The sequence below is a fragment of the Heteronotia binoei genome, chromosome 21, assembly GCF_032191835.1.
Source record: "Heteronotia binoei isolate CCM8104 ecotype False Entrance Well chromosome 21, APGP_CSIRO_Hbin_v1, whole genome shotgun sequence".
In the NCBI taxonomy this organism is placed as follows: domain Eukaryota; kingdom Metazoa; phylum Chordata; class Lepidosauria; order Squamata; family Gekkonidae; genus Heteronotia; species Heteronotia binoei.
Genome location: NC_083243.1, coordinates 170,307,271 through 170,451,449, shown reverse-complemented (window position 1 = coordinate 170,451,449; position 144,179 = coordinate 170,307,271). Strand labels below are relative to the sequence as shown.

At 43.1% G+C, this 144,179-nt stretch overlaps 3 protein-coding genes across 9 annotated transcripts; 2 read left to right on the top strand and 1 right to left on the bottom strand.

Annotated features, from left to right (window-relative positions):
• Positions 1-11,596: 11,596 nt before the first annotated feature.
• YPEL4 (yippee like 4) lies at positions 11,597-17,340 on the bottom strand. Its single transcript, XM_060262725.1, has 4 exons — positions 16,990-17,340; positions 16,662-16,705; positions 13,460-13,568; positions 11,597-12,737 (listed from the first exon to the last, which is right to left on the bottom strand). Exons 1-4 carry the CDS (start codon positions 17,128-17,130, stop codon positions 12,648-12,650), a joined length of 384 nt encoding a protein of 127 aa, XP_060118708.1. The 5' UTR covers positions 17,131-17,340; the 3' UTR covers positions 11,597-12,647.
• Positions 17,341-27,395: 10,055 nt separating this feature from the next.
• CLP1 (cleavage factor polyribonucleotide kinase subunit 1) lies at positions 27,396-34,416 on the top strand. 5 transcript variants are annotated; one of them, XR_009556590.1, is made up of 4 exons: positions 27,396-27,501; positions 28,532-29,179; positions 33,185-33,984; positions 34,113-34,416. XR_009556590.1 is itself a non-coding variant. In XM_060262087.1 (3 exons), the coding sequence occupies exons 2-3, from the start codon at positions 28,574-28,576 to the stop codon at positions 33,854-33,856; spliced, it is 1,278 nt and encodes a 425-aa protein (XP_060118070.1). In that variant the 5' UTR covers positions 27,396-27,501; positions 28,532-28,573; the 3' UTR covers positions 33,857-34,416. The 5 variants fall into 5 exon arrangements, 2 of the variants coding, with proteins under 2 accessions (XP_060118070.1, XP_060118069.1); XR_009556589.1 differs by having other exon boundaries at positions 27,421-27,501; positions 33,185-33,995; XM_060262087.1 differs by having other exon boundaries at positions 33,185-34,416.
• A 9,399-nt stretch (positions 34,417-43,815) lies between these two features.
• On the top strand, positions 43,816-125,945 carry ZDHHC5 (zinc finger DHHC-type palmitoyltransferase 5). 3 transcript variants are annotated; one of them, XM_060263003.1, is made up of 13 exons: positions 43,816-44,076; positions 68,568-68,717; positions 69,772-69,960; positions 111,925-112,046; positions 112,650-112,807; positions 114,810-114,982; positions 115,144-115,246; positions 115,326-115,417; positions 119,410-119,542; positions 119,946-120,069; positions 121,024-121,136; positions 122,350-123,239; positions 124,131-125,945. In XM_060263003.1, the coding sequence occupies exons 3-13, from the start codon at positions 69,857-69,859 to the stop codon at positions 124,294-124,296; spliced, it is 2,178 nt and encodes a 725-aa protein (XP_060118986.1). In that variant the 5' UTR covers positions 43,816-44,076; positions 68,568-68,717; positions 69,772-69,856; the 3' UTR covers positions 124,297-125,945. The 3 variants fall into 3 exon arrangements, with proteins under 3 accessions (XP_060118986.1, XP_060118988.1, XP_060118987.1); XM_060263005.1 differs by lacking the exon at positions 43,816-44,076 and adding an exon at positions 65,218-65,236; XM_060263004.1 differs by lacking the exon at positions 43,816-44,076 and adding an exon at positions 65,218-65,236 and having other exon boundaries at positions 68,568-69,960.
• The last annotated feature ends 18,234 nt before the right edge of the window (positions 125,946-144,179 follow it).

Below are 144,179 nucleotides of genomic sequence, written 5' to 3'. Positions count from 1 at the left end.
GTTCTTCCTAATGTTGAGCCAGAAACTCTTTTGATTTAATTTCAACCCATTGGTTCTGGTCCTACCTTCCGGGGCCACAGAAAACAATTCCATACCATCCTCTATATAATAGCCCTTCAAGTACTTGAAGATGGTGATCATATCACCTCTCAGCTGCCTCCTCTCCAGGCTAAACATCCCCAGCTCCTTCAACCTTTCCTCATAGGACTTGGTCTCCAGACCCCTCTCCATCTTCGTCGCCCTCCTCTGGACCCGTTCCAGCTTGTCTATATCCTTCTTAAAATGTGGTCCCAAAACTGAACACAATACTCCAGGTGAGGTCTTACCAGAGCAGAGTAAAGTGATACCATCATGTCACATGATCTGGCCTCATACTTCTGTTGATACAGCCCAAAATTGCATTTGCCTTTTTAGCTACCGCATCACACTGTTGACTCATGTTCAGCGTATGATCCACTAAGACCCCTAGATCCTTTTCGCACATACTACTGCTAAGACAAGTCTCTGCCATCCTAGAACTATGCATTGGATTTTTCCTACCTAAATGCAGAACTTTACAATTATCCCTGTTAAAATTCATTTTATTGATTTTAGCCCAGTTTTCCAGCCTGTCAAGGTCATCCTGTATCCTGTTTCTGTCGTCTTCTGTGTTTGCAACCCTTCCCAATTTAGTATCATCTGCAAATTTAATAAGCATTCCCTCTATTCCTTCATCCAAATCATTTATAAAGATGTTGAACAATACAGGTCCCAGGACAGATCCTTGAAGCACTCCACTTGTCACTGCTCTCCAAGAGGATGAGGAACCATTCACAAGCACTCTTTGAGTATGATCTGTCAACCAGTTAAAGATCCACCTAACGGTAACAGGATTCAAACCACATTTTACCAAATTGTCAACAAGGACAGTATGTGGAACTTTATCAAAAGCCTTACTGAAATCAAGATAAACAATGTCTACAGCATTCCCCTGATTCAGCAGGGTAGTCACTTTCTCAAAAAAAGATCAGGTTAGTCTGACATGACTTGTTCTTGAGAAAACCATCCTGGCTCTTAATAATCACATCCATTCTTTCTAAATGTTCCAGGACCGACTGTTTGATTATTTGTTCTAAAACTTTTCCAGGTATAGACGTCAAGCTGACGGGTCGGTAGTTACCCGGATCATCTTTTTCCTCCTTCTTGAAGATGGGGACAACATTCGCCTACCTCCAATCTTCCGGCACCTCTCCTGTTCTCTAAGAATTCTCAAAAATAATAGCCAGAGGCTCAGAAATTACATCCACAAGCGGTTTTAGAACTCTTGGATTCAATTCATCTGGCCCTGAGGACTTAGTTTCATTCAAAGAAACTAGGTGTTTATGTACTACCCCTATGCTTATTCTAGGTTCATACCCTCCTTATATGTTCTGTTTTTGCCATGTTGAGCACCGTTTCCCTCAGAAGAGAAGACTGAGGAAAAGTAGGAATTGAGCAGTTCCGCCCTCTCTTCATTACCTGTTACAATGTCACAAAGAAACAGTGACATTTCTAGAAAAAGAAACTAAGGCTTTTTTCCAAGTGAATGATAAAGAAGATATAGATTTTCAGATGGTCTGGGATGCTTATAAAGCAGTAATGAGAGGGGTGTTGATCACTTTGAACAATAAAGACAAAAAAAGAAAAACAATTATTGGACATTCAAAATGAAATAAAGAAAAAAGAAAGGGAGCTGAGAAAAAGACAGGGAAAAAGAAAATTCTAAGGGAAATTTCAATATTACAAACTCAATTGAGACATTTGTTAAATAAAGAAGTGGAATGGAATCTGAAAAGACTTCAGCAGAAATCGTTTGAAGGGGCAAACAAGACGGGAAAGTATTTGGCTTGGCAATTGAAGAAAAAGAGAGAAAATAAAATAATTTGTAGAATTGTGATAGATGGAAGAGAAGTGGTTACTCAGGAGGGAATAAAAAGAATTTTTTAAGTACTATGCCAAACTGTTTAAAGGTGTTGAAGTAAAGAAAGAGAAGGTAGATGAATATTTACAAAAATTAAAAATTGAGCCCCTAACGGAAAATATGCGAAAAGTTTTGAATGACCCAATTGAAAAAATAGAAATTGAAGCAGCAATCAACGCAATGAAAAATGGGAAAGCTCCCGGGCCAGATGGATATACAGCTAAATATTTCAAAACTTTTAAGGACGAATTAATACCAAAATTGCAGAAGTTGATGAATATAATAAGAATAAAAAGAAATGTACCAAATACATGGAAAGAAGCTGTTATTTCTTTGATACCTAAAGAGGATAGAGATGCCACAAATGTGAAAAATTACAGACCAATTTTGTTATTAAAGAATGACTATAAAATATTTACAAGAATCCTGGCAGAACGACTTAAACAACATCTGATAAATTTTATAAAGGAAGATCAAGCTGGTTTTCTTCTCAAAAGACAAATAAGAGACAATATTAGGACTGTTGTAAATATTGTAGAATATTATGAAAGACATCCAGAAAAAGAAGTAGCATTATTCTTTGCGGATGCAGAGAAAGCATTTGACAACTTAAACTGGGACTTTATGTTTGCAGTAATGGACAAGATGGAGCTGGGAGAAAGCTTTATAAGAATGATAAAAGCAATATATTCTGAACAAAGGGCAAGGTTGTGTGTTAATGCAGATCTTACAGATGAAATGAAAATTAACAAAGGTACTAGACAAGGTTACCCGCTTTCACCATTGTTGTTTATAATGACTCTTGAAATTTTATTGGTGCAGATTCAAGAAGAAAAAGATGTAGAAGGATTATAAATAAAAGGATGTACTTACAAGTATAGAGCATTTGCTGATGATATAATGTTCATAAATAAAAACCCCATACAAGTTACGCCTTTGTTGTTAACAAAAATACAAGAGTTTGCGGAGTTGGCTGGACTTCATATAAATAAAGAAAAATCTAAAATTCTGTGCAAGAATATGCAGATGAATAGACAACAAGAATTACAAAGACTAACGGGCTGTGAAGTCACTTCCAAGGTAAAGTACCTAGGGGTGGAAATAACAATGAAAAATATTGATTTGTTTAAGAATAATTATGAGAAGTTATGGCGTAAAATGGAGGAAGATATGCTAAAATGGAACAAGCTCAATTTGTCATTGCTGGGTAGAATAGCTTCAATAAAAATGAATATTCTACCAAGGATAATGTATCTGTTTCAAACTATTCCTATTGTGAAAGATGCTAAACAGTTTGATAAATGGCGAAGGAAAATCTCAGAATTTGTGTGGGCTGGGAAGAAACCAAGGATTAAAATGAAAATTTTGACAGATGCAAAAGAGAGAGGTGGATTCCAATTACCAGATTTAAAATTGTATCATGATGCAGTTTGTTTAGTATGGATGAAAGAATGGATAACGCTGTTAAACAAAAAACTTTTAGTGTTGGAAGGCCACGGAAATAAATTTGGCTGGCATGCATACTTGTATTATAGAAAAAAGAGGATGGATGGTCTTTTCTCTCACCATTATATAAGAAGTAATCTATTAAATACATGGATAAAGTATAAGAAATATGGTGATGAGAGGAGACCTTTATGGATAGTGCCAGTCGAAGTGATAAAGATAATGGCTAAAACAGCCGAAGAAAAATGGCTATCATATAATCAGCTATTGAAAATACAAAGTGGAAAAATAGAACTGAAAACTGCTAAAGAATTGAGTTACAAATATGATTGGTTTCAAATGCAACAAATAAAAAGTTTGGTGGAGAATGATATTAAAACCGAAGGAATAAGGAAAGAACAAACAGAAATGGAAAGAGTTCTGCTCGGAGATAATGAGAAATTAATTTCAAAAGTATACAAATTACTTTTACAATGGTCTACAGAAGATGAAGTAGTGAAATCTCAAATGATAAAATGGGCAATTAATGTAAATAAAGAAATAAAGATGGAATCTTAGGAATATTTGTGGAAGAACTCTATAAAACTCGCAACATGTCAAAATATTAAAAGAAAATTGTTTTAAGATGATGTATAGATGGTACATGACTCCAAAAATATTAGCAAAGATGAACAACAAGATGCCAGACAGGTGTTGGAAATGTAAAAATCATGAAGGTTCTTTCCACCATATGTGGCGGACTTGTGAAAGAGCTAAAATGTTTTGGCAAATGATTCAGCAAGAGATTTCTAAGATTTTGGGATATGAATTTAACAAAGTTGCAGAGACTTTTCTGCTGGGATTACAAATGGAAAAATTTCCAAAAGAAGATAGAACTTTAATATGGTACTTGCTCTCAGCTGCTAGGACGTTGTATGCGCAGCTGTGGAAGCAAGAAAAAATACCAGAGAAATGGGACTGGATTATAAAAGTTATGTCATGGAGTGAAATGGACAAATTAACAAGAAAATTAAGAGACTATGATTTGGAGCTCTTTAAGTTGGAGTGGAAGAAGTTCAGAAGATACATAGAAAAAGAGTGGAAAATAAAAGGACATTGGACAATTTTTGATAATGATTAAGCTTTTCATTTTTTCTTTAAAACAAAAGTATAATTTTTGATTTTTTAATAGTTAAAGGTACCTTTAATTTTTTTTTTTAAGTAAATAACACTGACGGGGGTCAAGTAACGGGGAGAGGGGTGGGGGAAAAGTAAGATATGGGGTCGAAGAATTTCTCTTTTTTAAGTCTTTATAAGATGTAGATTTAGTTTTGCTACCATATGTTACTAATTAAAAAAATTGTTTATTACTAGAAATTACATTCGCAAGCTGTTTTAGAACTCTTGGATTCAATTCATCTGGCCCTGAGGACTTAGTTTCATTCAAAGAAACTAGGTGTTTATGTACTACCCCTATGCTTATCCTAGGTTCATACCCTCCTTATATGTTCTGTTTTTGCCATGTTGAGCACCGTTTCCCTTAGAAGAGAAGACTGAGGAAAAGTAGGAATTGAGCAGTTCTAAACTCTCTTCATTACCTGTTACAATGTCACTTTCTTGCCCTCGCAATGGGCCTACCATATCCTTGCTCATTTTCTTACTATGAGCATAAGAAAAGAACCCTTTATTATTGTTTTAAGTATCTTTGGCCAGCCTATTCTCATACTGAGCTTTAACTTCCCTAACTTTTTCTCTACAAGCACTGGCGATTTGTTTATATTCATCCTTGGTTATAAGGCCTCCTTCCAATTCCTAAAGGAGTCTTTAGAGAGCTGTCCATAGAGCCACTTCGGCTTCTTTAGGCTTTTTCCATTTTTTCTTCTCATAGGAATCATCTGTGATTACACTTTCAGTATTTCGCTTTTAAAAAACTCCCACCCCTCCTGAACCCCCTTCCTCCTAAGTATCTCTTACCATGGGATTTTACCCAGCATAGTTCTAAGTTTATCAAAGTTTGCCTTTATGAAGTCCAACCTATAAGTCTGACTACGTATAGCTTTTCCCTTCCCTAAGACTGTAAATTCCAAAATCACATGGTCATACTGCCCAGGGTGCCCACTATTTCCACTTCTTCAAGCAATTCTTCCTTGTTGGTGAGATTCAAAGCCAAGATAGCAGATCTCCTTGTTTCCTTCTTCACTTTCTGGAAAAGGAAGTTGTCAGCAAGACAAGTCAGGAATCTATTTGACTTTTCATTTTTAGCAGAGTTGGACTTCCAACAGATGTCCGGGTAATTGAAATTCCCATGATCTCTGTATCCCTTCTCTTGGAGAACTTTGCAGTCTGCTGTAGAAGTATCTCATCCAAGCCCTCTGCCTGACTTTGTGGTATATAGCAGACCCCACAATAATATCACTGTTATTTCTTACTCCTTTTATTTTTACCCAGAGACTCTCAACTGAGCTGCCATGCTGAGATTCACGTATTTCTTCACAAGTATATATCTCCTTCACATATACTGCTATGCCCCCGCCCTTTCTCATTTGCCTGTCCCTTTTAAATAAGTTGTACCCCTGAATCCTAACATTCCAGTTGTGAGTGTCATCCCACCAAGTTTCAGTAAGGCCTATTATGTCATAGTCTCCTTCCTTTATTAGGACTTCCAGTTCCTCCTGTTTGTTTCCCATACTCTGTGCATTAGTGTAGAGACATCGGAATCCACGTTTTATGCATCCCGAGAGTTTAGTTTCTGTACAAGCCTGCAAGTTAGCATTACCTAGCATATGCACCACTCTTTGCAAATCTTTAATGTTCTTATCCCGTTTTTGGCATCATACGAGGCTTTGAATTATTGTCTTGCTCCCTCATACAATTTAGTTTAAAGCCCTCCTTATTAGGTTAGCAAGGCTGTTACCAAACACACTTTTCCCTACTGCCATAAGGTGCAAACCATCTCCCGATAGAACAAGGGTGGCCAATGGTAGCTCTCCAGATGTTTTTTGCCTACAACTCCCATCAGCCACAGCCATTGGCCATGCTGGCTGGGGCTGATGGGAGTTGTAGGCAAAAAACATCTGGAGAGCTACTGTTGGCCACTCCTGCAATAGAAGACCACCACCTTGAAAGCATAAGCCATGGTCCAGAAATCTGAATCTTTCCTGATGACACCATCGACGTAGCCAGTCGTTTATCGAAGTATTCTTCTTTCTCGTCCTAAGCCATGGCCTTCAACAGGAAGCACTGACGAGAACACAACCTGTGTGCCCAGCTCCTTCACCTTCTGACCAAGAGTCACATAGTCTTTTCTAATACATTCAGGGCTATGACGGGCAGTATTGTTCGTTCCCACGTGGATCAGCACTACTGGGGTTGCTATACAAGGGAAGGCAATGACAAACCATCTTTGCTCTTCTTATGCATGAAATGCCTGCTTGAAATAGTCATCATAAGCCAATTGCAACTCTATGGTATCTCCTTCTTCTTTATTGACAACTGAGCTCTGGTATCTAAGTAACACTACAAATGAGCTATTTTAGTGGTATGTGTCCCATCAATAATGCTGTGAAGTTAATGTTTTGCATTTGTATAGCACTTTCATGTTCAAAGTGCTTAGCATGGTACCTTGTTATAATTCCTATAGCATCCTTATATGACATGCCAGTATCACTGTACTCATGTTGCAGACAATGGGTTGCAGTTAAGAATGAATGACTTGCCTACAACTACTTTAGTTTATGGCAGAGGTAACATTTGAACCAGAGACTTCACAGACTATAGTTCAGGCTCTTAGTCAGTATGCTTCATTAGTTTCTTATTATTATTGCATTTCTCTTGGAGCAATTGATCTCCAGTTGCCCTCAAACTATTGCATGTACAGAAGAACTATATACATAAAACCAGAATTGCCTAAATAAGTGTCAGTAATCAAAGCATACTAAAAAGATTGGAGAGATGATCCACTTCTCTGCTTTTGAATACAGATGCGTAGATAAGTACTTTTATCTGGATTCCACCAATGTTTGGATATTCTCTTCCACAGTTGTCAATGACTATTCACTTTTGAAAAGGGATATAAATTGCTACTTCTGATCTATATGTTTCCCTTCTATGGCATTTCTGAGCACGGGAACATTACTGGATTGGGGCCCTTGTGTCCAATGACAATGTTAAGAGCCTGCCTATAGTGTGAATATTTTGGATTTTATTTTTATTTTTCTGTTTCCTTTAATCCGTGCTGTTGTTGGATCAGTATTGTTTTAATTTTAAAGTAAGACAAACAGCAATGATAAGCCATCACCTTTATATAATTTTACAAGAATCCCATGAAATACTTGAAAATATATTATTCAAAAGTTGTATGGTGATAATGTATTATACAGTCTTCTAGGACAACTCTTGGACCTTTTGTATGATTTTTTTCCTATTCAGTTCAGTCTGGTCTGTGTTAATCTTGAACCAAAGGTGACAGTGAATATTCATTTGGTCTTTGGCTATTTGCTGCCTGCATTAAATACTGTAAATGCCTGTAACATTCATTTCAATGGAATGGGGATATCTGCATTCTTTGTGAAAGGGCACAGTGGAAAATGTTTTTATCCTTGCTGCATATATTGTTGCATTCACCATGATCAGTCATATTTGCAGCACATTTGCCACTGAGTCCCAATAACTATATGTTTAAAATCTTTGAGGTTTTAAAGCTGCTTATCAGATTATTGTAAAACATGCTTATGAACTCGCTTGATTTTATTTAAGAAATGGTGATTATCAAAGGCATGCATATTTCTATTTCCGTTCCTTGGTGGGAATTGTAAACATGCATCCAGATGCACATTCTTGGTTTTGCAAATTTTCATATTCTTTTTTTTGAAGCTTGGGTAGCTCTTTCCACAATGAATATTATATTTATGGCTTCCGATTGTTTCTGTTTCCTTTTATCCTTTGTCTGTTTATGGAGTTTTAAAACAATGAAACTGGTTAAAAATAGAATTGGACTGCTCAGGGAAAAAATAAATTTGCCCCTCTCTATGCAATGTGCATTTTTCCTTAAAGAGGTGCAATGGCTAGACACTTTTTAATAGCCTTGATCAGTCAAGTAAAAAGAGAGCAGTCTAATAAACTGCATTGTAAATAAGATGTTGCTACATATTGTCAATTCTGTTCCTCTCTATTAGTAATCATTGAATTTGTGCAACCAACAAAGCCACACAGATTTATGGCAACAGAAAACCTGGATCCAGCAGTGAAAAAGACCTAGGAAACATGTTCAGAGGCTATTATCAGTAGGGGTTGTTCCCCTTCTTATACTGAAAGGGAATGCTGTGTGTGAGAAGAGGGATTTGATTACACTGTTCTTGCAGCTCACTTCTACTCTCGTTCTTTCACTTTAAACTCCCCTAGAAAAGCTGTTTATTTCTTTTGCTGTAGAAGTTTTTTGTCCTTTCCCAAATACCATTTGGTCACAAGGTTCAGCACCCTTGGTAGGTGAATGACCTGCTGGTGAGAGATGAGGGCATCCTGTTGCGCCACTGGCCAGAATCCTTGCTGCTTAAATAGATCCTTTTCTCTCTCTCTCTGCTGGGGCACTAGTCCCAGTCCAACCACTCAACTGATTTAGGGTAGCTCTTTCTTTCGTCAAATGATGTATCATCATTAATGTTTGCTGGGGGGCCTCAGCTATCTACTGAGGCAAAGGTATTGTACAGCGAAATTTTGGTTCTGTGGAAGACTTTGGCCTTAGGTTATTTATTTTCATTTATAGCTTGCCTTTCTCACAGGGACTCAAGGCAGGGTTCAAGTACAATAGAACTATTTATAAGTCAGTTACAAAATGCGAGAACATTTTGACTCTCAACAGCAAGACTCCTGTTTAGCATATGTCACATTCCAAGATCTTGTTTTGTGATTGAGCAAAGGATTCCTGGTTGGCCGTGGAGTGCAAGATCTCTGCTTCATCTCATTTTAATTGCCACAGAAAATCAGCTTCCTGTGCCTGTACCATGGTTTGCCATCATGTCCCTTATTATCTATTTACTGTGAGCTTTTGCAGGCGGTGCGGGAGGATGTCTTTGCTCTAAATATCGGCAGGGCTTACAATAATGTAGTTTTTAATCTGCTCTGACAAAACAGCTCCTTCCAAGTTCCCTGATGGAGTTCCATGACGATATTTATGGAGTCTAAAGTGAAACCTATGAGATCAAGAGACCAGGTCAAGTGATGCTTCAGCCCATAAAGTTTGCGAAACCATAGTCAAACAGGCAGTACAGCAATTGGAAAATATCAGAATCCTGCACCATGCTGTAACCTGAATCGGGCAACTTGTATGCATTATTCAGATTATTCAAATATGCATATATTTACAGCCTCTGTGGTGAGTCATGTGTGCATCAGAACCCTAGCATACGTGCCACTATACTAGAATGTACTTGGTTGGCAAAGAGCATTAACAAATGGAGAAATGCAGCCCCCTGGCCACAAGGAGGCACAAATTATTAACCTAGGAATGCTTTGTAAAAGGAAATGGACTACCTCATATTGGACGTATTGAGGCTTAGTTGAGAGCTTGCATAACAGACATAAAGTCAGGATACCTTGTTTCTGCTGGCCTGATGACTTGAGAGTAAAGTGTAAGTCACTTCCACAGCACCATTTGATTCAGTCTACCCAACTTCACAATTTAGAGAACCATCTGAAATTCCTCTGTGTTTCTACAGGTAGGTCAGACAGCCAAAATTGTTTGAGAGATGAGTGGTACACCCTTGAACTTTGAAAACATGAACACAGGAGTCTTATTAGTGACTGATGTTACATCTCATCTTGATATAGACAGGTATAGTGCATGCGGACCAATGGGTTTGCTGAAGAGTGTGATGAAAGGCGAGTTGAGCCCAGCTTTCTGGTATCTGGCTGTTTAGTAGCCCAAGGAAGAAGAGGCCCTGCTTGCATTAAAATGAAGGCTGGTCTTCCCTGTGAACTGGCTAAAGCTGATTGATGTGAGTGTGGGAAGGTTTTAGCAAGTAGAACAGGGATGTTCTAGATCAGCTTTGCCCTAGAGGGAGACTTGGTGAACATGGTAATAAACAGCAGTTCAGTGGAGAAGTTATCCTGCCTCTCTTTATTTCTTTTTTTTTTCCCCTCTCTTTCTCTCTAGGTGGAATTTGAAGCAGTGTTTCCAGAAACCTCAAATGCTCCTGCTGGATGAAGACTAAAGCAAATGAGCTGAATTAGGTTGGACAGTTTTCCAGAAAGTTCTCTAAAGAAAAGACACTTATACAGTTAAATAAACCCCAGTCAGCTAGGTGATCCTAAAAACAGAGAGGAATTGATTATCTGGATTCAGCATAGGAAGGTGGAGAGAGCAAAGGGTCTTCTGATACACTGTGCATGGCTCCTGTCCGAGGCTCTTTTCACATTGTGCTACTGTCAGAGCCCAACCCAAGCAGTGCAATGTAAAAAGGGCATTGGGTGGGTGGCCACAGCAGCATGAAATCTCCATATCTTCATTTATTAGCAAAGGGCCTGGGGAGAGGAAGAAGTCATTGGGCCCTGTTATGTAAAGGAAAAGGGATGCACATATTAGTCTACAGTTATAATGCCTTCCTCTCAGTAGTCTCTGTAACAAGGGAAGAAGTGTCTATTCATCCCATATTACACGGGAATGTATTCATCATCAGTTTCTAGAGTTAGATAGTTCATAAGTCAAATTTACTTAGCTGGTCTTTTTGACTAGGCATGTTTTTAGTGACTTGGTTGTTTGCTGATAAATAGCACAGTTTGTGGGGGAAGAAGTTTTTGACTCATTCTAGAAGCAAAAAAAAATATCTGATAAATTGCTGGCATACAGTCAGATGTGTGAGCAATTTACAGTTCCATCTTAAGCAGAGTTATACCCTTCTAAGTCCAGCAAAGTCAGTAAGCTTAGAAGGACTCATCTGGTTTAAATTGCACTTTTACTGGACTATAGTGAGTTGTGCAGAGTTCTGTTCTTGCAGCTGCAAATAGGGATTAACTCGTTGGTTGGCATTTTATGATATATTTGGTTTCCAGATGTTCATTCAGATGGTGCTGTTGTTCATGTAAGAATTCTTTAGCTGTTACTAAGTCAAGGAAATAATCTGCTACCTTGTTATTCTGTACTTATTTGAAACAAGTCTCTACTGTTGAAATACACCAAAATATTCCTATTTCTGGTGAATAGGCATGGATTATAGAGGCTGCTAGAAGTATGGTCCCTTTTATCTTTTTAAATATAAAACATCTTTATTATACAAAAAAATTCCTGCGCTGGTGATAGTGCTGAGGCTTTGCCCCCACCCAACCCCACCCTTTTCCATGTAGGGCAGGGGGAGGTGTGGGGGATGATAGTGCCCGGGGATCACAAGCACACAGCAACCCAAAATAAACCAAAAACCCGCAGACTCCATTGCGTAGAAATGGGGAAATATACCACGGCAGTGTCTGGGAAAGGGAATGGTGAAGGGGAATGTGAACTACCATGGCCCCATGCTGGGAGGAACAGCTCATGAGTCCTCTGCCTGGAGGACAGTTTGTCCCCATTGGAAGGAATTTACTCCCCTTCCACCCTTTTCTGCCCAGCACTGCTAGACTGACATACATTTCCCCCCTACAATACCGTCATTCCCCCATGATTAGGAGAGGAGTGCATGAACATATGAAGATGCCTTATGCTGAGTCAAACCACTGGTCAGTCTAGCCCAGTGCTGTCATCTCTATCTGGCATAACTTTGGACAGAGGTCTGTCCTGCTCCTGTTTCAGATACCAAGGGCTGAGCCAGGGACCTTCTGCATGCAAAGCATATGCTCTTCCATTGAGCTATGGCCCCTCCCCAAGAATTTGCCCTGTGCTCACAGCTCTTTCTGCCCTATTTCAGAAAGCACTGCATTTTCCGTATGCAATGGACTGTAAAGTTCAAATGTGCTTCCTTCCGCCATCTGTCCCACCCAACAGGTGCTAGTAATGAAAGCAGCATACTCCATATATGTCACATAGAATCCAATTAAAAATCCTCAAATTGGGCCTCTTAGCTCTACGACACTCCCCGTTTACTGTGGGGTGATCCTCCAGACTGTGAATCCAGCATCAGAAGGTACAAGAGGTTTGGGAGAAGGGTCCTGGTATCTCCACTCCCATGGGTGATGCTGTGCAGGAGCCTAGGGGCATGGAAAGGGGGGCAGGAGTAGTTGTGCCAGGGTGCCAGCTGTGGCAGTGGGATTAGGAAAGGGCAAGGCATGCTGTAGGAGAAGGGGTCACCCAGAGGCCCTGTCAGTCCCAGCCGTTGTCCTTCACCATGTGTGACATCTCAATAATGTATTTCCCTTCTTTGTACTTCTGGCTGGTCTCGAAGGCTTGTTCCTGGCAAATGAGGAAATTAGAAGATATGAGCCTTCTTGTTTTGGCCATCTATTGACCTCTCCCTCCCCCTACTCACCCGTATTCAAATGTAGACCCCCCCCCCCAATGATTGCAGGTGAAGCAATGCATAGGGTTGCCAGCTCTGGGTTTGGAAATACCTGGATATTTTGGGGGTGGAGCCTGAGGAGGGGAAGGACTTAAATAGGGTATAAGATCACCTTTCAAAGTGGCCATTTTCTCCAAGTGAACTGATCTCTGTCACCCAGAGATTAGCTGCAATAGTGGGAGACCTCCTGCTACCACCTGGAGGTTGGCAACCCAATGCAATCAACAATTACATGGAAGAATCAGAGATTCCATTGAGGTAGTATGATAGCTGGAGACTGCTCCATGGTTCTGACATGGGCCTAATCTGTTTATCTGTCTGTCACATTTTTATCCCACTCTTCTTTCAAGTTGTCCAGGTTGGCATACACAGTCTCCCCCTCCATTTTATCCTCACAATAACCCTGTGAGGTACATTAGGCTTCATTGCAGTGTGAAGATTTTAACTTTGGTCTTGTCTATCCTCATCTGAGACTTTAAACCACACAGAATCAGGATTAGTGTGGGTGGGCTGTTCTTCCAACGGAGGTAGTGTTATCTTCACACCTGCCAAAGGTTTACAAGAATCCTGTTCTGTTATTATTTACAAATGTAATCTACCTGAATTCAGTACTCACATATTTCCAGCCCAGTGTAGTCTTGCAGCTTTCACAGAAAATATCAGCGACTGAATGGAGACCAGTGAGCAAGAGGCGTTGTTCAGCTGGACCGCAGCCCACATTAACCCTGTAGTTAAAGAAATTATAGGGCACAGTCTCTCATTTTGTCCTTATCACTGTTGCACCCTTTTCTCCACTTTCTAGAGAGGTCACAGAAAACTTGGTGGAAAGTCTTCTGTCCTAAGACATTTGCGCAAAACAAAAAAACAACTACAAAAGTAATGCAAACTCTGTTAAACTTTACTGATGCAGGGTGTGTGTGACTGCAATATATGGGAAGTTCTTAGCGCCTGTAATACATAGTAATTTGCACTTTGGTTTATTAACATTGAACACTATCGTAATAATTTCATTTTTTAGGTCAAGACCTGTTGAACGGATATTTTTGTGTTGCAATCAAAAACTATGTCATGCCTTGACAATTTGCATGTTTAAAAAATATCCGCCTGGTCAGATAGAAATGTGATGAAAGAGCATTGAGAGCAGAAGAGGTATGCTGAATTCAGTTGCACAGCGGCCTCCAATGGCCAGGAGAAGTACCTACAGAACAGTGAACTTTCCCAAGAATGTGAAGGCTAGAATACATTCATGCTGCATGTAAGAATTATCACTGATTTCCACACTGATGTCTGGGGAAGAGGAGGAAGCTCAGGCTACCATACCCAATCCTTAGTTCTCTTCCTCACGGCAGAGTTGGCGTTGCATGTTCAGTTATAACAGATACCACAGGAAGGATCAGTGCAGCAGAAATAGACGTTTTCTTGAAATTTCCTGCTTGGTCAGTTGAAATGTGAGATGTTCAGTCGGCATCAACTTGAAAGAAAACGCCTTTAGTGAAGTTTTCTATAAACTAAATATAGTTTCCAAGCCAGTCACAGATGGATACAATAAATGCTTCTCCTGTTAGCTGGGTCTAGTTTAAACCAAGATCAGTCACTTTTTTATCATAAGGGACACCTGCACCTCTTTAAAGTATGGTGATTCTGATCATCATATGGACATATGAAGCTGCCTTCTACTGAATCAGACCCTTGGTCCATCAAAGTCAGTATTGTCTACTCAGACTGGCAGCGGCTCTCCAGGGTCTCAAGCTGAGGATTTTCACACCTATTTGCCTGGACCCTTTTTTGGAAATGCCAGGGATTGAACCTGGGACCTTCTGCTTCCCAAGCAGATGCTCTACCACTGAGCCACTGTCCCTCCCCGGACAGTCTCTTATCAAAGATATCTGATACCCTATTAGCATGGGAGTGCAGGAGAACAAGGTAAAAGCAGAAGACTGCAGAACTGTATTCCTAGAACATTAAGGTCAAGGGTCACCAAAAGACTGGCTATCTCCTGTCATGATTTCCAGCTGATAACCACTGGAAAAAAGCTAGTTTCTCCTGCAACCTGAAAGGAGTGAGGGAGTGAAGAAAAGGTCAGACCTGATATGATTTGGTCTCTTTTCATTCCAACTAGTAAATAGACCTTGCACTGAGATGAAAGATACCAGAACTGCATTCCTTTCTGAGCTATGTACAGGTGGTTAAATTGGAAGTTTCACACCCCTCCAACTCAAGAGAAGCAGGAATAAGAGCGCTGCTGCATCATTTCTTAGATGATTCCTCTATTGTTCATGTTCTTCAGCATGATCTTCACCTGTTTTTGTCCTTATCTGGACAAACATGAAATGAACAGTTCATCTAATTAGATGTTATTTATGGAATGTTTTTACCTTATTTATGGAAAGTGAAGGATTAGTCAATAACTAACATGAAATATTCACAGGAATTTCCCACAAACTAATACATAGGTTGTTTAGTCTTGCTCCCACAGAACTTAGTCAATTGGATCCTTTCTGTTGCCAGTCCCATTCCTACCACTGAGAACAGTGCAGCTATATCTGAGGCAAAAATCATTCCAAAACAATGGATTTCTGGATTATATTCAATAACAATGGTATAGTAATTCTAAATCCCTGTAACAGTTTGACTGACTTGGAGCTAGGCTTTCTCATTGCAAGAGCCACTGAAAAGTGAAGAAGAGAAGAAAAGGAGTATGTTTTTCTCTGCCAAAGCCATGGCATATAGCGAGGCACTTGGGAAGTCTCATAAACTAGGTACATGTATTGTACAAATCACAGCACTGTAAGTCAGAGGAGCAATCAGGAATCCTCTGTGCATTGAGGCGGGATTAATCATGCCCTCATTTTGCAGAGCTAATAAATGATGCTTCAAAAGAGCAGGAGAAGGAATGGTAGAAAGCTGAAGGGAAATAATTAAGGCACATGGTGTTGATAGTATGGTTTATCACTGGGTAGGGGAAGAACTATTCCTAGAACTACGAATTTCAGATCAACAGGAGATCATGCCAGAAATCATCCTCAGTAGCTGAACCCAAGAGAGAAGACTTAAGATGACACAATGCAAGATGTCGGGAATGCCTTTGTAATGGCCTGACACTGTTATGAGTTCAGCAGGATGATATTAAGGCACAGGAGGAAATAGGGCTATATTAGGAAATGGCAGTGAGGCTCAGTGGCGAACTGGCTAAGGTGTCAGCTTGCCTGATGGTACGTGGGCCCCTGATGAAGTGGGCCCCCTTAAACATTAGACAATAGGTTTAATATGTTAATGACCTTTTAGTAGCTTGAAATTATAATAGAACTTCCAGTATAATAGAAGTTCTTCATCTCCTGGCAACCAATATTTTTAGACCCAGTCCACCACTGGTGAGGCTTCAGGAATGTTTTATTTCTGAAAATTGGCCCAAAGACTGCTTAAAAGCCCTGCTTATGATTCTGAAGCCTGTATTCCTAAGCCCAGATTGTGTCTACTCAGTTATGGGGAAAGTCCTTTGCAGGCATCCAGACTTATTTTATATTATTCCTTCATATGTTCCAAAGCTCAGTATGCTGAAGCAGAACTGTTTGGTGGCCTACAGGCCATCATATATATCCTTCCCTAAGGAATACTTAAATCCCATTTGAGTGGCTTCACTTTTGGAACAGGGTACCATCATTTAGAGATCCTTCCTTCACCTTGCAGAAAATATTACCTATACTATTACTTTTTGCAGATATGAAACAAAAACATCTCCCTATTTGTGTCCCTGCTTTCTTCCCATATTGCACCCCCGTCTCCCCCCCACCCAAAAAAAATTGCTGGAGGACACTCACACAGAATTGAAAAGATAGGCGCGGCCATGACTCCCCTGGAAGGACTGTGGAGATAAAGTACAGGAGTTATAACCATCTTCCTTGAAAGGCTGTTTAATTCCCTTCCCAAACCCAACCAATTTGCTTAAACGTGGAGATTTCTGATACAAGAAAGGTCAGACTGTGTCTCAATAGCACTAGTAAAATAGCCCCCAAAGGTAATGCTGTAAGAAAGGCCCTGATAAGGCCTTGAGATGGCATTACAGTGGGTAATCACAAAATGTCAGCAATCTAGCAAAGTACTAAGCTGCCGTGAAAATTTGTCACCATGAAGCAGAAGCTTACAGACCTTGGAGATGAGCTCGTCATGCTTGGCCAAGTGTGCCCTGCAGTGGACGCAGCTGTATGTTCGGTGGCACCGAGGCAGATAGCTGCGGAAGGTTTTGGTAGGGAGATAGGCAGCAGGTGGTACTGGCTCACAGCTGGGCATGACAGGTTGAAGAACAATGCCCTGTCGAGGTGGAGGGGCAGGTGCCGTGCAGCCCCCGCACAGGCGGTCGCAAGTGAAGCAACGAAGCAGGTTGGCTAGAGCCGTGTTTCAGAAAAGTGAAGTTTGGGGGGGCTGCACTGCCAGGGCCCCCCCAGATGAGAACCAGACTGAAAGGGAAGTCACCTGTGGAAAGGAAACAATGCACAATTATCCAGCAATTTATTTAAGGCCATTTCTTGGTTTCTTCTCTGTATGCTACGCTTGAAGTAGTTTACAGAAAATAGAATACAATGAGTAAAACTCACAAATGGCACTGAATACCATTGCACAATGAAACTGTTCAGGAGAACCTTTCCAAATGAGTTACCTGAGTGGTTAAGAAAGGTATATAGTATGACTTTTAATGGTCAGTTTCAAATGTATTTATCAATTTTGTGTTTTAAATAACATTGTATGCTGCCTTGAGTCCTTAACATTTATTTATATACTACATTTTAAATATTTTCTCCTTAAACTAATAAAAAATGAAATGAAATAAACCAGCAGATTCAAAATATCGTGGGCTAAATTATTCCTTCGTGTTCCCTGTATGTCAGACCATTGGGAAGGTGACCTGAACCCCTTTTGGAGGTGGGAAGTCCTTATATCCACTGTAGAGAATGGAGAGCTGCATGACTTGATCAGTCTAAGATCATTACCATTGGCCCCATGTTCCATGCTCAGAATCAATCCTATGAATTATAAATGAAGCAATCCTAAACAGGGCTACTCAGAAGTAAATCCCATTGTACTTGATGTGGCTTACTCCTAGGAATTTTTTTTTTTTAGGATTGCAGGATTCTCAAATCCAACTCTAAACATGCATTGAAAAAAATAGCAGTTGGGAGGGGGGGTCTGCCTTTTTAACATTAAAAATTAGCTTAAATGGCATCAAGGGAATATCTGTCTTAAACAATTTTGAATATGCAGGATTCTCAGTCAACCTGTTCTTCCAGTTCTTTTACATGATTCTTGTGAGGATGAATGAATGATGAACATTGACTTACATTTCATTCTTCGCCAGCCCCATCAACTTATCTTTTCAAAACCTGGCAAACTCATTTCGTTTATAAGGTAGTGCTTTTGTGCGCCAGACGCAGCCCAAACTGCAAATGGGATTTGCTTGCCATCTAGTAGGCACAGACTCGCGTTTTGAGGCTTCCCCATAATACTAGCACCCTCTTGCCTAGGATGCCTGTTCGGTTTTAAAAAATGGCTCTTTCGCTTATCGGTGCCACTCTCACATGATCCGCGTTCCTATGCCGTTATCCAACGCGTCACACAACCCGAGTGGCTCCGTCATGTGTGAAGCGAGCGTGAAAGAGGTCGAGTTAGCCAAGGCGACGGGCCGAGCGTTACTGCGGAACAGCGCTTCGAATCTCTACCTCCCGCACCCCGAAACCATTGCACCACGCCGCCTTCCCAGCCAAAGGCTTTTGAGCAATCCGTTCCCCGGGAAAGCATTCGTTTTTCCTACCCCCCACCCAGCGCCCGAAACCTCAAGCCGTCTGCGAGAGAGCCCTCTACCGGGGCTTCGGTGTTCTGCCGAAGCCTCGCTCCGTTCAAAGTCTCCTGCTCTCCTGCTTTGCTGTGACACCCAAACTGTGCGAGCTCGCTCTCTGCCGGCCCCAGAGAGGCACTGCACTCCCTCAACTGACTTTCGGAAGCCCTGACGGATTTGTCACCGCGGGCATGCATGAACGTCCCCGTCCGTCCTGCAACAAAGTCGACGTGCGGCGGGTGCGTCAACGCCGCCTGCAACTTCAGGCTCGAAAAGTCCGGGTCCCGAGCAATGCAACTACCGTCATCGCCCGCGCCCCCTGCCTCCGATGGACGCCCCCTCCCCCGGCCCGCTTCGGAGCAAGGACAGAGGAGGGGGGGGGGCATCAATAAAAGTGGGAGGAGCCCGGCTGGCCGCGGACCCCGTGCCTTAATCGCCCGAGAGCCTGACTCACGTGGCTGCGCGAGCGGAAGAAAAAGAAAGGCGGATTGGATGCCGCCGAAGTCTCCCCTTAGGGATGGTGTCGCCGCAAGAGGAAGGCGGCTGGGGAGGGACGTGGCTTCTCTTGGCGCGCCGAAAAGGTGGCTTGAAGGCCAAAGGAGAGGCTGGCCGAGCCCAGCGCCGAAGGAGGCAGGCAGGGAAAGTTGCAGCGGCGGCGTCTGCTTTGCGCCCCCTACGCGCTGCTCACCTTGAAACCTGTTCCTGGGAGGAGGCGATCTCGCCGCCTTCGCGTCCTGCAGCCGCTCGGCGAGGGGTCGCGTCAAGGGGAGCGCAGCTTCAGGGCAGCCAAAGGGCTGCTTTTGTGCTCCGTCTGCAGCCGAATGTGGCTGTGTGTTGTGGAACCGCATCATAACATTGTGAGTCATCCATCCCTCCCTCCCTCCTCTTCAGCCTCCCGCGACGTCAGAGCGAGGCCGGAGACACGGATCAAAGAGGGAGGGGACAAGCCGGAGCCGCCACGGCAGCGGTGCCGGCTGAGAGAGGAGCCTCGGCGGGGCAAGAGCTGCTGTGGGGCAGCGAGGGGGGGGGCGGGGAAGATGGAAGAGCCGGGGGGTCGCTCAGGGGCCCTGACGCCACTGGAGCTCCGAAGAGAGACGCGCGGGTGATAAATCCCACGTTGCGCGCCTGTGGCAAACTCTGACGCAGAGAGAGGAAGCTGAGGGTCACGGGCTGGAAATCTGCAATATCACTCTCGGATGCGCTCCTTTCACTCTTCGAGGCACCCAGTCAGGCTGCAGAACACTCCGCCTGCCCTGTGGCACCCCAAACATCACGGCCTGATAGTCCTCAATCGTGAGCGACCAGAAGCACCGTCATAGTTCGGTCTCCCCCCCGCCTCCGTATCTGCTCTAGAATGCAAGGGACAGCCTCACCACCTCTCTAATCCTTTCCTCAACCAAATTTAGGGATTTTTTTAAAAAATGGGCAATTTTCAGAAGGGTGGCTGTGAACTGCTTTGCACCATTTACATCAGTAAGAGTTTGCTCAATGATATCTGTGGACGTAAGTGGCAGATTTTTTAAAAAGATTTTTACCCTGCCTTTTTACCTTTATAGACCTCTCCCCCCCCCCCACAGGTGGCTAACGAATTGAAACATACATGTTAAGAATTAGTGTCTTGTTTAGCTTTTTAAAAATCGTGTTTTTGTTACAGGGGAAAACTGACTGGAGCTTTTCTAGATGAAAGCATGATGCTGATGAATATAAAAGGCTGGAGGTGAATATCCAGAGGTGAAAAGAGGTTGTTTTCACTCCTGATATGGTATAACAGGCTGGCTTCTGTCAAGTCTTGTCTCCAGGCACAGTTCTGCATCAATATTTGTTCTAACAGTTTCCAGAAACACTAGCTTCCATGGGCACTGTTCTCTAAAGCTTTACCATCCCCTTTGTATGTATGCCATCAGTGGTGGCTGTTGTAGGGGTACCAGCAGCCAATAGGTGCAGACTTTATTGCATAGTATCGGCATACACCATATTGGTTGAACCCATGGCTGCATGTCTAGAAACATGATCCTCCCCAATTACCGCAGCTGTCATAGGCTGAAAATCATTTAAGTAAATCTTCATCCTAAAGAACTGTTATTCCAGATAACAGTCACATGATGTTCCAGAACTATATGATAGCTTCATAAATCATAGGCACTTAAGTCTTTATTTTTTTAACATACACACAACACACATTTTGAGTTCATTCAATGATGATGTCCCATCTCCCCATTAGGAATCTATCACTTCCATCTATCCATGTTGGCTCCTTTGGTTAGCGATCCGCCTTTAGAAACCATAAAATAATGGAATTAACATTGATGTTGATGTTGTAGTTACATTAGTGGGCCGATGTTCAGAACAGGGGAAGGGCTGAGGTTCAGTGGTAGAGCATCTGCTTGACATGCAGAAGGTCCCAAATTCAGTCCCCAGCATCTCCAGTTAAAGAAGAACAGGCAGTAGCTAATGTGAAGGACCTCTGCCTGAGACTCTGGAGAACTGCTGCCAGTTGGCGTAGGCAATACTGATTTTGATGGACTGATAGTCTGATAACAGTATAAGGCAGCTTCGTGCATTCATTTGTTCAGCATTCCAATCCAGGTTCGTTCTTGCATTTACACTGGCTCATTGGACAGCCGTAGTCAATTGTATGCATTATTGCGTCTCTCCTATAAAAGGGAGCTAATATCTCTCTCGCTACAGAGTGTTTTGAAGATAAATCCATTTTGGCTCTAACGTTATTGTGCTCTAGGAAGCTGTAATTGAGAAAAATATAACTGGGCTGCCTTATATGTTTTCTTCCTGCCTGTCTCTCACCAGTCCTTTAATCTTCTCCATCTTGGGCTTCATTTTTGTTCTTCTTGAACTTGAACTATAGACAAAACCAACACCCCCCTTCCACACTTAGGTGCTGGTTTGTGCTTCAATCAGTAGTGTAACTAGGTGAAAAAACAGACATCTTCCCTAGTTGCAGTCTGGATATGAGAGAAGATGAGTCCCAACAGTCATGTTTTCAGTGATATACATGAAAAAAATTCAAAGAATCTTCAAAGCTTGGAAACTCAGTAAGGGCAGCAGACTATATTAAATGACACCTTGTGATCGACTGTGTCTATTCTGCAGCTTAAAACTATAAAACACATCCAGTCACTGAATACTATCAGCAAGCTAAAGTTGGAGAAAGACCAGCTGCTGCAGCAGCTAGTAGGATTGTGTCCTCTCTTTTTTTCCTTTTGCACCACAGTTTCTGAGCAGATTCATAATAGAGGTACAGATGCAGAAGGTGCAGTATATCTGAGCTGTGAGGATGTGGAAGTTCAGAAACAATATTCTTAAAAGTACACAGGTATTGGTGTACTACCCCTCCCCTCATTTTACATAGATGTCGTTCCAGGAATACTGTGGAACTGTAGAACTGAGGTACTGGAAACCTTCCCTTAAGTAGAAATGACACATTAGGATACTTCATTGTTTGGTAACAGCCTTCCTAACCTGGAAAATTAGGATTCAGGGGTACAACTTATTTAAAAGGGACAGGCAAATGAGAAAGGGTGGGGGCATAGCAGTATATGAGAAGGAAATATATACTTGTGAGGAAATATGTGAATCTGAGCATGGCAGCTCAGTTGAGAGTCTCTGAGTAAAAATAAAAATAAGAAATAAAAGTTATATTATTGTGGGGGTCTGCTATACACCACCAAGTCAGGCAGAGGACTTGGATGAGATATTTTTACAGCAGATTGCAAAGCTCTCCAAGAGAAGGGATACAGTGATCGTGGGAGATTTCAATTACCCGGACATCTGTTGGAAGTCCAACTGCTAAAAATGAAAAGTCAAATAGATTCCTGACTTGTCTTGCTGACAACTTCCTTTTTGAGAAAGTGAAGAAGGAAACAAGGGGATCTGCTATCTTGGATTTGATTCTCACCAACAAGGAAGAATTGATTGATGAAGTGGAAATAGTGGGCACCCTGGGCAGTAGTGACCATGTGATTTTGGAATTTACAGTATTGGGGAAGGGAAAAGCTATATGTAATCAGACTTATAGGCTGGACTTCAGAAAGGCAAACTTCAATAAACTTAGAACTATGCTGGGTAAAATCCCATGATCAGAAATACTTCGGAGGAAAGGGGTTTAGGAGGGGTGGGAGTTTCTTAAAAGCAAAATACAGAAAGCACAATTACAGACAATTCCTATGAGAAGAAAAAATGGAAAAAGCCTAAAGAAGCAGAAGTGGCTCCATGGACAGCTCTCTAAAGACTTGAGAAATAAAAAAGACTTCTTTAGGAATTGGAAGGAGGCCTTATAACCAAGGAGGAATATAAACAAATCACCAGTGCTTGTTGAGAAAAAGTTAGGAAAGCTGAAGCTCAGTATGAGCTTAGGCTGGCCAAAGATGCTAAAAACAATTTTAAAAGGTTCTTTTCTTATGTTCAGAGTAAGAAAAAGAGCAAGGACAAGAAAGTGAAATTGTAACAGGTAATGAAGAGAGGGCGGAACTGCTCAATTCCTATTTTTCCTCCTCTTCTGAGGGAAATGGTGCTCAACATGGCAAAAACAGAAAGTGAAATTGTAACAGGTAATGAAGAGAGGGCAGAACTGCTCAATTCCTATTTTTCCTCCTCTTCTGAGGGAAATGGTGCTCAACATGGCAAAAACAGAACATATAAGGAGGGTATGAAGTTCCAACCTAGGATCAGCATAGGGGTAGTACATAAACACCTAGTTTCTTTAAATTAAATTAAGTCCTCATGGCCAGATGAATTGCATCCAAGGGTTCTAAAAGAGCTTGCGGATGTAATTTCTGAGCCTCTGGCTATTATTTTTGAGAATTCTTGGAGAACAGGAGAGGTGCCGGAAGATTAGAGGCGGGCGAATGTTGTCCCCATCTTCAAGAAGGGGGAAAAGGAGGATCCAGGTAACTACCGACCTGTCAGCTTGACGTCTATACCTGGAAAAGTTTTAGAACAAATAAACAGTTGGTCCTGGAACATTTAGAAAGAATGGATGTGATTACTAAGCCAGCATGGTTTTCTCAAGAACAAGTCATGTCAGACAAAACCTGATCTCTTTTTTTGAGAAAGTGACTACCTTGCTGGATCAGGGAAATGCTATAGACATCGTTTATCTTGATTTCAATTGATGTAGAAACATCTCTCTGCTGGGGTCCATAGGCCCCTGACGGTTTTGTTCTCAAGGTGGGCTCCCCAACGCCACATCGAGGCATCTGTCGTCACCACCGCTGAGGGAGACGGTAGTATGAAGGGTGTCCCCTGCAGCAGATTGGTCATGTTCGTCCACCACCGGAGGGACAGGAGAACTCCTTGGGGTGCGGTCAGCATGGTGGATTGTGGTTGTAAGTGAGGATGAAAGGCATGTACGAACCAGCATTGAAGTGGTCGCATTCGAAGCCTCACAAAGTGGAGCATGGAGGTGATTGCGGCCGTGAGGCCGAGAAGGTGTTGAAATATGAATGCAGGTTGTGTTGGATTGTGTAAGAGTGAGATCGTCAGGGATTGAATTGTCAGAGAGCGGTCCTGAGGGAGGTAGACCAAGTGGGGGCTCATGCACAGGTGAACGCCTATAAATTGAATGTCCTGTGTAGGAGTAAGGTGGGACTTGGCGAGGTTCACACATAGACCTAGAGAGTCCAGCAAGGCATGGGTAGTGCGGAGGACTTTCTCCAGTTGATTGGGGAATGCGGCGATTATGAGTTAATCATCTATGTAGGGAAAAACGGAGATGTTGCGGAGAAGAATTGCCACTGCCATGCATTTCGAGAATACTCGTGGAGCTGTCGATAGGCCAAAAGGGAGGGCCTGATATTGGAAATGTAGGTGACCTATGGTGAAGCACAGGAAGCGTAGATGCTGAGGCCTGATAGGTGGAAGTAGGCATCCTGAAGGTCCAGGGATGCCATCCAAGTGCCCTTGAGGATTAGGAAGACGACCGACTGAATGGAGATCATTCTGAATTTTTTGTAGATTATCCGTTTGTTGAATCTTCTCAAATCTAGTAGAGGGTGCTTGCCTCTGTCCCGTTTCGGGACTAGGAAATACCGTGAGTAGAAACCTGTCCCTTGATGGTGAGGTGGGACAGGCTCTATTGCGCCCTTGAGAAGAAGATCTTGAATCTCATGGTGTAGCGGTGGGGATGGAGGGGTGGTGATGAAGTGGTGGTGGCAGGGGGGCAAAGTGAACTCTATGGCGTAGCCGATTCGAATTATGGTGAGCACCCAGGAGTCCGTGGTGATGTTTTGCCACGTTCTTAGGAAGGGGTGCAATCTCGTTGATTGGGAAGTGCGTTCGATGTGACGGGGGGGGAGTCAAAGATACTGCTTGGAGGGAGGTGTCAGCTTTTTTGATGGTTGGGTCCGAGACTTTGGATGAAAAGGCTGCTTGGACTGGAGGGCCCTTCTCTTCCAGTACTCTTGTTGTTTCGGAGAGCACTGCCTTTTTGGGTAGGTGGGTCTCCAGGTTTTGGGTCGGCTGGTTTGGATGAGTGGTTGAGTGACACCCAAGCGCTTAGCCTGCTTCCGCCCATCATCCACGGAAGTGAGCACCTCATCAGTGGACGCGTGGAACAAGCCCTGACCATCAAAGAGAAGGTCCTCGATTTTTTGCTTGATGTCGGGTTGCAAGTTTGTTGACCTGAGCCATGCATGGCGTCTGAGGGCGACAGAAGAGGCCATTATTCTGGACGAGCACAATACAGCTTGCCGGATGGAGTTGATCTGCTGCTTGCTGACTCTTGAGAGCTCAGCCACAAGGTTTAAAAACCTCTTGCTGGGAGGAAACAGGTAGGGCCTGGATCAATGGTGTGAACTGGTTGGCTAAGTTGTAAGCGTATGCAGAAAAGTAGGCAAGATAGTTGTTTATCTTGGAATTTGTGGCGGCCAGGGAGTAGATCTTGTGGTTAGGAAGAAACTGAGTGGGAGGTGCGGCTTCCGGTCGCTCCAGGCATGTGCAGTCAATGCCTGCTCCCCAGAGCAAAACAGAAGTCGCACCAAGAAAGATGCTCCTAGTGAGCTATTGGAGTCTCCAAGGTATGGAACCGTTGCTGAAGGCAAGACCCATGTGCGTGACTGCACAGAGACCACGATGAAGATCTGGGCTAAAATCAATAAAATGAATTTTAACGGGAATAAATGTAAAGTTCTGCATTTAGGTAGGAAAAATCCAATGCATGGTTATAGGATGGGGGAGACTTGTCTTAGCAGTAGTATGTGCGAAAAGGATCTAGGGGTCTTAGTGGATCATATGCTGAACATGAATCAGCAATGTGATGCGGTGGCTAAAAAGGCAAATGCAATTTTGGGCTGTATCAACAGAAGTATAGTGATGTGATGGTTTGGTATCGCTTTACTCTGCTCTGGTAAGACCTCACCTGGAGTATTGTGTTCAGTTTTGGGCACCACATTTTAAGAAGGATATAGACAAGCTGGAACGGGTCCAGAGGAGGGTGATGAAGAAGGTGAGGGGTCTAGAGACCAAGTCCTATGAGGAAAGGTTGAAGGAGCTGGGGATGTTTAGCCTGGAGAGGAGGCGGCTGAGAGGTGATATGATCACCATCTTCAAGTACTTGAAAGGCCATATTGAGGATGGTGTGGAATTGTTTTCTGTGGCCCTGGAAGGTAGGACCAGAACCAATGGGTTGAAATTCAATCAAAAGAGTTTCCGGCTCAACATTAGAAAGAACTTCCTGACCGTTAGAGCGATTCCTCAGTGGAACAGGCTTCCTCGGGAGGTGGTGGGCTCTCCTTCCTTGGAGGTTTTTAAACAGAGGCTGGATGGCCATCTGACAGCAATGAAGATCCTGTGAATTTAGGGGGAGGTGTTTGTGAGTTTCCTGTATTGTGCAGGCTGTTGGACTAGATGACCCTAGAGGTCCCTTCCAACTCTATGATTCCATGATTCATTGTCTCACATACTTGGAAAATCAACATTCCCCCCCCCCCCAATGATTTTTTTGTTTAAAATGCCGAAAGGAAATTATTTATGGTCCTTAGGGCAAAAGACAAGAATGTCCACAGTGCTATAATAGACTGAATTCTTCATGCAGCAGTCATGAACTGACACTGACAATGATCACAAGAGGTTCATGCTCCACCGCTGGGATCTTAGCACTTCCCGGAAGCAGTGACATTCTCCCCATTCCTTTGCATGGTTGTTTGCTAAGCGTGCTATGCCAAAAGCCAGTTTCTGCAGTCTTCATTGCATGGTGTCAGCACACACCATGCGATCTGAACCCAGAGTCGCACAGTCTGGCTGCAGTCACACATGCTAAATAATGCTGCTTCAATCCAATTTCAGTGCACTTCCATCCTGGATTTTGCCAGTTCACACAGCAAAATCCAGTTTGAAAGTGCATTATTTAGCATGTGTGACCGCAGCCTCTGAATCCTTGCACGATCTATGAAAGGTCGAAGGGGAAAGTGCCTTTTAATCGTGCAATCGGTTTAGCGATAATCAGTCTGAAATGTCGTTGTTGGCGCTGACGTGGTGAAATACTTGGTAACCACTGTTCACTAAGAGGCACGGCCCGGGAGAAAAAACATACTTGTTCCATGCATTCTTGCTTTACTATTTGGACAGCAGAACTCACAATGAAGAAATAAAAGGCAAAATCGAAGGTAATAAACTACATTTCCCAGAAGGCTATGCTCCAAGTACTCAAGTCCGTCCCGTCTCCCATGATCTGCATGCGCATTTCCCATTCAGTTAGAAAGGGCATCCCGTTAGAAAGCTCTAGGAGCATGCGCGACGTCTCGACGTTTCTCCTTACTTCCGGAGCAGCTTACACTTCGCGCGGTTCTTGCTTGGGGTTCTTGCTGTGGATTCTCTAGGTGGGTGGTCGACCTCTGTTTCCCCAAGGCTCAGGCACCGTTCCCTTGGTAACGCTCCGCCGTGTGGCAACGTCCTCTGCTTGGTGTGACGCGGAAAACAGTGAGAGCAGAGCGGTCCCTTAACCTCTTGATCGGGCCTTCTAAGGGTCGATGTTGACGAATGGCCCTGCTTAAACCGTGTAGGCTCTTTCTTAGCTGTTGAAGCAGTGAAACGAACAATAGTGATGGGGTGTGATTATTGGGGGTTGGAGCGCCACTGGGGAAAGAGTGTATTAACTAGTGTCAACGAAATACAACGTATACCTTTGCCCGATCCTAATTTTGGGTTTAATCTGGAATGATTTCAACTCCTTTGAAACAAATTGTATGAGGATAATCTCGCTGTTCAGATTGGCAAGTGGCAGCTGCTGGGGCCAGTTCTGACCCTATAAAACGTGTCATCTACCCTATTCCCCCTTCAGAAACAATAGTTTAGTGTGTGTGAATAAAATAGTGTTATAGGTTTGCTCATGTTTTAACACTTATTCTAAAACTAGTTGCTAAGCATGTACCTGAAGTCTAACAATCTTTCCTCCAAGGCATGCCCCTGCAAGCTCAAGTTTACAATCACTTCACTGACCAGTCGCTTTTCAGCTTATTGCATGTTGCCCAGGTCACAGTGTACTACAGTCCGAGAACAAGGGCAAATAAAATGTTTAGTGGTGCTTGTACAATTCAAAGATTAGTTTAAATAAAACAGTGTTCAGTTCAGTAACAATTCAAGCATAAGATGTTAACCAGTCTGAGGAAAATTCCTTTCCTGCCCAAATTATGATAATGACTTAGGTCCTAAGTGTGAACCACCCCATAAAAAGTCTGCCGTGAAAATGTTGTGAAAGCAACGTCATCCCAGAATTGAAAACTGATGCTTGCACAGGGGACTACCTTTACCTTTAAGCGTGAAAGTAACACACCTGTTTCTTTTGTCAGATATAACTTTTATATAAATGGGATTTCAGGAAAGAAAATACTTCTGCATTCCTCTTAACAGGAGTCCACGTTTTATGCCCATAGTAGTTGCAAGGAGAACAGGATGGCAGAGGAAGCTGGGGATGAAAAGAAACTGGTGGCCAAGTTTGAACTGGAGAGGGAAACAGAGCTCCGCTTTGAGGTTGAAGCCTCACAAATTGTCCAGCTGGAGCTCCTGACAGGCATGGCTGAGATCTTTGGAACTGAACTGACACGCAACAAGAAATTCACCTTTGATGCTGGTGCTAAAGTGGCTGTCTTCACTTGGCATGGCTGCTCAGTGCAGCTGACTGGCCGGACTGAAGTGGCCTATGTGTCCAAAGACACCCCCATGCTGCTGTACCTCAACACTCATACAGCCCTGGAGCAGATGCGGTGGCAGGCTGAACGTGAAGATGAACGGGGACCTCGGGTCATGGTGGTGGGCCCCACAGATGTAGGCAAGTCAACTGTTTGCCGCCTGCTACTGAATTATGCTGTGCGCTTAGGGCGCCGACCCACTTTTGTAGAGCTAGATGTAGGCCAGGGCTCAATCTCGATCCCAGGCACTATGGGGGCTCTCTACATTGAGCGTCCTGCAGATGTTGAAGAAGGCTTCTCAGTTCAAGCCCCCCTGGTGTATCACTTTGGGTCCACCACACCTGGTACTAACATCAAGCTCTATAATAAGGTGAGTAAGGGGTCTGGAGTCATGTGAATTTATTGACGTTCTCTTGTCCACAAACTATCAGCCTCGTGTCAACAAGGGTGAGATCCTTCATAATAGCGGCCCCAGTCCTGCAGATCTAGCTATCTCACAAAGTGTGTGCCTTTTGGGAACTCCTTAGGTTATATAGGGTATGCCCCTTTTTGGCGGCAGCCTTTGATTTCAGCTGTGTCTTCACCATCCATGCATCCTGTCTTGCTTGATAGTGGATAGATTTTAACCAGGATAGATTTTTAATCATTTTTATATTTTAAAGTTTATTTATTGTATTTCTAGTACTGTTGTTATCAGGTGTATTTTATATGCTGTTAACGGCCCCAAGTCCAGTTCAGGGACAAGGGATATAAATTTCATAAATAAAATAAATAGGCTGAAACTGGCCCACCTTGTGCAAGGAGGGAGGAGGTGGTAGGAAAGGAGGAGATGCTATAGAGCACAGGTGTCAAACTCGTCAGGAAAGCTGGATCTGACATAAATGTCACTTTGTTGGGCCAGGCCATGTGTGCCATAAAATGTATTGCTAGGTACTGTAGATATGAACTTTAAAAGAATAAAGGCAAAGCCAATTAATGATATTATTTTTTACTCAAAATACAAATAAAAGCAATTGATTCCTAGCAATGAAATCAAATGATTTACTGGGGAACCCACAGAAGCCCCAATAAATGTTTTGAATCATATGCAAGACAAGGTTTTTTCCTGAGGAATATCATAAAGGGTGGGGAGATACCATAAAAGGGGGAGAAGAAATCTTACATTTCCATATTTTTTTTGTGTATATAGCACTTTTAGGAGACAAGCCATCTTCCTTGCAAACAAAGTTTATTTATTGTAGTTTTTCCAGTAACTCCCCCCGCCAAATACACCCAGCCTCAGCATCTCAGCATGGCCATAATCCATCTTTTACTCATTGTTTCCTCTTTTCCCCATCCTATTTCTGAGGATCTCAATGAGACACACTGGACTCCCTCCTCTTCCACCCCATCCTTACCACTACCACCAACCCTGTGAGGTGGGCCAGGCTGAGCGGTCAGCCCAAGATGACAAGGTCCTGGCTTTGGGGGGTGGGATCCTGAACTTGGCTCTCTCAGATCCCCCCATGCCCCAGGTCTCAGCCATCCTGCATTTCCCATCCTGCATTTACTCTGACCTGTGCGCCATACTCATTGACCCGTCTGAGTGAGCAAACAGCAAAGCCTGACAAATATAAAATTGTCTTCTTGTTGTCAACTCGGAACCAATTGGTAATTGAAAGTGTTGCAGAATTTTTATATTTAGCATCTAGGAGGCGCTTAATGTATTTGCAATATGATGGATGGATTGGTTCCTCGTTATGTTCGATATCATGCCAATAAAGGTTATTTAATTGAGGTGGAGGGGAGCAGGGAGGTTGCTATCCTCTACTTGTCCTGACACTCTGCTTCCCAGCTCTACAGCTCTTCAGACTTGTGGAGGTGACAGCAGCACCCATTTTCCCCTTCACTCCTCCACTTGTTTCTGAGGCTGGGACATCTTTCCCCTCAGAGTGGCATGCACTAGACAGGTATGTGTGGGCATAAAACCTAAACAGTTAAGTAGTTTAAAGTGAATAAGTTTCATGCTAAAAGCACACTGTAAAAATGGTGTTGAGAGATTATCCCCTTAATTATAAACCTGAGTAAACAGTAACATTTTGGCCAGATGTCTAAAAAAAGAGCAATTCAGGTGGGTAGCTATGTTGGTCTGAAACAGTAGAACAAAGGTTGAGTCCAGTGGCAGCTTTAAGGCCAACCAAATTTTATTCAATGTATGAGCTTTTGTGTGCATGCACATTTCCTCAGATAGTGAGCAGCATTGGCTTCAGGTGAGTCTCAAGGGGAAGGGCATTCCATATATCAGGTGCCACTACTGAAAAAGTGCTGTCTCTGGTTGCCACCTGCTTCACCACTGAAGGCAGGAGCATGGAGAGTAGAACTTGTGAGAAAGACTTTAACTGGGGTGTTGGACAGTATGAGAGGAAGCTGTAGTTCAGATACCTGGATCATAAGCCATTTAGGGATTTAAAGGTAAGAGCCAGCACTTTGATTTGTGCTGTGAAACATATGGTTAGCCAGTGCAGATTTTTCAGCAGAGGTGATATGATCCCTAAGAGAAGCCATGTTGGATCAGGCCAATGGCCCATCCAGTCCAACACTCTGTGTCACACAGTGACCAAAAAAACCCCAAGTGCCATCAAGAGGTCCACCAGAGGGGCTAGAAGCCCTTCCACTGTGCCCCCCCCCCACAAACACAAGAATGCAGAGCATCACTGCCCCAGACAGAGAGTTCCAACAATAAGCTGTGGCTAATAGCCACTGATGGACCTCTGCTCCACTTGCTATCCATTCCCCTCTTGAAGCTGTCTATGCTTGTAGCCACCAAGCTTGTAGCCGCCACGCTTGTAGCTTGTATCCCTATATCCAGTCAACATCAATAACTTGGCTGCTGCATTTTGGATCAACCGAAGTTTCTATTTTTAAATGTATTACGGTAATCTAACCTTGATGTAATCACAGCATGGATCTCTGTGGCCAGATCATACTTATTGAAAAACAGCTGGAGCTAGTCTATCAGCTAAAGCCGGTAAAAAACATTCAGTACCACAGAGGAGACCTGGGCCTCCAATCATGATCTAGGATCCAGCAGTACTCCCAAGCTGTGAACCAATTCCTCCAGTAATCTTAAACATTCTTAATTCTATATGCAGAGTTAGGTTCTTAGTGACCTTGGATCTTATAGAATCGCCTACCTGATGAGGTCTGGCAGGCTCCCACTCTCCTGCCATTTTGTAAACTGTAAAACTGAATTATTCAGGAGGGCATTTTTACACAGGTAATAGGGCTGTACTATGATGGAATGGTTCAGAAACGTTTGAATAAAGGGACTATGTACTGTATTTGTATCATACACATCTGTTGCTATATGTATTATCTTACAATGTAATTTCTGCATTATTTAACATCACGTTGATATTTGCACTTTGTTTTAGATTTCTGCAATTCTGATCCTATTACATTTTGTTTGATGTCCCATCATGTTGATTGTATTGACTTACTCTGTGTAATCTACCATGACTCTCAGTGAGGAAGGAGGACTATAAATAATGTAAATAAAATTTTGAAAAATGGGAAGAGGGTCATAGCTCAATGCTACAATGTGTGTTACTTGGATAGTTTCTCAGATGCAACCCCAGCATCTCCATTTAGAAGGTTCTAGAGAGGGAAACCTGCCTGAGTCTCTGAAGAGTCTTTGCTAATCAAAATATACAATATTATCTATGTGCAGAACTGGCATCAGCATACCCTGAAGTGAGACAGGACAAAGGTTACAAGACATATGGTGATGAACTATCATTTTAGTGGCAGGATTATCAGGGAATCAGAGTGTAAAAGTGCCTGAATTGAAAACTGAACTGAACATTTATGTTATCCAAAATGTGTGAACCAATTCTGGCAGGGCCACTACTGTGGACCCTTCCCCCATATACACACTTACTTATTTGCTAGCACTCCACCATGCTCCCATCTGCATTCATGGCCCAGAGCCACTGGGAAGAGGGTTGAAGATGATTAGCATGGGCAATAAGAGAGCTCACAAGTGGGCAGGGGAAGGACACACAGGCAGGAAGTATGCAGATGGGGAAAGGGAAGGAGGGCATGTATGGATGCCTGGTGGTGAGTAGAAGAAAGCAAGCGGGTCCTTTAAAACCTGGAGCCAGCCCAGTCTTGGTGGGACAATGGTCTGACACAGTATAAGGCAGCCTCATATGTTCATAAAAGGACAACAGATTTATGCTTTTTCAAAAAGAAAAACAAAGTCTATGGTAAGATACACCTAAAACACCTTGAACTCTTTGCCGTTGAAACAGGCAGGACACAGAAAGTATGGGGTAGCCATTCTGAGTTTTAAGTATCCTAAATTTGTGTCGCTTTTGCTTCTTCCTTTCTTCAGATCACATCCCGCTTGGCAGATGTCTTCAATCAGCGCTGTGAGGTTAACCGTCGGGCTTCAGTCAGTGGCTGTGTCATCAATACCTGTGGATGGGTGAAGGGATCTGGGTACCAGGCACTTGTACATGCTGCTTCAGCCTTTGAAGTTGATGTTGTAGTAGTGCTGGACCAGGAGCGCCTTTACAATGAACTGAAGCGGGATCTGCCTCACTTTGTTCGAACAGTACTGCTCCCCAAGTCAGGTGGAGTGGTGGAGCGTTCCAAGGACTTCCGACGGGAGTTCCGTGATGAACGTATACGTGAATACTTCTATGGTTTCCGAGGATGCTTCTATCCACATGCCTTTGATGTCAAGTTCTCAGATGTCAAGATATACAAGGTGGGAGCTCCCACCATCCCTGACTCATGTTTGCCTCTGGGCATGTCACAAGAAGATAACCAGCTCAAGCTGGTACCAGTCACACCTGGACGTGACATGGTACACCATTTGTTAAGTGTTAGTACTGCTGATGGCACTGATGAGAACATCTCTGAGACTAGTGTGGCTGGTTTCATTGTAGTCACTGGAGTGGATCTGGAGCGGCAGGTCTTCACAGTGCTTTCACCAGCACCTCGTCCTTTGCCCAAGAATTTCCTGCTCATCATGGACATTCGTTTCATGGATCTTAAGTAAATTGACATCCTTATAGATAAAACCATTAAGATCATGACTGGAATAGCATTACCACATAGACAGGAAGTGATAATGAAAGGAATCCTCATAAGCGAAGAGCACAATTTGAACAATTTTGAAATAGTCCTGTAGAACAGGGGTGGCCAACGGTAGCTCTCCAGATGGTTTTTGCCTACAGCTCCCATCAGCCCCAGCCACTGGCCATGCTGGCTGGGGCTGATGGGAGTTGTAGGCAAAAAAAAAAACATCTGGAGAGCTACCATTGGCCACCCCTGCTGTAGAAAGAACCACTGAGTAGAATGGTAAGAGGTTGAAACTGGGAATATTTGTGGCTTTGTATTTATGAACTACCATAAAAGAGAAAAGAGGTGTGTACAAACATTAGCTAGCTTACGTTCTTCCTTTGGTCAACTTTCTTCCTCTTGAGTTTTCAGGCTCTGAAAGTGGAATCCTTTCTTATACTGTCATTGTCTCATCTCAGTGTGGTTATCTTGTTGAGAGGGCAAGATCTTTTATATATTTTTAAATGCCAATAAATTCCTAAAATGTTGCTTTTCTGATGGATGAGCATAGTTGTGCTTCTTTTTGAATCTAAAGTCTTTTCTTAACATTAACACACACACACACACACACTAGGGCTAGGCAAAGGGATTTGTTTTTATAAGAAACTTAACAATTATAAAAAAGAATGATTGCATTTATCAGGTAGAAACACCTAACATTTATCAAAATACTATGGTGGCCATTGTAAATAGCCACAAACACCACTGTCCATTTCCATACTGTAAACCAGGGGTCCTCAACCTACGGCCCGCGGGCCAGATGCGGCCCACTGAGGACGTTTATGCGGCCCGCCAGGTTATGGCAAAATCAGACCGGAAGTGACGTTCGACCTAAACTTGCGTTAGCAACGCACACTTCCGGCACTGGGCTGAGGCGGCAGAGACAGAGTGTGAGGTGATACCGAGGTGAGGTGAGTTCCCAGGCCAGGGTGTGTGGTGTGGGGAAGGGAGAGAGATGCAGAAGACGGAGAACTGACGGCCCGCGGCCTTGTACAGTAACGGCAGTCCGGCCCTCCAACAGTCTGAGGGACAGTGAACTGGCCCCCTATTTAAAAAGGTTGAGGACCCCTGCTGTAAACTAACAGACACATAGAAGGAAAAAGGTTACAAGAACCCATATGGTGATGCACTGTTATTTTAGTGACAGGATTATCAGGGAATTAAAGTGTAAAAGTGCCGGAATTGAAAACTGAACTGAACATTTATGTTGTCCAAAATGTGAACCAATGTTTAAAGTTCCTGTTGAACCTGAACCCTGTCCACCCCTAAATAAGACCACTGGTTCAGGTTTGAATTTAAAAAGCCATGTTGAGGTCCATGACTGGCTTAAACCAGGATTAAACAAGGCTATGTATTTGAGAGGATTTCTGTATACTCTCAAAGTTGGTCTAGGCATCAGTGCTCCCTACCAAAGCTGGGAAGGAGTAGGCGGGATGAAGGTCTGCTGGTTAAACCCTGCAGTTCAGTCTAGAGCAGGCAGTGAAGTTAAACATCCTGGTGAAGGAAGTGAGAGGAGGAACACTTTTGTTCACTTCAGGGTGCTTTCCTTCATGCTGTAGTTCACAGCCAGTCTCTGTAACCTTTAAAATGGCAGTTGAAACACATTTTCCCCCTTTTGATCTAATTGTTCAATTGTGAGTTCCCTGCCTATTTGCTTTTATGGTGGTTAGGAGAGCCCAGGCAATGCAGAGTTCGGCAGCCTCCCAGTGTCTAGGCTTTGAGTTAGGTAGGTCCGAGAGAGGGAATTTAGCAGCATAGCTATACATATTGCAAGTGCTATTATATTACTATTTTCATTATTAATTAATAACCCATGATTTATATGTTATTTTTCCTTCCCCCACTTCAGGTTTTAAGTTGTTATGTATGTTGTAGGCTTTTATTTTTTAATTTTTTTTAAATTAAGCATAGGATGCAGTATTCCAGTTATACGAATGACCTTCATAAGATGAATACATTTAAAATGTTTCACTAACTACATCTGAAGTGGTTAGTTCAGGTTTGCCAAACCAATAACCAAACCTTTATTGGCTTGAGTTCAGCTACTTCCATCACAACTAAAATTGAGCCTTGATCGACTAACAATGTAATACATGTATTGATGAAGGCTGCTTAATAGAAAAGTAGAATGTAAAAATGTTAGACATCAGGAAATACATATTAAGGATTTTTAAAATTTCCATCTGTTTTCTTGGAGCACAATATTGATCTATGACTGTGTTAATTACCATTCAAGATAGTTTCACATTAATTCTGTAAACACTGGAATAGAGACTACTGTCAGTCAAGCAATCAGCATTATTCTGTATAACTACTCTTACCCTTCTCACTGTCCACTGTGTGGATTGCAGTTGCTAGATTTTCCCTCATAATATGCTGATGAAATACAATCAAGTGCCTCAGCAGCTGTATTTGGGAAGTGATACTGAGGAAATTTGGGAAGTGATACTGCGTGTATTTTAGAAGTTTTGATGGTTAGCTTCAACTTTTAGGTCAGCCTTCCCTGAAAAACAGGGCTCAGAGTGGCATACAACAGTGATAAAATTACAAGTCTTTCAAGAGGTTTCAACAATTTTTAAAAATACATAAAAATACAATTACAGAAGCCTAAGCCAATCTGACAGTGATAATTCTGGAGTCTCATTGCCTTGTAGAGGAGGAAGGCAGGGAAAGAAAGAGGAGGAGTGGCAGACTAGATGGAAGACTGTTGTCCTCAACCAAAGCCTGGCAGAACATCTCTGCTTTGCAACAAGTCCGGCAGGGCATGGACAATGCTGGCTGTCCATTAGACAGCCCTAAGCGGCTGCCTAGGATGCAGCCTGAGGGGGGGGGGTGCCAATTTAGGCCCTCCCATCCACCCTCGCCTCCTCCATGAGGGAAATAGGTGAGTGCAGCAGCAGGGTTCCTATGCCTTGGAGTGTGCACACTGCCCAGCTGCTGTTACTTCTGGAAGTTAAAACATATATATTAAAACAGTTAAAATAGGAATTAAAATAGACAGCCATTAGCCACAGAGTCAGAGATCGGAGCTGCTGAGTACAGAGCTTCTGGAAAGCGGGCCCATACAGACAGGGCTGCAGTAGGGAGGCCAACTTAATTAGACACCCGTCACTTCAACCAGAGGCTTGGGGGAATAGCTCCATTTTGCAGGCCCTGCGTAATGGTAAAAGGTTTGGCAGGGCCCTAATCTCAAGGGGGAGCATGTTCCATCAGGTTGGAACCAGGGCAGAAAATGCCCTGGCCCTGGTTGAGGCTTATTGGACCAAGGACAACCAATAAACGCTGGTTGGCTGAGTGTAAAGCTCTTCAGGATACATATGGGGACCAGGCCATGCAAGGCTTTGAAGGCTATTACCAACACCTTGAAACGGATCTGGTACTCAATTGGTAACCAGTGCAGTTGACGAAGCACCGACTGAATGCAAGCCCGCAAAGGCAATGCAATCAGGTCTCAATTAATTACATGTCAATCATAATGTAGTAGAGTCATTAACAGGACAGGAATTTTTGAATGGCACCATCTCTCTGTATCTACAGAAAGGCTTGTGTCCCATTGTCGCTATGTGGTGGCAAAGGAGAAGACCACGGATTCATAGGGCCAGAGTATATTGAGCGATCCTCCTCTTAGTCATATCTAGATTTATTGTATACATTTCTAATGTTCTAGAAATGTTGACTGGGAGTGTGAAGGCTCAAAACACTGATTGCAGAACTTCATGTGGTAAATTCTTCATATTCCATTTGGAATGGCTATCACTAACCATAGGGAGACAGTTTACAAAGGCACCTCTTTCGGCTATATAACCTGTGCTTCAACCTTTCGATTTTGCTCTGAAGTTTTAATTAGTCTGGGAGTAGGACACAATGGAAGAGCCACGTGGCGCAGAGTGGTAAAGCTGCAGTACTGCAGTCTGAGCTCCCTGCTAACGACCTGAGTTCGATACCAGCAGAAGCTGGTTTCAGGTAGCTGGCTCAGGTTAACTCAGCCTTCCATCCTTCCGAGGTCAGTAAAATGAGTACCCAGCTTGCTGGGGGGAAAGTGTAGATGACTGGGGAAGGCAATGGCGAACCACCCCATAAAAAGTCTGCCGTGAAAACGTGAAAGCAACGTCACCCCAGAATCGGAAATGAAACGACTGGTGCTTGCACAGGGAACTACCTTTACCTTTTAGGACACAATGGAGAACGGCCTACTTCTGTTATACATACCATTTTCTACAGAGCATAGGCTGGCTGCTAGGATAACATGAAACACTCTAAAAAGGTAGCCCAGGCCAGCCCAATCTTGTCAGATCTCAGAAGCTAAACATGTTTGGCCCTGGCTAATATTTGGATGGGTGACCTCCAAAGAATATGAGGGGCATGACACAGAGGGCAGGGAATGGCAACCCACCTCTGAAATGTCTCTCGCTTTAAAAACATCGAGCTTGCCATCTAGTCATGCATAATGCTGCAAGAGCAAGAACTTCCGACTGCCAGACAAGCTTAGGATCTCCTGATTATACTTCACACACCGCCATTTTATTAATTAATTATTACTCTAAAAAGGTTGAACCAAAGACTTTATTTTGGTGAGACCACGCAAACACAGTGCAGTAAATGGGCTGTGTAGAAAAACATAACTAAATAGTATTGATTGTAGCTGACTATATATAATCAGACCCCATCTGTATTTTAAACTTTGTCGTTATAGTGGAAATATACTAGAAATAAATTAACTCTGTACCAAAATAACAGCAATATGTTGAGGAACTTGTTTAAGACTCATCAAGGGCTATTTCACCAACTACAAGGGCAGATGCAGACTGGTCACTGAATGTATGCTCAACAGGCAACTGCAGCCCACCACAGCTCTCCCAGCTAATGTTCCTTTACAAAATAGGTACTTGCTGCATTCACACTTTATATTTTTGGTCAGTATATAACTGTACACACCTTTTAGATAATTATAAAATACTCTTAAATGAGGCGGTTTGGAAACCTCAGAACACAGCTGCTGGATTGCTAACTGATATCTCCTATAGGTAGCTTGGTGTTGAAACACTCTTGTATTAATTCACTGTCTCTTGTCTTAAGGTCTCAACTCTCAAAAGTGCTGCTTAACACTTTTTAATTCCTAAATGGCTTATCTGAAGGGCACTTGTTCGGAATAAAAAGCATTACATGGATTTTCCCCCCATGTTTTTGGATTTTGCATGGACCAAAATGCTTATAAAACCTCTACAGTCGGCTCCCCCCAGATCCTCCTATGATTTTCAAAGTCGGATAGTTCAGCATTATGAGCAGGGCCTTCTAAGTTGCAGTGCCTTGAAGAAGAAGAAGATATTGGATTTATATCCCGCCCTCCACTCCGAAGAGTCTCAGAGCGGCTCACAATCGCCTTTACCTTCCTCCCCCACAACAGACACCCTGTGAGGTGGGTGGGGCTGGAGAGGGCTCTCACAGCAGCTCCCCTTTCAAGGACAACCTCTGCCAGAGCTATGGCTGACCCAAGGCCATGCTAGCAGGTGCAAGTGGAGGAGTGGGGAATCAAACCCGGTTCTCCCAGATAAGATTCCGCACACTTAACCACTACACCAAACTGGCTCTCCCTAGGATGTAGAGTATCCAAGTGGCTTGAGCAAAAGTATCCTATCTCTTTAATAGAGGAATAATGTGTGGAATTGGTCAACTTAAAATTGTCATGGCATGGAGATAAATAATATCCCACTGAGCCTGCTTGCCAGGAGGGCAGGATACAAATCAAAATAAATAAAAAGGACAGGACATTTTCCTCCAAGCATGCTTGCAACCCTACTTTGATGTAGAAAGCTGCTACTTTCAGATATGTATCTAACACAAAGCCTTCCGAATTTCTTGCACCAGTTGCAAATATATTTGTGTCATCCTAAGCAGAGTTATGCCCTATGCAGTCTATTGACTTTAGCAGACTTAAACAGGTGTAACTCTTCCTAGGATGACACTGTTATTTGCCCAGATATTTATGCAACTTATCTTTAAAACAAATTCGTTCTCTTCATGCCATATAGTCTAAGGAACGTTGACCTAACAATTCTGTTTTTGACACTGCTCTGTATAGGATTTTTCCCCTCCTTACCTGTGTTTTATTAGAGTTACCATTGAACATAGCATCGTTGAACATAATGAAACCTATTTAAGAGTACACACACTGGCCTGTACTGGAGGTTCTTAATTTGTAATTTACCAATTTTTGTAGTTTTTCTTGTCAGTACTTCTCCATGCTGTTGATTTTTTTATTGTGATTTTATTTTAATTGCTATTTTATTTTAATTTCAAGCACCCCGAGAACAATTTGTTTGTGCAGCAGAATACAATGTTTTAAAATCATAAAACCATGTAGTAATGTACAAGTGACCCTTCAAAATGCAAAGACACCACCCCTACCCCAGAAGACTGTTAGTCTTACGCTATGGTTATTCAATCAAATCACATGTTTTCAGCCTAATTCTACTACATTGCAGCCTGCTTCAGAATAATAAAATCTAAGCTGTCAACAGGCCTGGAGAAAACTACCCCATCCTTTTAAAAGAGGTTGAATGAATTGTCCTGGAATTTCTTTGACAAACTGGGTCACCCTAAAGGTTGAATCTGGAAACAACCATATCCCAAACCTCAGACTCCTTAACAGAAAAACAGAATTTTACATGCATGGGTCCAAAAGAAGCAGGCTCAAGGGCCTTGATTTGAGTTTACACAATACATTTATAGAAATTAGAAAAAAAATGGTTACAACTTCCAACTTACACCTTTTGGAGGGAAAAAGGTGCCGCCCTGAGCCACTTGGTGGGAAGGGCGGGATATAAATCATAAAATAAATAAATAAAATGTTATTGGTTAAGAGCTTAATGGTCTAACAAATCTATGCTACTGTCTAAGCATGTGACACTTCTTTTACCCAGTTTCTGATGACATCACTTGGAACTGCAAAGCATGCGGGGTGTGTTGACATCACTTGGAAGTAACATCATTGCATCATCAAAGCTGCACACAGCGGTCTAGGTTTGGGGCAAAAACTAAATGTTTTTTTTTTGGAGGAGGGCTGCAAAACCATAAAGTTTGCTCAAAAACAAGAGCATCATTGCACAATGTTGGCAATGCAATGTCACTTAAGTGACAGCATCACATCAGGGATGTTGTGCAACAGCATCCTGTTTGGGGGTGGGATTTCCCTGGGTGGCCAGTGGCGGATTGGAGCCCCAAAGACCAGGGATCTCCTGGTTGGCTGGGGTCTGGCAACCCTATTCTGAACTAGTCCACACCGGTTTAAGTGCACCTGTTGCTGTCAATCACAGACATGTCAGTCTCTGGCCAAATGCTCAATCCAAGTTTTGATTCTAGAAATTTTGACAGAATATTTATCACGTGATGTTATTTACCTCTATGTCCTGAAAAGCTTCAGCTCCCCCTCTTCACATATTAAGTTGCTATTAAGGGGGTAGCAGGGCATTTTTTCCCTAACCTGTTTGAAACTCTGCCCAGATATTTTTTTTTTTCATACATGCTGGCCATGGTAAAAGTGGTTTAAATAAAATCCTCTTTTGAAATGTGGCATCCAAACATTAATTATGTGTGAAATACCCTGTAAAGAGCAGCATGTTTGGAACTGCAAATTTAAAGCAGGACTCAGACTCTCTGTGTGATACTGGATGCCTCACTATCAAGTGGTTGCCAAATCAGCCTTCTTTCATCTTCAGCATGTTCAGCAACTAGTCCCTTACCTCTCCTCCTGCAACATGGCTACAGTGATCTATGCAGCAGTCATTCCTAGATTAGACTATTGCAACTCACTGTACACAGGCCTACCCTTGTAACGATCCAGAAATTGTAGCTAGTGCAAAATGCAGCAGTACACATGTTGTTGGTGACATCAAGTCGCACATTCAGCCAGCGTTGTGCAGGCTGCACTGACTGCTGACAGAGTAGGATTATCAATCCCCAAGTGGGGGCAGGGTATCCCCTGGTTTGGAGGTCCTCCCCCCCCACTTCAGGGGCATTGAAAGTGGGGGGCGGGAATGTCTCCTGGGCATTCCATTATTCCCTATGGAGACCGATTCCCATAGGGTATAATGAAACTTGATCAGGGGGTATCTGGAGCTTGTGGGGGGGCTGTTTTTTGAGGCAGTGGCACCAAATTTTCAGCACAGCATCCAGTGTCTCTTCTCAACCCCCCCCTTTCAAAAAGATTGGACCAGGGGTCGAATTCTATAAGCTCCAAAAGAAAGTGCCCCTATCCATTATTCTAAAGGGAGGGAGGGCATTTAAAAGGAGCATGGTCCCTTTAAATGCGATGGCCAGAATTCCCTTCAGAGTTCAATTGTGCTTGTCACACCCTTGCTCCTGGCTCCACCACAAAAGTCTCCTGGCTCCACCCCCAAAGCCCCCAGATATTTCTTGAGTTGGACCTGGCAACCCTCCGACAGAGTTCCAGATCCATTTCAAGGTGTTGATTCTAACCTTTAAAGCCAAATGCCAAGAGACCAACATGCGGGACCACCTCTCCTCTTATGTACTCCAAAGGGCCTTACAATTGGCTGACCAACATCTGCTGGTAATCCCTGGCCCAAAAGACGTCCATCTAGCCAACCATGGCCAGGGCCTTTTCAGCTCTAACTCTGACCTGGTGGGATGAGATCCCCACAGAGATCAGGACTCTGTAGGACTTGTTACAGTTCTGCAGGGACTGTTAATGGAGCTGTTCCCCCTGGCTTTGTTGAGCCAGCAGATATCCAATATGCTTGGCCCCTCCTGCTCAAACTATTGGCTGAAATCATCATGAAATTGCTTGGTTGCTTGGCTCTAACAACTTGGGAACCCATTGATCAGATCTGACTTGAACTAAAACTTGAAACACACTGTGGTTTTAATTGATGTGATTTTTGATATGGTTTACTGTATTAACCCTTAGTGGTAACCAGTGTTCCCTCTAAACTCACAGATTTTGTCTTAGCTCAGGAAGGATGACCCCAGAGCACACTAATTTATGCAGCAGCTCACAACTTTCATGCCAGTAGCTCACAAAATAGATTTTTTGCTCACTAGACTCTGCAGCTTAGAGGGAACATTGGTGGTAACCAGTGTTCCCTGTAAGCTGAGTTAGCGTGAGCTAGTTCACAGAATTTCAGTCTCCAGCTCACACTTTTTTGTCTTAGCTCAGGAAGGATGACCCCAGAACACAATTTCTGCAGTAGCTCTCAACATTAATGCCAGGAGCTCCCCACTTTAATGCCAGTTGCTCACAAAGTAGAATTTCTGCTCACAAGACTCTGTAGCTTAGAGGGAACCATTGGTGGTAACCCGCCCTGAGCCCGCTTCGGAGGGAAGGAAGGGATAGAAATTTAAATAAATACAGAATGTATATATATGCACGTTTTGTGTAACTGTTTAAATAACACATACATTCAAAATATGTGAACCATTCTCCCCCATAATTACACTAACGAATATGAAAGTACATAAACTATAAGCAAACAAAAAACTCGGCCAATTCCCGCTTCAATTAATGGCAGCGCAGATGCATTACGTTAGAGGAAAGCTAGCCAACGACTGGATCTCAGCGTTCCCAATCGTAGCTTCGGCATACAAATAAGCACTCTAAACATGGGAACGTGAAAAAATAAGACACAATAGGAGCATTCGTACAATGCTTGTTGTATATTCTTCTATTCCGCCCATTGGTACCGGTTCTTTTCGAAGCGGGAGTATGCGCATGCGCAAAGAAATCCTTTCCTTCTGTTACTATTGCTTCTGCGCCTCTTTTCTTCTCAATCGCGATTTGTAGAGGTTTGGCTCCTCCCCTTTTACGCGAACAAATAGTTTCCCTCATTAAACCTATCAGTTCTTGGGTACGGCTACGGGAGCGCGACTACAGTTCTGAGCGTGAGAAGAGGGTGGAGAGGAGGAGGGGGGGGATTGTGCGGAGCGTGCGTGCGGGGGAGCGCGCTGGCGGGCGGCGACCTGACCAACCGGCGCGGCTCTCGGAGCGCGCGTGCGCGCGCGCTCTGCCTCCTGCTGCTGCTGCTGCTGCTTCTTCTTCTTCTTCCCAGTGCTTGGGCCGTGCGAGCGAGTTCTTTGCTGCACGGGGAGGAAATCAGGTACGGCAGCGTCAGTAGAAGCCGAGGAGGACGGTGGTGTTGGCTGGTGAGTACCGCCTCAGGCTGTAAGAGGAGGGACAGGCTCACCTTTAGCTCAGGATGAAGCGGCCGTGGATACGATGGTCGCCCGCTGTGGGAGTAGAGGCCCAACGGTACTCTGTCCTTTCCTGGGGTAATACTGGGAGGAGGTGGCAGAGAAGGAAGCTGGAAAGTGGCCGTCGTGTACGCGCTCTCCCTGCTCTTACCCGCCTCTTCCCACCCACTTTCCCGTCGTGGACGGGCCGCGAGAGTAACTTCCACCTCCCCCTCCCTCCCTCCCTCCCGGGCCCTACGTGTATATGGGACATCCGCTGCCCCTCTACTCTTCGTTGCCTCTTTGTGACACTCATGGTGGGTTCCAGCCCTCAAGGCTTTTAAGTGCGGGGTACTTTGAGTTGCAAAGTATCTTCTGTGGTTTCGGTTCCAGCCATAGCTTGTCTCACGTTAAGAACAAAAAGTAGGTAAATTACTTTTCCCCCCCGACCATGTCTCTGTGCCCTCCCTATCCGGCTTTTCTCTTTAATGAAATCAGTCGCTTGACAAGACGGTAACCTAGTTTAGGTTGTTCTGAAAGAGTAGCTTGTGTCTGCTTTTATACGGTTGTGACTATAGTTGTGGGTTAGGTTTAGAGGTATGTGGCGAAGACTGGTGTGGTCTAGGAATTTAAGATGAAAGTGGAGAAAAATAGGTTTCTGTTTCTGACTCTGTCACCACAGGCTCCACTGTAAAATCCAGATAGCGTTGCTTATCTTTTTGATGATGTAGATCAGGGGTGGCCAACGGTAGATCTCCAGATGTTTTTTTTTTGCCTACAACACCCATCAACCCCAGCCAGCATGGCCAATGACTGGGGCTGATGGGAGTTGTAGGCAAAAAAAACATCTGGAGAGCTACCGCTGGCCACCCCTGATGTAGATAATCCCCTGCAAAACAATTTGAAATGTGTGGTTAAAAAGCAAAGAGATTAAGGATTTAAAAGTACTAGTAGGTCAGCATACTTAAATTAATTGGCTAGCACTTTTATACTAGAGCTTACACGTTGTTCCACACACACTTGACTCCTCAGCTCACTTACATTTCATAGGGGGAGAAAAAGCAATATAGAAAATGGATTATTCTGGTGCATATGCCTTGCCTCACTCTGTATTGGTCACATATTAAATGCCTATTAATATACACCCCATATTTTTCACCCAGGGAAGTGGGTGTTAAGCAAAACTACACGAGCATTTTCCAGAGTTCTTCTTTGCTCTGGTCCCATGTGTCCCGCTCCCCCCTTCTTAGTCTTTCCTGATTCACGGATGCTAGCTCTGTTACATGTCTATGACTTATGACAGAGGAGGAGCAATGCAGCTCTAATAATGTAGGCAATTTTCCCACTTTTGATGCCCTGGGAACAAATTGGTAAATAGTGTAAGTGACAGAACACTGCAGTGATATGTTACAAGTAACTGACCGCTGAAAGAAATCTCATTGCTGCATTTTGCTCCGATTGAAGCTTCTGAGAAATCTTCAAAGGCAGTTCCCACCTTGAATGCATTACAGTAGTCCAATATGGAGGTTGTTATGGCATGGATGAGCATGGTTATGTCCAGAGTAAAGGGCTAGGTTGTGAACTATATGTAACTGAAAGCAGTGCTGACTGTAAAAGGAGTCCCCATTTAAACTTGTACTGTCAGTGTAAACTAATACAATAGATTATCGTTTGTATAAAGGAAATATATATTTTCACTTATTCTGGAAATGGTGTGTTTAGGGGAGCCAAGTTCAGTTAGCTATAATGGCAATTTCAGATATTTGGTGATAAACTACAACCCCCCCCCCCCCCGGCCGGGGAAATTAGATGTTCCTAAAAGTGAACCTTGTCCTTTGGATGGAGAAGAAAATTACAACTGTTCAAACAAGGACACAATTTTGGGGGCCATTTTTAAATACAATAGTAGGGGGAAAAGTTGAAGAAATACTGCAAACCAGAGAATGAGGGAATATTTTAAAAAGAGGAAGCAGACTTAATTGTGATATGGGCCGTGCCTGCAGTCTTTACTTAATGTGATTAATTCGTAACGTAATGAGTGGGGGAAGGGAGTTTGCAACAAACAAAACCAGTTTAATTTGGGCAAGCAGCACATGGGGCATTTGCTTCATTCTCCTTGTGTGAGTTGAGGATATCAGTTTTTGCTCTTTTTATATTGTACATTTGCCAAATTACATGAAAATAACATATTAGGTTACTGCCTGGTTTAAATAAACTCTTCAAGATTCATAGAAATATACCTGCATTGAGATTTTTGCAGTGTTTATATTAATGTAGTGATAAAAAGATAAATGCTACCAACACTATAACATTTTCCTGCACTTATATTTGCAGCAGAACACTGTCCTCCTCGAATAACTACTGTTATTCGAGGTGTTTTCCATGTGTAGTAGCTTCAAAGTTTTCCTACATAACACACATACTACCAATTTCTTTCTTCCTGCTTTTCATGTGGCACTGTTTAGCATCCTTATAGTAGGACTCTTGAGTATGAGAAGCTACCCTTTCCTAATATATTTTGGAAAGAGAAATGTGGCATACTTAAGGATGACAAGTACAGGAACATAGACTGTTCTAGAGTAAGGATGGTATGAAATTTGGGAGCAGAGAAATTTGAAGCCAGAAATGCAGTTATTGAACAAGAACAGCTTTTACATAAACAAGGAATGAATGTGATGACAAGCAGTGGATTGGAAGGGAAATGTGAGTATGCTCGTAGATTGATAGTGCTTCAGTGCTTCACCTGAGAAACGGGATGAAGATGAAGAAGAAGATATTGGATTTCTATCCCGCCCTCCACTCCGAAGAGTCTCAGAGCGGCTCACAATCTCCTTTCCCTTCCTCCCCCACAACAGACACCCTGTGGGGTGGGTGGGGCTGGAGAGGGCTCTCACAGCAGCTGCCCTTTCAAGGACAACCTCTGCCAGAGCTATGGCTGACCCAAGGCCATGCTAGCAGGTGCAAGTGGAGGAGTGGGGAATCAAACCCGGTTCTCCCAGATAAGAGTCCGCACACTTAACCACTACACCAAACTGGCTCTCAAACTGGATGTGATATGAAAAGAACAAATGATTGAATTTGAAAATTGGTTGTTCTTGACTAATGTTTGGGAGTCAGGTTAAGTAAGCAGAATGGTTCTGCAGGTAGAGATGGAAAGGCCTAAGAAACTGTTTCTCTAGAGCAGTGGTCCCAAACCTTTTTGGCACCGGGGACCGGCACCAGGGCTGTCCCGCCCGCCGCGGGACCAGGGCTGGCAGGGTGGGGGCATCCTGCTCCCCTGCGGCACCACACAGCCTCACTGCCTTGCCCCGCAGTACTGTGCAGGGTCACCCTCTGCCCCACCCCCCATGGCACCTCCACCCAGGAAGGAAGTGGAGAGGAGGCAAGGGCAGCGCCGCTTCTTCAGCGGGTGCTGCGGGGGGGGGATGGCCAGGCTGCGCGGACCGGGGAGCTGGGGACCCCTGCTCTAGAGGACTTATAAAAAAGAAAAAAATGCAGATTTTGACCAACAATGGAAAAAGTGGACAATAGGGTCTTAAGGTATGCTATCAGGGTAGCTTGGGAACCATCCTGGAATACAATTTTAAAATGAACAAAGCAGGAGTCAAGTTTCACCTTTAAGACCAACCAAGTTTTATTCAGAACGTAAGCTTTCGTGGTCTTAAAGGTGCAACTTGACTCCTGCTTTGTCGAACTGCTTCAGACCAACATGGCTGCCCACTTGGATCTAATTTTAAAATGAGTTTAAAAAGATGGAACACAAGTATGAAATCAGTAAGGAACTAGGCATCTTGATAGAAATGAAGAGAAGGTCAAGGTGAGTGGAGGATGCTTCTGTTTATACGGGTAACCTTATAAAAGTGGTGTGGGGGCTGGGATGCAGTGAGAGTTTGGAAAAGATTTTCATTGCTTGATTAGAAGAAGGTGATGACTTGTGGGAAGTGTGGGGGTTGACAAGTTTTTCTGATTTAAATTCTTCATAGGGAATACTGGCAGATGATAAGGAAGAGATAAGATGAGAGGAGAGGCTGAAAACAAATGTTGCAGTCAGATTGGAAGAAGTGATTGTAGAATAATGAAATGTGAGCTCCTCTGGCACATCCCATGTAGACTATAATATAAATCAGCTTGATTTCATGATAGTAGGGTGACCATTGAGGGACAGTTTAAATGAAACAGCTGCATACAATTCTTAGCTAACAGAAGCTCTGTGTTATTAGCTTTTTCTTTAAGATTACTTTGAATGCCTATTCCTGTATGTAACATTTGTGCACCAGGTATCCTTGGTACAGGCATGCGTTGATGTGGCAGGTAACTACACTTATTTGGTGCGTTCCTACATTTTAAACAACAATGAAATCCAGTGTACTTACTTGGGATAGGAATTATTACCAATCCAGTGAAGTTGGGATTTTATGGGTAAAAAGACCTCTCCATTAGTAGGGAAATAATAAAAGGGAGTAATTGTATAAACCATAAGTTATACTTATCACTTGCTAGGGAAACATATGGACCTAATCTGAAAATGAAAACATAGCTAACAGTGTAATCCTAAAAAGTTACACTCTTGAAGTCATAGAGGACCATAATTCTGTTTAGAATTGCACTGCAAGTTGCTGATTTGCAGGTTTAAAAGTGAAATATTTTGGCAGTAGATTTCCCATTCCCAGGAGTATATTTAGTTAAAAGTGTAATATCTGAGATAGTGACACTGAGGTTGCCACTGACATGCATAAGAGTTACATGGAGGTGTGATGAGTAGATGTGTTAGTTATCGCATAAAATAATTTGCCTTCTGGATTTTTGTCAGCTTTCCTTGTTTTCATTCAGTTGGTGTTGGACAAACCATTAATAATTTTACAGAGAATTCGATGTCCAGCACTGAGAGAATTTATATATACAAAAAAGATACTTTGGGATAGTTAGTCCAAGAATCAACAGCAAGAGTAAATGAATGAGGTACCCTGAAAACATGAATTCTGCCTGCCTTATCAATTTACTCCTGGATTGTGAGATAATGAATTGGAAAAGCAGATCACTGCTAAAGAGGGAAAAATTTTAAAAATCCAAAACTTTATCTCAAAACCAGATAGAGAAGCAGTTGACTTATTATAGATAGAAGAGTAGTATTGCATGAAGATTGGTAACTTCAGATTAAATGCATTCTTTACAGAGAAATTAAATAATTTCTTTAGTATTTGTTACAAAATATTTTAGAGAAGGTTAACCTAAGTGGACTTGAGTTTCCATTAGGCAGACCAGCAGGGTATAAGTTGAGCCTAAATAATTTATTTTCAGAATGCATCTAAAGAACTATTCAGATGTGACAAAAACCAACACTTTAGATCTCTTTTACATAGTAAGATGTCACTGGAGTCAGAACATCACCTCCAGACTTCAGTTGATCTCTAGAATTGTTTATCTTTTACGTAATATTTATTTTTATTTATTCAAAACATTTATTATCTATAGGAACTCAAGGCAATTTACAGTAAAAATGGGAATAAAACACAATACAATACATAAAACCACTAACAAAATTAATAATTAAAACTGCTGGGAGGCAGAAGAACTGAAAATGGAACGCTATTCTGAATAAAATCATCTTCAGGTGTCTGCTAAAGATCAAGAGTGGGCAGGCCCCGCACACCACCCTGTTCCATAGTCATGAGTCTGCCACTGAAAAGACCTTTTCTCGTTATGTACCAGACAAGCTTCTCTGGTCAATAGAACAGTCAAGAGGGCCTCTCCCTTGATCTTAGTACCTGGGTAAGAGTGTATGGGACAAGAAAGTCCTTCAGATATCCTGATCCCAAGTAACGGAGGGCTTTGAAGATCAAAACCAACACTTAGAGTTGATTGGAAGTGCATCAGAAGCCAGTGTAATTGCTATAATATTGGAATCACATGATTGTGGTAACTGGCCCTGACCAGCAGTCTAGCCATAGCGTTCTTCCTTTGCTGCAGCTTCTGAACGCTGAGAGCCAGTTTGGTGTAGTGGTTAAGTGTGTGGACTCTTATCTGGGAGAATCAGGTTCGATTCCCCACTCCTCCGCTTGCACCTGCTGGAATAGCCTTGGGTTAGCCATAATTCTTGCAGGAGTTGTCCTTGAAAGGGCAGCTGCTGTGTGAGCCCTCTCAGCCCCACCCACCTCACAGGGTGTCAGTTGTGGGGAGAAGATATAGGAGATTGTAAGCCGCTCTGAGACTCTGATTCAGATAGAAGGATGGGGTATAAATCTACAGTTTTCTCCTCCTCCTCCTCCTAGTAGAGCTCATTGCAATAGTCCAGTCTATATGTAACTGAGGCTATATCACTTTGACTAGATCAGACTGAGCCAGGGAGGGATACATCTGTTACATCAACCAAAACTGGAAGAAAGCATTCCTAACCACAGCAGCCACCTGATTTTCTAGACTGACTGCTTTGTCAAGCAGCGATCCCAAGCTGCAAACCTGACTTAGAATCATAGAGTTGGAAGGGACCTCCTGGGTCATCTAGTCCAACCCCCTGCACAATGCCGGAAACTCACAAATACCTCCCCCTAAATTCACAGGATCCTCATTGCTGTCAGATGGCCATCTAGCCTCTGTTTAAAAACCTCCAAGGAAGGAGAGCCCACCACCTCCTGAGGAAGCCTGTTCCACTGACGAACTGCTCTAACAGTCAGGAAGTTCTTCCTAATGTTGAGCCAGAAACTCTTTTGATTTAATTTCAACTCATTGGCTCTGGTCCTACCTTCTGAAGCCAGAGAAGACAATTCCATACCACTCTCTATATGACAGCCCTTCAGATACTTGAAGTTGGTGATCATACCACCAATCAGCTGCCTCCTCTCCAGGCTAAACACGCCCAGCTCCTTCAATCTTTCTTCATAGGACTTAGTCTCCAGACCCCTCACCATATTCGTCACCCTCCTCTGGACCCGCTTCAGCTTGTCTATATCCTTTTTAAAACGTGGTGCCCAAAACTGAACATAATACTCCAGGTGAGGTCTTACCAGAGCAGAGTAAAGCGATACCAACACTTCATGTGATCTGGACACTATACTTTGGTTGATACAGCCCAATATTGCATTTGCAATATCACACTGTTGACTCATGTTCAGCGTATGGTCCACTAAGACCCCTAGATCCTTTTCACACATACTACTGCTAAGCAAGTCACCCCCATCCTATAGTCATGCATTAGATTTTTCTTACCTAAATGCAGAACTTTACATTTATCCCTGTTAAAATTCATTTTAGTGGTTTTAGCCCAGTTTTCCAGTCTGTCAAGGTCATCGTGTATCCTGTTTCTGTCTTCTACTGTATTTGCAACCCCTCCCAATTTAGTATCATCTGCAAACTTAATAAGCGTTTCCTCTCTTCCTTCATCCAAATCATTTATAAAGATGTTGAACAAAACAGGTCCCAGGACAGATCCTTGAGGCACTCTACTTGTCACTCCTCTCCAAGTGGAAGAGGATCCATTCACAAGTACTCTTTGGGTGCATTCTGTCAACCAGTTACAGATCCACCTAACAGCAACAGGATCCAAACCACATTTTACCAACTTGTCAACAAGGATAGTATGTGGAACCTTATCAAAAGCCTTACTGAAATCAAGATAAACTATGTCTACAGCATTCCCCTGTTTCAGCAAGGTAGTCACTTTCTCAAAAAAAGAGATCAGGTTTAGTCTGACATGACTTGTTCTTGAGAAACCTATGCTGGCTCTTAGTAATCACAGCCATTCTTTCTAAATGTTCCAGGACTGACTGTTTAATGATTTGTTCTAAAACTTTTCCAGGTATAGATGTCAAGCTAACGGGTCAGGTTGGTAGTTACCTGGATCCTCCTTTTTCCCATTCTTGAAGATGGGGACAACATTCGCCTGCCTCCAATCTTCTGGCACCTCTCCTGTTCTCCAAGAGTTCTCAAAAAATAATAATAAGATGATATTGGATTTACATCCCACCCTCCACTCCTGGATATAGGTCTGAATATCTCACCTGCCTAATGGCTCCCCGGCAACACAGAGCCTATTCAATAGCTAGGTTTAATGTGCTACCATCTGTGATACTTCTTGGAAGAGTCCATAAAACTCCCTATGCAAGCGGATTGTGCTCCTGTGCATGTCCAGAGATAGAAACTTTAGAACACATGTTGCTTAACTGTACTCTTTACTCTGACCTGCGCTCCATACTCATTGACCGCTGAGTGAGCAAACAGTGAAGCCCAACAAATATAAAATCGTCTTCCTGTTGTCAACTCGGAACCAATTGTTAATTGAAACTGTTGCGAAATTTTTATATTTAGCATCTAGAAGGTGCTTAACGTATTTGTAAATTGCCATTTAATGGATGGATTGGTTCTTTGTCATGTTCGATATCATGCCAATAAAGGGTATTGTATGCTTAATACTGGTTAAATTCTTGTTCTTAAACAAAAGTTACATTCCTAATATAAAATGTAATTTGCTAGGCAACATTTTTACAGTTTTTTTACTCTTGCAGAAAAGAAAAGAAAACAGTCCAGCTTCCTTGCACCTGCATGAATTAGTTCTGCAAATGTTACAGCCACACAAAGTCAATAGTTCTTCCAGTATGGGTCTGAGACATTTTTCTGGTAGCAAATACCCAAATAGAGTTTGTTCAGTTCAGGAAGACGTATTTTATCCTAGCTAGTTACATAGAACTCTCAGTCAAGGAAGATTAAAGGCTTTGACGAGCATGCAATATTGGGACAGTGAAGTTAGCAAATATCTGTCCTGATACATGAACTCCTGCTCAAATGAACAAGTTCTGGGCATCATCTCAGAACAAAACCAAAACCAATTTACTTCAACTTGCCTGCCAAGTGTTTCCTGAGCAATCTGAGGTGTACATACATATTATTGCAAGTGGGGTGGTCTTTGATGACAAGGTTATTTGACAGACATAACCTTTATTGGCGTAACAGAAAAGAAAAACAAGATCCAAAGGAACTTCAAAATGGGACATACAAACCGCAGTAATTTGCAAGCCCAACCAGCATGGGAATACAAGGTTACATGCAAAACTTAACTAAGAAAAGTGGAGCAAGGCATTCCCCTACCTGACTCCCATTTTTAATTTCTTTCTCATTCATTGTTGGGTCAGAAATTCTGCAACCTGCTCGGTGATTAGAGACATTTGCCAGCCAACAAAAACTCTATCCTTTTGCTTGTCACCAAGTTGGAGGTTAAGAGGAGAGGTTTGATCAGGCGTTGTTGGTGCTGGGAAAGTAACGGGCAGTCTAATAGAATGTGCCATATAGAGTCAGGTTCTCTACCACGTCTGCACTGTCTCTGTTCGTAAGGCATTCCCTTATATCTACCAGAGACCACTGACTATGGAAATATGTTGTGTCTGGCCAACATAAAAGCTAGGCGTTGATGTGGGCTTATTAGGTTTGAGAAGTACTGAGCCATGCAAATTTGGGAAGAGGGAAGGTCCAAGAAGCGGTGTGAGCATGTACCCCTTGCTTCAGCAATTATTAATTGGGAGTCAATATCCAATATTCTCCTGCGGATCAAGTGAAATATGTAAGTTTCATTGCAGTTTGTCAATGAATCTAAATCGATACCAATTGATTTAATTTTCACGAGTACTGAACAGAACCATTTAGGGGTCAAAGGGTCTGCAAGTAAGAGAAATCAGACTGTGGGATAAGGGGTGAAAATGAAGGTGGAGCCAGTATTTGATTGTGGTAATCCGGATTCTAGACTCTACTGTGTGGAGACCCAGTTCGGCACACAGGATAAAATAACGCATTGAGTTGGGAATGTCCAGGATGTGGCGTAAAAAAGAAGCTGTGGTTTTTTCTGTGTTTTTGCTGAAACTTTGGAACCACACAGGAATCCTATAAAGTAGCTGAGGGAGTAGTGTGGTGCGAAGGATTCGCGAAGCGGCTGGGACAAATTGATTGCCTTTTTGATGATGGAAATGAGTTAACGCCGATAGCTTGTTCTTGGCCATAAGAAGGGCTTGATCACGTTGCATGCACCATTTCAAATTATAATGGAAAAGAACTCTGAAATATCTAAAAGATTTAACTTGGTCAATGCATCTGCCATTAATTTTCCAGGTATGCTGTTTCCATGATTTGGAAAACAGCAGGATTTTGGTCTTATCATAGTTGATGGATAAGGAGTTCTGGGTGCAGTATGAAATAAGAGATGACACATTAATCCCACTTTAGTGAGGGATAAGACGGTAGCGTCATCGGCATATAAGAGAATAGGGACCAGCTCGGAATTTAGTTTAGGGGTGACAAGGTTATTGCCAAAGAACTATGTTTAGATAATGAGAAGGTTGAGGTTAAGGAATTTAGCAGCAGTACTGGGGAGACTGATTGTTACATAGTCCCCCATGCAAACAGGGCAGTCAATCATGGAGCAAAGTATGTGGTGATACTATCAAATAATACAGATTTTGTGGTGCTAAGTGTCACATTCTAACTGGTGATGATGTTTTAGGAGTGAGAGCAGAGCTTTGTAAGTTTCTTGAACAGTTTGTTGAGAATGACAGTCACAGGAAGAAATGTCAAATTGTATGGTGCAGAAATGCTGATGTGGACTTGTTCAATAAGCTGAAATGTATTTCATATGCACAAGTGACCAGATCCTGAATATGCTGCCTACTTCAGATTCCATCAGAGAACCTATTCAACAGTTAGTTATCAGAGAGTCACACTCCTCACCTAACTCTCAGTGCTGAACTCTGTAGACAACTAAGATGAGGAGAACTGGCTGAGAGGAAGTAAATGGGCATCTGATACCAGCACAGGGTCTCAGACCCATACCGGAGGATAGATTCAAGTGGGTAGCATGCTGGTCCGAAGCAATAGAATAAAATTAGAATGAAGTGGCACTTTTGAGACCAACAAAGTTTTATTCAAGGTATGAGCTTTCATATGCAAGCACAGTTCTTCAGATAGAATGCAATAGACAAAAAACATTCAAACTTATGGGGATGAAAAGCAAATTAGCATATAACATGATGAAGACATTTTGAGACAAAACAGGAACAACAAGACAAGTGTACAGTGTCAACAGCTATATGGATCCAATTAAGGGGAAACAATGGCTGAAGCAATAAGTATGTCAAAATAGAAGATAAGTGTGTACGAGAATCTTTTCTAATTGTGGAAAGTAAACTGAGATTCCTTTATGATGCCCCTTTCGTCCCCCCTCAGGTGTACAGACAACAGCATTTTTTATTTTTAGTTGGAGTAGTGTGCAGTATATTTCAGGTTTCATTGCATTACATTGCAATCAGTATAGGTTACTCTAAATACTGTATTGATATACCGTTCTTTAGAGGTGTTATGTCAGAAGAAATCTATTCCTATATATTTCATTGTATTACAAACCAGTACTCCATTATATTGTTTAAAACACACACACACAGAAAGCAGAGCGAGAAAGGTATGCATAAAAATACACAGGATGTATAGTCCTTCTTGGTGAGAATGAGTTTAGCGTATGTAATGAGATAAGAAACCAGTATCCCTGTTAAGTCCTGGGGGTGTGTGTTCTGAATGTTGTGATAACTGGTAGTTCAGCAGTTTCTCTTTTCATTCTGTTCCTGAAGTTCCTTTGCAATAAAACAGCTACTTTGAGGTCACCCACTGAATGTTCTGGGAGGTTAAAGTGTTCTCCTAAAGGTTTCTCAAGTCTTGTGATTCCTGATGTCAGATTTGTGTCCATTTATCCTTTGGCATAGGGTTTGTCCTATGTAGAGAATTGAAGGACATTGTTGGCATTTGATAGCATATATAATGTTAGAAGATTAACAAGAGAATGAGCCTGAGATGGTGTGGGTCAGGGATAGGGAACTTTGGTTCTCCAGATGTTTTTTGCCTACAACTCCCATCAGCCCCACCCAGCATGGCCAATGGCTGGGGCTGATGGGAGTTGTAGGCAAAAAACATCTGGAGCCAACGTTCCCTACCCCTGGTGTAGGTGATGTTCGGTCCAGTGATTGTGTTGTCTCAGGGAGGAACTACTGCCATTGTGCAGCTGTAAAACTTGCAAATCTAATGCACGCAGGTGCAAGAAGGATGAACTGCTTTGGTCTCTTTTTTTGCAGGTGTCAAAAGAACTGTAGAAAGGTTGCATAACAAACCACTTTTTGTATTAGGGCTGTAACTTTCGTTTAAGAATAAGTTTAACCAATATGTAAACATTATAAATATTACACTGACAAACAAGCACTCTGTTTAATTTACTGTTTAAGACAGCAGAATAAATGTTAGGCTCCATCAGTATTGGAACAGAATCTGGGGCTGTAGCACCCTCCAGTATTTCCTTTTTTATGGGTTTCAACCCAAGAAGAGCATCAGAATAGGGCAAAGAGGGTGTTTTGTCTTCACTCTGATCTTCCCCCTGCAAAAAAAAAAAAAAAATCAGTTGCCTCTTGTGTGGCTTTGTGCGATTGGTATGACACTTCTTCCCTGGCCTTCTCTGGACTGGACTAATAAGGGATTTCCTCAGGGTGGGTTGCTCCCAGTTTCCCCCCAATGCTCTCCTTTCAGGGGTGAGCCCCTAGGGAGCAGTGTTCCCTCTAAGCTGAGTTAGTGTGAGCTAGTTCACAGTTTCTAAGCCTCTGGCTCATACTTTTTGTTGATGTTGTTGTTCAGTCGCACAGTCGAGTCCGACTCTTTGCGACCCCATGGACAAAGTCACGCCAGGCCCTCCTGTCTTCCACCATCCTCCGAAGTCTGCTCAAATTCGTGTTTGTTACATCAGTAACACTGTCCAGCCATCTCATCTTTTGCCGTCCCCTTCTTCTTTTGCCTTCTGTCTTTCCCAGCATCAGGATCTTCTCCAGTGAGTGCTCCCTTCTCATTTGGTGGCCAAAGTATTTGAGCTTGAGCTTCAGCATCTGACCTTCCAAGGAACAGTCAGGGTTGATTTCCCTTAGGACTGATTGATTTGATCTACTTGCAGTCCAAGAGACTCTCAAGATTCTTCTCCAGCACCACAGCTCAAAAGCATCTATTCTTCTGCGCTCGGCCTTCCTTATGGTCCAGCTCTCACAGCCGTACATTACTACTGGGAATACCATCGCTTTGACTATATGGACTTTTGTTGGCAGGATGATGTCTCTACTTTTTATTATACTGCCCAGGTTCACCATAGCTGTCCTCCCAAGGAGCAAATGTCTTTTAATTTCATGGCTATGGTCGCCATCTGCAATGATCTTGGATCCCAGAAATGTGAAGTATGTCACTATATAACATTTATATTAGCTCAGGAAAAATGGCTCCAGAGCAGAGAATTCTATACAGTAGCTCACAACTTTAATGCCAGTAACTAATGAAGTAGAATTTTTGCTCACAGAACTCCACAGCTTAGAGGGAGTATTGTTAGGGACTGAAGGACATCTGGGCCAATAGTCACCCTCCCTGGGGTTTTAAAAAGCTACTCTGCCTACCTCCACAGGCCCCAGGAGGCCCCAACTGCTGGCCTCTTTCTCTGGCCTGTTCTAGGCATAGCCTATTGCCTGAGCCCGTCTTTCTGCCCCAGCAGTGTCTGAGTGAGGTTGCCCCCTGCCAGCATATCTACTGAAGCAGGTGCATGTGGGGGTGAGGCTCCCATCCCCAGACAATAATTATCTGTATTTTATAAGCGTCCACCTTAACAATTCTCCTCCTACATTTTGTCCCAATATTACAAACATTAAAAAAAGTTTTTCTGGAATTAGCACTCCTCAATATTATGAGTCTTTAAAATAATGCTTTATTTTGCTTTTGCAACAAAGGTATGGCATATTTGGTTTTATTGACCTCAAAAACATACAGTTTGACACCAATATGACCATCTCACAGGAATGTGAAAAAAAGATCTGCTATTTTGCAAAATGACAGCTACCAGAAAAATGGTTATCTCTGTAGGTAATATAGTAATGCACTTGGCTTTATCAGCCTGAAAAACATATTTTGCCACCAAAACAAGCATCCTAAGTTTATTTTATTGAAATAACTATCCACTATCTTGGAAAATGACAACTGCAGGAAAATGTGAAATGTCTGCCCCACCAAAAATTAAGAGGAGATTGGATTTATACCCCACCCTTCACTCGAAGTCTCAGAGCAGCTAACAATATCCTTTCCCTTCCCACAACAGACACCCTGAGAGGTAGGTGGGGCTGAGAGAGCTCTTCAAGAACTGCTCTTGAGCAGAACAGCTCTGAGAGAGTTATGACTGACCCATGGTCACTCCAGCAGCTGCATGTGAAGGACTGGGGAATCAAACTTGGACTCCCAGGTAAGAGTCTATACACTTAACCAGTACATCAGACTGGCTCTTAAGTACTACACCAAAGCTAAAGCAGTGGTGCCCTGAAATACACAAAAACAATAACAGTCTCTGTACATTTATATTTTTGTTGGGGTCTATTGTGGATACAGGAGTAATGAGAAGAATGAATAGTCATGTTGAAGATAAATGCGCATCCCCCATTTCTTCTTCTGTACTTCTGCTGCTCATATTGCTGATCTCCTAGCATTGCTTTTTCAAGGCTCACAAGGGACTGTCTTGGGTATGAAAGGTGGTGAAGTCTTAGCTTTGATTCTTGTTTATGTTGCATGACAATGTGTTCTTCATATCACAGGCTTACAGTGTAGTATGTGCCGTGCCGCTGTCTGGGAGTAAATATGAGTTGTAGTCTCAAGGTTGAAGACTGCTATGAGTACCACCTTTATATTATTTTCAGTTTCTCTTGGCCTTGGAAATTGTATATCTTATCCAGCTGGCTAATTCCTTCTACATTAGGAATAGTTTTCTTTTTTTAATCCAGGATTATGTCTTCAGTAAAATTGATTGAAGAAAAAAGTAGAAGTAGAAGTCAGGTAGCACCTTTAAGACCAACGTTTTATTCAGATGTAAACTTTTGTATGTATGCATACTTCTTCAGTGAGCAGAGCTACATATAGCTGGTGGGCAGTGGTTTAGAATGCAAAATGGTACAAAGTTAAAATCCAATGGAAAAATTGGTTGTCCCCGGGCCAAAGGAGGCCCGCTTGAAGATCACAAGAGACCGGGCCTTCTCTGTAATGGCTCCATTTTGGTGGAACCAGCTGCCGGAGGAGGTAAGGGCCCTGCGGGATCTCACCCAATTCCGCAGGGCCTGTAAGACAGTCCTCTTCCGGCTGGCCCACAACTAACGGCCCTGTATACCGACTACTGAATGCTGTATATTGTATACTGAATTTTTATCTGAAGCTGAATAGAGTGTAGCTCCATGACTGCTGGCTGTTTTAATGATGTATACTTATAACAAATGTTTGATTTTAATTATATATTGTGAAATGTTAATTTAAAGTGTAATTTTATACTTTTATGTTAGTTTTATATATGTTGTAAGCCGCCCTGAGCCACTCGGTGGGAAGGGCGGGATATAAATCCCAGATAAATAAATAAATAAATAAATAACAAATTGAAAGAACATTTGGTCTGGATAGCATTTGCATGGGAAACCAATAAAAGATAATAAAAGCTGTCTGCTAATTGCCCTATTGCTAGCAGATAGGGGTAAGATGTCCTTGTCCACCTAATTTATTTTTTAAAATGTAACATGCATGATAAACATCATTCTAATTTGTCATAGGAAACAAATACATTAAAATATAGTGAAAATGGGTTTAGTATATGTAACGAGATAAACAACCAATATCCCTTATTTGAGTATGGCAATACAAAAAGCATTATTCTGACAAACTATTCTAAAAGAGAAATATATTGGAATATTGTGGTTATACAGCTATACTTGGTAAGAATAGATTTAGCATATGTAATGAAATAAAAAAATAATATTCCTGTTCAGTCCTGGGAGGTGTTTGTTCCAAGTTTCTTAATGATTTGTAATTCAGCAATTGATTGTGTTTGTATAGGTCAAAGAATCATAGAGTTGGAAGGGACCTCCAGGGTCATTTAGTCCAGCCCCCTGCACAATACAGGAAATTCACAAGTACTTCCCCCTGCCCTCCTTCTCTTGATCTTCTTAAGTTCACAGAATCAGCATTGCTATCAGATGGCCATCTAGCCTCTGTTTAAAAAATCCAAGGGAGGAAGGCTTCCTGAGGAAGCCTGTTCTGCTGAGGAACCACTTTAACTGTCAGGAAGTTCTTCCTAATGTTTAGTGGAAAACTCTTTTAATTTTAACCCGCTGATTCTGTTCCATCCTTCTGGTGCAGGGGTACTCAAACTTGCTTCATACAAGAGCCACATAAACTAAATGCCAGATAGAGAGCTGCAACATGAGAAGCGGGTGTGGGGGCTGGCCTAAAAGTGACATCACAGTAAGGAATAGGGTTTTGGTGCCAGATGTGACATCATCAGAAGGGGTGGAGCCTAGCCATTGCCATCACTTGACCTTTGACCTATTAAATTTTAAATGATCTTTGATGGCAATAAACTGTACAAGACAGCTATTTGCATTGGTTTTTTATTGAAAGTGATATATTTTGGTAAGCATTTGCACCCACAATTAGTGACAAATAAAGAGGGAGGTAGGGAGGTGGAAAGAAAGAAATGGACAGAGAAAATAGCTGGTGGAGGAAGAAAGGAAGAGAGATGGAAAGAGGAAGAAATGGAAAGAGAGGAAGAAAATAGGTGGGGAGGAAGGAAGGTAGGAGGAAGGAAGATGGTGTGGGGAGGGATGGAAAGAGTAAAGAAGGTGAAAAGAGAAAAAGAACTGGAAAGAGAGAAAATAGCTGAGAGGGAGGAAGGGAAGAAATGGGGTAGGGTGAGAGAGAGATGGAAAGAGAGTGAAGGAGGTGGAGAGAGAGAAAGACAGAAAATAAATGGAGGAGGAAGGAAGGAGATGAGAGAAAGAGGTGAGAAGAAAGTGAATAGATGGGAGAGACAGAGAGAAACAAAGTGGTTGCTGCTACTGAAAAGATTCCCCTGTACCCAGGCAAAGCTCCCCAAGCCTCGCCACCATGGGATTGCACATGGCCCGCAGAGAAGGAAGTTTTTCACTCCAGGACCATGTGCACACTGCTTCCTTCAGCTCCACTGCTTGCAGCCCCCTCAGCACCAAGAAGACTCCCACCCACCAGCAAAAGCTCCCCAAGCAGCTGTGCTGCCACGGGAGTGCACATGACCCGCAGAGGAGGAAGTTTTTCCCCCGGGACCATATGAATGCTGCCATTGTCGGCTCCACTTGCAGCTGCCCCCCCCCTAGCACCAAGACCTCCCACTCACCCAGCAAAAGCACCCTGAGCAGCCACCACCACGGGAGTGCATATGGCCCACAGGACCATGTGCATGCTGCCGCCAGTTCCAGCCACCACCCCAGCAACAACAGGACTCCCACCCAGCCAAAGAACCCGGAGCTTAAAGCTTACATTTCTCACTTGTGGCAGCGGCAGTAAGGTGGAAGCGGCTAAGCCCCCCAGTTCATCCAGGCCCAATTTAGGGCTGCTGGGAGCTGGGGGCAGGATTTAGCTGCCATGGAAGAGGCCTCCTGGCTGCCCACCCATCCACCTCCCTCTCTCTTTGCTAGGAAAAAAATAATGGATCTCTGCTTTCAAAACAGGGATGTGGAGGGGGGGCAGGGGAGAACACCTTTGTGAGCCGCACTGGACCCCTTGAAGAGCTGTGTGTGGCTTGCGAGCTGCAGTTTGGCTACCCCTGTTCTAGGGCAACAGAAAACAATTCTACACCATCCTCTGTGACAGCCCTTCAAGTACTTGAAGATGGTGATCATATCACCTCTCAGTCATCTTCAGGCTAAACATACCCAGCTCCTTCAGTCTTTCCTCATAGGATTTGGTCTCCAGACCCCTCACCATCTTTGCTGCCTTCCTCTGGACGCATTCTGTTTGTCTATATCCTTCTTAAATAGTGATGTTCAAAACTGAACACAGTACCTTAGGTGACATGTAACCAGAGCAAAGTGAACCATTACTTTGTGTGATCTGGACGCTATACTTCTGTTCAGTCCAAAATCGCATTAGCCTTTTTAGCAACTGCATCACACTGCTGACTCATATTCAGAGTATGGTCCACTAAGACTCCTAGATCCTTTTCACACATATCAGGCCCAGGTCACAATGGCTGCCAAATCTGCCTTCTTCCATCTTTGGCAGGTCCACCTTTCTTCCCGTGTCTTGGCTACAGTGATCCATGCAATGGTCTCTTCCAGATTAGACTATTGTAACTCACTCTATGCGGGCCTACCCTTGTGCCTGATCCAGAAGTTACAGCTGGTGCAGAATGCAGCAGCATGCCTGCTGTCTATGAAGCCTTTATGGATGCACATTCACCCAGTCCTTTGAGGCCTGCACTGGCTGCAGGTCTTGGTTTTAAAGGCCCTGAATGGCCAGGGACCAACATACCTGTGGAGCTGCCTCTTTCCATATGTCCCACAAAGAGCCTTAAGATGGGACAATCAGTGTTGGCTGGTAGTCCCTGGCCTAAAAGATGTCCATTTGGCTTCAATTAGGGGCAGGGCCTTTTCCGCTCTGGCTCCAACCTGGTAAAATGAACTCCCTATGGAGATCAGAGCCCTGTGGGACTTATTGCAGTTCCACAGGGCCTGTAAGATGGAGCTCTTCTACCTGGCTTTTAGCTGAGGCTATGGACACGATACAATCGGACCCTCCTGTTGCAAATTGGCCCAGATCTGCTTTTAGCTGCTCACATTAGTTATACTTGTTATGAACTGAATTGAACATCAGAATCCTCTTGAGCAGTCTTAGGCATATACTGCCATCTTGTCATTTTAATAACTGCATATTGCACACTGAGAATTTTAAATGTTTTTAATGATGTATTGTATCATATTTGTGCTTGTAACCTGCCTGTGGGGAAGGCAATGGCAAACCACCCGGTAAAAAGTTTGCAGTGAAAATGTTGTGAAAGCAGCGTCATCCCAGAATCGGAAATGACTGGTGCTTGCACAGGGGACTACCTTTACCTTTTAACCTGTCCAGAGCCTGCCTTGGCAGGATAGAAATCCCATAAATAAATAAATATTATTGCAGAGGTCAGTTCAGCCCTTCCAGTTTTTCTCATTTATTTGGGCTTGGGTCATCCATTTAAATAATGATTTTGGTTTTTAGGGGATCTAATTTTACCACAATGTCTAAACATCAAAATTTACACCTATACTTCCTAACCTGAGAGAGAAAGAGATTCGTACTTGACTCTTTCATAATTAGACAGTTTAGTTATCTTAACTTGGTTGCTCAAACAATTTAACCTCACAGTTTTCTTAATCATGTCTATTAGCTCAGTTGTCAGTTGATCGGGTATCTTTTTCTTGGAAAGGTAAGTATCATTGAAAACCAGAGCATAAACTACCTCAGCAGGTAGTGTAAGTAGTCCTCAACCTTATATTTAGAAAAATCATTTTGTAGAGCCAGTAGGCTGTGTCCAGTGATATGTGGCTGCAAGAAATTCAGATCATTCCTGTATTTCCCCCCTTCCTCTTTCTGACCTCTGTAAAGATTTTCCTAGGGTATGGGATCTGGGATCTATATGAACTAGTAATACCCACATGGATCAGAAGAATGCAGTGAAGAGTGGGCAGGGATGAAATGGCCCTTGCTTTACATCAAAGTGTTTTCCTCCACACTCCTCTGTAACTTCCCAGCGTAACCTGTTTATGGGAAAGGGTGGAATATAAGTCTGCAAAATTAAATAAATAAATATTTCACACAGGCTTTTAGTCTGGGTTTGGAAAGGACTGTTGGGCAGAGGGGAATAAAGGAAAGGTTGGAAAGAGGCAGTGCCTTTTGCTGAAGAATCACTGAATCCAGCCTGTGCACCTTTTCTTCCCTCCTTTATCCTTTCATGTATTCCCTAGGACAAGGCTGTTGAACTCATATTTGTTATAAAAGATGGATCTGACATAAATGAAATCTTATTGGGCCGGGCCATGTGTGTCATGAAATGTAATGCCAGGTAGAGATATAAAGTTTATAAAGGACACAGTCAAACACAATTAAAGATTTTTTAAAAACTTAAAATAAAACATGCTTAAAACATTAGCACTCTTGTGATATTTCGTTTATTTAACGGTCTCTGGTAATGGACACCTTTCTTTGAATTATTGCATCAAAATGGGGCAGTGTCTGTGCTATAGCAGTCTTGAGTATGCTGTTCAGGTGTTGTTCAGGTGTGTATTTGTAAACTTTTGATTTATTGACATTCATTACAGAAATCTCTGCTCAGTGTTTTGAGTCTAGGGCCCAGGGGAACACATGAAATGGCTGGCATTGCAAGCTTTCGCACATAAATTGCTTTGTGTGCTGGTCAAGAATATGTGAAGGCACCATGATACAGACTGAGGGCTATGAGTTTATCGACAAAACTATAGTATTCCCCAGAGAAATAACTACAGCTCCTATAAGGTAGTGCAATAATAGAGAGACATCCATGTACAGTGTCAGCCTACTATCTGGGAAGTCTACAAAGGAAATTTGCTGGGTGAACTTAGTCTGGACATACATTCTCAGCCTAATCTATCTCACTGGCTTGTCATTTCTTGTCTAAATAGTTCTCATTGCTTTCCTACTGAGAAAGATTGGATCATGAGGACATGAATACAGTGATAAAGGGGAGGTAAACCCTGTTGCACCCAGGAGACCCCTGGCATGATGAGCCCAACAAACACACACACACACACTCTTTCTCTCTATAGCAAGGCAAAAAGCTCATACCTTGAATAAAAATGTGCTGGTTTTAAAGGTGTTTTGTATCTCTCTCCTGCAATTGAGGGAACTTGGCAAAGTAAGCTCTCACTCTTCCCTCCTTCCTCCTCTCTTCCTCCCCAGGGGAGGGAGAGGGAGGAGCCTCACCCAATTAAGGGAAGACAGGCTTGGCTCAGAAGCTCTGTTGTGCACATGAGAGAGCCTGGCAAAACAAGCTTTCTTGTTCTGTAGCTCTGTGTGATTGAGAGAGCCTGACAAAACAAGCTGTGACACAGAAGGAAGCAAGAGGGGGGAGAAGGAAGCAGACAACAGCCAATTGCTTTGAGGATGCATACCAGCCCTGTGGAGGACATATCTGTCCTGTGGGCTGCATGTATGACACCTGTGCCCTAGGAAATTGTTTCAATCTAAACATGACCTTTACCCTTTTACTGGCTATTGCCCCTTCCTCCAGGATGTTATGGTAAGTTGATAACACCTGATTTCAATGTTTAGAGTATTCAAGAATAAAATATAAGGTTGCATAGGGGTGGCCATATTAGTCTGTTACAACAGAATAAAAAAAAACCCAATAGCATCTTAGAGACTAACATTTCAATATGGGCTTTTGAGTCATAGCCCACTTCAAATATATGAAGGGCAGATTGTACTGGGAAATCTGATAGGGAAGATTGCAGCGTGGGGAGCACCAAGGGTTGGTATTAATTACACCATGAAACTTATCTGTCAGAAAAAAGTTACCTGTGACTGATGAAAGCTCATATTGAGATAAATGTTGGTTGTCTTTAAGGTGCTATTGGTTTTTTGTGAAATCTAAGATGACATAAGGGCTTTGAGTAGTGGGTTTGGGGTATCAAATATACGAAGTTGTATCTAGCCACCACATGCTCTTAAAAGTACTGTGTTGTGTTGGCACAAGGTGCATTCCATCGGCAGAACATACCATCCTTAGCTGTGTGCAGTGGTTGGATACAGGCCAGGGTATTGCTTTGCTAAGGAACTGGTGTGTCTTTTTGACTGAGTAAAGCAAAAAGGCAATTCCTTTTATTTTTAAGCAAGATGCTAATAGATGTTAAAAGACCTATCATAAAACATTCTCTGCATTATTTTAAACATATTGAGGAATAAAATAACCCAAGTATACCACTGATCATTTAAAAATTTTGACTGTTTTTCAGAGGCTGTCTCTGTCACAGATTCTCATTTAATAGGTCTGCCTATGGTTTTTCTTAAGAATACACTCTCACTGGTAGAATTAAAATAAAATTAAAACTATACTACTAAAGTATGCATAATATAATAACATTTTCTTGATAGGAGGGGGTATAGAGTAGGGACGGTGAGACTGGCTATATTTGTTACAAGAGCAAGTAAGGCTTAGCGGTGGAACAATCTTTGTCTAGTCTGTTCTGAGCTGTAATGATTTCACTGGCTTCCGGGCTTATACATATAAATGGCTAGTTTTATATGTATATATGCATATTCTTTCTTTGGGAGGGACGGTGGCTCAGTGGTAGAGCATCTGCTTGGGAAGCAGAAGGTCCCAGGTTCAATCCCTGGCATCTCCAAAAAAGGGTCCAGGCAAATAGGTGTGAAAAACCTCAGCCTGAGACCCTGGAGAGCCGCTGCCAGTCTGAGAAGACAATACTGACTTTGATGGACCAAGGGTCTGATTCAGTGTAAGGCAGCTTCATATGTTCATATATAAGTGTAGCTATTTAGTAGACTTGGGTTTTTGAAAGTTTGCACTTTGCTTTGATGTTCCCATTACAAAAGCAAGGCATTTGGTGGTTGAACTTCAGTTTTATTATGATAAGTCAATGATGCTGGCTATAGGACAAGTAACCATTGCTTCTAGGGGACTGGTTTACTAAATCTATTACTTAAGTTGCTCATACTGCTACCTAAGCTGAGTATAATGTGTAGATATGTGAGGATGTGTAGATGTCTGAATTTGTTGAGGTTTTTCATAATTGCCTATGTGTTTCAGAATAACCTATATATCAGGGGTGGTCAACAGTAGCTCTCCAGATGTTTTTTGCCTAAAACTCCCATCAACCCCAGCCAACATGGCCAATGGCTGGGGCTGATGGGAGTTGTAGGCAAAAAACATCTGGAGAGCTACCGTTGGCCACCCCTGCTATATATCATTGTTGCTTAGAATTCTGAATTGACTGGTCACTTTTGAAGTAATTTAGAGAAGCCCCTTCCTATCAGTTCTTGTTTGCCTCATTGTATGAGCCCTATATCTGTCATGAGCCAGTTTGGTGTGGTGGTTAAGTGCATGGACTCTTATCTGGGAGAATTGGGTTTGATTCCCCACTCCTCCACTTGCAGCGACTGGAATGGCCTTGGGTCAGCCATAGCTCTCACAGAGCTGTCCTTGAAAGAGCTCTCTCAGCCTTACCCACCTCACAGGGTGTTTGTTGTGGAGGAGGAAGATACAGGAGATTGTAAGCCACTCTGAGCCTCCTGATTCAGGGAGAAGGGTGGGGTATAAATCTGCAGTCTTCTTCTTTTGCAACATGAAATTCTATCACATTGTCATGCAAAACAATATGTGTGAAAGGAAGGTTTTATAAAGGTATTTTAAAATGTGTTTGAAACTGTAGATATTGCCTTTCAGTATACATTTCATAGATAGTGCACAGGACTATAAAAGAAAGTACGCTGGACTAGGGATGGGCACAAACTGAACAGTGATCTGCGATTCATGCATAGATCAGGCCATTTTATGATTCTGTTTGGAACCATGCCTCTCACAAACTGTCCCTGAACTTCCCATGGAAGGTTTGGGACAGTTCCTGTCCACTTGAATTCCCCAAGGAACAAGCATCAACAGAGCCTGTGGGGAGAGGCCTCCCCACAGGATAAGCTGTTCTTTAGGCTCTGCTGGAGTGCCCAGTTGAAACCAGGCAGCTCAGCAGAGCCAGCAAAGCAGCTGATTCTGTGGGGAAACTTCTCCGCATGGGCTCAGCTGTTCAACAGGCTGTGCTGCCTGGTAGAAAGTTTTAACCCCTTCTCTGGGTTGCGCTGCAACTGCGGCCCAATCTCTCCATTGTATCCTATGGGCCCATAGGATACTATGGAGAACACCTGGGCTAGAGAAGGGAGGGGATGGCATTTAAATTCCTCCCTTTCCCTCCTCCAGCCATAACGAACCATGAATGGTTCCAGAAAATTGTGGTTTTGTTGGTTCTTGGTTCAGTTGGTTCATGAATCAAACGAACCAAAATGGACCATGCTTTTCCCTGGTTTGTGCCCATCCCTACACTGGACTACAGAAAAAGGTTCATCATATTTTTGGTCTCTCTTTAAATATTCAGCAGTGCTGGATATGTTTACCCATCAGTCCAGGATATTTTGACAACTGCAGAATTCTGGCACAACAGATTTTGCTGAGGTAACATGCATATTCTTTCAAAAGTGTAGCTATTTAGTAGACTTGGGTTTTTGAAAGTTTGCACTTTGCTCTGATGTTCCCATTACAAAAGCAAGGCATTTTGTGGTTGAACTTCAGTTTTATTATGATAAAATGAATCCAACCCAAACTTTAAAGGAGTTAATACACATTAAGCTTGTTAATGTTTTTTTTCCTTAAATGAATGAAGTTCATTCATGTGTTTGTATCAAACAGACATGCCTCAAAAAGACAGACCCTTGTCCCTTAAAAGTAAAGCTTAGCTCTCAGATCTCTGAAAAGAAGAAATTTTACTACACTGTGGTCTTTCTTGACTATTCTTAATGAGTTGCAGGTAGAATGTGCTTAACTTAATTTTTTTTTCCTTTTCTAGGTAAAAGGAAGAACTCAGGATGAGGAGTTGTAATCGTTTTAAGAGTTCTAAAGCAAATATCAATGAATAAGGATTGGTTTTACTTGTGTGAAGAAAGCCTGGTCATGGATCAGTTTGGATTAAACTGAAGACACAGAAGCAGAGGGCCTGGTCAGCATTCTTCCTCACTCCCCCCTTCCCACTGTCAGTTGCATTTTGGATATTTAGCAAAATAGTTGAAAACTGAGATCCAGTCTCTGTTTCTTCTCAGCTGGGCTTCCTCAAGAGACAGTTGATTCATTAAAGATGCAGATTGAAGTGTAATTGCCTTTAAAAAAAAAAAAGTAAAACTAGTCTTGTTTTAGGATTTGGGGCATTGTATGGAAGGGAGCAAATAGGAAGACTAAAACACAGGACCAGCCCTTCAGCATGCCCCACTCCCCCTTGAAAGAAAAAGGATTTACAGCTCAACATTGCACCAGCTGTTACCCGGATTTAGCAGTCAAGAGAGAAATAAACAAAATTAAACAACCTCTGCCAGACAGCCCCAGTTCCTTGTGAAATCAGGAGAATGTGCTCCTGCATTAGGAGAGGAAGACTTGGGGGTGGGGCAACTCATGTACAAGACTGGCAGATTTGCTAGCAGGATAACCTTCTGTTGAGCAGCAACCAGCATACACTGCTTTGCACCAAAATCAGATTAAAAAAGAAATGGAGAATTGTTCCCCCAAAATCTGAGTTGGAAACTGCTGAGGGCCTTGTTTTTTTTTTTAAAAAAAAAATCTTGTGAAGATTTGGTGTCATTATTGACCAACTTTTTGGGAATGTTCACCTGGCTCAACGTTTGCTTTTAAAAAGTCAAGTTACTTTATTTGCTACACTTCTCAATTGTTTGTGACACCTTCCGAAGAGGATCAGCTCCACAAGCTACTTTTTTTCAAAGTTTGTATGGTGCAGGAACTTTAGTCGCTGGAACTTTAAATTAGAACACAGCTTATATTTTTTAAGTTTTCTTTGTCCCCCAGAAGTCTTGGGAGATAGTATAGAATTCTCTTGATTGCCTGCTTCAGCACTTCAGTTCTGAATAATTCCTTGTTTCATTCTGTTACTGGTACTAATTCATCTGGATTACACTGTAAATCTGATCTGATTCTGGTATATTTTCAAGAACCTGAGTAACTATATTAAACCTTTCCCCTTCACACAGTTGCTTTCCTTTTTGAAGGTCCCTCTCCCCATTTTCGTGTCCATTCTGACTCCAGTTGGGCCTGGGCTATGCTGCAGGGTGGATCATCCACCAGAGCTCCAACATGCCAGCAGCATCTGGAAAGAGATTCAAACCCAGCAAGTATGTCCCAGTATCGGCTGCTGCAATCTTCCTAGTAGGAGCCACCACTCTCTTCTTCGCTTTTACGTGAGTTAACCAAGTATCTAGTTTCTTTTGAGTGGGTTGAACTAGCAACAGGGTCTGGACAAGAGACTGTTGTGTTTTGAATGACTAGTAGCGCCATTTATTTCAGCTAGGTTGGCTTTGCAGAAATGGTTGTCTGGTCAAAACAAAGCATCAAAAACTCACATTTTTATTTCATAGACCCGTGCTGAGAGAAGAATATATAATTGTAAAATCGCAGTGGGAAAAGTCTAACCTGTTCTTAAACTATATTTTTACCTGCTCAGAATGTACTGCTTTGGAGATTTGTGTTTAGTTTTAAAGTCTGCAAGCATGTTGAGTTAAAGGGAAAGTATTAGATCTTGCTCATGGTCTTGCTGACTATCCCCGGGCCGGGAAGAACTTGCTGACTATCCCCGGGCCGAGAGAAGTAAAGCTTCAGAGTACCTGTGATTGGGCTTTCTCAGTTATGGCTCCACGCCTATGGAACCAGCTTCCGGAGGATCTGCGGGCCCTGCGGGAATTTGAACAGTTCCGCAGGGCCTGCAAGACCACTTTGTTCTGACTGGCCTTCATCGATTAAGGGAAACTGCTAGTGAAACCTGTACAATAGCACCAGTATGTTAATTTTAATGATTTTATTGATTTTAGAGTTTTGGTAGAATTTTAATCAATGTGTCAATTAGTTATGTTCAAATGCCTTGTAAAACTAATGTATTGATTATGTTGTTAGCTGCCCTGAGCCTGCTTTGGCGGGGAGGGCGGGGTACAAATAAAAATTGATTGATTGATTGATTGATTGATGGTCAGTGGACGAGGTTCACTTCAATTTCTGTGCTGCTTCCATTCCTGCAACTCATAAAAAAGGGAATTTTTGTAAGTAACACATTTCACGTAAGAGAAATCTTAATTGTAATACATATAGGACCTAATGTTTTCTTTTGTGAGGATTTTTGAGGAAGCTCATGCTTGGCATCATCATTGAGACTATCACAAGATGGAAATGGTGACTGAAGGTCTACCTGCCATATAAAGTGATATTGCCATGTGCCAGATAAAAGGGTAGAGCTGCTACTGATGTTTGCCTGCTATAGCCCAAAGGAAAGGGATTGTCCTGTGCTGGAAGACCTATCAGTAGGCAATATCAATCACTGAGGTTTCGTACAGAGTAGCTGGCATATCTGTTAAGTGCTAATCAAAAAGTATTCAACTGAAGCTGTGAGATGGTTAAAGGAATATGAAGATCTTATCTAGATTTCCCTATTGTGAATGTTTAGTATGCTTCAGAATCTTGCTCTGTCTAGTCAGACGGTGGAAATACCTTGTGCTGCATTATTCTGGTGACACACCCACAACATAATGAGCTGAACTCTCACAGTCCAATATTTGTGGTATGCTTTCATGTAAGAAATGGACTAAACAGTCTGTCATTGATAGGGTTGTAGGGGAGAAAATAGATAAAGATGATATTGGATTTATATCCCGCCCTAATCTCAGAGCGGTCACAATCTCCTTTACCTTCCCCACCCCCACAGCAAACACTCTGTGAGGTAGGTGGGGCTGAGAGAGCTTTTACAGCAGCTGCCCTTTTAGGGACAACTCCTGCAAGAGCTGTGGCTGACCCCAGGCCATTCCAGCAGCTGCAAGTGGAGGAGTGGGGAATCAAACCCGGTTCTCCCAGATAAGAGTCCATGTACTTAACCACTACACCAAACTGGCTTAGGCGTAGGCGAATAAAATTGCTTTCTAGACTAAAAACAAACTGTATGTGAATTATTTTAAGTGCCTTAAAAGTGTTTGGATCTGATCTATCATGTTTGCTTTCCATTTAGAAAACAAAATTAAAGTATTTCATTTTATATATTACATAAATACCTCAATTTTTTTTCTGTTAGTTAAAAGCAAACTGAAATATTTGATATGGGGGAATCAGTAGAGCACACAGTGTAGTTTACATGTTATGTTCAAACTTTGACTTTACCTAGAAGTTATTTTCATCAGAAAGTTCCAGATATTTTAATTAATCTCGGTTACATGCACTTTCATCATATTATTTGGGGGGAAGGGACTGTGGAAATGGTTATTATCTTAACTACTGTGTTCAGAGAGCTGAGATTATATTACTGGTATGTTTCTACAGTGTAACTTTCACTGATGGCATCTTCAGTTTCACTTTTTGTTAGCTTTTTATGTTGAAGCAGACCTGCTTCGCAACTGCTTGAGCCCTATTCACTTTCACTAAAAGATGGTTCTATCTGTGGGTAACATAACTAGTTCGGTGTAGTCCTAATGACTAAATGTTGGGCTTTGACCAGCAACGCTCCAGTTCAAGTCACTGTTCAGAGTAACTGGTTGATTTTGGACTAATTACAGAATTTTTTTCATGAATAAATATACTAGTAGAAACTGTTCTAAAATTGCAAAACAAAATAAAATTCACTCTAAATTATTGGGTGTACAGCCTCTGAATTAAGAGGTTCTGTTTTTAACTAGAAGCAGTGGCTAGATGTGGTCCCCTATGAACTTGCTCAGTTTTTAAAAGCCGTGCAAACTTGGCCTTACCATTTTATGTTAGTGAGTTCTCTAAGTCACTTTCTCAAAATATACTGCCTTTAAATTCTTTGACCCTGAGTAGGGGGAAACACATTTTTGTTCTTTGCATACCATTATAATTTTATGAAAGTCTCGTGTCCTCCTTTTCCTACTTAGCCTTCTTTGCAGAGAAAGTGTGCTTTGGGTTATATGTGGAAAAACCGCTTGATAGCAGGGGGTCATCTATCGCTGGTGGTGATCAGCAGGCTTTGTCTGGAATACGTGACTATTGTAATGGTTTTTAGGAGAATTTACTTGATGCACAGGAGAGTGTTTCTGTCATTGAATGTAAGCATATTCTACCTGTGCAGCCTGCTGATCTTTTGCTGAAAGCATATGCAGTCATTGAAGAAAATAGCACTGGTTGTAAAACTAGTTAGAGGAGCTTCAGTCCATAGGGGAGAAAAAGGTTAGCTGCAGGATCAGTTTTAAAAGGCTTTCTTTGGGATGAGTCACATTATAGTTTTATCAAGCACAGGTTATTAAATAATATATTGCACACCAAACATTTAAGCCTATATTCCCACTTTAAGAAGCATACAGCAGGGAGCTGGGGTTCTCTATTGTATATTGTGTCAGTGAACACAAATGGGGAATATGTCTGTATGTTTAAATTGCTAGGTTTTTTTGTGTTTGTAATCTGTACCTACTGAAATGGCATTTGCTAGACCATGTAGTGTTTGTAGGTCAGCTGAAACTGGCTAGCCTACTTTTTACAACTTCAGATTAAAGCATCAGAATACAGGAACAAAACCCTGCAGTTTAAATTCTAGTCAAAGCTTTTTGGTGTGGTCTCTCTTTGCTTTGTAGCATATGTTTACATAGAAACACAGAGGTGGAATAGAACTCAAGGGTCATCTACTTCAATCCCCTCTACAACACAAGACATTCACAACTCCTCCCACTCCCTCCCAGTGACCCCAGCTCTATGCCTAGTGGAAGACAAAAAATGTTCAGGATTCTCTGGTCAATCTTACTTGGAGGAAAGTTCCTTCCTGACCCCAAAGCAATAGCTGGCATTACCCTGGGCATGAACGAAAGGGCCATGAGAGCTGAGCAATGGCTCATTCTTTCCTGCCCTCTTTCTCATGATCTGCTTAAATTCACAGAATTTGCATTGCTGTCCAATGACTATCTGACCAATACTTAAAAACCTTCGAAGAATGATAACCCACCACTTCCCAAGCAGCCTGTTCCATTGAGGAACTGCCCTAATGGTCAGAAAATTCTTGTTAATGTTTAGCCAAAAACTCTTGATTTAATTTCAAGCTATTGGTTCTGGTCCAGCCTTCTGGGATAACAGAAAACATTGCTTTAGAAGCAGACTTCAGAACTGTTTCCCACCCTTTTGAAAGAATCAGGCCAACTTTGTTTAGCCCTCCGTTTATATTAAAAACTGAAATTGAATAGCTGAAGTATACTATTTTAGAATGGCTAAATCCTTTTTTCAATATGCACCTGTCTAAGATAGGAATATCTATAACAATTGCCTTTTCACATGCCTTTAGATGCAGGTGTAGAAGTGAGAACATGGCATATTCTTTCAGGCATGCACCTGAGAGAAAAATAAAGCTAACCAAGTTTATACATGCAGGACACAGCTTGGGAGCCAAGTTCCATCTGTTGGGTAAGGAGAAGCTCTGTTTTCTACAGACAATTCTAACTGATGCTGCTTGGCAGTACAGTTCCTGAGGGGGTGGTATTTCCCATGGGCTTGCTGTGGGCAGCATAAAGGCAGCATCATGGGAATGAAACATCAGAGAACTGTGAGAGACCTTAATATCACATCCGCTGGTGCTGACATGTCTCATAGTTAGTCCAGGAGATGAGGAAGGACCTATATTTCATCTTGAGTTAATGCTTCTTGTTGTGGTTTAATCTATCATAAAATTGTCTTAGTGCGCATTTAATCAACAAGTGGGAGTATAATTTTTTCAGTTAAGTAGGTGCATGTACATCACTTGATTTCTTGAAGATTGCTGTTAGAAGATGATGATGATATAGGTTTTACATCCTGCCCTATACTCTGAATCTCAGAGTCTCAGAGCAGTCACAATCTCCTTTAACTTTCTCCCCACCACCACCACAACAGACACCCTATGAGGTTGGTGGGGCTGAGAGAGCTCTTACAGCAGCTGCCCTTTCAAGGACAACTCCTGCGAGACCTATGGCTGACCCAAGGCCATTCCAGCAGCTGCAAGTGGAGGAGTGAGGAATCAAATCCAGTTCTCCCAGACAAGAGTCTGTGCACTTAACCACTACACCAAACTGTTAAATATGTGTACTAATCTTTCTTGAAGTAGCTCATTTAAGGTGATATGAAAAGCTTATCTATAGTTTTGATCTGTGTTTCTTAATATATGCAAGTCACTATATGATGTTGCAGTCATTCACTGATGAATATGTATATATGTACTAGTCCTATTCCTGGTAATTCTATAATTTTCCAGATTCTGGAAGGAATATTTTGTGATTCTGTTGAAATTCTACCATCAATAGCTTTTGAAACTTGTCTGTCTTGTGGTCCCTTGTATTTGTCTGAAGGGCTAGCTTGTTTTTTTTCTAATAGAAGTGTCAGAGTTGTAGAATTTTTTGTACTTGTTGCGTTCAACTTCTAGGCAAGTGAAGGCAGCCCAAGCCAACGCTAGTTTCAAGCATTTTCCTGAAGGATTGTTTGGATGTGTATTATTCTTATTTCAGTGCTGCTTATAAGAACTGTGGCAATCACTAAAACTTGTGTTTCTGGAATAGTTAAAGCACAGATACAGATACTAAAATAAATAAAAGTTGATAAAGAAAAAGTAATTTTTAATTACATTTTCCTGCTTGGGGTGAGAAATTGATCTCATCTGTTTATACAATGTGAGCTTACCATTTGAAGTTCTGTAATTACATGTCTCAAGTTAATCTTGTATTGAATCCTTACACTGCACAAACATAACTTCCGATTGGCTCATCAGGCCCTTGGACTAAGAGTTACATTCCCAGGCCAAGAAGAGCATTTTAATTCATGGACTTAATTAGGAGAAGCATTAAGATCACGTGACTAAGCTTAAATGTAATTAGTAGTGATTTTTCTTGTCTCTGTTGCGAGAAAAGCTAATCAAGGTAAGGAATATTCCCTGTTCCACAAAGATAGTCACCTTTGAGCAGAGTTCTGTGGAACAGTGGTTCTGTAGTCTATGTTGCTCAGCTTTAGAACTGAGATAAGCAAGAAGCTGTTCATTTAGCTCATGCCTTAATGGCACAGCAGTGAGAGACAGAATTTTCATCTCCCACTCTTCATGGTGTATTGTAGGGTTCTGGGATGAAATCATAACAAAGGACATGTATCTCAAATTTTGATTAGAGGCATGTGTGTATTAGATCAAGGAAATGGCAAAAGGGAAAGTTTACCATATAACCCTGCATACCCATTCTGATGTGCCATTGCTGCGTTTAAATTCAGAGCCCAGTACAGCTGCTGTAAAGTAAAAAGAGAAATATTGGGAGAGTCTGTCAGATCTTCTGTATCTTGTATATTTTGGTCTTAAAATGATATAACTTGCCTCTTTGTTACTTAAACTTCTTATATTTTCTGTTTGGGGAGATTCTGTTGGATACTTTTTAAAAAAGCAGTTGTTAAAGTATAGGTTATAAATGTTGCACAGCTTTTAATACCCTGGGAAGATGTGACATAATGAGATTCATATTGGTTTGTCATGGTGAGCGTTCTTTCTCTTTTTGTCAGATCATCTGTGCAAACTGTGCTTCAGCGGTGCATAAGGAATCTATGAATTATAGCACAATTTCAGGGATGATTCCCAACTTCATCCAGAGCTTGAAGCTGTCAAGTAGGAGATGTTACCTTAGCTGGTTCTACATTTATTTATTTATTTAGACTATTTATATTCCGCCCTATCCCAAAAAGGGCTCAGGGCGGATAACATCATTATAAAAACAGTATAAATAACAATTAAAACATATAATATCAATAAAAATACAATTTGATCATAAACAGTTACAGATGGTGGCTCCGTTGGACACATGTTATATAGATTAAGAATCTGGCACAGTAAAAAGGTAATTTAATATTACAGCAGATATGGTACCACAGCATAGTGCCGGCTGATCGGAGGAACGCCCGATCGAGTAGGATGTCCACTACCTCAACTAAAAGCCTGGCGGAATAGCTCTGTTTTACAGGCCCTACGAAAAGATAATAGTTCAGTGAAGGCTGGGATTTCCAAGGCGAGCTGATTCTACCAGGCTGGGGCCAAACCCGAAAAGGCTCTGGCCCTAGTTGAGGCAAAATGGATGTCCTTTGGGCCAGGGACAGTCAGCAGATGTTGTGTGGCAGATAGTAGTGATCTTTGGGGCATATATGGGGAGATGCGGTCCCGCATGTATGTCGGTCCCGACTTCTGAATGATATAACACATACAGGTCACCTCTCTACTCTGGAAGCTGGAGCTGAGGAAAAGGTATAGGATTGTCCCTGGCTGCAAGCTGTACTTTAGATGCAATCTCCCCCCCACCACCACCATTTTAGCATGATACCCTGTCCAAGACCCTGCTTCTCCCCTTTGTTGAAGGAGTGGTGAGGCTGTGGTAGATAATCATGACTAACCCAAAATGCATTAGATTTCATATAGAAAAAAAATTAAATGTCTTGTTACAGGCTTGTCATACCAGCAACATTTAACAGCGGCAGTTTGGTCTCTGACTGGCCAGGGCTGCATCTTAAGCCATACAAGATATGATGCAAGTTAGTAGATCTGCCAGTCTGCATTGTGGGTAGAGCTAAGAGCAGGCCATCTTACCACAAATTTAGCTTAGGTGCTTAGCAGCACATGTCACACAAGTCCATGCAAATCCTTTTCTCTTTCACTGGAAGAAGGCATCCTTGACTGAGGTGTGATTCCTGCCATCAGACCTGGTAGAAGGGCTGATCTTCTAATTCCCTGTCTTCAGCAGTAGAAGAAATTATTCCAGTTCACATCCTGTCTCTAGAGGCAGAGCAAAAAATTTGGTAGAGTTCTACATTAGGAGTGTCCTTAGGCCTTTTTGCTTTATTTTCTCCAGTTCTGTCTATCCTCTCATTCCTTACTCTCAATGCTTCCTCCTCCCTGATGGTATTTGATGTATAGATTTTTTTTAAAAAAAAGATGAATCTCCTTGGCTGAAGTTACAGTGCTCTAGCAGTGAGGCCTCAGTTGGGCTCAATCTTTTGCTTGTGGGGAATTCACTTACCAATGAGCTTTACCCAACCAATGAGTTGGAAGCCACAATGAAATTCAGTCCTGGACATAAATTGAATAAAATAAAATAAAATAAAAAAACATATGGAAGACACAGTGAATTTCACTCCTGGACAGAGGCCACGAACCATGACTTGTTAGCTTCCATTTCAGAAGCTGTGGATCCTGTGAGTATATCTGAAGGTGGTTTTGGCACCAGCATGAGTTGGCTCACTATGGATTATGGCCTAGTGAGAAGATTGCCACAGGATGCAATTGTTTTTTATTTTTTGCCAAAGGAGACCATTTTTCCTGATATTGTGGAAGTCATGCAAAGAATGGGGGTAAGATTCCAGTGTTGTTTTCAGTCCTACCTGCCATACCCCCTCAGAGTACCCAAGTGCCATCTGACTGGCTCAAGCTGTTAATAGTTCAGCAAGGTGAATGCTTCTCCTCCATTTTCCCCACTTCAGGAGCCATGGAGAAGGAGTGCAAGTGTCAGAATAAGAAGGAATGGTAAGCACCTGGACTTGTCATTCTGTTCCTTCTTCAGGATTTTCCTCTTTTTATTCCTTCTTCTCCCTTCCTCTCCCTGGACTTCCTTTGTTTTCCTTTTTTTTTCTTTATTCCCCTTCTCCAATTTTTTGCAAAGTGAGGAACTGGGAATTTTGCTGGACTCTGCCTCCTTGCGTAGCTTTTTTGTTGTGTTTGGTTTTGGGTTTGGCTCCTGCAGAAGTCATTTTGTGGTGGTAGTGATTCCAGAGGTGCCCTTAGGCACCTTTGGTTGGGGACCTTGGTTCTAAAGGGTGTCAGATTTCATATAGACAGAAGAACAAAATATTTGGACAATGTGGTCCAGGGTCTACCACCAACTTAATAACAAGTTAGGAAGTCTTTGAAACTGGTGAAAGCTACATCTTGTACATGACAAGGTGTAATGCAATTTTGCCAAATGCTGTAGCCAAGCTGTCTTATTGCAGATTTGGCTAAACTGCTTAGCCAACTGCTTAGTTTCAGAGGGTAGCTGTGTTAAAGTAAAACAGTTTGTTTCAAGTCTGGTAGCACCTTGGAGACCAACAAGAGTTTTAGGATATAAACTGTAAAGAATCAAAGTTCCCTTTGTCAGACACAAGAAAAAATGGAAGACTTTGAAAGGTTGAGTGTTTCTACATCAAAAGAGTACACTTGTTTTTAGATACCCTTCCCATGTCGGTAGGATGTTGTACTCTGGTGCTGTTTTAGTTGGGTTGTCTGTTTTTGAGTTTTCTTGTAATCCTTCTAGTACTGTTCATTGTATTGTGAGCTTTCTGTTAATCCGCCTCAGCAAGTATTCTGCAAGCAAATGATCCATGTGTCAAGTTTCCAGTTCTCCCTCAATAACTGTAACTCTCCATGTGTTTGGATAAGTATTTATTGTAAGGTAGGATGAGATACATAGACACTGACACGCAGCCAGTGTCGAAACTGGCACACAGCAATATAGGTTCAGGTTATATATTCTTGCAGGGGTCGTTAGAAGCGTGCCTTAATTCAGGGCGCGAGGACAGTTTAAACTTAGTGACTACAAATCACACACACACACACACTCTCACTACCAAGCATTCTACAAAACATCCTGGGAGGGGAGCCACCACCTTGGTACCACGTAGGTTCCCAGTTCCTAGGAGGGAAGCACTTAACTTGCGTTTCCTCAGCAGACTAAGCAATCTATGCATACATTCCTCAGGCTACATCAAACAGAAACAGATAATAGCAAGGAACTTGATACCTTGCCATACCTTTTGGATTTTATGGATACCTCCCTGCTTTAGAATGGTTTCCTGATCTATTAACCTGTGAAATGAATGCCTGATACATTAAAGGTTGCAAGTTTCAGTGCTCCCCCCCCCGAAAGAGCAGGAAAGACTCATTCCCTTTACTTTGCAGTGTGGATTCCAATGAGGCTATACAATGTTGAGGAGAAGTAGAAGTAAATAGAATGGGAGAGGAAGTAGTTTGGTGACAGCTGCAGAAAAAGAGGCTTAAAAAAAGTTGGTTGGGAAGGTCTGAAACAAAACTCTTAAAAATTCTGGGGTGGGTGGGGATTTTCTTCCCAATGGACAAAATTGGGAAATGGCGAAAAGGGCACATGGGGAAAAAAATACTATGAATATTTGCTCTTTTTGAACGAGTGAAATGTTTGTTAAGATAAGGTTTCTTACCCAAAATGTATAGCGTGAAAATATCTAAGGACTTTGGGAAATTCTGGAGGACACTTAAAAGAAACTGATCTTTCCCCTTTTGGAGTAAATGAAATGCATTTCAAGATGAGACTTTTCCTCAAAATGTGTAATGTGAACATTTTATGCAAGTCTATGGCTATAGGTAATCATTCCTTTTTTGTTTAATTTTAAATAATTTTGTAATAGATATGCTATAACGTGTTTAATGATAATATGCTATTAAATAATTGGGGAGGGATGGTGGCTCAGTGGTAGAGCATCTGCTTGGTAAACAGAAGGCCCCAGAGTCAATCCCTGGCATCTCCAGCTAAAAAGGGACCAGGCAAATAGGGTTGAAAAGCCTCAGCTTGGGACCCTGGAGAGCCGTTGGCAGTACTGACCTTGATGGTCTGAGGGTCCGATTCAGTATAAGACATCTTCATATGTTCATAATTAAGTGTTTCCAGTGGTATAAAGTTTAACTTGATATCCCCACTGTCTTGTTTAGTACAAGATTCATTTTCCATTGCCAACTCTTATTTTTCCTATCTCTCAGATGGCAAAAATTATATGTTAGCCGCATAGGATGAAGCAGTTTGCAACTCTTATGCATTGAGTATATGTACAGTTTTTCTTACAGAAAACTGAGACATTTATACTTTTAAATTCCTCAGATATGCCAGATTTGTGTGTTAACTAAGCTGTAAATAATACACTTTATGTCAAATCAATAAAAGAAAAAATAGGTTGATAAGAAACCCCAACAGTTTTTTCTCATGGCTTCAAAATTTCTGGAAATTTAACATTTACATTTCCTTCTATTTGAAAGAGCTTGTGATAGAAGGGGAAGAAGAAGAGAAGATTGATTTCCAGTCTCTTCATCTTTAACTGTCCATATGAGTAGACATATTTGCTGTCTGAAATATATAACTTGGTACTGTTACCTAGGACAATACATGTAAACATAATTGTGAATTGCCTTCTAAGCTGTATGTATGTACTAGTCCTTTTTGACACATGGATGCCTAGTTCCAGGAAGAGTGTTGCCTTCAAATATTTTTTTTTCCAAAATAAGATAAGTTTATTGAAAAATTCCAAGCTGTACATAGCATTGTAAAATGAAGTAATGTCAAATAAATTGATTCAGCATGTAACAAAATTCTACTGCACATAGAGAAGGTACAATGCAGTATATATAACTAGAAATAACATTATAGAACACTTTATATAAGAATTAAGGTAAATAAAATTCAGTCTGCCTAAAAAAAAAATCCTAATAAGGATAATTAAATTGGTAATTGGGCCAAGAGTATTGATGTTTAAACTAAGAGTATTACCTTGCACCACCCCAAGCCTAATGACAGGGAATAAGCAAATAAAAGCAGGAGAGGAGATCATAGATTAGGAAAGAGTTAAAGTGAAAGAAATCAAAGATAAGTTGTGTTGATGGGTAGGATGTCTTTAGATGCAGTATACTCGAGAAAAGGAAACAATTTTTCTTTGAAAGATGTGGTCTTGGGGTAAATGTCGGATGTGGAAAGCTGTGCCGTGATTTTCTCCATGATTAAAAGATCCCAGATTTTTGTGAACCTGATTGCAAGCAACGGCAAGGTTTTGGATTTCTACAGAGACGCCATAGTAGTTTTAGTAGCAGTAGGAAAGGAAAGGTCCCCTGTGCAAGCACCAGTCGTTTCCAACTCTGGGGTGACGTTGCTTTCACAGTGTTTTCACAGCAGACTTTTTACGGGGTGGTTTGCCATTTCCTTCCCCAGTCTTTAACGGTAAGAAGACTGTTAATTAGATCACGAGAAAGCTTTGAAATCTTCAGTTTGCCAGTATTGCAAAAAAAAAAAAAAATGATTTCAGGAGAAAGAGGGATGGAATGACCAGTAATGTAATTAATATGTTCGAGGACCTGTCTCCAGAAAGATTCTATAAGAGAGCATTTCCACCAGCAATGTGCAAAGAAACCAACTTTCCCCCAGCCCTTCCAGCATAAGGCAGAATAAAATGAGGAAATTGAAACTAATCTTTTAGGGCTTAGGTGTTGCCTTCAAATATGATGTACTTCTGCTTTTTGTCATCCCATGCAAGATGACTTCACATCCTGAACAGCAAGCAAGTAAATGACTTAATGCTCAGTACCTTCAGAATGGTTTTGGGTTGTTTGCCTGCTTGAATCATCTAGCTATGTATGATAAGGTGACAGTAAATTACTCTAGGTAAGAATCAGAAGCTAAGAAAGCAGTTTAACTCTTTTCGGAGCAATCATTTCTTGCTACCTAGCGACTAGAATGTGTAGTAGTAGAGACACCAAGCCTTTGACATAACTAGTTAATTCCAGGTGGAAGAGAATATAATTCTTAAAGCAGTTTCACCCTGTGAGAGTTGGAGAGGAGAAAATAAGATCAGTTAGTGGAATTAGTACTCTACTTCAATATGTGGTTTTCTCTGTATCTTGAACAGCTTGTTCCATCTGGTGTGATCACTTTGGTCTTTGGAAACTGCAGAGATGCAGTATTTACGTTTTGGTGTCAGCACTGCCATTAAGCAATCTGAGAACCTTTCTTTGGGTTCCTCAGGGATTGAGAACTATATTTTCTCATGCAGTATGATAGGCTATGGTCCTGAAAGTTCCCTTAGTTGATAGCCCATATGTTCAGAACGTTTGAGTCACTTATCCTAACCACAGCTCACTCACATTGCCTCAAAGTACTCTGAAACACCTTGTTAAATTGTACAAGGGAAAGCTGTGGAAGGTAAAGGCTAAAAGCCCAACTATGCACATGGTGATATCAAGTTCCATATATTTTTTTAACTGTTATAGGAACCCTGGTGTTCTATGGAAACTTGTTTGGGGATTGTGAACGGCCAGGCCAGTAATGATGAACACGATTCCTTGAAAGGAATCTTATCCATTACTGAAAGGAATGCAGGAGTTTTAGATGTGCTCTCAGCACATACAGGCAGTGATATGTTACATCACACCTGGCCAGCATCCTGTATGAAATCTGTGTGAACCATAATATATCCTCCAAACCTAAGTAATATACAGTAGCTCCCTGGGAGAAAAATCAGTATTCCTTGGTAGACTGGTTGATACAGAAAGGGATTTCTGGAGATAGCAAGTTTGAAAACCATGCAGTATGAGAGTCTTCTGTTGTGTTTTTCTGAGGTGAGCATGGTATCACATCTTAAAGAAAACAGCTAATTCCTGTATGATGGGTGGAGAGGAAATTATATCAAACGTTCTAGTTAAAATTTAAGAATTAACTTATTTCTCCTAAACAAGGCTTCTCAAGATGGCTTGGCACTTTCTCTTATGTAGCACCTACCTATTTTAGTTTGTTTCTTATAGTTTATGGGGGGTGGAGTCTTTTGTTCATGCATGCATCATTTTTTAAGTATTTCCCAATTCATTGTGTGCAGTTTGTTTTCCAGCTTTTTCTGGTATTTGCCATTATTCCCCTTTTCTGCCCCTCATTCAATTGAAGTAGAGTCTTCTGCAACGTAAACAGGACCATTAGTGTTCAGGATATTATAACTTGGCATTTTGGAATAACTGTCATCCATGCCATTGGAGGCTCCATCCTATTCTTAAAGTAAAAAAAATGCAATCAAATATATTAGTGATGTGAAGTCCTGGGGCTCCAAAGAGGGAAAAATTAAAAACTTTGTGGAAAACTGAAAAATCTCCTGTGATTTTGATTCTTTCAGAGTGAATACATTTTATTATTTCATTTGCACCCCCCCTTTCTTTCCAAGCCAGTTTACATCACTCTTCTGTCCTCCATATTATCCTCACAACAACCTTCAAGTTTTGAAGAGATGTTTTTAAATCTTATTCACAGTGTTACAAATGGGGATTCATTCCGGATACATGTTCAGCCTTATTGTTTGTATTGGTACACTGAAGTCTGGTACAGACGCATGGCTCCCATGTTGACTCATCACACAGGGAAGGGAGAGTAGGCATGAGTGCGTTGAGCTGTCCCACTGACTTTTTGCAATTGCTTGGTCATCAGAAGAATGCAGCTGCTTGGAGAAAGTGGCTATGCATATACCCTTCCATGTGATCAGTCATGCTGCTGTTCACAGGGAGGATTGTGTGTGGGCACTTCCTCGCCACAGTTGCACCCTGCAGACAACCTGGCAACTGTGCAGAGGCAGGGGGCAGGGCCAGCGTTCTCGTGCCTGCTCTCCCTTCCTGCACAGTGACTCAGCACATGGCAGAGGGATCTTTTGTACTGGGCTTAATGTTAAGTTCAGTGTCATTTTCAGTTACTTTTTATATGCGAATAGTTTTTCCTTAGCTCCGTTTTATTTTATTTATTTATTTACTTCTGTCGATTTGTAGTCCGCCCTTTCCCATGGTGGGCTCGGCAGATCCCGACATAGTAAACCATTAAAACCAGCAATAAACAGTCTCAGATAAAGAATAAAACAATCAAACGGTTAAAACGGATTAAAAGATTAAAAATAAAACAGTTAATGCCGCAGCTTATCGATTTTTTGTCTGAGCCTTCTTTAAAACGGGCTTCTTCTGTTTTGTCAGTGTGGAGTTCTACATACTGTTTCTAAGTCCATATTCAGACCTTTTAAAGTTATTCTAAATTACAGCAATATTTATAATATTTCCAACTTTAATCTTCCTTTCTTTCTGAAGGGACAGAAACTTCTACTTGGACGTTTTAGGATTCAGCAGGCTCCAGCTCCGGCCGTGAAGTGGCTATACCCCTCGATGTGATCAGTGACGCTGCTTTCAGAGTGTTGATCACAGGGAGGATTGTTTTGTTTGACTAAAATGCAGAATTTTATACTCTTTAATTGCACAAGAATATAATTAAACTATCACTCTGTGTGCTTATTTATGTATAATATTTCATGATCCCAATGTAGCAAAATAAATTCAGGCTGGATGAGAAGTTGTGTGGGTTTTTTCAGCTTCCCCCCCTGAATTTGTCTGCTAAAAGCCACAATAATAAATAAAGCTATAATTTGCTGGACCAGAAGTAATATACGTAGTAAGATTTTTAATAGATGGGAGCTCTTGACAGGATACCATTTCGGCAAAGACAGCAGTTCATTATTTCAAGCCAAAAAATGAATTGGCTTGGATTCTAAGCCATACTTTGCTTTTGCATGTACCCTCTTCTAATGTAGAGATAGTCCTCCATAGCAGAGTGTGTGCCTTCATCACTAGGAGATTCTGTTAACACAAGGCCAGTGTGTTTCAATGAAATGAAAAGTACCCAGTGCCAGAGGAAAGTGCTGCATAGCAGAGGGGTGCAACCTTATAATCCAAGCTATTTTAATTTTGGTATGGTGTTGCAGAAAGGCTCCCTGTGATAAGGGGGAGACAGCTGCTCATAGTCCTGCATAAGAACACATTTTCTACTTCTACTGATTCTTTTTGGATGTATTACTGAGCAGCATTATGTGACTTGGGCTCATGAGACTTAAAATGCTAAAAACAGTGAAATGCTGGTTCTCAAAGCACTTCAGAATAATTTAAACCCAGTAGAACTTGATTAATCATCCGCAGGATTTCAGATGGCAATGGGACTTGCAACAGGGTCTTTCCAGGCATGGTGGAACATGTGCTTCTCCCAAGCTCTTGTAATAAGAGTCTGGGTAGACCATAGGCATATTGACGTGGGTATTGACAAGGTGAATGGAGATAAAATGCCTGGTTTCTAGAATCTCTTGGATATCAATAGTTGGGTCTTGAGCAGTGTTCCCTCTAAACTGAATTAGCATGAGCTAGCTCACAGATTTTTAGCTTACACGTTTTTGTCTTAGCTCAGAAAGGATGACCCCAGAGCACCAATAATTTATGCAGTAGCTCACAACTTTAATGCCAATAGTTCACAACTTTAATACCAGTAGCTCACAAAGTAGAATCTTTGCTCACAGGACTCTGCAGCTTAGAGGGAACATTGGTCTTGAGAAATGCTCCCTCTAAAATGTGGAGGCTTGTGAGCAAAAATTCTACTTCATGAGCTACTGATATTAAAGTTGTGAGCTACTGCAAAACTTAGTTTGCTCTGTGGCCATTTTTCCTGGGCTAAGACAAAAACATGAGAGGAGGCTAAAAAAACTATGAGCTAACTCAGTTTAGAGGGAACACTGGTTGAGGAAAGTCTTGTGTTCCTTGGAAAGTGGTATCTAGTGTGGTGGTGGTGTAGCCAAGCCCATGTTAAGACATGCTACAGACCTAAGCCGTGTCAATTTTTAGAGGCCCTGTAGCATTATTTTTAATATAGGTAATTTTTAGCAGCTCTGTTGTATTTAGTGGCTCCTTCTAATCTTAGGCCTTAAACTGTAGCTTTTATGTAGTGTGGTGCAAAATTAAGGCACTTCAGTATGGCTTATAGCCACTTCCATTCAGTATGCACTAGGAAATTCATCATACTGAATGGAAGTGGCTATAAGTGTCAGCATTTGAGCTGTATAATATTTTTGAAAGCTCGTAGAAGCAATTGTGAAACATGGAATAAATACAGCCGCGTCACGTATCATTCTTTGTGCCTTGTTGTACAGAAGAGATCATCAGGAGCATTGGTCTCCGTGGAAAACTCTACCTATGGAATTATTACCTGCACCCATCTAGTAAAGAATTTTCGACATTCATTTGCTTTTTCAGTGACTTTGGGTTAGGGGTGGATGTTTCGTATGCACTTTTCAATGAAATGATAATTGTTTAATATTTGAAATAATTTTTATATGTCACTTAGTAAATCCAAATTTGTATAATTTTTGAGGCTGGTTTACATGGAGGTTTGTTAATCTGTTTTTCTTGCCTCAGCTGGAGATTGGCAACCGTAAAACACAGCCATGCAAGAAAGCCAGAAAAAAACAGCAAATTATTTTCTTTTCTGGCTTTCTTGCATGGCTGTATGTGTTGCTGGATGCTGCTGTACAGAATACACTGATGTTTGAATCGTACTCCCTGCTTTCACCTGCCACCCTTTTATTCTTGTAATGATTTTCATTAGCAGGCATGGTGCCAGTAGGTTGGGTTTGTTGAATCAGTTTTTATCCGCTGCTACAGCCTCTTGTTGCCCTGTATTAGAGAGTAAGCCTGTGCTCCCACTGACCCAAAAACACAAGGAAGAACAAAAATGGCCTTTGCTTCCTTATGGATATTTTGGTAATAGGCTCTGAGTAGGATAGAATGTATGGGGAAGGATGCCTCACTCACCCCTTGTTAATCTAGCATGTGTCCCTTAGACTTCCTCTGTGGGTTCAGTGCCCCACTGTCATTTATTTACTTGGCTTGATTCATATGTCATTCTGTTCAGGTAGTCAAGTATTTCTCTTCCTGGCTTTGTGCTTCTGCAGCCTAAATCCATCTGTTGATCACGACTGCTCTGATTGGGGAAAGAGGGACAGATGCTGTCCTAAATCTGGGATTAAACTCCCAGCAGCAAAGCAGATTAGGGTATTACACCGGCGCCTTCAAAAGGGAAGCCTGCTGGGTCCTGAGCTCAGGCTTTTCCATGGGAAGGACTTCTGAAACCTCCCTACCATCTTAGTATTTTCTGATCTCAAGGTTCTACCTGTGTTTCTTTTATGGATTAGTCTTGTGAATATCTGCAGTGTTCCATAATTTCATTCCAAGGCAGAAATGCATATGTTTAAAAACATCCCTCATGGTATATTGATGGCACTCTATTTGATTTGTAGCATGAAATAGAAAATAATAGCAACAGGCTGCTTTTGTCTAGGCCAGAGGTCCCCAACCTTTTTGGCACCAGGGACCGGTTTTGTGGAAGACAATTTTTCCAAGGTTTTTTTTTTTGGGGGGGGGGGGTGGCTATTATTTCGGGATGATATAATTGTGCACTTCGTTTCTATTATTACGTTGTAATATATAATGAAATAATTATACAACACATCCACGCTGGGAGTTGTGGGGGATCCATTTTTCAGTGCCATTTTAGGTGTGATGCCTCAGGACTCACTCTGCATAGCCCACCCATTGTCCAAAACACACTAAGAATATAACACAAAGTGAATGTACCCAAGGAGGTCCCTGGAAAGAGGAAACAGGGTGGCAGGCAGCACCTCCTAAGTTGACCACAAGGAGTCTGCAAGATTTCACAGCTGCATAGGGCAAAACCCCACCTTGGGCTCACCAGACCTTTCGCTGTCTCCCAGCTGAGTTTGCCCCTGCCCTGCCACTGCTGAGCCTCCTTCCCTCCATGGAATTAAGAGCCCCGTCTTTCTCACTAGTTAGGCTCGCCCAGCCAACAACTCCATTTTCTCATCGCTCCTTCGCTGCAGCTCACTCAGTTCCTGGCCCCAGCCAGCGGGCTGGACAGATCCACAGTTTCCACCGCTCATCAGACTTTTCCTCTGCTGGAGTCGCCCTGCCACCACTCTCCCATCCCTTCCCCTCCCTCTCCCTCCTTCCTTCTTCCCTCCCCTCCCCACCATGCCAGAACAGGTCTCCATGTCAAAAAAAATTTCGCCCACTGCCTCCAACTTCAGCACCCGGTTGGTGCACTGAGGAAGTGGGCGAGGGAGAGCAGCCTAAAGGGGGAGAGCCCAGCCAGCCCTGTCCCGACCCTCCTTTTCTCTTGCAGTTTCTGCCTCATGGAAGGTGGGAGATGAGCTGGAGCAAAGGCAACGTGTCTCGCTGCTGCCGCCCTCCCTTTCACTGTGTGGCCTGGTAGCTAACAGGCCACAGACTGGTACCAGTTCACGGCCCAAGGGTTGGGGACCCGTAGTCTAGTCTACAAAATTAACATCTTTTACAGATATAGAAAATATCTTGTTCTGAGCCGCACCTTAATTAGGTAGCCTCTTATGGTAGATGGCCACACAGTTGCAAGGGTGAATTGTCCCCTCATCCCATCCATAGTCATTAAGTATGCACAGATAACCTTGCTCTGAGTCAGCCTGGAGTACTGAAAGCCATAGTCACATTGTGCTTGTGTTCATTGTCATTCTAACTCATGCTGGACATTTCTCCTCTCCCACCACAGGCAGCATTGGGGCTATCTTGCTACAGGAAACACAGAAGGCCAAGTGAGCACAAGGCAGGGTAGTTGCCAGAGGTGGTTGTGTGTATATGCATACTGGCAAATGAAGAAGGGACTGGCATGTAGCCATATGTGGCTAGAGCAGTGCAGCAACTGTCTAAGACAACAGCACTGTCTAAAGCTTGACATAACATACTAAAGAGTTGTGAAGGTGGAAGATACTGAATTGCAGTAAGGGTGGAGGAGTAATATGTAAAATAAGCATTGCAGTGTACCATAATACTGTCCCTTATAGAAGCTACTAAAGTACTGATCATGATCGTACTGAAATACTGATCCCTTTATAAGAATGACTTGTTACGCACATTCTGCAAAAAGATAGAAGTGTGGTGATCTTCCTAATAGCTTCCCACAAGCCATTCCATAATGTGAGAACCACCACAGAGAATGCACATGAACAGGCAGTTGCTGATTTAATTTGTTTGCAGGGTGGCTCCTTCAGGAGGTTTTGCTAAGATGAGCTCATCTGTTGTGCAGAATTAGCGAGAGAGACGGTCCTTCAGGTATACAGTCCAGTGGCATTAAGGGCTTTGTAGGTGATCTTTAGAACATTGAATTGAACCTGATAACTGATTGGTAACCAATGAAATGTTTGCAGAATGTGAGTAATATGAGAATTTGGCTTAGCGCCCTATAGTAGCCAGGCCTTGGTGTTCTGTATAAGGGTGTGCAAACCCGCCCCCCTGGTATTTTTCTGGTTTGGGTATATTGAACCTGAAAAATAAAGGTATTTTCCAGTATTCCCAAATCTGAAAGTAGTTGGGGTTCCCAAAATTCTTCTGGAACCCCCTGCTTGGAGAAGGTGTTTAAACACCTTCTTGCTGCTTGGGACTCCATTAGTCCAGTGCTGCTTGCAAAAGGCATTTAAATGCCTTTTGCAAGTGGTGCCACATGAATGGAGCCCCAGGTCGAGTTTATTCTCATGGTGTGGCTTGCAAGAGGCATTAGAACATAAGAATGTAAGAGAAGCCATGTTTTATCAGGCCAATGGCCCATCCAGTCCAACACTCTGTGTCACACAGTAGCCAAAAAATTTATATATATACACACACACACATATATATATACACACGGTGGCTAATAGCCACTAATGGACCTCTGCTCCATATTTTTATCTAATCCCCTTTTCAAGCTGGCTATGCTTGTAGCCGCCACCACCTCTTGTGGCAGAGAATTCCACATGTTAATCACCGTTTGGGTGAAGAAGTACCTCCTTTTATCTGTTCTAACCTGACTGCTCAGCAATTTCATTGAATGCCCACGAGTTTTTGTATTGTGAGAAAGGGAGAAAAGTACTTCTTTCTCTACCTTCTCCATACCATTCATAATCTTGTAAACCTCTATCATGTCACCCCGCAGTCGACGTTTCTCCAAGCTAAAGAGCCCCAAGCGTTTTAACCTCTCTTCATAGGGAAAGTGTTCCAAACCTTTAATCATTCTAGTTGCCCTTTTCTGCACTTTTTCCAATGCCATGATATCCTTTTTGAGGTGCTGTGACCAGAATTGCACAGTATTCCAAACGAGACCGCATCATCGATTTATACAGGGGCATTATGATACTGGCTGATTTGTTTTCAATTCCCTTCCTAATAATTCCCAGCATGGCGTTGGCCTTTTTTTGTTGCAATTTCACACTGTCTTGACATTTTCAGTGAGTTATCTACCACAACCCCAAGATCTCTCTCTTGGTCAGTCTCTGCCAGTTCACACCCCATCAACTTGTATTTGTAGCTGGGATTCTTGGCCCCAATGTGCATTACTTTGCATTTGGCCACATTGAACCTCATCTGCCATGTTGACGCTCACTCACCCAGCCTCAACAGATCCCTTTGGAGTGCCTCAGAATCCTCTCTGGTTCTCACCACTCTGAACAATTTAGTGTCATCTGTAAACTTGGCCACTTCACTGCTTACTCTCAATTCCAAATCATTTATGAACAAGTTAAAGAGCATGGGACCCAGTACTGAGCCCTGCGGCACGCCACTGCTTATCGTCCTCCACTGCGAAAACTGCACATTTATACTCGCTCTCTGCTTCCTATTAATTAGCTAGTTTTTGATCCACAAGAGGACCTGTCCTTTTACTCCATGACTCTCGAGCTTACTAAGGAGCCTCTGATGAGGAACTTTATCAAAAGCTTTCTGGAAGTCAAGGTAAACAATATCAGGTCTCCTTTGTCCACATGTTTGTTCACCCCCTCAAAGAAATGTAACAGGTTAGTGAGGCAAGATCTTCCCTTACAGAACCCGTGCTGAGTCTTCCTCAATAACTCGTGTTCATCAATGTGCCTACTCATTCTGTCCTTGATAATGGTTTCTACCAACTTTCCCAGTATTGAAGTCAGACTGACTGGCCTGTAGTTTCCCGGATCTCCTCTGGAACCCTTTTTAAAGATGGGGGTGACATTTGCTACCTTCCAGTCCTCAGGAATGGAGGCAGATTTCAATGAAAGATTACAGATTTTTGTCAGAAGTTCCACAAGTTCAACTTTGAGTTCTTTCAGAACTCTGGGATGTATGCCATCCGGACCTGGTGACTTGCTAGTTTTTAATTCATCTATCAGTTGTAGGACCTCCTCTCTTGTCACCTCAATCTGACTCAGGTCTTTCAACACCCCTTCCACTATAAGTGGTTTTGGAGCAGGCAAACACTTCTCATCTTCCACAGTGAAGACGGAGGCAAAAAATGCATTCAGCTTCTCAGCCATTTCCCTATCCTCCTTCAGTAATCCTTTGACCCCTTGGTCATCCAAGGGCCCCACTGCCTCCCTGGCTGGTTTCCTGCTTCTGATATATTTGAAGAAATTTTTATTGTTGGTCTTTATGTTTTTTGCAATATGTTCCTCATAGTCCCTTTTTGCCTGCCTGATCACAGTCTTGCATTTGATTTGCCACTGCCTGTGTTCCCTTTAAATGGAACTTAAATGGCATTTAAATGGAACTGACTCTTCAGTTTAGTTGAACAGACCCAAATAAAAATTGGCTCCCCCCCCCCCCCACCAAGCCACTCAGCTGAGTACAGACCTCTGATTAGGCTTAAGTGATACTTAAAAAATAATGATAAGGTATGTTTTGGATATTTTTTTCTGTTTGGTTATGCCGAATAAGCATCTCTAGTTCTATACCAGCTGGAGTTTCTGGGTTATCTTCAAGTGAGACCCATGTAGAGTGCATTACAATAGCCTAGCCTCAAGGTAACCATACAATGGATTCATATAGCTGGATCAAAGTATCAGCTGTCTACTGAGCTGAGTGAAGTTATTAGAATTCTGTTTTTGCAGCTGCATTACCTTTCTTCTCCAGAAATAAAGATTGATCCAGTGTTTTCTATAGGCTTTTAACAGAGTTAGGAAGCATCTGCTGCACCTGCTTTAAAGTGGAAAGTACCATGTCTTTCAGGGCTTCTGTCTGTCCAGCCAGTGTTACCTCCATCTTGCCAGAATTCAGTTCCAGCTTACTTACCCTTAACCATTTACCCATAACACTGTGGCATTGGTTCAGGGTCTCTGTAGCATCAACAGTTCAAGACAAATAGTCCTCAACAGCAGCCCTCTGAATGCAGCCCATAACAACATTTAAATCAATCCAAAGCATATAACTTAATCCCTGCTTCTACCTCCAAACGTCTGTAGCAGCTCTATGCAGTTTGATCCCTCCCACCCCCCACCCATAGTTCTGTTACCCATTATTGCTCTTCCACCAGAGAGGCCAGAGCCAGTGTAGGAGTACCTACCCCACCCACCCCTCAGCATTTTTGCTCTTCAGGATGAAGTTGAAAGACAAAGTATGTGTGACTTAGTTGTAAGAATCATGCTCTAAAGAATGTTGAATATTTTGCAGAGATAACAGTGACATATCCAACTAACAGGACTTTTTTTTACCATACTGCCAGTCATCTGGCGGATCCCATGGGCACTCCATGGTGGTGATTCTTGGGACTGTATATTTCTACCTCCTTTTTCCTTCCCTGCTGTGTACCACCTGAATCACTGAAGGGCTTGTGTGAGGCATCTGTACCATACTTTACTACGGTTTATCATCTGACCCAGGGGTGGCTACACTGAGACTTGGAAGCCACATGCAGCTCTTTCACACACATTGTGTGGCTCATGAAGCTGCTGTTGGGTGGCCTGGAAAAGGCCGGGAAACACCAGCAGCGGCCGGACTGCCGGGTGGAGTGACTGGGAGCTGCTGAGCCGCGGTGGAGGCGGAATGCAGTGCAGCCGATTGGAGATTGTCTGGCGGGGCAGCGGCTTCCCTCCTCTCTCCTGGAGTTTCATCCCCCGCGGATACCCTTCCTCGTCTGTTACTGGCAGTCACCGGAGTGCTGCCTACCAGCCTAGCTGACGACTGGGAGCCCCGCGACTGAGAGGCCTCTCTGTGGGGCCAGCCGGCGTGTGGAGGCCTGGTGTGCTTGATTGCGAGGGCTGTTGAACTACTAATATGACCCCGAGACGGCTGCGGAATTCACAGGCAGCTACGAGGTGCCTGTTACCAGTTGGGTGTCTGTTACCAGCTGGGGGGACATGGGGGAGGCTTACACACACACACCCCCCTGGGTCTCCTAAGCTGTGCGGGGGACTGCCTGGGGTTCGAACACCACTACCGCACTTTAAGAACACTTTGCACTTTAAGGACACCTTGTACCTTAAGCACTGCATTTTTATCCAGCACCATTTTAACCTGTTCTTAACCGCCAATACACAAAGGGAATTTGAATTGCTGACTGCTAAATTGATTGTTAAGTAATTGTCTTATTGATTAATTAATTTTGGACTATTGGTTAATTGATTGGCTATCCGATGAATTTTACATTTCTGGCAAATTAATTGGGAGAGGGTAACTGGCTGGGAGGGTTTTTGCAATTAAGGAGCCATCAGAATTAATTAAATTATTTTAGCTAATTAAAGGGGAGATTGTGGGGTTGGGGTTTTAGAATAAATTGACTATTAGATTAAATTATTAGCAGGTTAGCTTAAGTCAGGAAATAGACTGATTGGCATGAGAAGAGAGGGTAGGGGATCTAGCTTGTTTAAGGAGTAGGGTGACGAGCCGGGCCTATTCACGGCTGGTCTGAGGCTGTGGCGGAGACCAACAGGAGATGACTGGCCTGGGGATTCCAGTACTCCTGGGGAGGGGAAGGTATGACGGCGGGAACAGACAGAATTATAAGGGAAGGCCCCCTTCCAGTCTGCGTCCCATCCCGACGGTGGCAGGTAGAGGGGTCAGGTTGAATTACTTGCCTCCGTCATTGGTGTTATGTAATGCCAGGTCCATAAATACTAAGATCTCAATCCTTCAGGAGTTCTTACTTGAGCAGGACGTGGACCTGGCTTGCGTGACTGAGACCTGGGTGCGAGATGGGGGGGACTGTAGCTCTCTCTCAGATGGCTCCCCCAGGATACTCAGTCTTTCACCAATCATGGACAAGCGGGCCGGAGGGGAGGGCTGGCTCTATTCATACGAGAGTCTTATTCCTTCCGGGCTCTCCCATGGCATTGAATGTGCCGGTGTGGCGTGGGACGTTGGGGAGGGGTTGGCGATGTGGGTGTACCGTCCACCTAACGCACCAGCTGGCACCTTACCGTCCATGATGGAGGCCATAACAGGCTGGGCATTGGAGTACCCAAGGCTTTTGATCCTGGGTGACCAATGTCCATGCCAATGATGCGACCTCCAGTCAGGTGATGGACCTAGTGTCATCCATGGTGACACTGGGACTCTCCCAACTTGTCACAACGCCCACTCACCAGGCAGGGCACATGCTAGATTTGATCTTTGCGGTGGGAGTTTTAGTGGATGGTATTACTGCCGAAGCAGTGCCATGGTGGAACCACTATGCCGTCAAGGCTCGTGTGGATGTCCCACCCCAAGCCCGTTTAGGCGGTGAGCATATTTTAGCTCACCCACAGAACCAGATGGACCCGGAACAGTTCCAAATGGCTCTATGGGATTCCTGGCCCCCTGGCGATTCCTTGGATGACCTGACTGAGTCCTGGCATGACAGACTCTCCAGAGCCATCGATGAGATCGCTCCTCGGCGTCCTCTACGCCCTTGCTCTAAGCTAGCACCATGGTACAACCTGGAGTTGCAGCAGATGAAATGAGGACTCAGACGGCTAGAGAGGCAATGGCGGCGTACTCAAGACAAAGTGACTAGAACATCTTCTAGAGGTCCTATGAGATGGCAGTCAAAGCCACAAAGAAAACTTACTTTGTGGCCAAGATAGCGTCTGCAATTTCACGCCCAGCACAATTGTTTAACACAATTCGGACCCTTACAATACTGCCACAAGGCAGGCCAAATTCTAGGAAATTAGAGATTGGCTGTGAGGCTTTTGTGAACTTTTTTGCAGATAAGATCTCGTCACTCCACCATGACCTCCCCGCCACATTGGAGACAGTATGTGAACTTGAGGCCCTGTGCCTGTCTTCTGGTTCTGTTCTGGATTGCTTCGATACACTCAGCTTAGAGGAAGTTGACAGGATCCTCTCTACTGTACGCCCTACAACTTGCAATCTGGACCCTTGCACCTCCTGGCTAATTAAAGCTTGCCAAATGGAGCTCAGATATCCTATACAGGATATCGTAAATAGATCCCTTGTGGAAGGGCGTTTTCCAACACCTCTTAAAGAGGCTGTGGTCTGCCCTCTCTTGAAAAAATCGACATTAGACCCGGCCGAATTGGCACATTACCGACCGGTCTTGAATTTACCCTTGGGTAAAATTATTGAGAGGGCAGTAGCGCCACAGCTACAGAGCTTTCTGGATGACGCTTCTGTCCTAGACCCTCACCAGTCCAGCTTCCGCCCAGGTCACAGGACGGAGACAGTGCTGGTTGCCCTGGTGGATTACCTCCAGCAGCATCTGGATCATGGCGGCTTGGCGGTACTGATGTTGTTGAACCTATCAGCAGCGTTTGATATGGTCGACCATCAGTTGCTGACCCGCCGTCTCGCCGACACAGGGATTCAGGGGTTGGCCTTGCAATGGCTTTCCTCTTTCCTTGATGGTCGGGGGCAAAGCGTGGCTATTGGGGGTGAACTGTCCTGGAGACATGCGCTTGACTGCGGGATGCCTCGGGTCGGTGCTCTCCCCGATGTTGTTCAACATCTACATGCGCCCCCTTGCCCAGATTGCCTGGAGCTAGGGGTTGGGTTGTTACCAGTACACTGATGACACCCAGCTCTATCTACTGATGGACGGCTGGCTGGCGCTACAAGCCATGGCTGGACAGCTTAGGTTGAATAGATTGAAGCTCAGTCCTGCGAAGACAGAGGTCCTTTGCTTGAGCCATGGTGGTCCGGGAAGGGAAATCCCCCTACCGGCATTTGATGATGTGCCACTGGCAATGGCGCACAAGGTCAAGAGCTTGGGGGTGCTACTGGAGCCTGCCTTGACAATGGAGGCCCAGATAGCAGCCACTGCTAAATCCGCATTTTTCCATCGTAGGTGGGCAAGGCAGTTGGTCCCCTTCCTGGAGCATGGCAACCTGGCAACAGTGATCCATGCAACGGTCACCTCGAGGCTGGACTACTGTAATGGCCTCTACATGGGGCTGCCCTTGTGCGGAACCCAGAAGTTGCAGCTAGTGCAGAATGCAGCTGCCCAGCTGTTATTGGGGCTTTCCAGGTGGGTGCACATTCAGCCAGGACTACGGGAACTGCACTGGTTGCCAATAGTATACCAGATTTGTTACAAGGTGCTGGTTATTACCTTTAAAGCCCTATATGGCCTAGGACCTGCCTAGCTTAGGGACTGTCTCTCCCCACATGTTCCCCAGAGAGTACTTAGATCGGGATCACAAAATCTATTAGTAATCCTCGGGCCGAAGGATGCCTGATTGAAATCAATTGTAGCCCCCTGCTGGTGGAACCAGCTGCCAGATGAAGTGAGGGCCTTGCGGAACCTTGTGCAGTTCCGCAAGGCCTGCAAGACTGTCCTCTTCCGGCTGGCATTCAATTGACTCGGCACCAGTACTTAAGAGTAGTGGAAGAAAGTCGTCGCCACCAGAATAGCACCAACTCAGTGTTCTGTTTTTCTGTTTTAACTGTTTTAATCATTATATATCTATTTTATTACCGAATGTGTAATTTTAATACTTATTAATTTAATTGTTTGTGGGATTTTATGTTGTGAGCCGCCCTGAGCCCGCTTCGGTGGGGAGGGTGGGATATAAATCAAATCAATCAAAAATAAATAAAATTTGTCTCTCTATATCTCTTCTCCAAGCCAAGCCAGTCAACTTGGGGGGGCTTGAAGAACACATTTAAAGTTAAAGTTGCTTTCTTTTAACCTCTCTCTTTCCTCCCCCATTAATTTGCTTTCTTTCCATCTTTCTCTTTCTCCCCTCCCTCCCCTCTAAAGTTATATGTGTTGTCCAAGTCCTGCCCTATTGCTGTGGCAGATGGCTGGCTTGGCTTGGAGAAGGCATTTGTCTGTCTAAATCTCATCTCCAAGCCAAGCTGGCTGGCGAGGTAGTGGGGGGCTTACCAAAAGTTAAAAGGTGCTTTCATTCCATTTTCCTCCCTCCCTCCCCATCTATTTGCTTTCTTTCCACTTTTGCTTCTCTCTTCCATCCTCTGTTTCCCTTTCCTCCCCTTCTGTCCTCTCATCTGTTTGTTTTCTTTGTTTCTCTTTCTCTCTCTTTACCCTTTCCTCCCTTCCTCCCCCATCTATTTGCTTTCTCTTTCTTTCTACCTCTTTCTTTCTTTCCATCTCTCTCTCACTTGTTTCCAATTGAGGGAGCTAGAGGATAGTTGCCAAAATATATCACTTTCAAGAAAAATTTCAGGAAACAAATTGTTCTAGTTATCTAGTAGTTAATGTATTACCATGAAAGATCAGTTAAAATTGAAATAAATAAGATGTGCCAGCTGCTCAAGGCTACTTTTATTCTTGCCTAATATTCTCGTTCATTCTCTCTCTCTCTCTCTCTCTCTCTCTCTCTCTCTCTCTCATAATTACATGGTGAATCAGATGGGGGCATGGTTGGCATCTCAGGAGCTGGCGGGGCCAGTCTTAGTCCAGCCGTGTTCATGTCTTGTGACTCTCAAGCATCTGACATATATTCTATATGGCCCTTATGTTAAGCAAGTTTGGTGTCCCCTCAACCGACCCCTCACGTCATGTTGATGCATCATGACTAACTCCAGCACAGGACTATGGTTGTATCAGTGCAATGCTTCTTGCTAGGGTGAAATTGTAAGAAACAGATTGGTGTTCGTAGCCCAGGCTATGTCCAGCTCCATCAATAGTGCTCTCTGTTCTTGCCCTGCCCTGAGGGGGGAAGATAAATACAAAAATGGGTGGGAGGATTATGGTTGTACATACTTTAACCTGGCCTCTACTTTAAAGCCAGGTGGAATTGCATTAGCATTGCAAATTAAGAAATATATACAGATACCTTGAATAAATGTTCGAAATGTGAAAACTATAAAGGGACGTTTTATCATTTATGGTGGACTTGTAATAAAGCCAAACAATTTTGGACACAAATACATTAATTCAGAAGATTTTAAAGATCAACAAACAAATAAAACCAGAAGTATTTTTTTTGGTCTGATGGACACATAGTTGGAAAACAGCCACGGAGCTGTTCTCTGTGCTTCACACTAATGGGATATAGTGCAGCTCCACTGATCCCGATCAGTATTTCAAAGCCTAGGTAGAAGAACTTTCACGCCCTTCCCAGTGTCAAGTGTGGGGCTCCACTGCACATGCTCATTGGGATGGGCACGAAGTTCCTTTCTGACTGCTGCACAGATAAGATCTTCTTTCCACTGTCTTGTTGATACTTACCACTGTTCGCCTTTTTTTCTTCAGTTTTCCTTCAACTTTCTCAACAGAGATTGCTTCTTTCTTCCTCAATAGCTGGGAGAAGCAAACTAGTGTTTCTACCGATCTTTATTTCTCCCTCCCCCTTTGGTGGGAACCCTGGGTCTTTAACCCCCTTGCCACTCATTTTCTCCCCACCAAATTTTTCCACCACTGCATGGGAAAACTTTGGGGGTACTTTAAAAGGTACAAAAAGTGTGGTAGTAAAATCTCCCCATTGGATGGGCAAGCACTCTACCTTCTCTGCCTTGGGGAATCCCACCGCTCAGAGTCTTTTATCCACTGTACAAAGTTCTCCAAGCAGACTCAAAAGAACCAAGCTGCAGACTATACACTGCACTTTTTTTTGGCTTTTTCTGAAACCAAGATGGCTTCCTCACAGGATGTCTCAGGACAAGCCTCGACATCTCAAGCCACGCCAACCTCCACCCCGGCAATTCTGTCTCAGTCCAAAGCTGACCGGTCAGTGCAGAAACGCCCGAGCCTGACATCTGATTTGGACACCTGCACTTCCAAGAAACACAGGGAGGGTAAAGAGCACAAATGGGACAAGGACAAACGGGACTCTGAAAAAACAAAGAACCCTTGCCACTGTCCCAAGAAGCCGTCATTGCCTTGCCACATCCCAGAGCCTTCTCTGGTTTTTCCACTTCAACTCCTCGACTCACTGATCCAACAACTCTCACAAACTAAGAGTTGCACCCAATGAGATGCATTTCTCTGACTGAGGGCGACCTTACTCAGCACATGTCCAATTATTTCTCCTCTGGCATGCAAAGCAGCCCTCCGACACAACCTACACCTCCCCACAAAAGCCAAATCAGCCTGTGGAACCCCTGCCCCAATACCCCTTGCTGCTGGGGCCCGATCCACCTACACTGATGGTCCCTGGCGATCAACCTCTGTCTCTGCCTCCTCTGCAATGGAACCAGTGCCAGTGGCAATATGGTTATGGGGCATACGCCATGCCATTGATCTTTCATTGGATGCACCATCTGCTGCCGGACTGGGACATCCACCAATCATCACAGTGGAATCCGAGATTGACACCAGAGCCTCCACCATCAAAATCTGCTCTAAAAGACTGTCCTCTAAAGCAGCCAGCCCCATGGAAGGAGCCTTCCAGACCAAAGACAACACCTCAGCCCTCTCCAGAGTTCTCCTGAGGAGGAAGCCTTTTCAACTTACTCTGACTACGAGTCAGACGGCGTCCACTCTGAGCCTGCCAATTCCAGTGCTGTGTCATGGGCTGGGTATGGTTGGGAGCAAAGTCCAAGTCAAGTCCAGGGTCAAGCAAGGAAGTCCTAACTGAAACCGAGTCGGGGTGGAGAGCAAGGTTGTCTGGAGCCAAGAGTCAGGACGCTGAGGAATTCAATCAGGAGTGCAAGAGCTGGGGTGGATGCGAGTTATCACGGAGGCAACTTGTTGCTTCCACGAGGAGCCAGCCCCAAGCAGGGAGCTAAATGGGCCTCCGGCGATGTTCCCATTAGTACGCAGTGAAGCTTCTGTCAAAACTCAGGACTCAGCGACTGCCTTCCTCGCAGTCAGACATCCCTCCGGTGGGTCATTAAGTCTTGGCAGAGTCGCTCCCTCAGCCAAGCTACCCATGGAGGTGAGTCTTGCAGCTGTGCCTCTTCCACTGCTGTTGGGTCAGGTGCGGGGAATGCTGACTCAGGCAGTGGCAAGCTGTTAGTTCCTGGAACATTAGAGGCTCTGCTGCCAACTTGGGTGGGGGCCCAGCATGGTTGTTGCCGTTGTCCATCACACACCAAGTCTTCCCCAACATAGAACATGACAAAGGAATCCCTGGTCTCACCCTCGGAAGATCTTCAGGCCTACAGAGATTTTGTTAAACAGATGGCTCAGACTCTCTCACTGTCCACCGAATATCCCCAACCAGTAGTAACCAATGCAATGTTTGACATCATCCAGAGAGATGTATCTGTACCAGTGACTTTGCCTATGACCCATTCTTCTACAGGCAGCAAAAGCACCATGGCCTAAACCTGCCACTACATCCATATCCTCTTGGAGAATCAATCTCATGTACAAGATCCAGGTAATGGATGCAGAATTCTTGTTTACCCACCCAAAACCTCACTCTGTGGTCGTCTCCTATTCCAAGAGAAAATGCAGTCACTCCACCCCTCCTGACAGGGAAAGAAACTGGACTCCTTGGGATGCAGGTTTTATTCGGCTGGAGCATTGGGTATCAAACCCACAAATCATGCAGTATGTATGCGACACTATCAATACGCTCTCTGGGAGTAGTTAGCGGATGTCATGGCCTCTTTATCTGAGGACAAGCACCAGGAAGCTTGTCATATACAAAGAGAAGGCATGCTGATTGCCAAACATCAAGTGAACCAGCCAAGTCTTCTCCAGAACTCTAACATCAACCATTATCCTATGTCACCATTCATGGCTTTGTTCCACTGCTCTCCCCCAAAATACTAGATCCCTCATGGAAGACCTGCCTTTTGAGGGTGATAGTTTATTCAACTCCACAACTGAAACCATCTTACAGGACCTGGATAAAAGCGTTAAAACATCGTGCAATCGGTATTTTCACTTCCTCTAGATTGAGCAAACAAAAGACCTGGTCTAAATCCTGGTCACGGAAACTTTTCAACAAATCCTCACTAGAACGATCTTGGACTCACAGATCTCACCGGAGCCAGTCATGATCCTTCTTTGAGACCAAACAGAAATTCTCTCCATCACCATCCCAACAAGGTAGAAAAAAACCAAGGCAGCTAAACAGGGCCTTTGACTCCAGTGCCAGCCCACTTGCCATCACCCCCTCCCAACCACTCCATTCCCACACCTCCAACCTTACCTACCCACCTGGAGAAAAATAACATCAGACCAATAGGTGCTGTCCATCATAGCAGAAGGGTACAGAATATAGTTTGTTCACTCCTCCACTTTCAGGGGTTATCGTCACTCCCCCATCCACTGTTGTCCTACCAGACAACCTCATCAGAATACAGGCCATAGAACCAGTTTCTCCAAGCCCACACCATTCTGGTTTTTACTCCCATTATTTTACTGTTCCAAAAAAGGATGGCAGCCTTTGGCCCATAACGGACCTCAGGGCTCTGAAAAAATTCATTGTCTACAAAACGTTCAGAATGACATCTCTCCAGAATATTCTTCCTATCCTATGGGAGGGAGCCTGGATGGCCACACTGGATCTCCAGGACACCTATTTCCATCTAACTATCCACCTCCACTTCCACCCCTAGCTCCATTTTGCTATTGGGAACCTTCATTTTCAATACAAGGCACTCCCTTTCACAATATCCATCGCCTCTCCCAAAATGATGATGGTCATAGCAGCCCATCTCTGTCTCCAGGGGATAAACATCTTCCCCTACGTAGATGACTTGCTGGTGGTAGCAGACTCAGCTCAGACTCTCAGCCAGGATCTGGACACCATGGAGACTCTTCTCCATGACTTGGGCTGCATATCAGCCTCAAAAAATCAAATCTGATCCCATCTACCTGGGTCCAATTTATATATGCTATCTTAGAATCTCGTCTCTGCAGTGCATTCTTTCCACCCCCGAGAGCAGAGACAATTGTTTCTCTGATAGTCACCATTTGCTCAGAAGGAGACGCCTCTGCTCTCCAGATCAAGCATCTCTTGGGGTTGATGGTGTCCACCACATTGGTACTGGCCCTTGTCCGCCTTCATAAGCGGCCCCTCCAGCTATGGTTTGTCAAGAACTTCAAATAATTGATTCGCCACCAGTCCATGCATCTTCAGCCATCATTTCATGTCCTGGATTATTTGCAGTAGTGGGAGACCAAGTCAAACCTGATGGAAGGTGTTCCATTCCACTTTCCCTCTCCTTCCAGAAGTCTCACCACAGATGCCCCTCTCTGAGGTTGGGGGTCACAGCTAAATGGCATGTGTTTGGGTGCTCCCTGGGAACTGCACTTTGGTGCACAGCATATAAATTAGTTGTTGGATCAGATACACTCTTCACTCCTTTCAACACCTTCTGAAGGGTCACATAGTATCTGAGCTCATGGACAACACAACTTCACTCTACTCTCAACAAACAGGGAGGCATGGTCTCCAGACATCTTTGCCTCCTTGCTCTCAACATCTGAGAGGACTGCCTCCCACTGGACATACTCCCAGTGGCCACCCCACATGCTAGGAGTCCAGAACGTGACAGCAGACTTTGAGCATGGGGGGGTGCCACCTTTCATGAATGGGAATTGAACTGGAAATACATTCAACCCCTATATCCAGACATGGGGCAGTCCTTCCAATGATGATTTTGCCATGAGACACAACTTAAAGTGCCCTCCTTCTGTTCCAGAGCAGGGAATGATCCACCCTCGCTAGGGGATGGACTCCTATATCCCTGGCACCGGCAACACCTTTTCCTGTTCCTCCATTACCACACATCACCAGAGTTGTGAAGAAGATAATGTGAGAGAACCCAACAGGATCCTGGTCTCTCCTTGGTGGCCAAGACAGGACTGGTTTCCCTCATGGAGAACCACCTTTTTGGTGGCCATCACGTCCTCTCATAGGGTAGGGGAATTGATGGCCCTTTGTTGTGCTCCACTTACCTCACTTTCCACTCAGAAGGTGTGTCTTTGTCTCCAGATGTGACTTTTTGCCGAAAGTACTCTTGGAGTTTCATCTCTCTGCAGACATTACCCTGCCTACCGTCTACCCTCATCCTGATGATGACTCTGAACATCGCCTCCATGCCTTGGATGTCCACAGGACCCTGTCCTTCTATCTTTCTCAGACTCGTGCCTCACACAAGTCACCGTTGTTCATGTCATATGCAATCAGAACTTTGGGGCAGCGGATCTCCTCACAACGTCTTAAGTGGATTATGGAAACTAATTATAAGTGTTATAGATGGCTGCTCAGTTGGGCACATTTTACAACATACTGAAGGTCTACAACAGTAATTTAAAATAAAAGATGATATTGCAGCAGAGATGGTATCACAGCAAAGAAGGCCAGCTGATGGGATAGGACGCCTACTGCCTCAACCAAAGGCCTGGCAGAATAGCTCCATTTTACAGGCCCTATGTTTCCTTCTTGCAAAAAAACCTATCCCAGGGGCTCTTTGTGCCCAGTTCACCAGAGCACTCACAGCCTCTAAGGCTTTCCTTATGGAGTTCCTCTACAGGACATTTGCAGAGCTGCCACTTGGGCAGCCCCTCACACATTCATGAAGCAATACACTCTAGATATCTGTCACACACACAAGACCTTTGTGGGCCATACGGTGTTTCAAGCAACATGTGTTTGAATCCCTCCAGCATCCTCCAGGTAGTCCTCTGCTCTTTGCTTGCTGCTCTATCAGTGTGAAACAGAGGCCACAAAGAAAATAAATAGGTTGCTTACCTTTAACTGATGATGTTCAAATGATCATCTGTGCATTCACACTACCCGCCCTCCTTCCCCACTGCCGTAGGTCCTCCTCCAGGGGCTTTCAGTGGTCAGAAGGAACTGGTGGGATCCTTGTGTCTGTTCTAGTGAGCATGTGCATTGGAGCCCCTGCTTGTGACATTGAGAAAGGTGCAAAAATCCTTCTACCTAGGCTTTGAAGTACTGATCGGGATTGGGGCAGGCACACTACATCCCATCAGTGTGAATGCACAGATGACCTCTTGAAGGTCATTAGTTACTGGTAAGCAATCTGTTTTTATACATGACGAAAGCTGTGAGATTATTAAATAGCCTTTTAAAAAAGGAAAAGTTTGATAATACTATAGAGGAATGGTTGATTAAGTTGTTAGAGCTTGCTGAGATGGCTAAACTTACTGAGTTAGTTACAGAAAAGACAATTTCTACTTTCATTGACAATTGGAAATCCTTTATAGACTTTTTGTACGACATGGAAAAGAACAATTTGTGGATTTGATGATTAAGGTATTAGATAGAGGGGAAGAAAGTTTTTCTGTATAACTATGAAGTAAATGTTAACTTAGTAATATTGAATTTACTGCAGAAAAAATAGGAAGCCTCTTTTATATGTCTACTTTTCCTTTTCAATTTGTTTCCCGGTTGTTTGTGTATTGTTTTGTTTGCGTACTCATTAATAGTTTTCTGTTTTTATCTTTTCATTTTTAAAAATCTTAAGAAAGCTCATTGAAAATTAAGAAATTTCAGTGTAATATAATCTATCAAACTGAAAGGGGTTAGGAGAGGCTTTGAATTATACAAGCAGTAGCCTAAGCCTGACTTTATACAATTTGTTCATTATCTTAATTATCACAGCTGTATGGGTACTTGGGTACTGAATCAGTTTTGTGTGACTACCTGGGAGATCTTGTAGTAGGGATGTGTTTAGGAGTCTAAATATGTACTAAAGAGTTCTGCCATCAAAATAAATATACCTTTTTTCAAAATAACCTGTTGAATAAACTGGCATGGTTTTCACCAAAAGAGAGTTTATTGGATGGGAGTGACTGGGGCAGTAGGGAGGCAACAAGTGAGATTCAGGTCAGCATGATGATGATGATTTTTGACTGCCCTTCCTGGTGGTCAGGCTCAGGGTGGTTTATATCAGATACACAAAAAACAGGTTAAAACCAACATAAAACAGTAAAACATCAGATTCCATTAAAAAGCAGATGGTCAGAATCCTAATAGTGCCATGAGATGACAGCGTTATCTAAGTCCTGGTGGTGGTGCTGTCTCACAGGTGGGGGAGAAGGAACCAAGTTGAACTGTTGCTGCCTTCAACCAAATGCCTGTCGGAACATCTTTGCCATACAGGCCCTGTTGAAAGACAGTAAATTCCACAAGGTCGGGTGGAATTTGGCAGAGAGTTGCACCAGGTTGGGGCCAGGGTGGAAAAGGCCCTGGCCCTCGTTGAGGACAGCTTAGGCTAGGGACCACCAGCAAATGTTGATCACCAGAGTGCAAGTTCTCCTAGGGGTATACAGAGAGGTGGTCTCAAGGATGTGTAGGGCTGCTAAGGGCCTTAAAGATCAACACCAACACCTTGAACCTGATCTGGTACTCCACTGGAAGCCAGTGCAGCTCTCATAGCACCAGAGAGATGTAAGTCATGCAAGGAGTCCCCATAAAGATCCAAGTTGCTGCATTCTGAACCAACTCAAGGATAGGCCCAGGTTAGCCTCAAGGGTGGGCCCATGTAAATCAGGTTGCAGTAATCCAGTCAGGAGATGACCGTTGCATGGATTACAGTGGCTGGTTTAGAGAGAGACAGGTAGGGGGCCAGTTGCCTGGCGATCTGTGCATTTGATAAAACACCAGCCTGGCAATGTTGGTGACCTGGGCCTCCAGTCAGGCGGCATCCAGTATCACCTCCAAGCTCTGAATGGTAGGTGTTAGTTTTAATGGCATACCATCGAGGGCTGGGAGCTGGCACCCCACACCAGCATCTCTCCAACCAAACAGCCAATTTAGCCAGGGCAGCATCTGACTGACTGTCCATCAACAGATAAAGCTTTAATTGTTGGCTGTAAGACTGAGTAAGGAAGGAAGGTGTGCTTCAGGCATACATGGAGGTCTTTGGATTTCACACATAGTTTGTGATTCATAGATGGTCCATTCAGTCTGTTATCAAACAGGTAAACAATAACTGAGTGATTTAAATATATGTGAAAATTGCCATACGAGTATAAAGCAGGGTCAGGAATTCTTTTTGAAAACAAAGAACAAAAGTTAGTCTCAGAGGGGGAGAATCAAATGTTCTGGAATTGGAAATAGTTACCAGACTTACATAGTTAATAGAATTCAATTACATATTGCACTGCAAAGTGTGCTGCCTATATATTATTTATTTTATACTTTCAGTTTATAGATTGCCCAATCCCTGAGTTCACAGTGCTCTGGGCAGTGAACAGTGATCAAATAAGATACAGTGTTCATAACTATTAAAATTATAGTATAAATTAAGCTTCAAAATACTCATTACCTTCATAAAACAATCTCCAACACTTCTGGACTGTGTTGTGAAAGGGGGGGGGCGGTGCCAGCAATTTGTTAAAATGTTGCTGTTTTCACTTTATCTCTAGGAAGCCCTCGTTTGCTTAAGGTAAACCCCCCCCCCCCCTTTTTTTGCATGTAGTATACAGATAAGTAAAGTAATGAGAAAAGAGCATGCACTCATACCTGAAAATACCATGTTGCCGTGTACATAGCTGTGTGTTCCTATTTCACATTAAGGAATAATAAGCCCTTGAAGGAACACAGCCATGTCTGCTGCAGCTGTACTAGATGGGGGGGGGGCTATCAGTCTTGGTTACCAGGGAGTTGTTTCTTGCCCCTGGTGACCAAGAAACTGACAAATTATAGCACTGGATAAATACTGCATTCTTAAAGGAGGGGCTTCTTGAGTTTGTATTTCTTTAATTTTAGTGAGTTCCAGTATAACATAGGTTTTCATAACATCTTGTAAAACTTGTTAATTAGGGCAAGCATTATTTTGTTCTGTTTTTACATACACTGGTTATTAGCTAGAAAACAAGTATTCTGGAAATAATAATACATTAGCATCATAGATTGCATTATAGTATGTATTATAAGGAATAAAGTTAAGAATTAGGGATGGGCACAGACTGGCTCACAAATGAAAGTTCGTGATTAGTTTTGACTGGTTCATGGTTCACAAAGCGATGTTCATGAACTGAGAAGCTACCGCAAACTTCCACAAATGTTAAGACAGTTTGTGGTGGTTCATAAAGAGCAGAAAGCAGAGGTCCAAGCCGGGGAGGGACGGTGGCTCAATGGTAGAGCATCTGCTTGGCAAGCAGAAGGTCCCAGGTTCAGTCCCCAGCATCTCCAAAAAAGGGTCCAGGCAAAGAGGTGTGAAAAGCCTCAGCTTGAGACCCCGGAGAGCCACTGCCAGTCTGAGTAGACAATACTGACTTTGATCGACTCAGGGGAGCTTCATATGTTCATATGTTTAAACCTGTTCTTTGCTTTTCACGAGTATAAGGCAGCTTCATATGTTTAAACCTGTTCTTTGCTTTTCACGAGAAACAGCTGAGCGGCAGAAATCAGAAGTCATGAACCGTAAAAATGCAATTTACACCCATCCTTATGAATTCACTGCTCGAATAAAAGTGTTCAGATTGGTAGATACAGACAGCTATATAAATGTAATTATATGGATGTTGCAGTAGCAGCATAAGCCCATTTGAAATATCATACTAATACAGTAGAGTGGGTTGGTGCTATAGGTCTAGGAAGATACACTGTTGGAAAGTATATGACATTGTGGCAGGAAAGGGCGAGAGCTTCTACTAGTGATGTGGGTTCGAAAATTTTCCAGAAGTTTTCCTAATGTATTTTTTCATGAGAAAAATGCCAATGTACATGTTTCAATTCAGCCTCTCTATAGTTGTCACGACAGTTGTCCTGCAAATCAATGATATTAGAAGGAGAAAACAGCATGAACGTGAAAATATGAACACACCCCAGTGCTTATACATGCTCTCCAGGCTCGCAAATGGTATATTTGTGTCTCTTTTTATGCTAGTCTCATTTAATTATTTATTTATTTAAATTCCACGTTTACATTTTTTAAATTCATATTTTCCCCAGAAAACCACATCACTGGTTACACAACAGCCTCAAAAAACCTGGTTTTCATTTGCATTAGAGATGTATATCGTAGAACCACCACCATAGTGCTGACGTGTTACATGAATTTTGGCTTTGTTCTCTGCTGCCATGATGATGCATCAGGGTATCCTTGGTTCGTCATCAGTTTACCTGTCCTATACATGCAGAACAAGCTAGTCAAGTAGTCAGAACAACGCTGAGGTGCAGTTGCAAATAGCTAACTGAAAACCAATATTGCCTGTAGTGACAATATTGCATAATCAAAAATTGAAGACCTGTACATAGTCTTAGTTTTAGAAGGACTGCTGTGCTCCTGTGCATATATAGGGATGAAGCTGCTATATATAGAACTGCTTATGTTAATGTACCTTCTTGGATCTATTTTTTACCTTGCTACATCCACTTCTTTAAAGGTGGAATCCAAATCTACTCTATGTTTTGTGATACATGTACTGTAAATCATTTTGAGGGCACTGTGGATGAAAAATAGTGTGAAATTATTTTTAGTAGTGAATTCCACTGAATGTATCAGAAATTCAAACTTTGGGTGCTTGTTTTTCCTTTTTTTCCATATTAATCCAGAGTAACAGCCATATATTTTCTCTCCTCGTTTTTAATGATGTAGATTAGAATCCAGTTAATCCATAAGCATTGAAAGTGCAAAGTGGTATGTCCTGTTACAGGCTGAAATAAATGCTTAAAATACATTGACCCTTAAGGGACAGGTGCAGATGTAGTCCTGGGTTGGAAGCATTGTCCTACGTGATTTCATCGTTTGCAAATCCAAAATAATCACCTGCAGTCAAGCGTTGTATATATTATTCACACCTGCATCGGCTCTTATATCCCCCCACCTCAGCTGTATTCCATCTTTCGACACAGATAGAGAGAGCTTTTGCATCTGCTTCCCAATTAATGATAAGCTTGTTCTATTAATGGTTCTATTAATGGTTTCATTGCAGTGAGTAGACATTTATATTTGTCTAACTTGGTTCTGAGGATATCTTGACTGTGTCTTCTGCCCCTTCTCGATCTAGTAGCACAACTGGTTTAATAAGGGGATGTTTTCTTCTTCATTCTGGACCTTCTGTCAGACAGGCTAGACTTGTTTCTCTTGTTCCTCACTACATCACATCCCTCTTGACAAGTTGGGTAACAGTTTCTTGTCATTTGTCCAAAACTGTTAAGTGTTTAAAGAGCTCATATACATGCTTATATTGTATCTGGGTAAACAGATACAATTGACGGTATTTTTTATTTACATAAATACTTTCAGTAGTAGTGATTTGTGCATATCATAATGTGTGAGCTGACTTCAGAAAATTATTCCTGATTAAAACGTAGTAGTCCTGTGGAATAAATACCAGTGTTTCATTATATTATGCATCATAATACATCATACTTCCTGAGAATTCAAAGCATTTAATGTACACTTAATTTCAATAATCCTTAACGCGTATAGTCAACCAATAGTATTATTCTTATGTTCAGGTAGGAAACAAGAGAATGGTGGCTTAACAAAGGCCATCTTTTAAGTTTATGTCTGAAGTGACGCGAGTCAAATATTTCCCTATTCACTACAGCAGGTCTTGCTTAAACCAGTCCATGTTTTACAGGGATAAAATTGGTTTATAGAAATGCAGATGCATATAACTATATGCCCTATATGGCCGAGGACCTGCCTACCTTAGGGACCGCCTCTCCCCATATGTTCCCCAGAGAGCACTGAGATCTAGCTCCCAAAACCTCTTAAAAATCCCTGGGCCAAGAGAGGCTAGACTGAAGACAACCAGGGAGCAAGCCTTTTCAGCAATGGCCCCTCGATGGTGGAATCAACTTCCAGAGATGGTGCGAGCCCTGCGGGACCTGAACCAGTTCCGCAGGGCTTGCAAAACTTCTCTGTTTCAGCTTGCCTTTGGGACAGAACCTGGTTAAACGGATCTGTAGCCATCCCGCCATCTTGTACATGATCGTGATCTATTGCACTTTATAGCACCGTTTTATCCATCTAATTAACTATGTGATTGAATTTGTAACTGAATTGTATTTTAAAATTGTTTGTTTTATACTGTATTTTACTTATATCACGGTGTTCCGTGTCTGTGAGCCGCCCTGAGCCCGCCATTGGCGGGGGAGGGCGGGATATAAAAATAAATTTATCTTATCACTGTAATTTTGCTATTAATGAGTTTGTCTAGGAATATCAAGGGGTTTAGGGAAAAATAGGTTTTAATTTCCTGAATGAGTAGGAAGTTTGAATATTTAGCCTTTAGTAGGGCTGGCATCTGGAATCCCTATCTTTTCCCACCTCTAGCTGTGAACAAGCCACATTCCATACCATTTTCTTGCTTTTCCTGATTGCAGATTCTATCTAGATAAGGGGATAAATTGGTCTTCCTGTTTGTTGCAGAGTATGTATATGTGAACGTGTGTGTGTGTGTGTGTGCTAAAGCTGCTTACAGAACTACAGAATTCTCTTAATGTAAGAAAAGCCTGATAGTTACTGCAAGTCCTGTGCTAATCTGTGCTAATCTCAGAAGAGGTGCTAGGATTGCCAGATTCTGTATGTTCTGAAGAAAAGAAAATGTCAATCTCTTCCCTCTCAATATTATGATTGGAGAAGTTATCTATTTCATATTCTGCTTGTATACAGTCACTAACCAAAGAAGAACCTCTTGTGTGTATAGTTGGGCAGTCAAGCTCTGCATGATTATGACAGGGCTGGCACACAGACAGTACCTGAGATAATATCTGCTCTCTGTAGTCTGTATCTAGCCTTAATAGTTCCCTGACCATGAACTGCCTTTTGCAAAAGTATGTGATTCTTAGAACAAGGGTAAATTCTGAGATCCCTTTCTTCTCAGCATGTGTGTGATTGGAAGTGAGGTCAAAGTCTGTTTGCCTTTGCTACACTGTGTAGTGTTTCAGCAAAGGTATAAAATTCTCTAAATGTTAGAAAAGCCTGATAGTTATTGCAGGTCCTGAATAGTGTGAGCAAGAACCTGGTGTGTGCAGTGCTTCATGAAAGAACCTGGTTTGGCTCTCTGTGCCCTATAAATTGCAATTTTTAAGAAGAACTTGGACATCTTGTCCAAATAAGGTACTTGTGTTATGTTTCAGAATGTCTGTTGAAACAAACCGAATAGCATCCAAGGCAAAGTTGTGATTCTTTTATTGCTGGCAGAGCAGTTGTGGAAGACTTCTCCACCTATTCATGGACCGGTTCAGTCAGGCCTCACCCTTTCCTAGCTTGTACTTTGAGACACTACAAAACAGTGAGGACTCTGCTAAGCAAAACTTAAAATAGAAGTAGGAAAAACAAGAAAGAGAATAACTTCATTCTGCTGTGTTCTAGGAGGGGTTATTCTTTTTCTTCTCCATCTGTCATTCTTCAGCTTTAGATAGATGAAAAGATTGGAATTAAAAAAAAACCTGTCAGTACTTGTAAAAAGGCTGCCAAGGCTCTTAACTCACCCCCCCCCCCCCCGCTTCTATTTGTGCAGGTGCCCAGGGCTCAGTTTGCATATCTCTCCAGTCATCCCCATTTACAATGCTGTGGTCTTCCTCTTTGTGCTGGCAAACTTCAGCATGGCCACCTTCATGGATCCAGGCATATTTCCTCGAGGTGAGAACTGTGTTTCTGCCTAGCAAGCATCTTGCGTGGCACTGATCTGAAAAGGGTTTTAAACTGTTCATTGCTGTTTCAAATCTTCACTTTCAGGGCAAGACACTTTTGATATCTCTGATTAGTGATTTTCCAGCCTTTAAGGTATTGCAGTGTGCAATGTTATGTTGTTAGCTGCTGCAGAATCCATAAATTGGGCTGAACTGATAGTGGGGATCTTAAGATTTTGGTCTGGGTATTTTGGCTCTATTCATCTACTGAAAGAATCTGCTGATGGTTGCAAAAGGTCTCGCATAATAGTGAGAAATGAAGGGCAGACTAAATGTCTGAGAATCCCAACTGCTGCTGATTTTGTTGATGAAAAATAGGATCAAGTATTGGAAGCTGTTGCAGTAATTTATTTCTCTAAAATATATGTTTCAGTGTCAAAAAAAAGCCTGAGGGAATTTACAGTAAATATGCCAGTGGCACCAAAATTAATTTTTTTTTAAAAAAATGAACCTTAGAAAATTATTGCTAATAACAGTAATTACCTATTATAGATTCAATGTAGTGGCATGCTGAGCTTGCTTTGTAGAACTAGATCTGAGTGTTTTCTTTCAGCTGATGAGGATGAAGATAAGGAGGATGACTTCCGAGCTCCACTTTACAAGACAGTGGAGATAAAGGGAATCCAGGTGCGCATGAAATGGTGTGCAACATGCCGCTTTTATCGGCCTCCACGCTGCTCCCATTGCAGTGTCTGCGACAACTGTGTTGAGGTAGGAAACCAGAAGGAGAAGGTCTAAAGTGGCCTGAATTGGGTTAACTTGCAGACACTGAAGAATTCTGGATATTCTTTGTGTTCTCGGATCAAATTCAGGATAGTAGTTTAAGGCAGTTCAGGGTCTATCTTTGAATGCTTTCAGTTTTGTTTTGTTTTTAAAAGTAGGGTATGTCAACTGGTACTAGTCAAATGGTTCATCATCATGGCCCATTTTATGGTTGTAGGTCAGGAGAAGCAGCCCATAGAAAATTCACTATTTAGTGTCAGATATTGCTCAGTCTTGCCAATCCCTTGTCAGATCATCATCCATTCATGGTATCAGGCAATTGCACACCAAGGTAACCAATCCAGACTACAACGGTGTCCCAACAAGCATTTTAAGTGAATGCAGGTCAGATAATCCCAGCAGATGAGCCTTTCCACAGACATAGTGAATCCATGACAGAACTCAAAACACAAGCAGAGCGAATAGCTCAAAGTGAGTCAAGCTGGATCAGGTAACAAGTCAGCCATATCCTGTAGCTTGCAATTATTGTAGCTTACATGCATGTGAGAATTGGAAGAGAGCTGGGAGAGAAACAAGCAGGGCAAAGAACATGAATGGCATGGGACAGTGGGTACGTAGAACAAGACAGCCTGAGAGACACAGTGCAGAGATTGCAAGGGAATGGGCAGAACATGCAACTGGACACAGATCTCTCCTGTTTATCCTTGTGGTAAGGAACTTGGACTTCTGACACTGGTGGATTTATTGCTGTGCTACTGCATTTGTTGCTATGATTACCACACAATATATGGCCCTATATGGCCAAGGACCAACCTACCTGAGGGACCGTCTCTCCCCATATGAGCCCCAGAGAGCACTGAGGTCAGTGGGAAAAAACAGACTGAATATCCCTGGGCCAAAAGAAGTTAAACTTCAAAGCACCCGCACTCGGGCCTTTTCCACTGCGGCCCCACAACTCTGGAACCAGCTCCCAGAGGAAGTGCGGGCCCTGCGGAACTTAGATCAGTTCCGCAGGGCCTGCAAGACCGTCCTCTTTAAACAGGCGTTCACCAATGACTAAATTAATGTTTACCGCCAGATTAATAATGTTTACCGCCAGTATCAGATCTAGGAATGTTTTAATCATTGATTGGTTTTAATGTGAATTTAATATGAATTTATTGTTTTATTATTGTGTTGTTCACCTTAAATGTTGTTAGCCGCCCTGAGCCTGCTTCGGTGGGGGAGGGTGGGATACAAATAAAATTTTACATTACATTACAATATGATGTCCAGCCACATACATACACAAACCTGGTTGTCACCAAAACCCACAACCTAATTGGTCAAGGCTTAGAATGCTGTGTCTCGCCCCTTGTTCCGCCAGCAGTGCTGAGCAGTCCACATCACCATCCCACAGTGATAGGTTAGAAAAGCCCCAGCCAGATTCCTTAGTACTGTTGATTGTGGAAACTGGGAAACCCAGGCAAGAACATGAGGGAGAGAAATTTTTGCACACATCACAATTTACATGCGGGAAAATATTTTCCAAAAGTAAAAGCTAAGAGAGGCAATGAAGTAAAATAACTGAGACACATTCTGTGGTGCCCGTCCTTGTTGTTGCTGAGTTGTATCATCACTAGAATGAGAGTTTCAGAAGAGCCCTTTTGGGAAGGGGCCATAGCACCCGCTTGGCTTGCAGAAGGTCCCAGGTTCAGTCCTCAGCATCTCCATTTGAAAGGACCAGGGATGGGAAAGAACTCTGCCTGAGACCTTGGAGAACCACTGCTGTCTTAGTGGACAATACTGGCATTGACGGACCAAGGGTCTGACTTAGTAGAAGGCAAACTCATGTTCATATGCTCGATCAGTTGAAGATGTGACTGGGATGAAAGCTGAGAATAGATATACTGGAGCTTGGAGTAGTCCTGCAGGTATTAGGTACTGCAACTACATTCTCTTAGCCATGAAGCCTCTAATTCAGTTTTCTGTGTTTACATCTCACTGGCAGGAATTTGACCATCATTGCCCTTGGGTGAACAACTGCATTGGACGGCGCAATTACCGTTATTTCTTCCTGTTCCTGCTTTCACTTACAGCACATATTATGGGCGTATTTGGATTTGGCTTACTGTATGTTTTGTATCAAGTGGAAGAGCTCTCTGGGATCCGCATGGCCGTCACGTATCCTTTTTTATTTGTCTGGGGTAAAAGGAGTTCCTTCATAAAGATGAGAATTGATGCGTTCACTTAAGACACAATGCCAGACAATTACCATGTTGGAGAAAGGGATCCCAGAACATTACATGATGGTCTTTAACTGCGTTTCCTTGACTGTTTGACAGTATGGCTGTGATGTGTGTGGCTGGCTTGTTTTTCATTCCTGTAGCCGGCCTTACAGGATTCCATGTAGTGCTGGTAGCCAGGGGTCGCACTACCAATGAACAGGTATGATGTATTTCACGCTTAGTTCTCCATCTTACTTCATTGTGCCTTGGTTCCCCTGATCAAATCTTTGTCTTGGCAGGTTACAGGCAAATTCCGGGGTGGAGTAAACCCATTTACCAACGGTTGCTGTAAGAATGTCAGCCGTGTCCTTTGCAGCTCCCCAGCACCCAGGTATGTTTGTCCCAAGTATTAAAGTTAATAGCAGCACCATCCTGCCTTGAGATAGAGAGAAAGCACTGATTCTCCTAATCGCTAGAGGAGAAAGGCCTGTAATGTGGAAAGGTGATGGATGATATCTAGTGCTCAGTGATGAATGTTTGAGCAGGGAAATGTTGTTGCAGAACAAGCAACATAGGAAGTACTGGTGGCCATAGGGATAGACAGCAGTAAAAGGGAGAGGCCTATCAGTGGCTATTAGCCATGGTAACTAAAGGGAACCTCAGTGTTCAGAGGCAGTAAATCTCTGTATACCAGTGCCAAGAGGAACAGCAGGAGAATGCCTTGGCCTCTATGCCCTGTTGTTGGTCCTCCAGAGTAAACAGTTGACCAGGAAGAAGAGGATTATGTTGATTAATTGTATTATAAAGCACCCAGCCCATGTTACTTTTGAGCTCTGGGCGATGTACAACATATATAAAACCACAACAAAAATAAAAACCAGTTAAAATCAATTTACAGAAACGTCGTAACAGATTGATGACAAATAATAGCCCCAATTCTTACTGCTGGCTGTATTCACAGGCAGGGAAGAAAAGGTCAGAACAGGTGAAAATAATAGAGAAGGGTGCAAGGCAAATGGAAACCATCGCTGTCTTCATCCAAAAGCCTGGTGGAATTCTCTGCCTTGCAGGCCCTGCAAAATTGCATCAGATCCTGCAAGGTCCGGATGGTGTTTTGCAGCGAGTTCTGCCAGGTTGGGACCAGTGTCGAGAAGGCCCGAGTCCTGGTCGAGGACAGCTAGATGTCTTTAGGGCCAGGGACCACCAGCAAGTTGTCTAAGGAGCACAACACTCTCCCAGGGACATAACAGTGGAGAAGGCTCCATAGGTACTTTGGTCCCTGACTGCTCAGGGCCTTATAGGTCGATACCAAAACCTTGAGCATGACTTGGCATTCAGCCTGGCACCACAGCGGCAGATTATCCCTCCCTTTCATATTATGTATACTTGATGCTGGACTAGATGGACTACTAATCTGATCCAGCATGACTCTTTTTATGTTCTTAAGTGATTGCTTATAGCAAGGTCAAACCTAAGGGAACTGGAGCCTGGCAGCACAGCTGCAAATTATTCTTCCCCTTTATATTATGTATACCTGATGCATATCTAGAGATGCAGGAGTACTGTTTGATTAATGAATGTGAAAGTTGTCTGTCTTAAGGCCCGTAGCTTCTTCATGATAGCTCTGAGTTCCTTTAAATGCTAATAGGTATAGTCCACTTTTGTGGACGACTAGTCCTTCCATTTGTATTACTCAAAGTAAATGTGTAGCAGAAACAAAATTGGTTAGTGGTAGCCCTTCTGGCATCCTGCTTACTGTAGAGAGTGTTTTCTGTTGAACGCAGTACTCCTGCTTGAGGTAAAGGACAAGCCTGTTAATCACAAGTTAAGTGTGTGATGGTTTCAGGGATTTCTTTCCCATTACAACCCATGCTTTTGTGCTCCTCCCACCTGTGCTTAATTACAGAGGACAGAACTACATGGCTATAAATGCTACATAAGTTATTATCTCACCTAACAGTATTCTGCAATCATTTAATCTTTCTGTTCAAGTTCTGACATAAAAAAACAGGAACAGCCTTCAAAATTAACATTTTAATAGAAAGATAATAGCTTTTGATAGCTGGAGAGCCAGTTTGGTGTAGTGGTTAAGTGTGCGGACTCTTATCTGGGAGAACCGGGTTTGATTCCCCACTCCTCCACTTGCACCTGCTAGCATGGCCTTGGGTCAGCCACAGCTCTGGCAGAGGTTGTCCTTGAAAGGGCAGCTGCTGGGAGAGCCCTCTCCAGCCCCACCCACCTCACAGGGTGTCTGTTGTGGGGGAGGAAGGGAAAGGAGATTGTAGGCCGCTCTGAGCCTCTGTCCTTGAAAGGGCAGCTGCTGTGAGAGCCCTCTCCAGCCCCACCCACCTCACAGGGTGTCTGTTGTGGGGGAGGAAGGGAAAGGAGATTGTAGGCCGCTCTGAGCCTCTGTCCTTGAAAGGGCAGCTGCTGTGAGAGCCCTCTCCAGCCCCACCCACCTCACAGGGTGTCTGTTGTGGGGGAGGAAGGTAAAGGAGATTGTAGGCCGCTCTGAGCCTCTGTCCTTGAAAGGGCAGCTGCTGTGAGAGCCCTCTCCAGCCCCACCCACCTCACAGGGTGTCTGTTGTGGGGGAGGAAGGGAAAGGAGATTGTGAGCCGCTCTGAGACTCTTCGGAGTGGAGGGCGGGATAGAAATCCAATATCATCATCATCTTTTATCCTACTGCTCTGCTTGGCAAAGTTTGAAGCTGTCCTCCATCTGAAGGAGTCTTCCTAGTTCACGTTTTGCTATATACAACTGTTGGTCATATTGTATTTACAGTATATGAGAGAATAGCCACCAAACAAGTAAACCTGATACTCAACCCATTTCTTTGTCATTGTGCAGTCACAGAAGATTGCAGTGAAAGCTTGTCCAAAGAAGCAAGCATTGACTGGGTTTTGTTTTGTCATATGAAGCCTACAACCTGCCTTTTATCTGAGATGGTTCTTCATTTGATTAAAATACCATAGTTGGATTCTTTCTGTAACTTCTCCTCTAACCTGAAGGCTGCTTGAGGCAGTAATAGTGGTTCAGTTCTTAAAACTTTACTATTTTCACTGTGTATGCATCATCAATTTATAGCATTTGTTCTTTGCTTCAACTGAACATGATGATGTCATTGGTAAGAGAATTATTCTTAGCATTAATACATCATATATATTTTTTTGTGGTGTGCTCTTCTGGTTAAGGGGTCTTTGACAGGGTTTGGCATTTTGTAGCCTGCCTCAATGAAGCCAGTAATTTGAATTACATACAAGCGTTTATACTCTATGTGACCAAAGCAGTGCTTGTAGGACATTTTCCAGGCTTCCCCCTGATGCTACAGCCTGCAGTATTAAAAGTGCTATCCAAGCATGGTGTGTGATAGCCATTGGGTGCAGGAAGAAGTCCTGAGCAAGTTTGAAAAGAGTGTGTACCTTGAGAGTTGGCATTCTCTTTCACTAATCAAAGTTAATGCAAAGAATTGGGTATAATTGTATCTTTGTATAGATATCGCTTCCATATAACTGATAAAACACACTGGCAACTGATTTACTTAATTTTTTGGTGGTGGTTTGCACCTTCCCTAATACTTTTCTTCAACCTGGAAGTCTCCTGGGACCGTCTGGCAGTAATTATAGCAGTCCATATGCTCATCTCTTCTTATCTAGCTATAGAGCAAGGAAGCCAAGTGCAGGGACTGCTGCTCACCTTGAACCTGAAAGCCCCAGGGTAACTGCAGTAGCAATGGATCTGCTGTATTCTCCTTCTTCTGGCATTCAAACGCAGGATATAGAGATGTATTACCCTATTACAGAGACTAGATAATTAGTAGACAAAGCAGAAGTAAAGGTAACCTAGGTGCTTTGCTTTTGGTGGATGCCACTCTTCAGAATTACTAAAGTATTTCAGTAATTTTCTGTGTTTTCTAGTTGTGTGTTGTCTCTTTCCACTTACATTCTTGAAACACATCTAGCTTCAGCGCTTAATCTTATCTTTATATCTGGAAAAAACAAGGGGTAAAAAATATAATATTTTAACATAACAGAGAAGCTGGAGGAGAGATGATGCTGAAAGTAGTTTCTGTACAGCAGAATGGGGCACAGTGGCATGTACCATGAAATCACAGGTTCCTGCTGGATTCCTTGATACCAAGTAGGACTCTGGTGAACAAGACGTGTTGGACAATGATGAACCACTGGAAAGAGGGCTTTTTACTCTAGTGGCAATATAGCCTTTGGAGTTCTTTGATGCAGGAAAGCTCATGTCCAAGATATTTTTCCACTTTGTAGCTGGGTCAAGTAAAAAGATGCATTAAGATCACAAATATGCTTGTAGGAGACACTGTCACATCCCTGTCTAAGAGTGTGTTACTTCTGTTTTTCCCCATGCTTCACTAGATACCTTGGGCGGCCGAAACCAGAGCAGACTGTGTTGGTGAGGCCACCATTCCTCAGGCCGGAAATATCAGATGGGCAGATTGCTGTGAAGATCATGGACAATGGTATCCAGGCTGAGCTGAAGAGAACGAAGGTAAGGAGGATGTGAAGATGGTGCCTAAGCAATAAGTTCTGCAAAACTTTGATGATGATGATGATGTGGATGTGAGTAGGAATGAAATGAGTTTTTAAAACATCTTTCCTCCATGTTATCACTCTTCGTATTCTCCCTGGTGAATGAAGATCTCCCATCTTCTCACGTGGTAGTGCTTTGTAGGAGTGGCTTCCTTTTGTATCTTAGATAATTTTGACTTGTCCTTCCTCTCTTCATCCAGCAACTGAGGCATGCACAGTCTACAGTTACACTAACCAGAAATGCTTAGGTGGCTGCAAGTCCTTCTGCTCTTGCTTGCTGCTTTGTCCAGCTGGCAGCAGTGCTCAGTGCTTAGGGTCCTGCCTCATCCTTCTGATTGCTCCTCTGCACTTTGTCTCTGCAGTCCAAAGGAAGCCTTGAAGTGACGGAAAGCCAGTCTGCTGATGCTGAGCCACCACCCCCACCCAAGCCAGACCTCAGCCGCTACACAGGCCTGAGGACACATTTAACCCTGGCCACCAATGAGGGTAAGAAGATCGTGTCAGGCAGTCAAGGAATGTAAAGACTTTATAATGAATCATTTGCCACGAGGGAAGCAGTTTATGACATCTGTACCAGGTAGCTCTGTTGAGCTGTTGACAAACTCCAGTGGCAGCTGAATAAGCTTTGGAAATAACCATTAGGTCATCTATGTTGCTTTTAGCATGGTACTGAAGTAGAGGCGTATTTTTTTTTGTTAGCTGCCTCTCTTGTTTAAGGAAGGCCTCAAGTATGTTAGTGGAGCAGATCTTGCATTGGTAGCATTAAGATTTTAAATCCCCAACTTCAGATATTTTCTAGATGTGAAGATTGCTGAGAGCTGTCAGGGCTTGGGGTGGGTTGAAGTTGACTACTGCTTCCCTCTTGTATGTGGGAGATGTAGGGCTTCCAGAGGAGGCAGTTCTCTGCTTTGTTCTGCTGTCGGAACTGATGTGGCACACAAGGCTAGTGTCGCTTTTATGTGCAGGTGTGATACCTGGTGATTTACTTTTTGTGTTTCCGGTTGGAGCAGCTCCCTGAAAGAGAAACGTGGAATTCTCAACTGTTCCTTTAAAAAAAACCAATTAGAATTAGTGTTCAGCGGTCATTGCTATACTTCCAATTTACAAGCACTCTTAGTCGGACCCCAGATTCCAGATCTGACCAGGCTTGCATGCATAGGCTGGAAACTACATGCGTGATCTCATTGTTGGGGAAATGTTCCTCTTGCTCCATTTCAACTCCACCCCCGTGATACACTCCTTACTCTCTGACTGAGTCCTTGACCTCCATGGTGTGTCCGTCTCCCTGAGGCTCTTGCTTGGTTCTCACAGGTCAGTCGCTTACCATACACGGAACTTCTCCTGTAAGGTGCTCCAGAGAGGTTTTTGGAACCTCTAGGAGAAAATGTCATGTGACTGCAGATAACATGACTTGAATGTGCCTGTTCTTGCTCTCTGCAGACAGCAGCTTGCTAGGCAAGGACAGCCCTCCAACTCCAACCATGTACAAGTACCGACCTGGATACAGCAGCAGCAGTACTTCGGCTGCAATGCCTCACTCCACCAGCGCCAAGGTAATGGTTAGAATGAACGGTTGGGGTAACTGCAAGTGGGAAGTGGAATTCAAACTGGTCTGGTATATGAGATTGATTAATGCGCTGAAGCCTCTATAATCAAGAACTCTGGCTTGCTGTGTAGTGTATGTTGAGGATTCCAGTCTTCCCCACTCTTTGAAAAGTGCTTTTCTGATTCCTGAGACATTTTCAAATACGTCTGCTGAAATCTCTGATTCTAGCTTAGACCTGTGAGGAAATCTCTTATTAGCCATTTTCACCTTTCATAGGTCTTTGTCTTGTCCCATGAATGCATTATTTACATTTGTATCTTGTTTTGCCTTTGGTGTGGTGAACATAGGATTGTAACATTTTATTTTCTTAACAACCCAGTAAAGCATGAACCTGCTGAGAGTGGAGCCTGGTCTATAGAAAAATGGTATGGTAAATTCTGACATGGAAAAATGGGTTGTACCATTTCAGACATTGGGGGGGTCATATTTTTAATTCTTCCCTATATAAAAAACTTCCTGTAGATAAAGCATTAGAACATCAGAGAGAGAGGTTCTAGCATAGCCTATCACGTACTATGTTAATTTTCCACTGTAATTTTCCAGGCCTAAGTGAGTAGGGCACAAGGTCACCTAGTGAACCTTAGAAGAAGAAGATATTGGATTTATATCCTGCCCTCCACTCCGAAGAGTCTCAGAGTGGCTCACAATCTCCTTTCCCTTCCTCCCCCACAACAGACACCCTGTGAGGTGGGTGGGGCTGGAGAGGGCTCTCACAGCAGCTGCCCTTTCAAGGACAACCTCTGCCAGAGCTATGGCTGACCCAAGGCCATTCCAGCAGCTGCAAGTGGAGGAGTGGGGAATCAAACCCGGTTCTCCCAGATAAGAGTCTGCGGACTTAACCACTACACCAAACTGGCATCTTACAGATGAGCATGGATGTTACTTGGTTGTCCCTGGTCCAAATCAAATCTTTGCGTACTGCTACACATTGGCTCTCAAATTATGTAACTTCCAAAATGGTACTTATAGTGCTTTTGAAGAACTGATTCTTTTTTGCATTGAGAAACCTGGTGTGTATACGTTCTTACTTGCAATAAACTCAAGTGCATGCTTGTAGTGTGGCTTGAAGGAATAAACTCTGCAAGTGATCCTGTGTGTCTGAATTATTGTCCATAGCATGGGAGACTTGCCAATGCCTAATCTGTTTCTCTCCACTGCAGCTAAGCCGAGGAGACAGCCTGAAGGAGCCTACCTCCATTGCTGAGAGCAGCCGAAATCCCAGCTACCGCTCTGAACCAAGTCTAGAGCCAGAGAGCTTTCGGTCTCCCACCTTTGGCAAGAGTTTCCATTTTGATCCTCTGTCCAGTGGCTCCCGCTCCTCCAGTCTCAAGTCTGCTCAAGGCACAGGTTTTGAATTAGGCCATCTTCAGTCAATCCGCTCTGAGGGTACCACATCCACATCCTACAAGAGCTTGGTGAACCAGACACGCAATGGGAGTTTGTCATACGACAGCCTTCTCACACCCTCTGATAGCCCTGACTTTGAGTCAGTGCAGGCAGGCCCGGAGCCAGATACCCCCATGGGTTATACTTCTCCCTTCCTTTCAGCCCGTATTGCTCAGCAGCGGGAGGCTGACCTGCACAGTCGTTTCCCAAGCTCTGGCTCGCCTAAGCATCAGCCACCTCGTGATCCTTCACCTGTCCGCTATGACAATCTCTCACGCCACATTGTGGCCTCCATGCAGGAGAGGGAGAAGTTGCTGCAGCAGTCACCCACACCACCACCCCTGGCCAGGGAAGAGGATACAGGGCTAGGAGACTCGGGCATCCAATCCACACCAGGCTCCAGCAATGCCCCACGTACCAGTTCCTCCTCGGACGATTCCAAACGTTCACCTCTTGGCAAGAACCCACTCACCCGCCCAGTGCCGCCTCGCTTTGGTAAACCGGAACCATCACATGCACTCAGAGTGCGCTCACTGGGCTCACCAGACCAGCCTGCAGCCCCCCACTTGAGCAAATCTGTGTCTTACAGCAGCCAAAAACAGTCACCCCAAACCATCGTCCCAGAGACAGAGGAGGTGGCCTTGCAGCCTTTACTGGCACCAAAGTAAGTACAAGTGACACCTGCTTCACACTTTTAAGTGTTCCTTGACTTGGTGGAGGATGAGCTACATTCAACCTGGCCCCATCACTGCTCTGGCCAAGGACCCAAGAGTGTTTTCGTTTCCTTTCAACAGCAGCTGAAGGGAGTGGCTGGGGGTGATCTACAGATAGTGCCTGCTCTCGTCTGCCCCTTCTTTCCTTTCCTCCTTCTGGTGTGTGGACCAGCCCATCTGCCTCTCCCTTCACTATAGAACACTAAAATCCCATACTATCACCTTCCTTTTCATGAGGCGTGTGGGTGGAAGGTCTTCCTTTCCCTGTTTCCCTTGGTTGTGAGGCGGCCATTAGCTTCTGTATAAGTTCCTTATATCACGTGTGTGTGACGCCTGCTCGTATACCTTCCTCCCGTTTGTGTTTTCCATTCCTGTGTTGGCCGTGTGCAGATGAGACGTTTTGGCCCACCGTTGGAAAAAGGGTTGTGAGAAATCGTTTGCCCTTCTGAAGATACTGGATGCATGAGCCCTCCTGTCACTTCTCCTGAGGAGTATTCTTATGTCAAAGACCTCCTTCCCTTTAGTTCCTTCCAGTGAACGTTGAATTGCCTACATGTAGCATTCTTTCTTAATAGTGCCGCATGTGTAGATTGCCATCCCCGTCTCTAGACAGAGTGAGTTCGTGGGGGCCTCTCAGTGGTGCAGTGTTGATCGTAGCCCCACCACTTCTCTGGAGATACTGGCAGGCTACTGCTCTGTTTCCTTCCGCAACCCCAGACAGCGCAAGATGTTTCCCCAGTTTTCCTTTTCCTTATCCTAGTTGAGCATGTGACATCCTGCATTTCCATTGCCATTGAATGAATGGTCACTTCCTGACGCCCTTATGTCCTTCCTTTTCCCAGAGACGAGGTGCAGATGAGACCCTCCTACAGCAAGTCCAATGGACAGCCCAAGAGCCTGGGCTCAACTACACCCACCCCAGGCCAGCCACCTCTCAGCAGCCCCACTCGTGGAGGAGTCAAGAAGGTCTCTGGAGTGGGTGGGACTACGTATGAAATTTCTGTATGAGGAGGGGAATCTCTCCACTGTCATCTCCTCCCTGGCTGATTTCAAAATGCATTGTCCCTGGTGAACAAGAAAGAGGGACATGCTCAGCAGATGGTTACCCCATCTCATGCATGGACTATTTTTTTAACAAATCCAGTTTTTTGAGGTGGGGGGGGGAATCAGTGGGGACAATTATCTTTTTAAACTAAAATGTCTGGGATTGGGAGAGTCCCTAAACACTACAGCAGGATCTCAGCCTTGCTCCTCAGCCTGCACTCTTCCTCTCAACCAGCCAAGAGACTGCAATTTGTAGCATACACTGCCGAGAGAGAAGGGGAGGGGAGGTGCGTGCTGTCAGCACTCCTCTGTGGGAGAAGGTGCAAGCTGTAGCCTGCCCCACTACCAATGGGACAGTCAGTTGTGGACCTCGTGCAATCACTCGCCTAGTGCGGTAGGAGTGGATCATTTTTAAATTTTTTTTATTATTGTTACGGATTCTATTTTTTTCCTCTTCTGAGTTACTGGGTGTGTGTATATATAAATATCTATATAAAAATATAAATATAAAAAGAAATTCTATATCTACCCATATTGAGGGAGGCAGACCCAGGCAGAGCTCATTGGCAAGGCCTGAGGAAACATGTATAAAGCATTTAAGTTCATGCGAGTCTAAATGACTGTATCAGTTCAGTCACTTGTTTTATTGGTCAGGCAGCCTAGAGGATTAAGACACCCCCTGCAAAACAGCCACCCCAGTACAGGTAGGGCTGAGGAAGTGTCTAGCTCAACATGACATTTGACCTTATTGCTATCTGCCTGGTTATCCTAGTGACTGTAGCTTACCCTTCCTCTACCAGTTGGCATGATCCTGGCTAGTTTACCCAGCTCCTGGCTCATCCGTTCTAGGACATGGAGGGGGAAGGACAAAGTCCATCATCCTCCTAATCCCTATATACCTGGGCTATATCCTGCTGGAAGACTTTTCCCATAAGTAGATCCTTCCTTTTTCAAGGGACTTGGAGGTTTCAGGAAAACCAGGAGAGACTTCGAAATCCTGTGTTTCTGACTTCCAAACAGCCTTAGACTCCCAAGAAAATTTTTCTCAGTGAACAGATGTCATCCACAGCAAGCCAGGCAGATGAGCACACAAGGCATTAATTGTGTATTAGGGGCACTGAAAGGTGCTTGGAGTGTTGTGCACAGAAAGGGTAGTAGTGGCATTGGGGCTGGGTCCCTTTCATGGAAATATCACTTGTATTTAGTAAAATCTTCTCCCAGGTGGTGTTCCTGCTGTTTTGTTTGTTTTTTACATTGCTTTTATGAATCGCTCCATATTGATTTCTTGTGGTGTCGCAGTTATTTCCAAATTGGGCAAGAGAAAGAAAGAGGAAAAAACAGAAAACCAAAAAGCAATATTTTTCCATATGCCAAAAATCTCTCTCTACCCATGAAAATATAACACTCACACACAAAGAATATTTTTTTTCCATACGCCAAAAAATGTCTCTCTACCCATGAAACTAAAAACCAAACAGGAATCCCAACGATTGCCAGGCACTACTGACTCTTTATGGCAATATCTTTACTGTGCTCTCCATAGAGCCACACTTTTATTTTTATTATGATTAGCCATTTTAAAATGAGGAATAAAAAAATATAATGAGCCACTCCCTCGATGCTTCTGTAGTTCTTGTGTTCTAATCCTGGGGAGGACAGACATTCTGGTCCTTGTCTTTCAGTGTGGGCTTACAGTGCTGACCAATATAGTAGTTTCCTTTTAGATGTAAGCGTGGGCAATGCGCTGATGCCTAACGCTTAACTCCAAAGGATTTCCCCCCCAAAGGTAAGTGAAGAGCATTAATTTCTTCATTCATTAACAGTGCCTCATTAACAGAGGAAGTGATCATTAATCCTTTGATAGAGGACTGGTTCATAAATCCCATTGCTGGTACCTTCTGATCTCATCATTTATGCCTAGAATTGACATCTTCAAGCAATGCTGGCAGAAAGCAGTGGACCTCAGGCGCCTTTCGTCCAAAAGCAGGACGAAGGATTAGATTTAACAGATCATTTCTACAGGTGGAAGGATTTTTACCCGTGGAGTGGGACTTTCTTGCCTCCCCATTCCTGCTGCAGTCCAAAGTACCCCCAAATTTAGCTTCTTGGAGAAAAAGGACTACCAGGAGCAGCGGGTGTGTGTGTGTGTGTGTGTGTGTGTGTGGAATATTCCAGGATGCAGTGAGAGAGTCACATTCCACAGGAAGACATCCTTCCACCCATGAAAATCCTGCATTGGAACAAAGCCAGAGCAAATAAACATCAAGTGATTTAAAGAGGAACTGCAAGGGAGAGCAAAATCTATGGTGACAGAGTCCATAATTATTAGTTGTAAAAAAACCTATCTAAATGATGGTTTTCAGCTTGCATGAGCTTTTGTATGCATGCAGAATTAAATTTTGTTGGGTCTTAAAGGTGCCACTGGACTCAAATTTTGTTCTTCTCCAGATATAGTTGTCTCCTAGAGGCAGGAGGCATAATTCATTGGTAAGACCCAGTTGGTAGAGAAGTTAGGGTGACAGACTAGGATGTGGACTAGATTTGAATCTCTGCTCTGTCAGGGAACCTGGCTGAGTGACCTTAGGGCAGGAGTCACACACTCAGCCTCCCTTCCCTCACAGGGTTGTTGTGCAGATAAAATGGAGGTGTGGGGAATGATGAAAATTGCTTTGAGTTCCCGTTAGGGAGAAAAGCAGAGTAAATAAATAGCCTCTCCTACTGAAGGAGGGGGCAGAGGCCAGTTTGAAAGCACAGTTGGTGAGGAGCCACCACCAATGCTCCCTCTAAGCTGTGGAGTCTTGTGAGCAAAGCGTCTCCTGCGTGAGTTACTGGCATTAAGGTTGTGAGCAAGCAATTTGGCTAATGCATAAATTAGTTTGTTCTGGGGACATCCTTCCTGAGCTAAGACAAAACTGTGAACCAGAGGCTAAAATACTGTGAGCTAACTCACACTAAGCTTAAAGGGAACATTGGCCACCACCTTCCTAGTCTGGCCATGCCTTTACGACGAGGAAGCATGGCGATTGAGCTCTACAGAGCTCAACTTTTTAGGCTTTGACCTTGGCTTACAGCAAGGACAGAGTTATTTTCCTTTCCTTTCTCTCCATAATCTCTTCCTCCCCAATACGCCTTAGAGGAAGTAGGCTTCGCAAAAGGAGGGAGAATTGAACTCTGGAGCACTATAGCATACATAAGACCAAAGTCTCCTTCCTAATATAAAGCACAGCTGAGGGACATCCTACTTTGATTGGTATGTTCTGGCCGCATATCCATGCCATGGTTACATCAAGGCCAGACTAACACTCTCTGCATGGGTCTGTGGTTAAAGGCAACTCAGAAAATGCAGTTGGTACAGAATGCCATAGCCCAGCCACAGTGGACTATGGATGTTGCTCCCATTCTTCAGGCACTTCATTTGGTACTCCCAAATTTAGCTTCTTGGAGAAAAAGGACTACCAGGAGCAGCGGGGGAGGGTGGGGGTGGAATATTCCAGGATGCAGTGAGAGAGTCTAACTGCTCCATGAGCTTTAAAAGGGCTTTAATGGCTGTGGAACGTCATATTTGAAGGGCCAGCTCACCTGCTATATTTTATTGTGACAATTGTGCTCCTCGAAGGAAAGCCTTCTACAAACAGCTTAAATCGACATCTGCATTTTCATGTACATTCTTTGATGGTGGCAGCATTATGGAATGGTCTACCTCTACCTGAAGTTATTAGGAAGGGCCCCGTACTTCTTCATTTTTGCAGAATGTGCAAAACAAAAGCTCAGGAGGACATTCTTATGAAGCGATCGGAACTACAGTATGATGGATCATTTCAGGAGGTCGTTCTGTAATAGTTGGTATTGTATACTACAATGTTCATTGTACATATTTCCTCCATTTTTATTGCATTATGGTGTCTTCTACCTTATAGTCCTTCCTTCATCATAGTATGTCAAATGTTAGGCCAGTTGAACGCACTCTTGCTTGTAAAGAGCTACACTCGCCATCAGGGCTTTTTGTGTAGAAAAAGCCCAGCAGGAACTCATTTGCAAATTAGGCCACACCCCCTGATGTAACCATTGCTTCCCATAGAGCTTTTTCTGCAAAAAAAGCCCAGCAAGGACTCGTTTGCATATTAGGCCACACCTCCTAGTGCCAAGCCAGCCAGAACTGCATTCCTTTGAGTTCCTGCTAAAAAAAAGCCCTGCTCGCCATCATTTAAAAGGGACACATTTGCTTGAGGACTCCGCCTTGAGAATGCAGCATATCACTTTCCTCAGCGCTGCCTGTTTCAAGGTGGGTATGAACTATTAACTATAAGCCCCACGGGGACCTTGCCCACTTTCCGCATGGAACAGGTGCTATATTGAGGGACAGTGGTCTGCAGAGCTGCATGAGTATCACTGATTTAGTTTTCCCTCCTGCTTGGATTGTTTTCCAGTTCTTCAGACCTAGTCTCATTGCATTGTTTTGTTCACTAGAAATCGTTGCTGTTTCATAGAATTGTTTTTTTCATATTTTGTAATCTGCCTTGAGTCTTAGTGAGAAAGGTGGGCTTATAAATTAATAATAAAATAACAGCAACGAGCTGAATAGTTGAGATGGAGACCGGAGAAGGATCCAGATAAAACCTCAGGCTACCAGGAACTGCAGTTTCTGTATAGTGCTGGTAGTTCACCATTGTGGTACTGCCTTTTTAAAGACAGCACGATTGCGTTGTGAAGTGAAAGTTAGTGCCATTGCACTAATGGAGGGTGTGGCTGTACTTGGATAACCTGCATAGTTTCAAATGCCATTTGTGTATGAAGTGGGGAAGTTGAGTCTTTGGTCAATTGCATTGTATTTATGTATTCATAACTGTATATGCAACGAATATATCGGCAATGGAAAGGGGGCGGGGAATCATGATCACTCCCCTTGGTTCCACTCCCGACCTCTAGCCATTGATTGGATCATAGAAACAGATCCTGTGCTTGCACAAAATGTGCTTACAAACTCTTGACTGTGCTTCCTCTCTATGTGAAACTATAGGGGTGCACATGGATATACAGCATGTGTGCTTGTAACATGGGAGATCAACTCGGGAGAATGCGGTATGACTGCAGGCGCCCTGCTGTTCAGTGATCGCATATTCAGTAAATGTATGTCTAATCAAGCAAATGTTCCCACCAAGTGTAATGGACAGGGTCATGGCAGCATGGCTGGGGAAACAGTGTGCTATACAAGAAGTCGTGCTTCTGTGAAAACAAGTTCTTAAAATCATCAGCAATTCAATTTGGGAAAGGTGGGGTTATTTCTGGTCTTAATTATGACAACTGAATCAAAACCTTAGAGCAGGGGTGGCAAAGTTGCAGCTCAAGAGCCACATGTGGCTCTTTCATACATATTGTGTGGCTCCCAAGGTCCCCGCCATCCTGTTGGCTGGCTTGAAGAAGGCATTTCTGTTTAAATCTCTTCTCTAAGCCAAGCCAGTTGACAGCTTGGAGAATACATTTAAAGCTAAAGTGGTTTTTTTTCCACCTCTCCTCCCTCCCTCTATTTGCCTGCCTGACTTCCTTCCTTTGACATTCATGTCTTGTGGCTCTCAAACATCTGACGTTTATTCTGTGTGGCTCTTACATTAAGCCGTTTTGGCCACCCCTTCCTTCGAGTGTGATGAAATTGTTTAGCTAATCTGTCATCTCTAAAGGACACTCTTCTCCAAAGCAATACAGGAAGGAGGAAAATGTTTAACCTGAAGCCACAAGTACAACTTTCTAAGCTTCATTGTATACCAATTCTCATGTTTTCCTAGCTGAGTCTTTTCCTCCCATGACTGTTCCAAATCACTCCTAATTAGAAATGTTCTAAAAAAAGAGTTCACTGATGAATAATCTCTGAAGCTGTTTTATGTTAAGGCAGGCCATTGAGTTCAGTATCTGCCTGATATGAAAGAGCCTTACATATGAGAGTGAACTTGGCATGACTCAAATTTTTCTTATCTCCTCCTTGCTTTGAAGCAGTTGAATGAGGAAGTAGTATATCTGTCCTGTGATCACCCAACTGTTTTTGTATATTTATACCCTAAACCCTCAAAACAGCTTATAACGTAAATACGAAAGCACAATTTTAATATATAATTATTAAAATGTCAGTTATGCTCCTTGTTTGCATTTTAATAGATTCTCTCTGTACCTCAATTGATTGTAACTACGCAATATTCCAGATTGGAATTAAGGAGAGGATTTTTGTGTGTCCTTACAAATGGACCCACACTACTCTTCATTTGGCTATAGATACGTAGTAAATGACTCACTCTAGTTTAACAACACAGGAGTCTCCAAGTGGCTGTGAGAGAGTTTGTATATGTGAATGAGTAATTACTGGCAGAACAAAGTTGGAGTCCAGTAGCACCTTTAAGACCAACAGTTTTATTCTGGGAATAAACTTTCACATGCACTTCAGACAAGTCTGGCAAGTCATTCTTAGCTAGAGCACAAACTCCCCTTTATTTCTTTGGGTGGGGAGAGGGAATTACATGTATATTTCAGTGGGAAAGGTATAGATCTTTGACTGAGTTGTGCCCGTTGTTTTTTTTAAATGTTATCAATACACTGCCACTTTGAGATAACATCCCCCTGGTCTGAGTAACAAATATAAATCAGGCCCTTATGAAGAACTAGATGCAGCAGTAAAAGGATTAGGACTATAGTGGGCCTTCAGTTTCTGTGGCTGTCACCCATGGTATAATCCTACTATAGAAGAAGAAGAATTGCAGATTTATTCCCCGCCCTTCTCCCTGAATCAGAGACTCAGAGTGGCTTACAATCTCCTATATCTTCTCCCCCCACAACAGACACCCTGGGAGGTGGGTGGGGCTGAGAGGGCTCTCACAGCAGCTGCCCTTTCAAGGACAACCTCTGCCAGAGCAAGGCCATTCCAGCAGCTGCAAGTGGAGGAGTGGGGAATCAAACCCGGTTCTCCCAGATAAAGAGTCCGCACACTTAACCACTATACCAAACTGGCTCTCCTATACAATCCTATCTAGGTGTACTGTAGTCTAAGACCAAGATTTGAGTCCAGTAGCACCTTAAAAGACTAACAAGATTTCCGGGGTATAAGTTTTTTAAGAGTCAAAGCTCCCTTTATTGAGAGTGGAAGTCTGGGACCATTGATGGGTTGTCTCCAGTGACTATTCTCAACCAGAGTCTTACTTGTATTCACTTTACCTCAAGGACTGTTTTGATCTCTCATTAGTTATTTGACACTTGGCACTTGGAAGAACTAAGTAAGTTTCTGCTTGTACAGTAATGGAGACTTGACAAGTTCTGGCATGAAAATTGGCTGTAAGCCCATGGCAGACAATATGCAAGAAAAGGGAGTTCCCTATATCCTGCCTAACAGGGTTGCAGGAAGGCTTCAATAGCCTTTGGGCAGAAACCATCAGACTGTTTTATAATAAAGATAGATTCTAGTGATGCTAGAAATATGGAAATAGACCCTTATTAATAACTGTCCTTTTGAAAGCCTTGCTCCCCAGCAAACAGGCAGCAACCCTATTTTTATCTCTCCTTTTCCCAAGTACTCAGTGTGGCATTAGGCGGCAAGGTACTGTGTCATGCTTCCTTGCCACAACAGAGTGAGCAGCAAAAGAGAGAGAGCCTTTATTTAAAGCAACTGCTGTTCTACCAAATGCATTTTTGGACCAGGAAGAAACCTGACTACTTTATGCAAGGCTGGCTGGCTGAGTGCCTTAATGGCACGGCAGCTTGCAACTTAACATGTTCATTCTTAGCATGAAGGGGCACAGATAAAGAATGCTGTTCAATTTTTATTAAATTTGTGGTCATTAAAGTGTAGAATCCAGAGGAAAAATCAGATGTTTCATCTCTGATTGACACGGTTAAGGGTGAGGAATGACGGTGGCAGCTTCCCTTATATATGATATGCCTTTGCAAACAATTTGTTTTTTAACAACAGAATTGTAATTGTATGGCGGGTCCTACAATAGGCAACTTGAAAGTCTGTTGCTCCTGTGGACAGTCATTTTTCCTGGACAAGTTCTGAGGAAGAAGATTCTACAGCTTTACTAACCATCCGGTTGTACCATTGAGCAGCTCTTCTGTCTGTCGATGTTTATATATATATAGCCCACTCTGAAACTTCCCTTGGTGGTCCTTTTCTCTTTGCTAAACAGATCCAGATCCTTCATAATAGTTTTTGCATTTAATGTATTTCCCCCCCCCCCCATGGTTTCCCCTTTAATAGTGAACAAATTGTTGATGGGCTAGTACAGGGGTGGCCGAACTTGCTTAACGTAAGAGCCACACAGAATAAATGTCAGATGTTTGAAAGCTGCAAGACGTGAATGTCAGATGTGGGAGGAAGGAAGAAAAATAGATGGAGTTGGGAGCGGTGGAAAGAAAGCAACTTTAAAATACATTCTCCAAGCCGCTGACTGGTTTGGTTTGGAGAAGTGATCTAAAGAGATAAATACCTTCTCCAAGCCAGTTAACAGGGCACTGGGGGGATTTGAGAGCCTTGCAATGTGTGTGAAATGTGGCTCCTGAGCCACAGTTTGGCCACCCCTGAGCTAGTACTTTGAAAATCTCCTTGTTGTCCATAGCAGCATTAATAGCAGCTGAGTTTACCCTGGCTTTTCAGTATGACAACCTCTTGGAAGGGACACACTTTGGTGGGGTGGTACACAGCAGCAGCTAAACAGTGTTCAAGAGTTGAGACATATAACACATCACAGGACATCCCCCCCTCCCTGTTGGCTTGTTATAACTTTGTGTACTTGGGAAAATAGCATTTCTATAAATGTTATGGAAGTGTATCTGAGGGCCCATGATTTCTGCTAATGCTGCAAGCAGGCAATGGTAGACATTTGGGACTAGGCCATATAACCAGGTACATAAGTACTACTTGAAAGTTAGTGTGGTCTGATAGTGGATAGGACACCTGAATCCAGCTCCTGCTGCTATTGACTCTGAGCAAATAATTCCCTATTTTTTCTTTTTAAAAAACAGCAAAATGGGATGTGACCTTTCTCACAGAGTTATTGTTAAGGCAGAACTTTTAAAAGAATTTTGTTAGTTAAACTGCTACATATTCCTAGGTAGTGAGATCTGTAATTACTAGGATAATACAAGAGGGCTGCTGGTATAAATCCCAATCCTTCACTTTGTTATGGGCTGTCAATGGTCATGATTCTTACTCCATTTCACAGGCAAGGTGTACCCAGTTAAGAGCCCATTGATATGGCTTTGTTTTTCAAATGTAATGTTGTGCACTTAGTCCCAAGACACCCACCCCCAGAATGGAATATGTATGTCAGAGAAGAGGAATTTCTGCTTGTATTCATGTTCTTGGTATATATATGACAAACATTAGAACGTGACCATCTGCTCCACTCAGATGTATTGCTTACTCCTTAGAAAGCTGCTGTTTGCAATGCAGGTAATTAAAACTTAATTAAGTATTAGCATAGTATGTCCATAAAGGAAGTTGTTTTATAAGAGATATGATTTCAGTGTTAATGTTCACTTCACTCGCTTTCTCGCGTACCCTCGCAAAAAAGAACAAATTCTTGTGTTTAGGCAGTAAGCTAAATTCATATATAATTTTTTTTTAATGTGGCAGAACTTACACTACTATTAGTTCTACGGTTCTACCCAAACCCATAAAGTGAGGAAATGTTAGACACAACCATGTGTAATAGGACACTGCTGCACTGTGATCAGCTTCTATCTAAAAGTCAGATTTAACTTTTACATTTTTGAAACATGATAGGTAAAAACTGAGACTTGTAGTTAAGTGTAATCATCACAGTAACCTCTTCTGACTTGATAAGACCCATTATTACAGTGGGTGGAGATGATGTAGGGAAGGTTTGTGTCATTGGGAGAGTAATGCAGAATAGCATAATGTCAGGCTTCTGAGTAGAGGACTGTCCTGAGGGAAATTGCAAATAGCTGTGGTTTGTGCTCCCCCGCCCCGTGGGAACACCTCTAGCCCATCAAACATGGGGGATGAGGAGATCCCTCCAATTTAGCAAGCGTGTATTTAATCTCACCCATCCTCCAAGAAGTTCAAGGCTCACCATTATTTCCTTACAACTTTGAGTTGGGCTAGGTTGAGAAGGTGATGGGCCCTTACCCAGTGGGCTTCTTGACTTTTTCAGATCAACAAAACTGCAGTGCTTCAGTGGCTTTTTGTCATAACAGCTATCAGTAGTGGGTGTAGAGATGGAAGAATGCACACAGACTCTGACAAAAGAATTATACATCCATCCATAATAATGCATGCCAAAAGATGCTGAGGTGCAGGTTGCTAAAAGAATCAAGACAATATATCCAGAGCAGAAAAGACAAAAATATATCCAGAGCAGAAAACCAGCCAGAGAAGCAGTGGGGCCTTTGGATAACAAAATAATAAAGGATTGCTAAAGGAAGATAGGGAGATGGCAGAGAAACTCAATTTCTTTTGCTTCTATGTTTACTGTGGAACGTGTGGGGCACATACCCGTGCCACAGCTCCTATCTTCAGGAAAGAAGTCTAAAGAACTGAGGCAAATTGAGGTGACCAGTGATGAAATTCTAGGCCTACTGGGAAAAATTAAAAACTGGCAGATTTCTAGGTCCTGATGGCATACACTGGAGCATGCTTAAGGAACTCAGATGTGAGATAATTGATCTACTAACCTGTATATGTAACCCATCACTAAATTCAGCTATTGTACCAGAAGACTGGAGAGTAGCAAATGTTACTTTTAAAATGGGATCCAGAGGGGAACCAGGAAATACAGGCCAGTCAACCTAACATCTATCCCAGGCAAATTAGTAGAAACTATCAGGGGGTTTTTTGGGCAGGAATGCAGTTCTGGCTGGCTTGGGGTCGAGGTGTGGCCTAATGTGCAAATGAGTTCCTGCTGGGCTTTTTCTACCAAGAAAGCCCTGGAAACTGTAATCCAGGTGTGTCAAACATGGGCCGCCAAGCAACTGGCTGTCATCTGCTTCCATCTCCCATCTTGCTTCCTTCTGCAGCACAGCTTGCTTTGCAAGGCTTGCTCAATCACACAGGAGCAACAGAGCAAAGTCTCTATTTTCTCCATTGGCTGAGGCTCCTCCCCCGATTCCCTGGTGAAGGAAGGAGTCAGAGCTTCCTTTGGCATGCTCACTGGATCCCATGGGAGAGATACAAGGAAAGCACCTTTAACATAGAGTGCTAATGTTTTAAGCATGTTTTATTTTAAGTTTTTTAAAAATTGTGTTTGTCTGTGTCCTTTATAAAGTTTATATCTCTACCAACTAATCTTAAATAGGTACACACACAGCCCGGCCTGACATAGCTCAGCCCAGCAAGGTCTCGTTTACGTCAGATCCAGCTCTCATAACAAATGAGTTCAACATCCCTGCTATAATAAAGACAGATTAGGCATATAGAGGGCCAAGGACTTTTGAGGGGAAATCTGCATGGCTTCTGCAAAGGGAAGTCTTGCCTCACCAACCTTTTGGACTTCTTTGAGAAATTGAACAAGCACGTAGACAGTGGTGACCTAGTAGACTAGGGGTGTCAAACTCATTTGTTATGAGGTCTGGATCTGACATAGATGAGACTTTGTTGGGCTGGGCCATGCATGTCATAAAATGTAACACCAGGTAGTGAAGCTATACACTTTATAAAGGATAAAGACAAAAACAAAGATATTATTTATTTAGAATACAAATTCTTGCAGTATTTTGTTTAAAATACAAGGGTGGGGGAATAGTGGGACTTGGCAATGCAGTTTTAAAAAGAAAACATGAAGAAGCACAAGGATCACAGCAGAAACTAAAAATATAAAATGCTCTGAGCCTAGGAAAATGAAAACATGTAATGGCTGAGCATTGCAAGCTTCTCTCAACCCCCTTGGCTCTACTCAGATTGGCAATGGCTCTCCAGTGTAATATCCCCCTTTGGCTGTGGATTCCCAGGTGAGAGTACTCACTAGCCACCAGTTCTCAGGTCCATTCAGCAGAAACAAGCTGGCTCAAAGCATCAACCCTTTATTTGCAAGAAGACAACTCAAGCAACAGCTTCAACTGGCCATCCAAATGTTGAAAAGTGAAACTACTTGAGCTGTACTGCATTGAAATACATTGCTGCACAAAGCTGCAAGGAAAATGTAGGAAGAATTTTCTATTGGGGGAGGGGAAAGCCATGAGCCTGATTAAAGCTCTGGGTGGGCTGGTTGTGGCCCATGGGCTGTAAGTTTAACATCCCTGCAATATATATCAGGACTTTCAAAAAGTTTTTGACAAGGTACCGCATTAAAGACTTGAGTAAATTTAGCAGCCACACGATAAGAGGACAGGTTCTTTTATGGATTAAAAATGTATTAAATGAAAAAGCGAAGAGTAAGAATGGACAGCTCTCACAATGCAGAGAAGCAGGCAATAAGGGTGTGGGGGGGGGGAAGGTAGGTTTTTTTGGGTTTGGCTATACCAAACAAAAAACATCGGTGTATACTGATATTCCCAAATCCCGATACTGGTACTGCACTGGGATTTGGGAAAGAATTGGTATTGTCAAAAATATTCAGCTGGGAGGGCAATGGCAATGCCACCCCATCCTCCCTTTTCTGGTTACTATCACTGGTCCTTTTAGTGAAACTGACAACTGGAAGTGACCTGGACAAGGTGGGAATGTAACCCCTCAAAGGAGAAAGGGGAGCCCTCTTTAAAGAGCTCCCCTTGGTGCCTAGCAGGCAGTATTAGAAACGCAAGAGACAGAGGGGAGGCATTATTAAATGTTTTTCCCCACCTCCAGCTGGGAGGGAAAGGCATTTAAATCTGACCTGCACAGGGGAGTGAAACTGACAACTTGTCAGATCTAAATGACTTTGTGTCCTAACCAGAGGAGGGGAGGGAAGTTTAGTTTTGGGGTTAGCTATATTGGTAGATTTTATTTATTTACTTTTGATTTATATGTCGTCCACTCCGCAAGCAGACTCTGGGCGACTAACAGTCATAATAAAGACAATTTAAATCACAGTTGGAAAAGGATAAAAAACATAAAAATTTAAAACCAAACATTTGGTGCTACAGAAGAGATTTTGTAACACAGGCAGTTTATATCGATATCAGTTCTTCTGTTAATCTGTTAGCAGTATTGCTCAGCAACATAGCAGTGGCAGCCTCATCCCACATTAGTTGTTGCAGGCCTGTCGAAAGAGTTCGGTTTTACAGGAATGCAGATTAGTTGATACCCCAAAAATACCAATAACGGGGTATTTGGGGGTATTTATTTGGTTTAGTTATGCTGAATGCACACCCCTGGTAAGCAGTAGGTCCCTCAAGGATTGGTAGTGGCCAAGTTTGCAGATGACACAAAATTATTCAGGATGGTGAAGAGCTCTAAGAGGGCCTCCATAAACTGGGTGAATGGGTGACAATGTGGCAAATTAAGTTTATTGTTGATAAGCGTAAGGTGATGCACACTGGGACAAAAAAAAATAACTTCCAAGTATAGGCTAGTGGGGTCTGAACTTGCTGAGACAGAGAGGAAAAGATCTTGAGATCACAATGGATAGTTCAATGCAAGTGTCAGCCACTGTGCTGCAATGATGAAAAAAGAAAACGTTCGGGATTATAAGGAAAGGGGTTGAGAATAAAATGGCCAATATTTTAATGCCCCTATAATGGAACCTCATTTGCAATAGTGTGTTCAGTTCTGGTCATATCTCAAAAAGGACATTGCAGAGCTGGAAAAGTACAGAGGCGGGCAACCAAGATAAGGGAGTTGGAGCACCTTCCCCCTGAGGAAAGGCTGAAGAGACTGGGACTCTTCTGTCTAGGAGAGATGACTAAGGCAGGACATGATAGAGGCTTACAAAATTAAGCATGGTGTGGAGAGAGTTCATAATTTTTTTTCTCCCTCTCCCAACATGTAAGCACTTGAGGGTATCCAGTGAAACTGATGGGTAGCCAGTTCAGGATAGACAATAGGAAATACCACTTTACACAGAGTGTAAAGGCAGCCCCCTGAATGTTTCAGAAACAGCCTCTCCATCAGACCTTCCCGCAGCCCCACTTCTGTGGGAAACTGTGCAGTGATAGTGCTACTCATCTTGATGAGAAAAACTGCACCTAGCTTTACCCCCAATCTCAACACACACACACAACTCTCCTCAGTGATTTATTGCTGCAGGAGCTGATTGCATCTGTTTGTTTTTGTGTGAGAATGTGTAGAGGCACACTGCAGAACACTGTTCCATAGTTTGCTGGCTGCCTTTGGGCCTCTTAGCCTAATCTGTCTCATGGCCTTTGTTGCAAGAACAAAATGCCCCACATCAAACTCCTAGGAAGAAAAATACAACATGTTGCTGATGCTTTGAAGCTGGGGAAAAGGAATCCTTTATCTGGAAGCCATGATGACTAGGAAACTAAAATATGGTCTCACCTTCTCTATCATCTAGATATCCATTCCTCAAGTGCGATCCAATTTGCAGCTACCTAAATCCATATATCCAGCCCACACTGAGATTCTTCTCTAAGCTTGGGGGGACAACCCCCCACATACCCAGATTCACAGCAAAATACATTTATTTATCAGATTTTTATTCCACTCTTCCCCCAAAGCAGGCTCAGGACAGATCACAATAAAGCAGAGAAGACTTGTTACAATACATTATCTTACATCGGAGCATTAAATCTCTCCCTGTGCACTTGTTTGCGAAGTCTTGGCAGCGATGAGGGGGAAGCCATAATGGGCTTGTCAGCGGCACTTGTGAGGATCGAGGGGGTTCAGGAGCTGGAGTGGTGCTTGAGGCCAGGAGCTATGCTGGGCTTCCTAGCACTGATGTGGAGGGGTGAAAGCTGCACAGCACTTGCCTGTGGCAGCTGCAAAAGGAAAGGGGTTTGGGAAGCTGCAGCAGGCCCAGCAGAGAAGCCCAGCCACACTGGACTCGCCAGCATTAATGTTGGGGTGGGGGATAATGGGTGGCAGGGTTTAGGTAGCCTCAGCAGGCATGGCAAGCATCGATGTGGAGTGGGAGTGAAGCCTCAGAGAGATACTGTGCCATAGAGTCCACCTTCCAAAGCAACCATTTTTCTCCAGGAGGACAGATCTCTCGTCTGGAGATCAGTTATAGTTCTGGGAGATCTCTAGGTCCTACCTCAAGGTTGACAATCTTGGCCTAGCAACAACTATTGGGTGATTTGATACCATTCTACTCAAATGACTCTTGACCTAGCTGCTTGCTACTGTTCCAGCAGCAGCCACCCTATAAGTCAGTGCGATGCAGCAGCTAGTGCTACAAAGTAGGGTCTGGGACACTCAGGCGCAAATCGCCAGACTGCTATGGAAGCTGACTGGGTGATGTTGGACCAGTCACATACCTTCCGTCTAACCTACCTCACAGCATTGTTGTAAAGATAAAAGGGCAGAGAGGAGAATGATGTAAGCTGCTTTAGTCCCCACCGTAAGGAAAGGTGAGATATAAAGTCAATATAAAGTAAAATGGGAGGCAGATAAAAGACACTTTGGTGGGTAGGAAGAAGAGAAAGCAGCAGGGAAAGAAGAAATGGCATGGGGAGAGTAATACAGGGAAGTGATGTTCCCCCCCAAGTCCTTGAAGATTCCCTACCACACAAGTGGGCATGGTCCAGCAGATGGCACCAAACAACTGGATCACTTTTTTTCCCCAGGCAGAAAGAAAGCTGATGTAAGCGGTAGATGAAGGTATCTTAGCTACTGGGAGGGGAGGACGACAGGAGAGGCTACAGAGGCTTTCAGGGAGGGAAGAAATAGTAGGGGAGGGAGAAATTAGTTTTCCCCTCCCCTCTAATCTTTGCAGTTTCCCACTTGTACTACTACTAGTAGCTATGAATGTAAGGGTGGGCAGGGCCGGCTCACCCACTAGGCAGTTACCTAGAGCACTGGGACGAGGGGGCACCAAACTGAGCTCCCCCCTCCTGGTGCCCATGACAACCGCCTAGTTTGCCCTGCCGCCATGCGCCTTCCCTCGCTGCCGTGCAGCCGTGCTCCATCGCCCCCTGCCTCACTGCGCCAAAGCTGGATCCTACCCGCTGCATGCCAGCATGCCATCTAATGCTTTGAAGCCTGCTCCCCCTCACTTCCGGTTCCATAGGGACGATGGAGCGCAGCTGCATTGCAGTGGTGAAGGGAGGGAAGGCAGCGGAGCGTGTGTTGCGGCACTGCGATGGCCGGGGGTGGGGGGTGGACAGGAAGGAAGCCTGCCTAGGGCGCTGTGTGCTGCTGGCCGGCACAGGGTGGGTGTGGGCAGAAGTTTGCAGGTGTTAGAATTCACCATCATCTCACCCAATTTACAGTTTGAACTACAGTATTGACGAGTCTTTTACTATCAGCAACTGCTGAAAAACTGGCTGTGTTGGGTCCAGCAGAGGTATTTGTCATGTGTTTTACCTCCATCAGTCTTAACTCTCATTCCCACCCATTCCAAAGTAATACATAGGAAAGGACAACAGATGCAACGCACAATAAACCTTTGCCTGTTTCAATTAATGAGCAAAAGGTATCTGAGCTCATTTGCCGCTGCCACCCCTTTTTACTTTGTTCTCTGTAACAAACAGAAGGAATGTGTAAGGACAGAACAGAGAAATATAGTCACACAGTTCAGACTAATTTCTGAAGATGGGAACTTTGACACAAAAACCTTATACCTTGAATAAAACTTTGTTGGTTTTAAAGGTCCCACTGGACTCACTTAGTTCAGGCTAATGCAAGCAGCTAATCAGCTGAGACAGTGAACCCACAGGAAGGAAAACGTAGGCAAGAGGCCTGGGGGATGAATCTGGAACTTTTTAGGTCAAGAGCACCATTCCAAAGTTGCATCCAGCATGCACAGCACTCACCATTCACTACCAGCTCTAGTCATGGAAACCACTGTGAAAATATTCCCTGACTGTAGTGAAAAAACAAACATTTACCTGGAAAAGTTCAACACTTATTAGTATCTTAAAAGCAGACTGTGATGGGCTATCGATGATTAATGCCTAACAGAGTCTGAGACCTTTAAGAACATAAAAAGCCATGTTGGATCAGGCCAATGGCCCATCCAGTCCCAACACTGTGTCACACAGTGGCCAAAAACAAAACCCAAGTGCCATCAGGAGGTTTACAAGTGGGGCTAGAAGCCCTTCCACTTTGACCCCCAAGCACCAAGAATACAGAGCATCACTGCCCCCCGACAGTTCCAACAATATGCTGAGGCTAATTGCCACTGATGGACCTCTGCTCCATATTTTTATCCAATCCCCTCTTGAAGCTGGCTATGCTTGTAGTCACCCTCACCTCCTGTGGCAGTGAATTCCACATGTTAATCACCCTTTGGGTGAAGCAGAACTTCCTTTTATCTGTTCTAACCCGACTGCTCAGCAATTTCATTGAATGCCCACGAGTTCTTGTATTGTGAGAAAGGGAGAAAAGTACTTTTTTCTACTTTCTCTATCCCATGCATAATCTTGTAAACCTCTATCATGTCACCCCACAGCCGACGTTTCTCCAAGCTAAAGAGCCCCAAGCATTTTAACCAGGCCTTGGATTCAGTGGGAGCTCACAGGAGGGCAGCTCCTGAATCTTTGAGAGTTCCACTTCCTTGTCCATTGAGCATAACAATCCCTGGAGGAGCTCCATCACCTATTTTTCTACAAAACGCCCCCTGGTTTTAACCTTTCTTCATAGGGAAAGTGTTCCAAACCTTTAATCATTCTAGTTGTCCTTTTCTGGACTTTTTCCAATGCTATAATATCCTTTTTGAGGTGCGGTGACCAGAACTGTACACAGTATTCTAAATGAGACCACATTAAGTGACAGGCTGTTCAAATGGAACTCTGTGGAGAGAGTCAGTTAAGAAAAGACAGCTGGGAACTGACAGCTGAAGAAGAGGCAGTTAAGCAATGACTGGGCTGAGGAGGCAAAAGTAGTGAGAGGATCAAAAGGGACTCCCCACTGAAACTGACAAGAGAAACTGCTTCTAGTTAAGAGAAGTAATCCCTGCCCAGTGAAAAGGGAAATAGCTCTTAAAATTGTTGAGTGATCCTGGTCTGTATATATAGGATTTTGGGAACTTCGTTGTATGTTCCTCCCTTCTAGACTTTTAAGAATCAGTGAAACTTACAAACCTATGCTTGAGTATTTAAACAGAAAATGAAAAGGAAGTTTCTCCTTAAAGTTTTAAAAGACCTTTCTGAATGGCAAACACACTTGTTGGCAACAAACTATCTGAAGTTAGTGTGATTACAGTTCCCTCTGTTTTATTATTGGTTCACTTCATATATTCTACCCCTTATTCTACCTGACCTTTTCTCCTCTAAGTTAAATAAAACATTGCAAGAAATAAGAAAAAATGGAAAATCCTGTGCATGAGGGAGGGAAGAGGGCAAGATGGCTATAGACATATGCAGATTATAAAATAATGTACTTTAAGTTACCTAATAGCTCTTAATGAGAGATATGATTGTCTGAAGGATACAATGGATGGTAACTGAATAGCCCTATGGCAATCCTTACGCAGATGTCACTTCTAAACCACTATATAGCTATTACGAGTTCTGTCCCTCATTTCCCAGTTTATGGTAACCACAGTTTATTCTGATGAAAGCAAGCTGGCCTATGGGGTGAGGAGGGGACACAGCTGCATCATTTTTCCTTCAGGCCAATGCAGTTGGTGCTACTGTAGTCACTGTGTTACCTCATTCCAACTTTGCTCTGTTAGCAGAAGGTCTGGGCCAACAGAGCTACACAAAATTAACCCACTTTGGTAGATGCAGCTGAGGAGACAGGCAGTGTGAGGGGCAAACCTTGCTGCAGCTTACCTGTTTCCTTTTAAGAGTAATGAGATTACAAGAAGTTGATGGAAAGCCACAGAAAAAATCCTAAACATAGAACTGAAAAGGTCAACAAATCTCTCTTTCAGGAACTCCTCTAAGTATTGGCAGAATTGTATAGTCCAAAAAGGCAGAATGATGGAACATATTTTTTCATATCACTCCACTGTAAACAGTCATTTAGGTGTGGTAATTCTAATGGGACACAAGAGGAAAGAACACACAGAGAAAGATGATGAAAAGGTGTCAAGAGTGAAATATACAGATGAAGACATACCAACAGCCTTCGCTGGACAGCCATCCCACTTGTTTTTAAGAGCCGATAGATACAAATGATATTACAAGCACACTGGTTAGAAAATTTGGAGGAATTTAGCTTTCCAAACCATTATGATTTATACTCCAATCATTAGAAGTTTCAGTCCAGAGGCACCTTCAAGATGAACAGATTTAATTGTGGGTATAAGCTTTTGTGTGCACATCTGATAAAAGCTTATAACCAGAATTAAACTTCGTTGGTCTTAAAGGTGATGCTGGACTCAAACTCTGTTCTACTGCTTCAGACCAACATGACTGCTCACCTGAATCTAGTCCAGTCATTACTTATTTCTACTTTCTCAAGCTTTATGAACTTCATAAGGAGTGAGCAGAACCCGACCTTCACCTTGATCTAGTATAAACAACACACCAGACTTTTTATGCTCCAGCTTGTCTCCTGAACTGCTGCATTCAGCTGTAGTCAATGAAGGGCATTTGCTTAACAAATGTTTTGTGCTAAAAGTGGTTCCACAGGATCAGCCTGATTTAATACCTTTCCTTTTTCCTAAGCTGATCAGCTTGAAATTTGCACCCATGGTTACACCAAAGAAAATTCTTCCACGTCATCCTTTGGTAAGCGACTCATACATAAGCAAGGCAACACAGCAGAGTACAACACGGCAAGTCTAGAAAGCAGTACTAGAATTCCAAGGCCTGCGTTTGGTTTCTGAGGGCAAAAGCTGCTCTTCTATCCAGCAAGCTTAATCCCT

What these genes read in the sequence shown, in the direction of transcription:
- CLP1 (XM_060262087.1), top strand. Translation starts at nt 28,574, where the DNA reads ATGGCAGAGGAAGCTGGGGATGAAAAGAAACTGGTGGCCAAGTTTGAA. An exon ending in ACATCAAGCTCTATAATAAG is followed by an intron (nt 29,180 to 33,184) that starts GTGAGTAAGGGG and finishes TCCTTTCTTCAG; the next exon opens with ATCACATCCCGCTTGGCAGA.
- YPEL4 (XM_060262725.1), bottom strand. Translation starts at nt 17,130, where the DNA reads ATGCCCAGCTGTGAGCCAGTACCACCTGCTGCCTATCTCCCTACCAAA. An exon ending in ATGACGAGCTCATCTCCAAG is followed by an intron (nt 16,706 to 16,989) that starts GTCTGTAAGCTT and finishes TTATCTCCACAG; the next exon opens with TCCTTCCAGGGGAGTCATGG. An exon ending in GCCTATCTTTTCAATTCTGT is followed by an intron (nt 13,569 to 16,661) that starts GTGAGTGTCCTC and finishes CTTTAACTACAG; the next exon opens with GGTTAATGTGGGCTGCGGTC.
- ZDHHC5 (XM_060263003.1), top strand. Translation starts at nt 69,857, where the DNA reads ATGCCAGCAGCATCTGGAAAGAGATTCAAACCCAGCAAGTATGTCCCA. An exon ending in GGGATCCGCATGGCCGTCAC is followed by an intron (nt 114,983 to 115,143) that starts GTATCCTTTTTT and finishes ACTGTTTGACAG; the next exon opens with TATGGCTGTGATGTGTGTGG. An exon ending in CAGCCTTTACTGGCACCAAA is followed by an intron (nt 123,240 to 124,130) that starts GTAAGTACAAGT and finishes TCCTTTTCCCAG; the next exon opens with AGACGAGGTGCAGATGAGAC.